Below are 123027 nucleotides of genomic sequence, written 5' to 3'. Positions count from 1 at the left end.
TTAGGACAGATTGGTGACTTCCAAGCTCCTTGCATGCAGAATCCTACAGTGTAGAATTGAGGTGGTGAATGCAGACATCCTTGCCTCGTCTCCAATCTTTAAAAAGCATTACATCTTTAACCATTAAGTCTGATGTCAGCTACAGACTTTTCCTAGATACCTTTTATGAAGTTGAGGAATTTCCCATCTAGTCCTAATTTGTTGAGTGTATTTATCTTGAACAGGTATTAAATTCAGTCAAATGCCTTTTCTGCAACTATTGCAACAATCCTGTGGTTTTATCCTCTATCCTATTAATATAGTGTATTACATGATTTGCGTTCTGGATGCTAAACCAACTTTGCATTCTTGGGATAAAGCCCACTGGTCTTATAGATAAGCCTTTTACATGTCGCTGAATTCGGTTCTTCGTTCCTGTTGACGTGAGTGGACATCTTATGTCATTTTCTTTCAGCTTGAAGAACTTTCTTTAGTATTTCTGGTAAGGCAAATCTCCTAGCAATACATTTTCTGTTTTGTTTATCTGGCAATGTGTTTATTTCACCTTCATTTTTTCTCCCAGCTTCATTTTTGAAGGATAGTATTGCTGAGTATAGAATTTATTCATTGACAGGTTTGCTTTTTCCTTTAACACTTTGAGTATGCCATTTACTGCCTACAGCCTCCATCATCTCTTGGGAGAAGTCAGCTATTCATTGTATCATTCTTTCCCTTTATGTGATGGGTCACTTTTCTCTTGTGGCTTTCATGGTTTTCTTTGTCTTTGGCATGCAGGAATTTGGTTATGGTGTATATAGGTGTGGACTTCTCTGTGTGTGTGTTTTTTTTAATTTATTTTTGGCTGTGTTGGGTCTTCGCTGCTGTGCACGGGCTCTCTCTAGTTGCGGTGAGCGGGGGCTACTCTTCGTTGTGGTGCGCGGGCTTCTCATTGCGGAGCAGAGGCTCTAGGCGCACGGGCTTCAGTAGTTGCGGCACGCGGGCTCAGTAGTTGTGGCTCACGGGCTCTAGAGCACAGGCTCAGTAGTTGTGGCGCATGGGCTTAGTTGCTCCGCTGCATGTGGGATCTTCCCGGACCAGGGACCAAACCCGTGTCCCCTGCATTGGCAGGCGGATTCTCAACCAGTGCGCCACCAGGGAAGCCCACTTCTCTGTGTTGATCCTACTTGGTTTATGGAGCAGTAGTCTTCTGATGTCCCAGTCTGTGTCCCGCTGCACCGTTGGGGCTCTTGAAGAGAAGAACAGGACAGAACCAGAGTTCCTCCTGTTCTGACTGTGCTCCAGGGGCACACTCATTTTATATCAGAGTTTTACATTTTCTAATTGACTGGTGAATAATTTTGCATTTGGTGTTCGTAGTGATAGAATTTATTTTATTTGGTCGTTCTGTGCCTGAAATACTGAATTCAGCCTGCTTTGTTCTAACTGTTCTGTGCACACTATAGGCAGTTTAGAAGAGAACACTGTTAAAGAGCTGTACCTATCAACTACTTCTTGTGACCAATTACAGAGAAAAGGATTGTAGTAGCTTTGCACATTTTCTCTTTGCATATATAATATAGAAACTAACCATTTTGTCCCTTCTGCTTTCCATTTTTTAAAAATATACAAGTTGGGATTGATATATATACACTACTATATATAAAATAGACAACTGAAAACCTACTGTATAGCACAGGGAACTCTACTCAAGGCTCTGTGGTGACCTAAATGGGAATGAAATCCAAAAAAGAGGGCATATATGTATATGTATGGCTGATTCACTTTGCTGTACAGCAAGAAACTAACACAATATTGTAAAGCAATTATACTCCAATTTTTAAAAAAATTTGAGTGAGATGGAATAATATATATTATACTGAATAATAACAAATTTACTTTAAAAAATATACAATTTGTCAGAAGTTAACTTTACTATTTAGTTTTTTAAAAATTAATTAATTTATTTTTGGCTGCATTGGGTCTTTGTTGCTGCACGTGGGCTTCCTCTAGTTGCGGCGAGCGGGGGCTACTCTTAGTTGCGGTGCGCAGGCTTCTTACTGCGTGGGCTTCTCTTTGCTGTGGAGCATGGGCTCTAGGCATGCGGGCTTCAGTAGTTGTGGCACGTGGGCTCAGTAGTTGTGGCGCACAGGCTTAGTTGTTCCGTGGCATGTGGGACCTTCCCAGACCAGGGCTTGAACCCGTGTCCCCTGCATTGGCAGGCGGATTTTTAACCACTGTGCCAGCAGGGAAGCCCTACTATTTAGTTTTAAGAGCATAATAGAGTATTCAGTGGGACAGTGACAGAATTTGAGGAGTAATGAATGTAGCCAGTGACAGACACAATGACTGCTGGGACTGTACATATGCTCATTTGGGGGAAAGTGAGAATTTCTTCACTTGCAATAAGGATGGATGTACCGTATTGTTAGGTGAAAACATAGCATTGTTTTGTTGTTGTATGGAAGTTCAAATATGCTTGAAAGGCTGCATACAGAAGCTGACTTTCCAGAAGGTCGGACTCTGCCCATTTTCCACTTACTGCCTCAGCCCCAAATCCACTTCTCTTTGCCTGCTCTGCAATAGTGGAGCTGGATCCCAGAAGCATTTCGCAGGGAATGTTTTGTCCTTTCTTGAATACAGAGTTCTTTACTCCTTTATAATTAATCCCGTTATCAGTAATTAAAAAAATTACTTATTTGGTTGCACCAGGTCTTAGTTGCGGCAGGCAGGCTCCTTAGTTGTGGCATGTGAACTCTAGGTTGCGGCATGCATGTGGGATCTAGTTCCTTGACCAGGGATCGAACCTGGGCCCCCTGCTCTGGGAGCATGGAGTCTTACCCACTGCACCACCAGGGAAGTCCCTCAGTAATCTTTATATCAAACTTTCTCTGAAGTCACTGTGTGCTCTCTGTCCCCTCATTGAACCCTGACTACTGACACAAGGAGGAAAAACCAAACAGGGAAAGGGGCTGTGAGTGTGCCCATGTGCATGTCTGTCTGTGCATGCATGTATGTAGGTTTGAGATTTGAAATAGGAAGGCCAGGGAAGTCCTCATGGAGAAGGGGACAATGGAGTAAGATGTAGGAGGTCAGTTTGCATGGGGACAATTAGAGGGTGTGACAGGATGCACATTCAATGGCCTGCGGCAGGAGGGTCTCCTGATTGGAGCTAGAAGAACAAGGGGCAGAGCACAAATGAGACCCACCTGTGTAGGACCTGTGGGTGGCAGTAAGGACTGGCTTTCGTGCTGTGTGACACGCGAGCCCCTGGGGAAGGGATGGGATTGGAGTTCTTTTTTTTTTTTTTTTTGCGGTACGCGGGCCTCTCACTGCTGTGGCCTCTCCCACTGTGGAGCACAGGCTCCGGATGCGCAGGCCCAGCCGCTCCGCGGCATGTGGGATCCTCCCAGACCGGGGCACGAACCCGCGTCCCGTGCATCGGCAGGCGGACTCCCAACCACTGCGCCACCAGGGAAGCCCTGGACTTTTTTTCACTGGGTGCTCTGCTGACTGCGACAAGCTGGCCTCCAGCAAGTGTGGCAGGATAGAAGCAGGGAGCCTGTTGGGAGGCTGCTGCTGTGAGTCAGGTGAGAGAAACCTGGACCAGGGCTGCAGGAGGAGAGCTGGCTGTAGTTAGAAGTTGAGGGACGTGTGGCTGAACCAAGGGTGGGGTGGGAGAGGGGAGGAGCCCTGGCTGACCCCAGAAGAACATCACGATCAGGATGAGGGTTGCAGGCACTCAGAGCAGGACAACGAGTGGGAGCATCTCAAGCACTGGGACTCCTAGCGCTGAGCCCCTGTTCTGCAGCTCTACCCACCGCACCTCCAGCCTTGGGGGTGGGGTCTGCGCTTGCAGGGCTTGTAATCTATTCGCGGTTGAGAGCTTGACGCTTTTTTTATCCCCACTTCCTGAAAGTTCATCCTACAGAACTTGCCAGAAATCTGCCCTGCCGTTTGCCTGGGGAAGACGTCCAGGGGAAGCTGTCTCTGCAGGAGCCGGACGTGGGGAAGCAGGCGCCTCCCGCCCGCCGAGCAGCCCCGGAGCAAACCTTCTCCCGCAACCTCTCCCGCTCCCTCTGCCGCCAAGGCTCAGCATGGCCAGGGGTCAGATCCGTTTCCGCCATGGACCACGTGCATTGGAAGCCGAGAGGCAGTAAGGGGATGACTGGCAAGAGCGTTAGATGTTCCTTACGTGTTCCATTTCTTTTTCCAACGTCTCCCATGGTTCACGCTGCCACCTGAAATAACAATTCTCATTTTAGAGATCAGTTTGATTGAGTCAAACAACTCCGACAAATGCCAAATGGGCACATATTTTAATGTGCAAAATACTACGAGAACCTGGGGGGCACCTGGAAAAACCATGGGTCTGGTGGCTGCTGCTCCGACGCTCCCAGTCCGGGTAGTAGAGAGGACGGAGAGCTGACCACTGCTCACGGTTGCTCTGGCCGTGTCCACGCCACGTGCCCAAGGTGCTCAGGAGACACCCAGCTGCCCCAGTCGCAGAGGCCTTCAGCCTTAGAGGAAGGCTCCCAGGGAGCAGGGATACCCCTGCCCCAGATGTGTGACCCTCAAATCGTTTCAGGCCTATGGAGGGGTTGTTCTGTTGACGATGTTGTGTTAGAAAATGTATCACCGCAAACGCATTAGCCCATCAAGACTTACTTAACGCTCGTGCAGAAATTTTGCGATACCTCAGAAGGACCACCGGAGGACGAAGCCGCGCCCGCCGCACCCCGCGCGGCCCCGCTCAACATGGGCCCCGCCCACCTATAGGCCCCGCCCCACTGCGAGCGCGAGCCCCCGCACGAGGCCCCGCCCCCGGCGTGCGCGTGCCCGGCCGCCGCCACCGCCATTTTGGAGTGACCGGAGCGCCGCCCGCGGCCCGATCCGGTCCCGAGCCGCCGGTCCGCCGGGCTGAGTCTCTGGGCGCCGTATCCGTGGGCGCCTCGCCCGGCCGGGCCCATGTGCGCGCGGCCCGCCCCAGGCCGCCCGGGCTTCGCCTCTGCCCGCGCCCTGGCCTCCACCCGGGCCTCCGAGGAGCCGCCGCGACGCCCAGCCCGCGGGGCAGGTGAGTGCGGCCGCCCCTCAGAGCCGGCGGTACTAGCTGGCCGGGCCCGGAGGGGCCACCCCGTCAGTGTCCTCATGTCGGCGTCCACCCTCTGCCTGTCGCTGACCCCTCAGTGTCCACCCCTTTGTCAGCGTCCACGCCCCGCCCGTCGCTGCCGCCGTGATGCTCGCCTTGTCGGCGCCCACCCTTGTCAGCGTCCCCCAGCTCAGCGTCCCCCAGGTCAGTGCCCGCCCCGTCAGTGTCCTCTACAACGGCGTCCACCCCTGACAGTGACGTCGTGTCCGTGTCCACCACCAGTGTCTCCCGTGACGGTCCACCCGCACCAGTGACCTCCACTCCGTTAGTGCCCCATGTCAGTGCCCTCCCGCCTCCTTTACCCCCTCGGAGTCCCCCAAAGCGGTGTTCACCCCCACCTGTGGTGCCCTTCCAGTCAGTGTCTCCCACATCAGTGACCCCCCCAAGTGCCCTCCTCCCTGTCAGTAACCTCCCCCTAATGTCCTTCCTCCCCCTGTGCTGCCAGTGCCCCCAACATCAGTGCCCCCCCAGGCGAGATCCCCCATCAGTCCTCCCAAGGTTGTCGGTGTCCCCACTCCCCTCCTCACTGCTTCCTCCCTGACGCCTCTCTGTTAGGGACCCTTCCCGGCAGTGCCCTGACCCACCTGCCAGTGCTACGCCTCGCAGTGTCCTCCAGGGCCGGTGTGCTGCCTGTCGATGTGGGACTCTCCACTGCCCGCTGTCATCAGTCCCCTTGTCCACTCACTGGCTCCTCTCCCTGCTACTGTCCCCTTTCCATTACCACGTGAGCTCATGTGTCTCCAGTCACCTACCCCCATTCTGTCACCCCCTTACGGCTCACAGCCCCATTTCTTCCCTCATCTCCATCACCCCTTCCCTTCACACCTGTCACCTTCCCTCATGTACTTTACGGGCCCATTGAATGTCCTGCCACCGTCACTGTGACGTCTTCCACACACCCCCACTTCTGCTTTGTGTCCTTACAGCCTAACTACCTGCATCGTCCACCCACTTGTTACTGACCGCTCCCACTTTGGTACTGACCCCCTGCCCTGTCACCACCAGCTCGTTCAGCCTGTCACTTCCGCTTAGTTCCTGCATTTCACGGTACCCCCTCCCCCATTTTGTCCCTGTACCCACCTGTCTTGTCCTTAGGGCCTTTTCCAGCATGTTACTCTTTCACCACCTGTCACCTCCCCCCATGGCCTCTTCCTGCCATGCCCTTGGCCTCTCAGTGCCCAGGCCCTCACTGGCTCTCTCAGCTGTTCACCTCTTCTTCATGTCCCTTCCTTTCTGGCTTCTCTTCCCTTTTGGCATCTCACACTGTCACGTCAGCTAAGCTCTGGAAGGCAAGAAGCAGCTGGCTATGAGAAGAGTCAGGGACAGAGACGTCTAGACCGAGGGGGCAGCACATGCAAAGGCCCTGAGGTGGACCTCCAGGAACCTAGATAAGACTGATATGTGGCCAGGGTAAGGGGGAGACACACAAGAGCCTTGGTTAGGGCATTGGCCTTCCAATCGTGCTGTTCCTTGCAGGCTGTTGAGTCTGAGTTTGAGGGACCCAGGCTGGAGATTGAGTTGGGGAGGGCCATCAACACCTGAATAGGAGGGGGAGAGACAAGGCGTTGGGAGTGAGTGTGTTTGTGGTTTAGACCTTGGTGACGGCTGAGGGAGTGATTTTGGAGGTAGGGCTATTGGGACGTGCTGATGGATTAGGAGAGGGGTGTGAGGGGAAGAGAGGACTCGGGATGATTTCTGGGCTTATTGATGGCGTACATGGGTGGACTGGGGCACTTTGGATGGGTGGATGGGGAAGCTGGGGGTGGTGGTGGCAGTTGCAGGGGAGTTGTTTTAGGTTGGAGGCGGAAAGTAAGGCTTTCTTGTGGCTGAAAGTAGTGGGAGAAGTCTGACAAGTTAAAGGGTAGTTAGGGAGAAGGAATCTCGCAGAAGAATCTGGAGCCCAGAGGAGAGGTCAGGCTGCAGGTGTACGACCTCAGCACAGGATAATGTTTGAACCCTAGGAAATGGCTGTTTGTTTGCACACACACGCAGCAGAACACTTTGATCATTTATTGTGTGCTGCTGTCTTAAATGCTTAATATGAATTATTTAATCCTCACAGGAACCCTAGGCTATAGGAACTATTATTTTACTGTTTTATAGATGAAGAAACTAAGATACACAACAAACAAGTGATAGAGCCAGGATTTGCATCCCAGGCTGGCTGATTCAAGCCTCTCCTCCCCTTTTTCTTTTGGTTAAGGAAAAGGCTAACTTTTGAAGTACTGTTTTTACATTTTTGAATAATAACGGTAATCGATTATGTTTTAGGCAATTTGGTGTTCGTGCACGTATGTGTTCCAATAAAACTTCATTTACAAAAACAAGTCCAGCCACTTTTTAAAGTAGCTCATTAAAAAAACTAAAGTGCCTCATTTAATCTTTTTTACTTTTTTTTTTTTTTGGCCGCACCGCGCCTTGTGATATCTTAGTTCCCTGACCAGGGATTGAACCTGGGTCCACGGCAGTGAAAGTCCAAGTCTTAACCACCGGACAGCCAGGGAATTCCTGATTTTTTTTTTTAAGAACAAAGTGCTTTACCTTTTGTTAGCTTTGTATTTTCATGAGACATAACATTTTGACGTAAAGTGAGTACGTGTCTTGTGCAGAATTTACTATAGACCAGAGAGTGAAAACCAGTGCTAAATTCTATATTTTGACATCTAACCCAGTAATCATTTAATTTTTTTTTTTTTTTTTTGGCCATGCCATGCGGCACGTGGGCTCTTAGTTCCCCTCCCAGGGATCGAACCTGCGCCTGCTGCATTGGAAGCCCGGAGCCTTAACCACTGGACCGCCAGAGAAGTCCATTTAATTCTTAAAAACAAGTTAATGAGGTCATTACTCTTAATATTCCTGTTAATATTCACGTGAGAACACTGAGGCACAAACAAGTAATGTACCCAAGGGTAGCAGTAAATAAATGGGAGAGCCAGGACTCAACTCATGTGGTCAGACTCCAATGGGTGGTTATGCACATGGTAATCTGAACTCAGCATAAAATTCAAAGGACACCAAAATGTGTATCATTCTCACCCTGTCCATCAGCTATCCTCTTCCTCTTGGAAATCATGTCATGTCCATATACAGCAAGCAGCTCTCTTTTTAACACAGAATGTGCAATCTTTTATTTCTTTAAAAAGATTCCACCATTTAAAAATTATTGAAGAGTATTTTACACCCAATGCAAAGTACAGATCCTAAGTATATAAGTTTGATGAATTTTAACAAATGTATACACCCGTGTGTCCGTCACTCATATCAAGATATAGAACATTTCTGTCATCCCTAAAAGTTTTTCTTTGTGTCCCTTTTCAGGTATTAAAGCCATCCTTCAAAATCGCAAGGCAACAATTGTTCTGATTTCTATTTTTACAGATTAATTTTGCACATCCTTGAACGTCATGTAAATGGAGTCATAAAGTACATGCTCTTTTGTGTCTGTCTTTTACTCAGATGTTTTTGAAATTTATTGATTTTGATGCCTGTGTCTATAGTTTTATAGTTTGAGTAGTATTCCTTTGTGTGAAAATATTTTTCTTATTGATAGACATTTGGGTTGCTTTCACTTTTTAGCTGTTGTGAGTAAAGTCACTGAGTTTATTGTACATTCTTTTGTGGACATATGTTATATCTTTTGAGTAAATATCTAGGAGTGGAATTGCTGGGTCATAGTATAGATATATGTTTAATTTGTTTTTAGAAAATGCCAAACAGGGACTTCCCTGGTGGCACAGTGGTTAAGAATCTGCCTGCCAATGCAGGGGACATGGGTTCGAGCCCTGGTCTGGGAAGATTCCCACATGCCATGGAGCAACTAAGCCCGTGTGCCACTACTAAGCCTGCACTCTAGAGCCCAAGAGCCACAACTGCTGAGCCTGCGTGCCACAACTGCTGAAGCCTGCACACTTAGAGCCCATGCTCCACAACAAGAGAAGCCACCGCAATGAGAAGCCTGCACACCGCAATGAAGAGTAGCCCCCGCTCACCGCAACTAGAGAAAGCCCATGCACAGCAACAGAGACCCAGTGCAGCCAAATAAATTTAAAAAACAAAACAAAACAAAAAATGCTAAACAGTGTTTCCAAACTGGTACCATTTCATATTCCAATCAGTAATGTATGAGAGTTCTAGTTTCTCCACATGCATACCAACTCTTGATATTGTCAGTCTTTTTAATTCAGGTGGTAGTGGTATTTCATTATGGTTTTAATAACAGTGGTGAGCAACTTTTCATACGTTTTTTGACCATTTGTGTATCTCCTGCGAAGCGTCAGGTCTTTTGTCCACTTTTTGTTGGATTGTCTTTATTATTCAGTTTTAGGAATTCAAAAAAATACTCTGGTTGGATTGTCTTTATTTTTTGTTGGATTGTCTTTATTATTCAGTTTTAGGAATTCAAAAAAATATTCTGGTTGTAAGTCCTTTATGATATTTGTGTGTATGTACATACATACATATACAATGAGGGAGTGGGAGGAGGAGAGGAAGTGAGGGGTGAATGTTGTTTCCTATTTTGTGGTTTGCCTATTTGTTTCTTGATGGTATCCTTTTTTTAAAAAATTTTTATTTATTTTTGGCTGTATTGGGTCTTTGTTGCCGTGCACGGGCTTTCTCTAGTTGTGGTGAGTGGGTGCTACTTTTTGTTGCAGTGCATGGGCTTCTCATTGCCTCATTGTGATGGCTTCTTTTGTTGCGAAGCACAGGACCTAGGTGTGCAGGCTTCAGTAGTTGCAGCATGCGGGCTCAGTAGTTGCGGCACATGGGCCCCAGAGTACATGAGCTTCAGTAGTTGTGGCACGTGGGCTCAGTAGTTGTGACGGTCTATAGAGTGCAGACTCAGTAGTTGTGGCACACAGGCTTAGTTGCTCCGCAGTATGTGGGATCTTCCTGGACCAGGGATCGAACCTGTGTCCCCAGCATTGGCAAGCGGATTCTTTTTTTTTTTTTTTTTGCGGTACGCGGGCCTCTCACCGTTGTGGCCTCTCCCGTTGCGGAGCGCAGGCTCCGGACGCGCAGGCTCAGTGGCCGTGGCTCACGGGCCCAGCCGCTCCGTGGCATGTGGGATCTTCCCGGACCAGGGCATGAACCCGTGTCCCCTGCATCGGCAGGCGGACTCACAACCACTGCGCCACCAGGGAAGCCCGGCAGGCGGATTCTTAACCACTGCACCAACAGGGAAGTCCCCCCAATGGTATTTTTTTACGAGCAGAAAATTTTAATTTGGATGAAGTCAAAACTGGTCAATATTTTATTTTTACGGTTTTTATGTGTTGTAAGACAATTGTGCCTATACCAGAATTGTGAAGATACTGTCCGATGTTTTGTCTTTGTAGAAGCTTTATAGTGGTAGCTTTTGTATTCAGGTTTATGATTCCTCTTTTTCTTTTATTTTTTTAAAAAATATTTACTTATTTATTTTTGTATTTATTTATTTGGCTGCGCCGGGTCTTGTATTTATTTATTTATTTGGCTGCGGCACGTGGGCTCTTAGTTGCGGCATGCAGGATCTAGTTCACCGACCAGGGATCAAACCCAGGCCCTCTGCATTGGGAGCATGGGGTCTTAACCACTGGACCACCAGGGAAGTCCCGCTCTTTTTCTTTTAAACAGCTTTATTGAGATACAAATGACGTATAATAAACTACACATGTTTAAAGTGTAAAATTTTATAAGTTTTGACATATGTGTACACCTGTGAAATCATCACCACAGTCAAGGTAGGGAATGTATCCATCGTTTCTCAAATTTCCTAATGCCCCTTTGGATCGCTCCTTCCCACTCTTTTTTGCCCTTCCACGTCCAAGCAAATACTGATCTCCTTTATGAATGATCTATCTTGCATGATTTTTTGTGTGAGGTGGAAAAAGGGTACATTTTTTTCCCCGTATGAGTTACACAATCATTCTAGCATCGTTTGTTGAGAACTCTTTTTCCTCCTTTAAATTGCATGGGAGCGTTCGTTGTAAATTAATTGAACATGTGTATGCAGGCTTATTTCTGGGCTTTTTGTTATGTTACATTGGTCTATATTTCTATCCTGTGCCAACACCATGCTGTCTTAATGTCTGTAATTTTATGGTCAGTCCGTAAATCAGGTAGTGTGAGACCTCCACCTTTATTCCTGTGCAAAATTATCTTGCCAGTTGTAGAATAAGCTCTTCAATTTGGATAGGAATTTTTGCTGGAGTTTGGTTGGGATTACTTTTTTTTTTTTTAACCAATCACTTGTATTTATTTCAGGACATAATATACTATTTTGACCCATGGACGCTACTAAACTATAATCCTGTTAAATATCTATAGGATACTTTATTTTTGTAAAGATAAGTCTTTAAAGAAAAAGAGATTAATAACATATCAAAATTAGATTGAAAACATAGGTCATTGCTTTCATTCTCTGTCCTAGTGTTAAAGGTGTTACAAAGACACACAGAATATCACGTGGCTGGTCTCTTTTGGGGAAGCTATATTCAAATTGACAAAAAGTACCCCTACATTTACAGACACAGCTGTTGTCCAAGGGGTCTTTCTATGATTTTAGCAAAGAAAAACAGTCCAGGGGCTTCCGTGGTGGCGCAGTGGTTGAGAATCTGCCTGCCGATGCCGGGGACATGGGTTCGAGCCCTGGTCTGGGACATGCCGCGGAGCGACTGGGCCTGTGAGCCACAATTACTGAGCCTGCGCATCTGGAGCCCGTGCTCTGCAACAAGAGAGGCCGCGACAGTGAGAGCCCTGAGCACCACGATGAAGAGTGGCCCCCGTTTGCCACAACTAGAGAAAGCCCTCGCACAGAAACGAAGACCCAACACAGCCATAAATAAATAAATAAAAATTAAAAAAAAAACAGTCCAAATTGTATTCTTTATACTAGGTGATTTAAGTAGTATATACCATGTTTGGCACATGGTATTATTTTTCTCCTACTGGAACAAGTTCTTGTTTTCTCAAAGCCTTTCCCCAGCTTTTCTAAAATTAAGCTTAAATGTTTATTTCAACCCTTCAAAGTAAAATGCTATCCTCATATATACATGTACCAGGTTGGTATATTCATATCTATCCTTTTCAATAGCAGGCTAAGCAAAGACATGGATTTAGAGCTGTATTAATGTATTAAAGCAAAAGACAACCCAACTTAATATCAAGAAAAATTGTGACTTTTCATGTAGTGCTTGACAGAGAAAACACTGATTTTGGCACATTGTCTTATTTTATTCAAGTAGAAGTCTGCTTACACATGGTCCAAGAACACCCAAATAACAAAGCAAAGATTGGTCTTCAAACATAGCCAATGATGCCACGCTTGCCTATGATCTCGCCAACATAAAACCACATCCACATCTCAGTGGCCACCAAACCATTCAGTAGAGCTTCCTGAACTGTTAGCTGTTTGAAGCTACCGGTTTGAGCACTATTGATAATTTTTTTCAAGCTTTGAATAGCTGTAGGGATCTCAGCAGGGGTTGGAGGAACCAGCTCAACCTTGACATAGTGCCAAAATGTGGCCAGTCGAGGCTTCGAGTAAGTCACAGCAGCGCTGACCAGCGCCAGGGCCTTCTCTGTGAGGTTACGGACAAACTGGGCCGTGCTTCCATGATGGAAAGCCCGTCGTGCCGACTGCGGTTGGGATTACGTTGAATCTATAGATCACTTAGAATTGAGTTACTAACTTTGAGTCTTCTGTGCAAATGGTATATCTCTCCATTTATTTAAATTTTCCTTAATTTTTCTCAGCAACGTTTTGTAATTTTCAGTGTGAAAAGTACACTTTTTTCGTTAAGTATGTTTGTAGGTACTTGATATTTTTGATGTTATTTAAAATATTTTAATATTGTTTTTCAACTACTTGTTTTTTTAATAAGTATTTTTAAAAATATTTATTTATTTATTTTATTTTGGCTGCACCGGGTCTTAATTGTGGCACGTGGCATCTTAGTCGCGACATGCGGGATCTTTTAGTTGCAGCATGCGGGCTTCTTAGTTGCGGCATGTGGATTCTTAGTTGTGGCATGCATGAGGGATCTAGTTCCCCGACCAGGGATCAAACCCGGGCCCCCTGCATTGGGAGCTCGGAGTCTTGCCCACTGGACCACCAGGGAAGTCCCTGAACTACTTAATGTACAAAAACACAGTTGGTTTATGAATACTTACCATGTACCTTACAACTTTGCTCAATTCACTTATCAGTTCTCATGGTAGGTTTGTATATTTCTTGTGTTTTCTGTCTATATAATCATATCATCTGTGAATAAAGACAGTTTTTCTTTCCAGTTACTATGCCTTTTATTTGTTTTTCTTTGTAGTACCAGCTAGAACCTCTAATACAATGTTGAATGGAAGTGGTGATAGTGGATCTTCATTGGTTGAGGAGGTTGCTTTCTGGTTCTATTTTATGGAAAGTTTTTACCATGAAGGGGTGTTGGAGTTTGTCAAATGCCTTTTCTACATTTGTTGGGATGATTATTTGGTTTCTGTCCTTTATCCTATCAATATGATGCGTTGTATTAATTAATTTTCAGATGTTAAAGCAATTTTTCATTCTTAGGATAAATCCCCTTAGTGTGGGGTGTATAATCCTTTTTAAATGTGGCTGAGGGGGAATTCCCTGGCAGTCCAGTGGTTCGGGCTCCGCGCTTCCTTTGCAGGGGGCACGGGTTCGACCTGGTCAGGGAACTAAGATCCCACATGCCGTGTGGCACAGCCAAAAAACAAAACAAAAAAAAGTGGCTAGGGCTTCCCTGGTGGCGCAGTGGTTGAGAGTCCACCTGCTGATGCAGGGGACACGGGTTCGTGCTCTGGTCCGGGAAGATCCCACGTGCCGCGGAGCGGCTGGGCCTGTGAGTCATGGCCGCTGAGCCTGCGTGTCCAGAGCCTGTGCTCCGCAACGGGAGAGGCCACAACAGTGAGAGACCCGCATACCGCAAAAAAAAAAAAAAAAAAAAAGTGGCTAGATTTGGTTTACTAGTGTTTTGTTAAGGATTTTTGCATATATTATATATATTCATGTGATATTTGTGTATGACCTTTTTTCCCCGTATGATACCTTTTTTAAAAAAAATTTTTTATTTATTTTTGGCTGTGTTGGGTCTTTGTTGCTGTGCGTGGGCTTTCTCTAGTTGCGGCGAGTGGGGGCTACTCCTCGTTGCGGTGCGTGGACTTTTCATTGCGGTCGGTGGCTTCTCTTGTTGTGGAGCACAGGCTCTAGGCACGTAGGCTTCAGTAGTTGTGGCTCACGAGCTCAGTAGTTGTGGCTTGCGGGCTCTAGAGCACAGGCTCAGTAGTTGTGGCGCATGGGCTTAGCTGCTCCGGGGCATGTGGGATCTTCCCAGACTAGGGCTTGAACCTGTGTTGGCAGGTGGATTCTTAACCACTATGCCGCCAGGGAAGTCCCTCCCGTATGATATCTTTTGTTTTGGTATCAGGGTATTACCGGCCCCAGAGAGTGAGTTGGGAAGGTCTTCATTTCTTTTTGTAGATTGGATTTCTGTATGGGATCCTATTCCTTTGGCTTGAAGCACTTCCTTCAGTATTTTGCATGTTGTGGGTATACTGGGGACAGAATCACTCAACTTTTGTTTGTCTGAAAAAGTCTTCATTTGCCCTTCAGTTTTGAAGGATATTTTTGCTGGATAATTCTAGGTTGACAGCTTTTTTCCCCAGCACTTTGAAAAAGTTATTCTGTTGTCTTTTAGTTTCTGTTGTTTCAGATGGGGGATCAGCTATCATTTTTACTTTTGTTTACCTGATACACTTTTTCCTGCTGTGTTTAAGATGTATATTTATTTTTATTAAATAAATTCTTTATTAAAAACTTTTCAATTTGGCTATAATCTTCTAGGCGTGCTGTTTTAGTGTTTATCTTTCTTGGATCTGTGGATTGATGTATTTAATCAACTTTGGAAACTTTTTGGCCATTGCCTCATAAATAATTCTTTTGCCTCATCATCTGTCTTCTCTCGGGACTCCAATAAAATAAAATATATTTTATTTTATTTTAATATTTATTTATTTATTTAGGCTGCTCTGGGTCTTAGTTGCAGCACACAGGATTTTTTTTTTTTTTTTTTTTTAGTTGCAGCCTGTGGACTCTTAGTTGCAGTATTCAAACTCTTAGTTGTGGCGTGCATGTAGGATCTAGTTCCCTAGCCAGGGATTGAACCTGGGCCCCATTGAACCCGGGCCCCCTGCATTAGACATGTGGAGTCTTACCCACTGGACCACCAGGGAAGTCCCTCCAGTGATAACTATTTTAGATTGTTTGATGTTGTCCCACAGGTTTCGAACGTGTTGGTATTTTCAAAGTTCTTCTTTCTCTCTTTGTTTACATTTGTATATTTTCTTTTCATCTGTTTTCAAATTCCCTGCTTTTCTTTGTGCTCATTAGGTTATTAATTCCGTCCAGTGACATTTTAATTTCAGATACTGTATTTATTTATTTATTTATTTTGCGGTACGCGGGCCCCTCACTGTTGTGGCCTCTCCCATTGCGGAGCACAGGCTCCAGACGCGCAGGCTCAGCGGCCATGGCTCACGGGCCCAGCCGCTCCACGGCATGTGGGATCTTCCTGGACCGGGGCACGAACCCGTGTCCCCTGCATCGGCAGGTGGACTCTCAACCACTGTGCCACCAGGGAAGCCCTCAGATACTGTATTTTTCAGTTCCAGAATTTCCTTTTGGTTCTTCTTTCAAGTTTGCATTTCCCTGCTAGTATTCTCCACCTGTTCATTTCTTCTGTTCCCTTTTCCTAAAATTTTAAAAAATATTTATAATTGCTGTTTTGACATTTTCATCAGCCAGTTCCAATGTATGGTCATTTTTGGTTCCTGTAGATTGTTTTTTCTCTTGATCATGGGTAATATTTTTCTTCTTTGCACGTGTAATAATTTTTTATTGCAAAATGGACATTGTAGATAGTATACTCTAGAAACTCTGTTTTAGGCTATCTTTCCTTAAAGAGTGTTGAGTTTTGTTAGGGCAGGCTGTTAAATGACTGGAAGATGATCTCCATCCTGTAGGAGCTTTTCTAGGGTAGATCTGTTTTGGCTTTTTACTAAGTTTTAGGGCATAGCTTTTAATTCTGGAACATTGTTTTTACTCCTAAGGCATGGCCTTTCTGGGGTTTTAATAGGAAACCTTTCTACTTTGGCAGAACTTAAACTCCAGGGTCTGTCTCCACTGTACTGGATGGTTGCTGAATCTTGGCTCAGGTCTTTCACCTCACATAGCTGTTTTCAGATATTTAAAGTATATCGTGATGATTTGTTGCAAGTATACAATTAACTAGTTAATTGTCACAGCTAGAGCTACATATATAAACATACACATGTACATTTGGTGATAACAATTAAGCTTCGTCATAGCCGATTTCAATGCATTGTTATTAACTGTAGTCACCATATTCTTTTTTTTTTTTTTTTTTTTTTTTTTTTGCGGTATGTGGGCCTCTCACTGTTGTGGCCTCTCCCGTTGCGGAGCACAGGCTCCGGACGCGCAGGCTCAGCGGCCATGGCTCACGGGCCCAGCTGCTCCGTGGCATGTGGGATCTTCCTGGACCGGGGCACGAACCCGTGTCCCCTGCATCGGCAGGCGGACTCTCAACCACTGCGCCACCAGGGAAGCCCAATCACCATATTCTTATATCCGATCCTCAGACCTTCTTCATCTTATAGCTGAATGTTTGCTCCCTTTTACCAACCTCTCCCTGCACCCCCCTGCCCCATGGCCTCTTTTCTGCTCTCTATTTCTTTGAGTTTGACCTATTTTTCTGCTTGGTTTCTTGGTGTCTCATCCCACCACATGCTGTTTAGGAGTCAGCCAAGGATTTGGGAGGAATTTAATGTAGGTTTGGAGGGGCTCCCTTTTCTGATTTTCCTGTTTGATTTTCAGCCATGCTGGTAGCCCTGAACTCTGGCCTCTTTCCTCCTTGCTCTCCTTCTGACAGAGATCGTGTTCCCTCCAGTTTCTGCATGTTCTTGATTGGTCTCCAGTACCTCCAAATACTTGTTTTTATTTTTTAAAATTAATTAATTTATTTATTTTGGCTGCATTGGGTCTTCGTTGCCACACGCGGGCTTTCTCTAGTTGTGTTGAGCTGGGGCTACTCTGCGTTGTGGTGCACGGGCTTTTCATTGTGGTGGCTTCTCTTGTTGTGGAGCACGGGCTCTAGGCATGTGGGCTTCAGTAGTTGTGGCATGCGGGCTGTGGAGCGCAGGCTCAGTAGTTGTGGCGCACGGGCTTAGTTGCTCCGTGGTGTTTGGGATCTTCCCGGACCAGGGCTCGAACCTGTGTCCCCTGCGTTGGCAGGTGGATTCTTAACCACTGTGCCACCAGGGAAGTCCTAAATATACTCTTAAAATAATGCATTACTTATAGTTATGTAAGTAGTAAAAGAATGAAGTTATGGATACTGCGAATTAATGATTATCTCTGTGGATGAAGGGAGTTGAATAGGTTGTCAATTCTTCAGTGTATTAGAAACTATTTTTTTTAAAGTAGGTGGCATATGTGAGCAAATGGTAACATTTATTAAATCCCAATACACGGATATTTGTTATATTCTTTGGACCTTTTTATATTTTAAATTTTTTCATAATTCAGAATAAATAAAGATATGTAAAACTAGATAATTATAGTGTGTTGATTCTCTGGAAGTGCTCTTGTGAGAGCACTGAGGAAGGACTCAGTGACCTGACAGAAGTGGTTTTTGGTGAATTTCGGACTTGAGGAGCAGACAGGAATTTGCCAGGTAGGAAGATGTGACGAAGGGTTTTCTAGGCAGAGGGGACCCAGGTGCCAAGGTGTCAGCTGTATTTAAGAAGCAGCATATTTAAGAAGCAGTGGGTGCTGGTGTGGTTGGGGAGGTGGGTGGGGATGAGGAAAGAGAACTGAGACTGTGTTGAGTGGTGGCCCCACTTAACGTGGCCTGGTGTCGAGGCTGGCAGTGTGCTCTCTGTTCCCTTTTCCTCTTTTTCTGCCTTTTTTTGGATTAAGAGTATATTTATGATTCTGTTTGGGTCTTCGTATATCTTTCATGTCTCTAACATGTCTAATATTTCCTCTAGGTTTTTGAACATACGGAGTACGGTTACAACAGCTGCTTAACTGTCCTTGTCTATTAATTTTATGATCTGTGTCGTTTCTAGGTTGATTATGGTTTGTGTTTTCCTGCTTCCTTGCATGTCTGGTCATTTTTGATTGGATGCCAAGACACTGTGACTTTTATCTTGTTGGATGCTGGGTATTTTTGTATTTCTATAAATATTCTTGACCTTTGTTCTGGAATGTTGTTAAATTACTCAGAAACAGTTTGATTCTGTGGGTCTGGCTTTTAGGCTTTGTTAGGTGGGACCAGAGTAACGTTGAGTCCGGTGTTGAGTCACTTTGCCCCACCGCTGAGGCAAGAGTCTACTGAGTACTTTGTCCAGTGCCCCGAAGTTAGGAAATTTTCCACTGTGACTGGGAGGAAGAGTAACTCTCCTTGGCCCCGTGTGAAATTGGAGGGTGGTTCCCACTAATCCCTGGCTTGGATGCCTTTCTTACACACTTCCGTTGATCAGTACCTGGCTGGAGCCCGCAGATCCTCAGCGCTGTCTACGACTCTGTCCCTTCCAGTGCTCTGCCTGTGGACTCTAGCGCCTTGGCCTTCCTGGACTCCCAGTGCTGTTTCTTCGCCTCGGGGGACTGCTGGACCCCACCTGGTGTCTCTGCTGTTACCCAGAACTACTTGTCAGGCAGGAGGCTGGGCAGTTAAAGGGCTCCTCTTGTTTCCCTCCTGTCAGGGATCACTGTTCGACACTGCAGGATAGCCAGTGTCTTGAAAACCATTTAATTTGTAAATCTCGTCCCTGTTATTTCGTCTTGGCCAGAAGCAAAAGTATCAAAAACAGGTATTTGAATGAAGGTATTAGGAAGCATAGAAGATAGTGATGGGACCTATGAGAATGCTGACCCCTTTCTAGTTCGGGATGCCTGGGTGGGAGAGCAGAGGTGGCCTTACCTGGGTGGACATGAAGGGAATTCATGTATTTGGGGAAGGAGGTGGGGATAGGGCTTGGGAGAAGGGTGTCACAGGAGAACCAGGCTACAGAATGAGATCCTGAGGGCCTGCTGAGAAGAAGAACCCGCGGGGTCTGGGCTGGAGGACACTGGTGACAGAACGCTCGTACCTGCAGTGGGAGGACGTGGGAGAGGGTGACGCTGCCAGGGAGTGCAAGCACGGGGAGGATGCTCAGAATTTGTGCCCCCTGAGGAGAAGGTGTCACTCATTCCCTGGCTGCGTGTCTGCCGTGATGTCCCGGCTGCTTCGGGTTTCCTCCAGCTCAGACTAAGTAGAATTGGTCAAGAACATGTATGGTATAGAAGCACTGGTTCAAAGTCAGAATGTAGAGGTCTTAGGGCCCTTACAGAGATACTTCCTTATTTTGAAACTGTATAAAGTGCTGAAAAGCCAATGTTGAATTATTTAGCTTAATAATTTTGAAATGTTAGCTGTGCCAACTTTAAAAGTAAAACAGCCAGTTATTTTACCAGCAAAATGGGTTTCTTTGGGAATAGCAGAGAGTTGCAATTCAGCACAAGCAAGCGATAGCGAAAGCCATAGGCAAGTCTCACGAACAAAGCAGAGGAAGGTTACTTCGTAGAGAAAAAGGAGGAGGTTGGTAGGGGCTATTTTGAACAAAAGTCCATTGGAGGAAAGTGAGAGTTCAGGGTGGTGATGGTTTCTCACTGGCTGAGTTGCTGGGCAAACGGGAAACCTTCCTCCATGGGGGTCTGTGGTTGAGGCTGAGTAGCAGTGGGTGAGGGCTCCCCTTCTGGCCTCCTGACTCTATTGTAAAGGAAGTTTCCTTTGTTCCGTTTCACAGATGTAAAAAGATTTTCCTATTTTAGGAGATAACACTGACTTATTCCTGGCTTAGTAGCACAACTTCGAGTGCCTTTTTTTTTGCTTGACTTTTATATGAAATTTTAAACTACACAAATGTACAGAAAACATAATGAACACCCACGCACTCATCTCCCAGCTTTATCAGTGATTGGTACTTTGCCAGTTATTATTATTATTTTTTAATCTGTCCCTTTTTCTCTCATACTTTTTTTTTAATGTTGTGAACTGTCTATTTTTTTAAAAAACATCATTATTGGAGTATAATTGCTTTACAGTGTTGTGTTAGTTTCTGCTGTATAATAAAGTGAATCAGCTACATGCATACGTATATCCCCACATCCCCTCCCTCTTGCGTCTCCCTCTCACCCTCCTTATCCCACCCCTCTAGATGGTCACAAAGCACTGAGCTTATTATCTCCCCGTGCCATGCAGCTGCTTCCCAGTAGCTATCTATTTTACGTTTGGTAGTGTATATATGTCAGTGCCATTCTCTAACTTCGTCCCAGCTTACCCTTCCCCCTCCCCATATCCTTAAGTCCATTCTCTACGTCTGTGTCTTTATTCCTGCCCTGCCCCTAGGTTCTTCAGAACCATTTTTCTTTTTAGATTCCATATATATGTGTTAGTATGTGGTATTTGTTTTTCTCTTTCTGACTTACTTCACTCTGTATGACAGACTCTAGGTCCATCCACCTCACTACAGATAACTCAATTTCGTTTCTTTTTATGGCTGAGTAATATCTCTCTTACACTTTTTTTTTTTTTTTTTTTTTTTTTTGCGGTATGCGGGCCTCTCACTGTTGTGGCCTCTCCCGTTGCGGAGCACAGGCTCCGGACGCGCAGGCTCAGCGGCCATGGCTCACGGGCCCAGCCGCTCCGCGGCATGTGGGATCCTCCCAGACCAGGGCACGAACCCGTGTCCCCTGCATTGGCAGGCGGACTCTCAACCACTGCGCCACCAGGGAAGCCCTCTCTCTTACACTTTTAAAATTTGTTTGGTTCTTGTGTTTGGTTCTTGTGTTTCGGTGGAGTGTTTTAAAAGTAAATCCAAGAAATAATGTCATTTCACCCATGAATACTTCACTTTTTCTCTCTAACAGATAAGGGAAGTTTTTATTTTTAAAAACATAGTGGTCATGTCACTTTTACAACTAAGAGATTTACAGTAATTCCTTAATACCATCTAATACCAGTCCATATTCAGATTTCCCCAATAGCTTCAAAAATATACTCTTTGAGTTGATTCATTTTAATTGGACCCAAACAAGATCTAAATATTATATTTGATGATTAGGTCTCTTAGGGCTCTTATATTCTAGAACAGTCACCCCTCCTATTGCTAAAGTATAATTTTCAAAAGGTAAAATCATTGGGCTTCCCTGGTGGCACAGTGGTTAAGAATCCACCTGCCAGTGCAGGGGACACGGGTTCGAGCCCTGGTCCGGGAAGATCCCACATGCCACGGAGCAACTACGCCCGTGCGCCACAACTGCTGAGCCTGCGCTCTAGAGCCTGCAAACCACAACTGCTGAAGCCTGCACGCCTAGAGCCCATGCTCCGCAACGAGAAGCCAACTGCAATGAGAAGCCCGCGCACCGCAGCGAAGAGTAGCCCCCACTCGCCGCAACTAGAGAAAGCCCGCGCACAGCAACGAAGACCCAACGCGGCCAAAAAAATAAATTAAAAAAAAATTAAGTTTTTAGAAAAAGGTAAAATCATGACTTCCATGCAAATACAGAACGAACAGTCCTGTGCTCTGCTGGTCTGTGTTGTTGTTTTTTTTAAAATAAATTTGTTTATTTTATTTTTTAATTTTTTTGGCTGCATTGGTTCTTCGTTGCTGCACGCAGGTTTTCTCTAGTTGTGGTGAGCTGGGGCTACTCTTTGTTGTGGCGCGTAGGCTTCTCATTGCGGTGGCTTCTCTTGTTGCAGAGCACGGGCTCTAGGCGCATGGGCTTCAGTAGTTGTAGCGCACGGGCTTAGTTGCTCCGCGGCATGTGGGATCTTCCCAGGCCAGGGCTCGAACCCGTGTCCCCTGCATTGGCAGGCGGATTCTTAACCACTGCGCCACCAGGGAAGCCCCCTGGTCTGTGTTTTTTGTTGCATGCCTTGAAGTCAGTCCTTTCGCCAAGGAGCGCTAGTCACGTTATTTGGCAATGGTGTTAGGGATCACATCTGGAGCACTTTGGAGCACTTTTCTTCTAGAAGTTGTGATGGATCATCAGTGAGCCGTCCAGTCATCTTGTGACCAGGATATGTGTCTCTTGATAGTTATAGTGTATCGGCATGAAACTAGACAACTTCACAGAGATCCTTCTCATGTCCTTAAATTCCAACCATTGAGTTAGTTAACCAGATTTAAAGTGGGTGTGTATCATTGGTACCAATGTCTGTAGAACAGGCATGGACAAGGGAGTTTTTAGATCCTTAATCATGAAATGTTCTGATAATTTAAATACTGAGTAAAGCTAATGATTTTTGTTTTCCTTTTCCCTATCATTTTGGTGAGTTAACTTTACAGAAGTAGAACTTAAAATAAGTTTTTTTCCTCTTATTTTTCAGGTGAAGAGATTATAAGTCTACTGAATGAAACAATTTTTCTTCAAGTTGCATATACTCCAAGAGAAAATCCCAGATGTTTTTATATTTTGCCTAAATACAAAATTTAAACAAGGAGTTTCCCCAGAAGGTGAGATAATTGTTTTTGATTCTGTTTTATTGTGTAATTTATGCAAATATACTGTATAAGGGGACATTCGAAGATGGATGACAACACGAATTTTAGTTTTGAAGATGTGCATATAGTGTCCTGACTTCTAGGGATTCTTGACCCTCCTGTGTCTGGTTTTGAGATGCTGTGTTGTGGAAAAGTTACTTGGTCTCTCCAAGCCAAAGGGTAATCCAAATAAAACAGGGACAGTCATGCATGTGTAGTGAGGAACATGCCGTGTCTCACCCGTGGGGAATAGGTGAGATAGGCTTATATGTGTTATGGCCGCCATCAGAACACATTCCAAGTAGAAGCTGAAAAGGGGGGGAGGGGCTTGTGCCTCCAGCTGTAGTAGATGCCCCTAAAAGGTTTGCCCATTGCAATCTGATTAGATGCTGGATAAATTACAGTAGGTACAACTTCCCGGGAGCACTTCGGTGCTTAAAAATTAAGCTAACTCTTCAAAAGCCAAAAGAGAAAAAGAAAAGAAAAGAAACAGTGAGTATTATGATAGCACTCTTTTGTTCCTTGCTGAAGAGAAGATAAATCCTTTTCAGAGCAAAGCATACTCAGTGTAGGCCCTCGGGATTTCTGTAGATTACGTTTAAGCAAGCTTCATTCTATATTCAGGGCACACACCATTGTGAGGAGTTGGCAGAATTAGATACCCCAAGGTCTGCAGGTATTGGATAATCAGATGCAGTATATATAATAATGTATGAAATTTTTGAAGAAATACAAAATAGAATAAAAATTAGTAATGAAGACCAAGGTATCAAAATGATTCCAAGTAGAACTTTCAGAAATGAAAAATAAGTTGAAATTAAAAACAATATATGTGAATTAAATAAATTAAACATGGCTGAAGGCAGAATTAGTGAACTGGAATATATACGTGAAGAAATTATCCAGTGTGCAGCATTGAGAGATGGGAGATGGAAAGTGAGACTAGCTAAGTGGAGGGTAGGATAAAAGTGTGCTGTGACTGTGTAGTTGGAATCCCAGGATGGAAAAGTAGGGAGAAGGAAGAGAGGCGTTATTCAAAGTGTTAATAGTGTTGACTTTTCAGAAACTAATGAGAGAGAAATCTGTAGATTTAGGAAGCACACTATGTCCTAAACAGTATAAGTAAAAGGAAACCCACAGCCATGCACTGAAATTGTATAACAACAAAGACAAAAAGACCTTAAGCCAGAGGTAAAAGAGAGATTACCTACAAAGGAGTGTCTGTTAGGTTGACAACGGATGTGTCATTAGCATGAATAGAGGCCACTAGAGAGTGGAGTAAGTCCTCAAAGTGATGAGAGAATATAAACTTCAGTATAGAATTGTGTATCAGGTATATTTTACAGAAAAACATCGGTGTTTTTATGTATTTGGTAATTGTTAGGCTAGATTATTTGGACTACCTGCTATCCTCCCATCCCCCATGCTGTGGAAAACAATTAAAATTGTTGGATTAAAGAAAAAAATCAAGGGCTTCCCTGGTGGCGCAGTGGTTGGGAATCCACCTGCCAATGCAGGGGACACGGGTTCGAGCCCTGGTCCGGGAAGATCCCACATGCCATGGAGCAGCTGAGCCTGGGTGCCGCAACTACTGAGCCTGTGCTCTAGAGCCCGTGAGCTACAAGTACTGAAGCCCGAGCGCCTAGAGCCCGTGCTCCACAACAGGAGAAGCTGCTGCAATAAAAAGCCCGTGCACTGCAACAAAGAGTAGCCCCCGCTCTCCGCAATTAGAGAAAAGCCTGCATGCAGTAACGAAGACCCAATGCAGCCAAAGAGAAAAAAAAAAAAGAAAAGAAAACAATCAGAAAGACTGACAATATTGCAAGGAAGTTTTAAACCAAAATATAACAAAGGAAGAACCCAGAAAGGTAATTTAAACACCATAGGATGGAATCTGCCTTTGCCTTAAGGACATTTGCTGATTTGGACAAAGTGGGGCTTTGATTTCTGAGTCCTTGCCGGCCTCTGAAGTGAAGTCCTCTCAAGGTAGAGAACCTAAAAGGGGCCCTCCTCATATTAAATGGGCTCTGAAAGTCTGTACCCTCAGAGGCAGGGTGAGCTAGAAGCGTACCTGCCTAACTCCATCTTTGCCCCCAGCTTTTTACTAAATGTAGCAGGAGAAAAGGGGGAGAGTTATGGCTGTGGATCGGCCTTTGGGAGGATTTGTAGCCCAGGTTCATATTACTTCGTAGCTCAGGGAAATGAAGCATGAAGTTAAGGTTTTCTGGTTTGGTAATGCCTTCAGGCAGCAATGGGACCGAACATAAAACCTCTCTGGAGGAAGTTACCATCATCCTAAAATGCAGAAAACACCTATGACTATTTTTTAAGGATGTTGATTAGCACACAGACAAAACTGGACAAGCACACAAGGGAATAAGGCACCATGCATGAAAACCAGTAGAAACAACCCTCCCAAGATTTTAGATTTGGGGATTATCAGAAACAGACTATTGGGACCTCCCCAGTGGTCCAGTGGTAGGACTCCATGCTCCCAGTGCAGGGGGGCCCAGGTTCTGATCCCTTGTCGGGGAACTAGATCCCACATGCATGCTGCAACTAAGAGTTTGCATGCCGCAACTAAGAAGTCTGCATGCTGCAACTAAATATCCCTCGTGCAGCAACTAAGACCCGGCGCAGCCAAAAAGTAAATAAATAAGTATTTTAAAAAAAGAAACAGACTATTAAATAAGCATACTCTTTATTTGTATTTACTTATTTTAAATATATTTATTTATTTATTTTTGGCTGCACAGGTCTTCGTTGCTGTGCACGGGTTTTCTCTAGTTGCGGAGAGCGGGCACTACTCTTCGTTGTGGTGTGTGGGCTTCTCATTGCAGTGGCTTCTCTTGTTGTGGAGCACGGGCTCTAGGTGCACAGGCTTCAGTAGTTGTGGCACATGGGCTCAGTAGTTGTGGCACACGGACTTAGTTGCTCCGCCACGTCCCCTGCATTAGCAGGTGGATTCTTAACCACTGCGCCACGAGGGGCGTCCTGTGGCTGTTCTTTTCACTTCTGATTTTAGATTTTTATTCACCTGTTCCTCCCACCCCACACCCTTCTTTTTGGTCCGCCCCCCCGCCACCCCCAGTGGACTGTGCCCAGTATAGACATGGTCTTGTTTGTTGTTTGACTGATTGTGCAAGTATCCGCTGCTCTCCATGGATTCACATTGTCGCTTTTTTCCAGACCAATAGAATTCCAGTGGTGTGTTGGTAAATGTTTAATATCTGGCTCTCTGGGAGAGTCAAAAACCTCCTGGCCACGGGGCTTCCATGGTGGTGCAGTGGTTAAGAGTCCGCCTGCCAGTGTGGGGGACACAGGTTTTATCCCTGGTCCAGGAAGATCCCACATGCCCCAGAGCAACTAAGCCTGTGAGCCACAACTACTGAGCCTGCGCTCTAGAGCCCGCGTGCCGCAATTACTGAAGCCCACGTGCTCTAGTGCTCGAGTGCTGCAACTACTGAGCTCACGTGCTGCAACCACTGAAGCCCACGCGCCTAGAGCCCGTGCTGCACAACAAGAGAAGCCACCAGGATGAGAAGCCTGCGCATCGCAATGAAGAGTAGCCCCCGCTCGCTGCAACTGGAGAAAGCCTGTGTGCAGGAAGGAAGATCCAATGCAGCCAACAATAAAAATAATAATAAAAAAAAATTTTTAAGTCAAAACCAAAAACCAAACAAAAGCACAAAAACCTCCTGGCTTGTAGCATTTGTCGATTTCTACGGTGCTAATGCTTCTGTCATGTCCAACGTGAGCTACCAGTGTGATGCCACTTGAAGGTGGCACCGGGAGAGGCTCACGGTCAGCTCCCATGAGCAAGTGAGCCCGTGCTCTGTGGCAAGGTGACCTTGTCTCTGTTTCCTTCTCTCCTTTGCAGTCAGGAGACTGAGGAGAAAGTGTGCCAGCCCCTGTTCTGGGCTCTTCATGGGGTAGCTCAGTTCAGCCTCACAGCAGCTCTACGTGGACGGCGCTCCTGGTCCCCCGTTTACAGGTGAGGACGCCAGGGCACAAGAGGTCAGGTCACACAGCAGAGCCAGGACCTCGGTTGTGAATCTTTTAAAAAGCAATTGGTCAGACAGGTGTAGGCTGCATTTCAGATTCTCATTTTCTCTTAGCAACAGTCTCTACTGCAGAATGTTTTTTTCTGAAGGGCTCTGTCCAAGGACCTGCATGATCGTATGGACAGCATTTCTCTGGAAGCTGCCTTGTGTCCGATGGTTATACTAACCAGAAGAAGTAAATGAAGAGGTAGTTCAAGAGGAACTTGAAGTTCCTCTCATTTGGCTGTTGGATAAGAGTCTAGAAGGTGCTGGTAATACTTTGCTTGGCATTCTAGACAGACTGTGGAGGCTGTTGTCCGGATGTGATGGGAATCCTTGTGCTGTGTTGCATCTCACATATAACCAGAGACGTCTCAAGTCAACACGCCAGTTCTGTGAGCCAGTAGCTTGTTCTAAAGATGTGCTGTCAGTGGCGGGCCTCTGGGTCATCTAGGGAAGGAAAATTAGCCTGCCTGTAGGTGAGGGCCAATTAAGAGGATGCTAGCATCCTTTTGGAGAGTAGTGCATAGTTGTTGGGATACAAGAAACGTTTGGAAGGGACTTCCCTGGTGGTCCAGTGGTTAAGAATCCGCCTTCCAATGCAGGGGACACGGGTTCGATCCCTGGTTGGGGAACTAAGATTCCACATGCTGCGGGGCAACTAAGCCCACACGCCACAACCAGAGTGTAGCCTGCTCGCCGCAACGAAAAGTCCTGAGTGCCGGAACTAAGATCCAACGCAGCCAAAAATGAATGAATGAATGGATAAATAAGTAAATATTAAAAAAGAAAGTAGAGTCATCTTGAAACGTTTGGAAAAGAACTATGCAGTATTACCTGAGTAACAGTTCTAGAACCAGTTTAAACCAGTTCCTTAGTTAGTGAAATTAGCTGCGCCTAAACCAATACCATTGCTATGAACTCTTTAAGGGATGCCACTGATGAGATTACGTATTTCTTAAAATGCACGGAAGCACAGAAATGTTGCTACACGAGAGATTCTTGGTTTAATGGCCTCGGTGTGAGCTAGTGAGGCACACAGTCAATCTAAGTGAATGACTTTGAGAGTAACCTATTTTTATTTCAGGTGTCAATGGTAATGTAAATAGAGGTTCTCAGATGCTGGTCTGTATGTAATATTGGTGAGATGAGCAAAGGTGAGCTTTTCTTAAAACTGTATTTTTTTTAAAGTAAGACATGATCCTCAATCCTGATATTATGGCTTTCTTCTTTTGATATTGGAAAAGCCATTGTTGTCTGAATTGAAGGTGATTGTAGATGACAGTTTATCCTTTCCTCCTTTTTTAAAAATTTAATTTAATTAATTTATTTTTGGGAAGCCCCTTTGTGTTTGCTTTTCTTTCTCTCTCTTTCCCTCCCTCCCTCCTCCTGGCTTGGGAGAGTGAAAAAGTTGGCAACCCTGTTAGTTTTCTAAATTAAAAGAAAAGAACTTGGGACTTCGCTGGTGGCGCAGTGGTTAAGAATCTGCCTGCCAGTGCAAGCGACACGGGTTCGATCCCTGGTCCGGGAAGATCCCACATGCCATGGAGCAATTAAGCCCGTGTGCCACAACTATTGAAGCCCGCACACCTAGAGCCCGTGCTCCGCAACAAGAAAAGCCACCGCAATGAGAAGCCTGTGCACTGCAACGAAGAGTAGCCCCCGCTCACCTCAACAAGAGAAAGCCTGCGTGCAGCAACAAAGATCCAATGCAGCCAAAGAGAAAATAAATAAATAAATAAATATATTGGGGGGGGGGGGGGGAAAAAAAAGAAAAGAACTTAACCGGCCTGTGAAATCCCCGTGTCTTGGAACGTTGAGCTGGGCCGACTTTAGCACACAGGCCCTGGGGTAGATAAGTTGGGGCACCAGATTCTGCAGATGGGATGGGTTCTCAGAGGCCCTTGAGTGTCTTACTCTTTTTTACAGGGTGGAAATCCCGCCTAGACTTTCTCTTTTCTGACTTAGGGGTAAATAAGGAGATGTTAGCTTGGTTTATTCTCTCAGACTATAGAAGGTATGAGTAAGTGAGTAGCATCATGATGATTATTTGGGTGAAATTTTGGTTTTATTTGTTGGTCAAGATGTGTTCTGTGTGTGCTCCGGTGCTGTCTTGTGGAACACATAAGATGTACGACCATCCCACCATGAAGGAACCTGCGGCCTGTGGGCTGGTGTGTGCAGACCCAGGCCTGGTGTGCAGTGCTGGCGTCCCGCAGAGCAGCGTAGTGTGGGCGCTCGGCGCATCGAGGCCGCCTCGGTGCTGCTGCGGTGAAACCAGCCAGGCTACGTGGGGGCCTATCAGTACTTCATTCTTTCTTATTACTGAATAACATTCCATTGTATGGATAGACCACATTTTTAAAAAATTTAATTTATTTTATTATTTTTGTCTGCGTTGGGCCTTCGTTGCTGTGTGTGGGCTTTCTCTAGTTGCGGTGAGCGGGGCCCACTCTTTCGTTGCAGTGCACGTGCTTCTCATTGCGGTGGCTTCTCTTGTGGAGCACAGGCTCTAGACATGCAGGCTTCAGTAGTTGTGGCTCACGGGCTCAGTAGTTGTGGCTTGCAGGCTCTAGAGCTCAGGCTCAGTAGTTGTGGCGCACGGGCTTAGTTGCTCTGTGGCATGTGGGATCTTCCCAGACCAGGGCTCAAACCCGTGTCCCCTGCATTAGCAGGCAGATTCTTAGCCACTGTGCCCCCAGGGAAGCCCAGATCCTTTACTTGTTCTAAAATTTGTCTTTTTATTATTGAGTTGTAAGAGTTTTTTATATATTCTAGGTACAAGTCCTTTTTTAGATACATGATTTGCAAAAATTTTCTTTTGTGAAAATGTTCTCCCATGGTGTGGGTTGTCTTTACACTTTCTTAAAGGTGTCATTTGAAGTACAAAACTATTTTTGAGGAAGTCCAGTCCAAGTTATATTTTCTATTGTTGCTTTTGGTGTCATATCTAAGAAACCATCGGCAAATACATGATTTTTTCTTCTAAGAGTTTTATAGTTTTAGCACTTAAATTTAGGTCTTTGATCTATGTTGGTAAGTCTTTGTATACAGTGTGTAAGTAAGGGTCTGCATTTATTCTTTCGCATGCAGATATCTAGTTGTTCCAGCATCATATATTGAAAACACTGTTCTAACCCCCATTGAATTATTCTTTCACCCTTGTCAAAAATCAGTTGACTGTAAATCTGAGTGTTTATTTATTTATTTTTCAATTAATTAACTTATTTTTGGTTGCATTGGGTCCTCGTTGCTGCACACGGGCTTTCTCTAGTTGTGGTGAGTGGGGGCTACTCTTCGTTGCGGTGCGCAGGCTTCTCATTGCGGTGGCTTCTCTTGTTGCAGAGCACGGGCTCTAGGGTGCGCGGGTTTCAGTAGTTGTGGCACATGGGCTCAGTAGTTGTGGCTCGCGGGCTCTAGAGCGCAGGTTCAGTATTTGTGACACACGGGCTTCGTGGCCCCGCAGCATGTGGCATCTTCCCGGACCGGGGCTCGAACCCGTGTCTCCTGCACTGGCAGGCGGATTCTTAACCACTGCGCCACCAGGGAAGCCCATGAGTGTTTACTTCTTGTCTCAATTCTATTCCATCGATCTACATGTCGTTCCTTAGGCCTGTACCACATTGTATTGTTTACTGGAACTTCGTAGTAAATTTTGAAATCAGGAAGAATGAGTCCTCCAGCATTGCTCCTTTTCAAGATTGTTTTGTGTGTTCTGGACCACTTGCATTTCCATATGGATTTTAGGATCAGCTTGTCACTGATTTTTAAAAACTATCCTTGATATATTAACTTCTGTGCTTTATTGTTTGGGGAACACAGTCTGCAAGATAGTGGTCTTTTGGAGTCTATTGAGGCTTCCTTTATTGGTTTAATATGTGGTTTATATTTTTAAATGTTACATGGTGTTTTCGAAAAGAATTTGTATTCTCTGTCCTTTGGGTGTAGAATTTTGTGTCTCTTTTATAGCTTGAGCTTATTAATAGTATTCACCTTTTTAACATTGCAGCTGTAAGAAATAATACAGAGATATCCCAGTTTCGTCCAGTTTCCCCCAGTGGTAATATTTGGCAGAGTTATAGTAGAAAAATCACAACCAGGAATTGACATTGATACAGTCCACTGATCTTACTCATACTTCCTGAGTTGTATTTGTATTGTGTGTGCAGGTGTTTAGTTCTATAGTTTGTCATCTGTGTGGCTGTGTATCCACCATCAAAGACAAAATGCTGAACAGTTCCAAAGCCACGAGGATTCTATCGTTGTGCTTTTACGACCATACTAATTTCCCTCTCTCCACCTACCTGCTCCTCATGCCACTAATTTGTCCTCCATTTCTAAAATTTTTCACTTCAAAAATGTTATATATAAATGGAATCATACAGTATGTAATCTTTGGGGATTGGCTTTTTTTAAAAAACAAAAAATTTATTTATCTATTTTGGCTGTGCCGGGTCTTAGTTGTGACACAAGGGATCTTTGTTGCGGCATGTTTAGTTGAGGCAAGTGGGCTTCTTAGTTGCGGCATGCAGACTTCTTAGTTGCAGCATGTGGACTTCTCAGTTCTGGCGTGCATGCAGGATCTGGTTCCCTGACCAGGGATCAAGCCCATGCCCCCTGCATTGGGAGTGTGGAGTCTTACCCACTGGACCACGAGGGAAGTCCCCAGGATTGGCTTTTTTTTGCTCAGCAATAATTCTCTAGAGCAGGGGTCTCCAAACCCCAGGCTGTGGACCGGTACTGGTCCATGGCATGTTAGGAACCGGGCCACACAGCAGGAGGTGAGCGGCAGTGGGCGAGTGAGTGAAGCTTCATCTGCTGCTTCCCGCCGCTCCCCATTGCTCGCATTACTGCCTGAACCAACCCCCCCACAATCCGTGGAAAAACTGTCTTCCACGAAACTGGTTCCTGGTGCCAAAAAGCTTGGGGACTGCTGCCGTATAGACTCATCCAAGTTGTTGCACGTATCAGTGGTTTGTTCCTTTTGGTTGCTGGGTCACATTCCATGGTATGGATGGACCACACTTTAGCGTTCATGTGTCAAGGACCATCTGGACCAATTCCAGTTTTTGACTTTTTATTTCTCTAGAATAAATGCCCAGGGCCAAGGCATTTTTCATCTATGGATTTCTCTCAGTTGCTGCAATAAAGTTTATAGAAGTTGAACAATACTATAAAATGCCTCTGTCTTTGTGATGGTTATATATTCTTGTCCTATTGTCCCTTTTACTTGTTTATAACATCCTTTGCATCTCACTTTATCTTAACTTTTAGTTTGTCAGACATAAAGACTGTGGCTCAAATTTATTTTGGTTCACATTTGCCTCGTGTATGTTTTTCAGTCTTTTCATTTCTACCTTTTTCAGTTTTTTTAAAGTGTGTCTTTTGTTGGATATTGTTTTTTAAAAATTAAATCTGAGAAAACTCTTTTGCATTGATTAGTTTATCCCATATTCAGTTGTTGAAATTATTATTAGTACTAATTTATTTTTTAAAATTTATTTTTATTGAACTATAGTTGATTTACAGTGTTGTGTATTAGTACTAATTTCTCCATTTTATTTCACATTTTCATTTACTAATACTTTTGCTTTTATTTCTCCTTTCCTGTTTTCCGTTGGATAGATTGTTTTGTTTTAGTGCAGATTAAAATTACACATTCTAACTTATTTGTGCGTGTGTGACCTCCCTGAACTTAAGATCTTTTGTCATGGGTATTTCTTCTTCTCTTTTTTTTTTTTTTAAAGTATGTATTTATTTATTTATTTTGGCTGCGCTGTGTCTTAGTTTTGGCACTCGGGCGCTTCATGGTGGCATGCGGGATCTTTAGTTGTGGCATGCTGACTTCTTAGTTGTGGCATGCGAACTCTTTTTTTTTTTATTTTAATAATGGTTATTTATTTATTTATTTATGTCTGCGTTGGGTCTTTGTTGCTGTGCGTGGGCTTTCTCTAGTTGCAGCGAGCAGGGGCCACTCTTCGTTGTGGTGCGTGGGCTTCTCATTGCGGTGACTTCTCTTGTTGCGGAGCACGGGCTCTAGGCACGCAGACTTCAGTGGTTGTGGCTCACGGGCTTAGTTGCTCCGCAGCATGCGGGATCTTCCCGCACCAGGGCTCAAACCCATGTCCCCTGCATTGGCAGGCAGATTCTTAATCACTGTGCCACCAGGGAAGTTCCACATGCAAACTCTTAGTTGCGTCATGCATGTGGGATCTAGTTCCCCAACCAGGGATCGAACCCAGGCTCCCTGCATTGGGAGCGTGGAGTCTTACCTACTGGACCACCAGGAAAGTCCCAGGTATTTCTTCTCTGACTTTTCAAGCTTAACAGTATCTCCGCTTTCCTTCAGTAAGACAACTACATTAGCATGCTCCTCTCCTGATTGACATGCCACAGAATTCTGACCTCCATTCTATTTTATTTAAAAATTTGATTAGTGATTTAAGGATATATTAGGATTCCTCGTCACGTTACTAGATAACACAAAGCTTGTTAATAGCAGTAGAACAGGGATTCTGGATGGGAGTGGTAAGGTGGAGGTTTGCTGCCACTGTGAGGAAAGCTGGTGGGATATGTGTGAAGACTGAGGTCAGGCTCCAGATGGAGAGGCGGAAGGGGGGCACTGGGCCAGGCTGTTTTTTGTTGATGTTACTGAAATCCTGTAGATTTTAAATCACAGATTATTTTATAATAAGCCTCTCCAATTGATGGATTCTTTCTGAATCTTGCACTTAGCTTCATAGCTTTTCATCAGTAATTATTTAGCCTTAATTATTTGTTTTACTGATTTCTTTCTCTCTGTTGATGTATACAGTATGTTTTTTTCTGTTTTTTTTAATAAAGCTTTACTTTTTTAAAAAAATTATTTATTTATTTTATTTTTGGCTGCGTTAGGTTTTCGTTCCTGCACACAGGCTTTCTCTAGTTGCAGTGAGCCGGGGCCACTTTTCCTTGCAGTGCGCGTGCTTCTCATTGCAGTGGCTTCTCTTGTCATGGAACACGGGCTCTAGGCGCGCGGGCTTCAGTAGTTGCAGGACGCGGGCTCGGTAGTTGTGGCTCACAGGCTGTAGAGCACAGGCTCAGTGGTTGTGGCACACGGGCTTAGTTGCTCCATGGCATGTGGGATCTTCCTGGACCAGGGCTCGAACCCGTGTCCCCTGCATTGGCAGGCGGATTCTTTTTTCGTTTGTTTGTTTTTGAACTATTGTTTATTTTCTGGTTTGAATAATGCATAATGTTTTTATTTTAAAAAATGGGCAAATGCTAAGCAGACAGAACCCCATAGCGTGAAATACATTAGTACATCAGAAGATTGTATTAAATATCTCTTTAAAAGGAGAATTAGCCCCGAATGTATGTACTATATATATCCTCAAAGCAAATTTTTTTAAAATTTAATTTTATTTATTTTTTTATACAGTAGGTTCTTATTAGTCATCCATTTTATACACATCAGTGTATACATGTCAATCCCAATCTCCCAATTCATCACACCACCACCACCACCACCACCCTGCCGCTTTCCCCCCTTGGTGTCCATATGTTTGTTCTCTACATCTGTGTCTCTGTTTCTGCCCTGCAGACTGGTTCCTCTGTACCATTTTTCTAGGTTCCACATATATGCGTTAATATACAATATTTCTTCTTCTCTTTCTGACTTACTTCACTCTGTATGACAGTCTCTAGATTCATCCACGTCTCTACAAAGGACCCAGCTTCGTTCCTTTTTATGGCTGAGTAATATTCCATTGAATATACGTACCACATCTTCTTTATCCATTCGTCTGTCTGTGGGCATTTAGGTTGCTTCCGTGACCTGGCAATTGTAAATAGTGCTGCAGTGAACATTGGGGTGCATGTGTCTTTTTGAATTATGGTTTTCTCAGGGTATATGCCCAGTAGTGGGATTGCTGGGTCATATGGTAATTCTACTTTTAGTTTTTTAAGGAACCTCCATACTGTTCTCCATAGCGGCTGTATCAGTTTACATTCCCACCAACAGTGCAAGAGGGTTCCCTTTTCTCCACACCCTCTCCAGCATTGGTTGTTTGTAGATTTTCTGATGATGCCCGTTCTAACTAGTGTGAGGTGATACCTTATTGTAGTTTCGATTTGCATTTCTCTAATAGTGATGTTGAGCAGCTTTTCATGTGCTTCTTAGCCATCTGTATGTCTTCTTTAGAGGAATGTCTATTTAGGTCTTCTGCCCATTTTTGTTTTTGGTTGTTTTTTTTTTTGTTTTTTAAAAAATTTATTTATTTTTGACTGCATTGGGTCTTGGTTGCTGCACGCGGGCTTTCCCTAGTTGCGGCGAGTGGGGGCAACGATGCAGTGTGCAGCCTTCTCACTGTGGTGGCTTCTCTTGTTGCAGAGCATGGGCTCTAGAGCGCAGGCCCAGTAGTTGTGGTGCACTGGCTTAGTTGTTCCGCGGCATGTGGGATCTTCCCAGACCAGGACTTGAACCTGTGTCCCCTGCATTGGAAGGTGGATTCTTAACTACTGTGCCACCAGGGAAGTCCCTTCTGCCCATTTTTGGATTGGGTTGTTCGTTTTTTTAATATTGAGCTGCATGAGCTGTTTATATATTTTGGAGATTAATCCTTTGTCTCTTGATTCATTTGCAAATATTTTTTCCCATTCTGAGGGTTGTCTTTTCATCCTGTTTGTAGTTTCCTTTGGTTTGCAAAAGCTTTTAAGTTTCATCAGGTCCCATTTGTTTATTTTTGTTTTCATTTCCATTGCTCTAGGAGGTGGATCAAAAAAGATCTTGCTGTGATTTATGTCAAAGAGTGTTCTTCCTATGTTTTCCTTTAAGAGTTTTATACCGTCCAGTCTTACAGTTAGGTCTCTAATCTGTTTTTTTTTTTTTTTTTTTTTTTTTTTTTTGCTGTGCGCGGGCCTCTCACTGTTGTGGCCTCCCCCGTTGTGGAGCACAGGCTCCGGACGCACAAGCCCAGCGGGCATGGCTCACGGGCCCAGCCGCTCCGCGGCATGTGGGATCCTCCCGGACCGGGGCACGAACCCGTGTCCCCTGCGTCGGCAGGCGGACTCTCAACCACTGCGCCACCAGGGAAGCCCTCTAATCTGTTTTGAGTTTATTTTTGTGTACGGTGTTAGGGAGTGTTCTAATTTCATTCTTTTACATGTAGCTGTCCAGTTTTCCCAGCACTACTTATTTTTTTTTATTTTTTGTGGTACGCAGGCCTCTCACTGTTGTGGCCTCTCCCATTGCGGAGCACAGGCTCTGGACCTGCAGGCTCAGCGGCCATGGCTCACGGGCCCAGCCGCTCCGCGGCATGTGGGATCTTCCTGGACCAGGGCACGAACCCGTGTCCCCTGCATCGGCAGGCAGCCTCTCAACCACTGCGCCACCAGGGAAGCCCCCAGCACTACTTATCGAAGAGACTGTCTTTTCTCCATTGTATATCCTTTCCTTCTTTGTCGTAGGTTAGTTGACCATAGGTGTGTGGGTTTATCTCTGTTCCATTCATCTATATTTCTGTTTTTGTGCCAGTACCATATTGTCTTGATTACTGTAGCTTTGTAGTATAGTCTGAAGTAAGGGAGTCTGATTCCTCCAGCTCCGTTTTTTTCCCTCAAAACTGCTTTGGCTATTCAGGGTCTTTTGTGTCTCCATACGAATTTTAAGAATTTTTGTTCTAGTTATGTAAAAAATGCCATTGGTAATGTGATAGGGATTGCATTGAATCTGTAGATTGCTTTGGGTAGTGTAGTCATTTTCACAATATTGATTCTTCCAATCCAAGAACATGGAATATCTCTCCATCTGTTGGTATCATCTTTATTTTCTTTCATCAGTGTCATATAGTTTTCTGCATACAGGTCTTTTGTCTCCCTAGGTAGGTTTATTCCTAGGTATTTTATTCTTTTTGTTGCAATGGTAAATGGTAGTGTTTCCTTAATTTCTCTTTCAGATTTTTCATCATTAGTGTATAGGAATGCAAGAGATTTCTGTGCATTAATTTTGTATCCTGCAACTTTACCAAATTCATTGATTAGCTTTAGTAGTTTTCTGGTGGCATCTGTAGGATTCTCTATGTATAGTATCATGTCATCTGAAAACAGTGGCAGTTTTACTTCTTTTCCAATTTGTATTCCTTTTATTTCTTTTTCTTCTCTGACTGCCGTGGCTAGGACTTCCAAAAGTATGTTGAATAATAGTGGTGAGATTGGGCATGCTTCTCTGGTTGCTGATCTTAGAGGAAATGCTTTCAGTTTTTCACCATTGAGAATGATGTTTGCTGTGGGTTTGTCATATATGGCCTTTATGATGTTGAGGTAGGTTCCCTCTATGCCCACTTTCTGGAGAGTTTTTTTTCATAAATGGGCATTAAATTTTGTCAAAAACTTTTTCTGCATCTATTGAGATGATCATATGGTTTTTATTCTTCAATTTGTTATTATGGTGTATCACGTTGATTGATTTGAGTTTTATATGTATATATATATTTTTAATATAAATTTATTTTTTCATTTATTTAATTTTTGGCTGCATTGGGTCTTGGCTGCTGCATGCGGGCTTTCTCTAGTTGCAGTGAGCGGGGGCTACTCTTTGTTGTGGTGCACAGGCTTCTCATTATGGTGGCTTCTCTTGTTGCAGAGCACAGGCTCTAGGCACGCAGGCTCAGTAGTTGTAGCACACGGACTTCAGTAGTTGTGGCTCACAGGCTCTCGAGCGCAGGCTCAGTAGTTGTGGCGCATGGTCTTCGTTGCTCCGCGGCATGTGGGATCTTCCCGGACCAGGGACTGAACCTGCGTCCTCTGCATTGGCAGGCAGATACATAACCACTGCACCACCAGCGAAGTCCCTGTTGGAAGATTTTTAATCACAGTTTCAATTTCATTACTTGTGATTGGTCTGTTCATATTTTCTATTTCTTCCTGGTTCAGTCTTGGAAGGTTGTACCTTTCTAAGAATTTGTTCGTTTCTTCCAGGTTGTCCAGTTTATTGGCGTACAGTTGTTTGTAGTAGTCTCTTATAATCCTTTGTATTTCTGCAGTGTCAGTTGTGATTTCTCCTTTTTCATTTCTAATTTTATTGATTTGAGTCCTCTCCCTCTTTTTCTTGATGAGTCTGGCTAATGGTTTATCAATTTTGTTTATCTTCTCAAAGAACCAGCTTTTAGTTTTATTGATCTTTGCTGTTGTTTTCTTTGTTTTTATTTCATTTATTTCTGCTCTGATCTTTATGATTTCTATCCTTCTGCTAACTTTGGGTTTTGTTTGTTCTTTCTCTAGTTCCTTTAGGTGTAATGTTAGATTGTTTGAGATTGTTCTTGTTTTTTTGAGGTAGGCTTCTATAGCTATAAACGTCCCTCTTAGAACTGCTTTTGCTTCATCCCGTAGGTTTTGGGTCATTGTGTTTTCATTGTAATTTTTCTCTAGGTATTTTGTGATTTCCTTTTTGATTTCTTCAGTGATTTCTTGGTTATTTAGTAACGTATTGTTTAGCCTGCACGTGTTTCTGTTTTTTACGTTTTATTTCCCTGTAATTGATTTCTAATCTATAACGTTGTGGTCAGAAAAGATGCTTGATATGATTTCAATTTTCTTAAATTTACTGAGGCTTGATTTGTGACCCAAGATGTGATCTATCCTGGAGAATGTTCCGTGTGCACTTGAGAAGGAAGTGTAATCTGCTGTGTTTGGATGGAATGTTCTATAAATATCAATTAAATCTATCTGGTCTGTTGTGTCATTTAAAGCTTGTGTTTCCTTATTGATTTTCTGTTTGGATGATCTGTCCATTGGTGTAAGTGAGGTGTTACAAAGTCCCCCACTATTATTGTGTTTCTGTCGATTTCCTCTTTTAGAGCTGTTAGCAGTTGCCTTACGTATTGAGGTGCTCCTATGTTGGGTGCACGTATATTTATAATTGTTATATCTTCTTCTTGGATTGATTCCTTGATCATTATGTAGTGTCCTTCCTTGTAACATTTTTTATTTTAAAGTCTATTTTATCTGATATGAGTTTTGCTACTCCCGCTTTCTTTTGATTTCCATTTGCATGGAATGTCTTTTTCTGTCCCCTCACTTTCAGTCTGAATGTGTCCCTGGGTCAGAAGTGGGTCTCTTGTAGACAGCATATATATGGGTCTTGTTTTTGTATCCATTCAGCGAGCCTGTGTCTTTTGGTTGGAGCATTTAATCCATTCACGTTTAAGGTACTTATCAATATGTATGTTCCTGTTACCATTTTCTTAATTGTTTTGGGTTTGTTTTTGTAAGTCCTTTTCTTCTCTTGTGTTTCTCACTTAGAGAAGTTCCTGTAGCATTTGTTGTAGAGCTGGTTTGGTGGTGCTGAATTCTCTTAATCCTTGCTTGTCTGTAAAGCTTTTGATTTCTCCATGGAATCTGAATGAGATCCTTGCCGGGTAGAGTGATCTTGGTTGTAGGTTCCTTCCTTTCATCACTTTAAGTATATCATGCCACTCCCTTCTGGCTTGTAGAGTTTCTGCTGAGAAATCTGCTGTTAACCTTATGGGAGTTCCCTTGTATGTGATTTGTCATTTTTCCCTTGCTGCTTTCAATAATTTTTCTTTGTCTTTAATTTTTGCCAGTTTGATTACTATGTGTCTTGGCGTGTTTCTCCTTGGGTTTATCCTGTATGGGACTCTCTGTGCTTCCTGGACCTGGGTGGCTATTTCCTTTCCCATGTTAGGGAAGTTTTTGACTAAAATCCTTTCAGATATTTTCTCGGGTCCTTTCTCTCTCTCTTCTCTTTCTGGGACCCCTATAATGCGAATGTTGTTGCATTTAATGTTGGCCCAGAGGTCTCTTAGGCTGTCTTCATGTCTTTTCATTCGTTTTTCTTCATTCTGTTCCACAGCAGTGAATTCCACCATTCTGTCTTCCAGGTCACTTATCCATTCTTCTGCCTCAGTTATTCTGCTATCGAGTCCTTCTGGTGTATTTTTCATTTTAGTTATTCATCTGTTAGTTTGTTCTTTAATTCTTCTGGGTCTTTGTTAAACATTTCTTGCATCTTCTCGATCTTTGCCTCCATTCTTTTTCCAAGGTCCTGGAGCATCTTCACTATCGTTATTCTGAATTCTTTTTCTGGCAGGTTGCCTATCCCCACTTCATTTAGTTGTTTTTCTGGGGTTTTATCTTGTTCCTTCATCTGGTACATAGCCCTCTGCCTTTTCATCTTGTCTGTCTTTCTGTGAATGTGGTTTTTGTTCACAGTCTGCAGGATTGTAGTTCTTCTTGCTTCTGCTGTCTGCCCTCTGGTGGATGAAGCTATCTGAGAGGCTTATGCAAGTTTCCTGATGGGAGGGACTGGTGGTGGGTAGAGCTGGCTGTTGCTTTGGTCGGCAGAACTCATTAAAACTTTAATCTGCTTGTCTGCTGATGGGTGGGGCTGGGTTCCCTCCCTGTTGGTTGTTTGGCCTGAGGCGACCCAACACTGGAGCCTACCTGGCCTCTTTGGTGGGGCTAATGGCGGACTCTGGGAGGGCTCACGGCAAGGAGTACTTCCCAGAACTTCTGCTGCCAGTGTCCTTGTCCCCATGGTGAACCACAGCCACCCCCTGCCTCTGCAGGAGAACCTTTAACACTAGCAGGTAGGTCTGGTTCAGTATCCTGTGGGGTCACTGCTCCTTCCCCTGGGTCCCGAGGTGCACACTAGTTTGTGTGTGCCCTCCACTAGTGGAGTCTCTGTTTCCCCCAGTCCTGTCAAATTCCTGCAATCAAATCCCGCTAGGCTTCAAAGTCTGATTTTCTGGGAATTCCTCCTCCCGTTGCCGGAACCCCAGGTTGGGAAGCCTGACGTGGGGCTCAGAACCTTCACTCCAGTGTGTGGACTTCTGTGGTATAAATGTTCTCCAGTCTGTGAGTCACCCACCAGCAGTTATGGGATTTGATTGTATTGTGATTGCGCCCCTCCTACCGTCTCACTGTGGCTTCGCCTTCGTCTTTGGATGTGGGGCATCTTTTTTGGTGAGTTCCAGTGTCTTCCTGTCGAGGATTGTTCAGCAGGTAGTTGTGATTCTGGTGTTCTTGTAAGAGGGAGCGAGCGCACGTCCTTCTACTCTGCCATTTTGAACCAATCTCCGGCAGGCGGACTCTTAACCACTGCACCACCAGGGAAGCCCTACAGTATGTATTTTTTGTTTTGTTTTTTTGCGGTACGCGGGCCTCTCACTGTTGTGGCCTCTCCCGTTGCGGAGCACAGGCTCAGGACGCGCAGGCTCTGCGGCCATGGCTCACGGGCCCAGCCGCTCCGTGGCATGTGGGATCATCCTGGACCGGGGCACGAACCCATGTCCCTTGCATCAGCAGGCGGACTCTCAACCACTGTACCACCAGGGAAGCCCCCTACAGTATGTTTTTTAAAAAGTAATATTGAGGGACTTCCATGGCAGTCCAGTGGTTAAGACTCTGCGCTTCCATTGCAGAAGGCACGGGTTCAATCCCTGGTGGGGGTACTAAGATCCCGCATGCTGTGCGGCCAGAAAAAAAAAATTAATAATAATATTGAGGTGTAATTTATATACAATAAATGGACCCATTTTATATTTGTGGTTCTGTGTATTTTGACAAATATACCACCACAATCAAGATTTAGAGTATTTGCATCACCCCCAAAACTCCGTCCTGTCACTCCCTCGTGCTGCAGCCCTTGATCCTAAGTAACCACTAGTCTCTTTGTCACCATGCATTCGTTTTGCTTTGTTTAGAATTGCATATAAATGGAATCTTTTAGTTTTACTTTTTTGTGTCCAGCTTCTTTTACTTACCACGTTTATTAGATTCATCTGTGTTTACAGATGTGCTTGTTCCTTTTTGCTGAGTGTATTCCATTGTAGGTACACCATCCTTTGTTTATCCTTTCATCTGTTGATGGATATTTGAGCTGTTTCCAGTGTTTGACTATTATGAATAAGGCAGCTATGAACATTCAATTACAAGGAGTCTTTGTTTAGATTTATGATTTCATTACTCTAGGGTAATACCTCGGATTGGAATTACTGGGTCACACGGTAAGTACGCTTAACTTTATAACAAGCTGGCGAAGTGTTTTCCATCGTGGTCGTGCCATTTTATAGTCCTACGCGCAGTGTATGGGAGTTTCAGTTCAGCATCCTCATCAGCACATGGTATTGATAGCTTTTTAATCTTAGCCCTTCTAGTGGTACCTTATTGTGGTTCTGATTTGCATTTCCTCGGTAACAGTGTTGATCATCTTTTCATGTGCTTATTGGCTATTTGTATATCTTCTTTTATGAAGTGTCTGTCCAAATTTTTTGTCCATTTTGTTTAGTTAAGTATTTTTTTAAATTATTGCTTTGTAAAAGCTCGTTACACGTTCTTGATAAGAATGCTTTGTCAGATATAGACAGCAAATACTTTTTTCCTGGTCTGTGACTTACCTGTTTATTTTCTTAATGGTATCATTCAAAATTGAAGTTTTCAGTTTTGATGAAATCCTGTTTATCAGTTTGTTTGTTTGTTTTTAATTTTTATTGGGCTATAGGGGATGGATTGGGAAATATCTCTGCAAGTTGTGCCCCGCTAGAGAAATGTCCCTTCTGATTTTCCTGGGAGGAGCTTTCGGAGCTTTTTCGTTTTCTTGGAGCTGCTGCTCTTGCTGGCAGCAGCCTCTTCAGGTCCTCTTTTTCTTGGGGACACTCTTGTTTCCTGGCTCTTCAGGGTCACTTACTGGTTGCTCTTTGGGGAAAGATTTCTTCCTTTTGGGAGGACTTCCACTGCCAGCTGTCTCTTCAGGATCACTACTAACCAGCTCCTCTGTGGAAGAAGATTTCTTTTTCTTGGGTTTGGAGAAGGAGACAGATGGGTCTTCTGTTCCATTCTCCTGAGGAGCCTCCTGGGGCTTTTGCTTTTGCCTCCTTTTGGGTCTTTCACTTGTCTCCTCACATTCCTCTGGGGTCTTACTGCTGTTCTCTGGAGATGCCAGGGCAATCGCAGCCAGCCGTTTGTTTTCCTTCTTCAAGCATTTCTTCTCCTGTTTCTCCAGCTTCCTAGTAATCCGGCAGCTGCTTCCTCTGCCTGAACGCCTCCTTCATGATATGCAGATTGTTTTGTGGAATCTCTCTAGTCTCACAGAAGGACAGCCACTCCTCAACTTGTTCTCGAAGCTTCTCCCCAAATACACCTGTGGGTACCTCAGAGAAGCAATCAAATTGTGAGGCAATACTGCATTTGCTTGCCAGGTATTAGGAGATGTGGCCAATGAAGGTAGAGTGGAAAGTGAGTCCATATTTTGGGGTGTTACCCCTTGTCTTCAGGGCTCTGGAAACTTGGTCCCTTTGCTGGGCCCAGAGAATCCCTCAGACACCAGGACTGGCTGTTTATAAGATTTTCTTTTTGATTTGTCTTTTCTTGTATCTTATGTACCACAAGTTCACAAATCTTATTTTTAATTAAATTAATTAATTTATCTTTTTTTTTGGCTACATCGGGTCTTAGTTGTGGCACGTGGGATCTTCGTTGAGGCATGCAAGATCTTTCAATTTTTATTTATTTATTTATGGCTGTGTTGGGTCTTCGTTTCTGTGCAAGGGCTTTCTCTAGTTGCGGCGAGCGGGGGCCACTCTTCATCGCGGTGCGCGGGCCTCTCACTATCACCGCCTCTCTTGTTGCAGAGCACAGGCTGCAGACGCGCAGGCTCAGTAATTGTGGCTCAAGGCCCTAGCTGCTCTGTGGCAAGTGGGATCTTCCCAGACCAGGGCTCGAACTCATGTCCCCTGCATTGGCAGGCAGATTCTCAACCACTGCGCCACCAGGGAAGCCGGGGATCTTTCATTGAGGTGCGCGAACCCAATAGTTGTGACGCGTGGGCTTAGTTGCCCTGTGGCATGTGGGATCTTAGTTCCCCGACCAGGGATCGACCCTGTGTCCCCTGCATTGGAAGGTGGGTTCTTTACCCCTGGACTCCCCAAATATTTTTTTCTTAAGTTTTCTTCTAAAAATTTTAGTGTCAGCTTTTATGGTTAAGCCTATGATCCGTGTATGATGTGAGGTAAGGGTTGAGGTCATTTTACATATAGATATTCAGTTTTTCAGAATCATTTGTTGAAAAGGATTATACTTTCCCCATCAAATTGCTTTAGTACATTTATTGAAAGTCAGTTGACCATATACGTGTTCATCTGTTTCTGGACTTCTCTACTTTGTTCTGTTGAACCACTAGAACCACAGTGTCTTGATTAATCTCACCTTACAGTAAGTCTTGAAATAGGTGGTGTTAGCACTCCAAGTTTGTTCTTCCTTTTCAAAATTGCTTTGGCTATTCTAGGTCTTTTTCCATATATATTTTAGTATCAAGTCAGTTTTTAAAAATCTGCTAGGATTTATTTGGGGTTGCACTGGATCAGTAGACCAGTTTAATGAAAACTGACATCTTAACAATATTGTATATCTCTCCATTTATTTAAGTCTTCTTTAATTTCTCTCAGCAGCGTTTCATAGTTTTCAATGTGCAGATCTTTTTTTAAAAATAAATTTATTTATTTATTTTTGGCTGTGTTGGGTCTTTGTTTCTGTGCTTGGGATTTTTCTAGTTGTGGTGAGTGAGGGCCACTCTGCGTTGTTGCATGGGGGCTTCTCACTGTGGTGGCTTCTCTTGTTGCGGAGCATGGGCTCTAGAGGTGTGCGGGCTTTAGTAGTTGTGGCATGCAGGCTAAGTAGTTGTGACTTGCGGGCTCTAGAGCACAGGCTCAGTAGTTGTGGCACATGGGCTTAGTTGCTCCGCGGCATGTGGGATCTTCCCAGACCAGGTATTGAACTCATGTCCCCTGCATTGGCAGGCGGATTCTTAACCAGTGCGCCACCAGGAAAGTCCCTCAGTGTGCAGATCTTGCATATATTTTATTAAATTATCCTGAAGTATTTCAATGTTTTTGAATGTTGTTAGCAGAAGTTAAATATTTTTTATTTACCAATTTTTATTGCTGGTATATAGAGATACAATTACTTTTTGGATATTGACCTTGTAACTGGTAAGCTAGCTGTTCACTGTCATTAATTCTTGTAGCTCTTTTCCGTATAGATTTCTTAGGCATTTCTGCTTACACAATCATATTATTTGTTAGTAAAGAAAATTTTACTTACTCTTTTTCAATCTGTATGTGTTTTATTTCTTTTTCTTGTCTTATAGTACTACCTGGGACCTTTGCTACAATCTTGAATATGAGTGCTTAGAGTTTGTTGTTCCAATCTTAGGAGGAAAGCATTCAGTCTTTTCACCATTAAGTGTGCTGATAGCTGTAGGTTTTTTAGTAGATGCCCTTTATCAGGTTCAGGAAGTTCCCTTCTATTCCTCATTTATTGAGAGTGTCATGAAAGCGTGTTGTATTTTTTTCAAATTACTCAAACCCAACCATATTACATGTAAATGATCTAAATATTTTAATTAAAAGGCAGAGAATAACAGAATAACAAAGCAAGATCTTATCAATCAGTCTTTGCTGTTTAAAAAGAAACACTTTATTATTTTTTAAGAACTTTATTGAAGTATCATTGACAAATAAAAATTGTACATATTTAAGGTGTACAACGTGATGCTTTGATATATGTATACATCATGAAATAATTACCACCATTAAGCTAATTAGCATACTGTCTTGATTTTCATTCTAATTATCTGGCTATTCTTAGACTGTATTCTTTGCTCAGGACCACTATTAGGCCTTAAAATATTTTAGCTTCACAGATGCTATTTTCTTCTCATCCTATATCTTTTCTCTACAGTCTCATGGCTTCATTTATTCTCTGTGGCTTCATTTATTTCTCCACCTCAAACTGTTTCCCTGAGTTTACCGTGCATACATCCAATTGCCTACATGCCATATTTTCTTAGATCTTTCAAATGAATATCAAGCTTGTGTACAAAGTCAAAGAAGTTAATGATTTTCACTGCAAACATGTGAATGATGCCTTGTGAAATTGTGCAATGCAATGATCTTTTAAGATTCCTATATCTGTGAACGTCTCCAGCTATGTATGCAGTCAAGAACCAGAATTAATCCTTGACCTTTTTTCTCCCACATCCAGTTAGTCATTGAGTTCTGCCCCTGTATCGTATATTTACATAGCTCTCTATACCTGTTGTACCTAACATTTTAAATATTCTATAACTGATTATATATTTGCGTGATTATATAATCATTACGAAACTCCCCTAGTAGGCTGAATTTTCACTGTTATAACCCCTATATATAATGCAGTTCTGGCTTATAATAGGTGCTAAATATGTGCTTTTCAATGAATTAACAAAGCATATGAGTAAAATTAAATATTTTATAAAATATTGTCTCAAGTCTTTTTTAGAATTATGTGACTCTTTTGAGGATCATACTTCTTTTTAAATTGAATTTTATTTATTTTTTTATGCAGCAGGTTCTTACTAGTCATCCACATTATATGCATCAGTGTATACGTGTCAGTCCCAATCTCCCGATTCATCCTACCACTTTAAATATAAAAATACAGGGGGCTTCCCTGGTGGCGCAGTGGTTGAGAGTCTGCCTGCCGATGCAGGGGACACGGGTTCATGCCCCGGTCCGGGAAGATCCCACATGCCGCGGAGCAGCTGGGCCCGTGAGCCATGGCCGTTGAGCCTGCGCGTCCGGAGCCTGCGCTCCACAACAGGAGAGGCCACAACAGTGGGAGGCCCGCGTACCGTAAAAAAATATATATATATAAATGAAAATTATATATATATATATATATATGTATATATAAATACAAATAGTTTGACAGTAAAAGGATGTTAAAGGATATAGCAAATGTAAACCACAAGAATGGTATGCTGTAATAGTGTCAGACAAGGCAGACTTCAAGATACCCTATATTCACTTCAAGACACTCACCCACTCTCGCTGAAAACAGGGCGCATAGGAGCCACCTCTAGCTGCCATGTCTGGCAAGTCCTTGTTTGGAAACAAAGCCTTGGCTAGGTGGGGGTCCTCCTTCTGGTTCCTCTCTTTCCCTGGATTGTATGTTATCCAAGCACATGAGTCATTCTGTAGGGCCTTAGGAGAGAGGGCACCTGATGTGTGTGTGGGGACATCCATCTTTTCCTGAAGGTACATCTAGTAATCATTATTTCTGGTCCCCCAGAGTCTGTAACTAACACTGGCAAATACCCATCTGCACTCCTCAAGGGAGAAATAAGGAAGATATTAGGACCTAGATGGAAACTGAGTACAGGTCAGCTTGTGGAGTCCCTTGTGCTGCAAGTCCAAGCGGCCCCACCTCTGAGTCTGGTGGAGCAGGTGGGATTTTGTCAGTGAAGGGACTGAGCACAGGAGTGTGTGCAGAAGGGCAAGGCAGGGAGTGCGGTGTGTGTGAGAAGAGAGACACGGCATCCCTGGGGTCGGGGAGGCAGCAGGAAGTGCCCGGAGGACCTGGAGGCACGTTGGGAGAGGCGGCCTGGTGAGCAGTGGGCATTTGGGACTAGCACAGGCTTTAAACCACCGTGAGAGGGACGTGAAGACGTGTGTCTGTGTTTTGGGAAAGTGAGTATGACGCAGCAAAGACAAGAGGCTGTGGAGGGTGTGGCTGGACAGCTGAGGGGCCTGTGTCCGGGACTCCTGGGCAGCTGGGCTTCATGCACAGACACACTGGGGCTCACGTCACATGAAAAGTCCTTTTCTCTTCTAAATAAAACTATTAGGTGAGTCCCATCTACTATCACCATGGTTTTGCACGTAGTGATCTGTGTAACATTGAAAAGGTAATCTCAAGATACAGGTGTAACTTTGTTGAAGATGCAGGCTTTATGTTTTTCATTTTGTATCCAACAGCGAAAACTTTGTTGCAAACCAACCTAGGCCCACAGACTGACGTATGAGACTCACTGAGTGCTTCAGGCCTTGTAGAGTCCAGGCAAAGGCAGCAGGAGCCCGCAGAGGGTGATGTGGGGTGCAGGGGAAGGGGTGGGTGGATCGAGAGTCCTTAGGTGGAGTGACAGGACCTAGGACTCAGTGTGTGCATGTGAGGGAGGTGGGGGCCTCAGGGACAGCCCTGGCTTACTCAGCAAGGTGATGCAAGGAGACGAGGGGCCGAGTAGGTGGGGATGGCAGAGGGGCAGAGGGGCGAGCAGAGGGAGCTGTCCTGAGCGTGGCTTGTTGAGGTTTGTGCTGGGAGCTGCTCTGTGTCCTGTAAGGGATGGCCAGGCGGGTGCGGCCACGAGAGGAGGCGCAGGAGGGACGGGGAGGCAGAGCTTGTTACACTCCCGGGTCCTGGAGGCCGGAGGCACCGACCGCACGAAGGCCATGTGCAGGAAGCCCGAGGGGGGCTGGAGGCAGAAGGGGGAGGAGCCAGGGCAGAGCCGAGGCTGCAGCTTTTATTGGGCTTTCCGCTCCAAAGGCAAGTCTGGACAGGGTGAACAGCCTCGGGTCAGCTTGCTTGGATGATCTCAGCGGGCTCTAAGCTATATGGGTGGCTCCTGGTTGCCTGGTCCCTGGCCCTGGGGTAATGAAGGCAGTGGAACATAGTCCCCTGGGTGTGTGTGGGCCCACAGAGGAGGAGGGCTCCGGGGGGTCAGCCTGCAGGTCACAGGAGTACTCCTGAGAGCCCTTTGCCATCTCTAGGAGTTGGCCGCCCAGGAGGGGCAGTGTCTCCTCAATCAGAAAGTTTTTTAAAGATGTCAAAACATAATATACAGAAAATTAAAAATATATATGGTACGGAGACGTCTGGGGAGAGGTGCCCAGTGTTCACTGAGGAGGGGCTGGACGCTGGGGAGGAGGGTTGTGAGTCTCGCTGTTTGGGTGGAGGGGCATCCCCCGTCGGACATGTGGGCGACCGGCATGTGTTGGCCTCAGAGCCCAGGGGCTAGTGGCGGGAGCCCCGGGGGCCCCCACGGGAGGACAGGAAGCTGAGCTGTCCTGCCGTACATGGGGGAGTGCAGCCCGGGCCCCGTTGTGGGTGGACTTCGGGACCTGGGTGCGGGGGTTGCTGAGGCGGGTTCGCACCTGGTGGCAGTGACCCTCTTGTCTGCTCGCAGCTCTGTGGCCGTCACCATGTTCTGGAAGTTTGACTTGAGCACCACGTCCCACGTCGACAAGCTGCTGGATAAGGAGGACGTGACGCTGCGAGAGTTAATGGATGAAGATGACATCTTGCAGGAGTGCAAGGCCCAGAACCGGAAGCTGCTGGACTTCCTGTGCAGGCAGCAGAGCATGGAGGAGCTGGTGAGCCTCGTCACACAGGACCCGGCCCTGGGCGTGGAAGAGAAGGTCCGCTTCAAGTACGTACCGCGGCGCTGGGTGCCTGGCGCTGGGCAGCGTGCAGGGTGGCAGCGGGCAGGGCTTGAGGACGGTCAGAGCCGGGCTTTCTGACAGTGTGGCTGACCGTAAACGTTTGCCCCGCCTGACATGCGAGAAGGCCCCTCCGGTGGGCTTTGCTTCTGTGATGGTGAAGATTTGGGGATCTCCTGCGTGTGATTCCTCGCTCTGGATTATAGCGAGCTGCACCGTGTTGGAGTGTTTTGGGTGAATATGTGCTGAAGAAAGGCTGAGCTCTGACAGGCCGATGGGTGCAGCCTTGGCCTGACTGGTGAAACAGCCAGTCCCCAGAGACAGGCGGCATCTGACTGTTCGACCGTGGGGTCTTGGGCCTGGAGGACATATTTTGTGTCATTAGTGATCCTGACCGTTCTCAGAGTTTTTCCTAAAATGTTCCATTCAACAGTCGGCTGGGTTGTTAGGGGACAACAAAAGGCACAGGGCAAGGACTTAGGACAAGGGTTGGAGTGAGGACAGAGTGTGAATGGGTGGGGCCTCAGGTGACAGGAAGGACAGCAGAGCCGGCCTCTGGCTCTGAGGGTGCCTCTCTGGGCCCGAGCAGGCTCTGGGAAGCGGGGGAGCTGGGGCTAGTGATGCAGAGGGATTCAGGGCAGACAGGGTGCCCTCAGCTGCTCACGTGTCCCACAGGGAGTCGGCGTGTGGTGGTAAAGTCTTAGTTGGGAAACTACGGCCTGAGGTCAGATTCTGTTTTTGTGAGGCCTGCAAGCTGAGAATGGTTTTACATTTTTAAATGGAAAAAATAGAAAAATAATAATATCACATGAAAATGACAAAATTCACATTTCCTTGTCTGTCATTTTCACTGTAAAGTCTTGTTGGACACATCCGTGACCCGTTGGCCGTGACAACATAGACGTTCTAAAATATTGACTCTCTGGCCCTTTACTTTTTACAGAAAGTCTTTGATGACTTAGGAGGCAAGTAAAGAAGGACGGGGTGATGGGGAGTAGTGCTGCAGTTGTGGTGGTCCACCGCGCCCCTCTGACAGGGAGGCAGCCGGCGCTGGAAGAGGAGAGCTCTGCAAAGAGGCGGGGGCTTGCTTGTTGGGGAGCCAGGGGATTGGGGCCATGGTGATAGATCAGAGGCCATCGTCCCTGAGATGTGCCTGGTCAGCGCCTCTTATCTCAGCATCACCATTAGTGGGCCCCATTCCTTTCACTCTCTCACTCCCAAATGTGTCCTGTTGCTGACCCGTCGAGGGTCTCCCTGTCTGGAGGGTGTTGGCGACAGTGTGACGGGGAGAAGGGCTGGGGCAGCATGTTGTGGTTCTGGGTAGAGGGGTCCCAGCGTGGCATCAGTGAGCCAGGAGAGCTTTATAGTCAGAGTTTGGGAGAGGTTAGCAGTCAGTGGGTGAGTACAAACAAAGCAAACAAGGCAGTGAGAAAACCTTTAACTCTGAGGGAAGGATGCATGTAAGTAAGCAAATAGAACAGTGTTTGCATGTTCATACAGAGGGCCACACTGGACATGGATTTAACTAAAAATTGTGGTATAATTTTATAGAGAGAGGGGGAAAGGGCAGTGGGGTGGCAGGGCAGGGTGGCGTGAGGTGTGTGAGCTACATCTTCACCTTCCACCATAGGAGGTCAATTTGTAATACCTAATATTGCTAGATGAAGAAGTGTACTTGTATTTTATTTGGTAACATGGATGTCAGTAATACAGAAAATGCCAGGAGACTGTGGTGACTGTCTCAGGAGTGGGATGTCGGAGTGGGAAAGGAGGGGGCTGCCCTTCCTCACGAGCCCTGTCATACAGAGTCTTAAAAGCATTTGTGCGTATCACCTGTTTTTGGTTTTTGTTTTGTTTTTTTAATATTTATTTATTTACGTGGCTGCTCTGAGCCTTAGTTGTGGCAGACAGGATCTAGTTCCCTGACCAGGGATTGAACCCAGGCCCCCTGCATTGGGAGCGTGGAGTCTTAACCACTGGGCCACCAGGGAAGTCCCCATATCACCTGTTAAAAAAAGTAAAAAGCCTTTAATTTAAAAAGTAATTTTAGGGCTTCCCTGGTGGCACAGTGGTTGGGAGTCCGCCTGCCGATGCAGGGGACACGGGTTCGTGCCCCAGTCCGGGAGGATCCCACATGCCGCGGAGCGGCTGGGCCCGTGAGCCATGGCCGCTGAGCTTGCACGTCTGGAGCCTGTGCTCCGCAACGGGAGGGGCCACAGCAGTGAGAGGCCCGCGTACCGCAAAAAAAAAAAATAAATAAATAAGTAAAATAAAAGGTAATTTTAAAATTAACTTGCTTTTATTAAAAATTTATTTGCTTTTAATTAAAATTAAATCAAAACGTCCTTTTTGAGAAGAGGAATAGGCTGGATAGATGGATGAGGTAGTAGCTGAAGGACGAAGTGGAGTCAAGATCATTTTTTTAAAGATGCGAAAGATACAGATAGGCCCTGTTTCAGGCTTTGAGCCGTAGGTCTCCGTCGAGCTGCTCAGCTCGGCCCTCGGAGCGTGTGGCAGCAGCAGGTGACACAGCGGAGAGCGTGGAGCCAGTGCCTGCGCTGCTCTGCCTCTAGATGGCCGCCCCAGGCCACCTGGGCAGGGCGGCAGCACCTCCTCCAGCCGCCTTTGTGCCTCTGCAGCCCAGCTGCTGTGGCTTCACCCTCGTGGCTGCAGGCTGGTTACGGAGAGACCCTTCCCGAGAGCAGGGAGTGTGCCCGAGCCACACGGGTCCGGAGGAGCTGCCCTGAGTGGTTAGTTGTTCTGCTAAAGCCAGAAGCTGCTCCATGCAGGTGAGACCTCTGTGGAGCAGCCCTGGGCCGGGAGCTGGCCACCTGGTCCAGCCTGAGAGCCCTGAGGATGCTTCTGGCCTCTTTCTTGAGATTTCTGTGCACTTTGCAGAGTTCTGGACTATTTGAGAAATAAGACAGAAAAGCCAGCAGATGGACTCCAAGTTACCACTTCTGCTCCTCATGCTGGTGGTGTGGGGGGGGGATGTTGTTTTAGCTCTGAGTGGAGGGCTTCCTCTTTCCAAATCAGAGTTAGAACTGCTCACCCAGCGGGAAGCAGGGCTGGGTCAGGGCAGGACCCCAGGAAGGACCCCACCCCCACCCCCACCAAATAACCCTGCCTGCCACACTAAGGGGCAGAGCAGAGAGGACGGCTGAGCCCAGTTGCCCAGCTGAGCTGAGCCCCTGGGGAGCAGCAGGGCAGGGCCCAGAGGGAGGCGTGAAGCGGGGGAGAGGGAATGAATCCCCGCCGTTACGGTTCCTGGACTCTCCCATCCTCCCTCTGATAATTCCTGAGTCCACCTTCCGTGCTCCAGGATTTCGTCTTCCTCTTTTTTGTCTCCTTCCCCTGGCAAATTCTATTCTCTGGCAGCTTCCTGAGGAGGTCTGCGTGGGTGGCAAGGTTGGGGCGCAGCCTGAGTGCATCGTTCTCCTTCCTGCTGGCTCTAAGCTCCCTCTGGTTTCCAGTCCAGACTGGACATGCGTCTCCTGAAATTTTGAAGACTCCATAGGTGTCTTCGTCAACTGAAAAAAAAAAACAAAAACGCACAGCCTAAAAGCTGAGAATTATGTTTTATTTGGCGGAATTTCTAAGGCTTCAAGCCTTGGAGACAGGACTCTCAGATCGCTCTGAGGGACAGCTCTGAAGAGTGAGGGAGGGGCCAGGATATATAGGAGTTTTTGCAACAAAGACCAGGTAGTCGGGACTTCAAAAGCTTACTGTTCATTAAAGAAAACCAGACATCTTAAGTTAATTTAGCACTTTCCTGTGTATGGAAAGATGCAAGAGTCTGGGCTCGAGACTTCCCTGGTTGGTGGTGCAGTGGTTAGGAATCCGCCTGCCAATGCAGGGGACACTGGTTTGAGCCCTGGTCCGGGAAGATCCCACATGCCGCGAAGCAACTAAGCCCGTGTGCCACAACTACTGAGCCTGCACGCCTAGAGCCCATGCTCCGCAACAAGAGAAGCCACTACAATGAGAAGCCCGTGCTCCGCAACGAAGAGTAGCCCCTGCTCGCCGCAACTAGAGAAAGCCTGTGCACAGCAACGAAGACCCAACGCAGCCAAAATAAGAAGAAAAAAAAAGGAGTCTGGGCTCACTGAAATCATTCCTTTGATCTGCACCTCAGCTGTCTAGGGCCAGGATCCTGTGCTTTTCCCATCCTTGAGGGTGGCTGCCGTGGTTGAGCCGCTTTTCTCTCTCCCGAGTTCTCTCAGGGCTCACGGGGCAGGGCGGCTGGGGAGGCTCTAGTGGCTTGATGGCTGCAGCACCCTCTGTTTACTGACAGGGCAGCAGCATTTTTCGTTCACACCTTCTAGGTCCTAGTTCCAGCCCTGCTGCTGACAAGTCTGATGCCACAGTCTGCAGCTTTCCTTAGGGGCATTTTAGGGCCTTTTCTAATCCTGTTGCTCTGGAATTTCCCAGTAATGTAACTTTATCCCCTGGGTTAAGATAGGGGAATCTCAGAAGCAGGACCAATAATCCAGGAGAGTTTTATAGTCAAAGAGTTTGGGAGAAATTAGTAGTAAATAAGTATAAAACTAAGCAAACAAAACAAGGAGGAGGGGCTGGGAGTCTCACTGCACTGACCCTCCACCTGCCTGGTGGACGCTGTCTCCATCCAGGCCTCTCTGAGTGCTACAGAACGCAAGTGTGTGTACCCAAAGCACAGTGAGGCCAAACAAACCGAAACGTCAGAGTTTGGAGCACAGAAAGGTTTTTTTATTGCAGGGACCTGCAGGGAGAATGGGTGATTCATGCTCAAAACCCCCAAACTTGGGCTTCCCTGGTGGCGCAGTGGTTGAGAGTCCGCCTGCCGATGCAGGGGACACGGGTTCGTGTCCCGGTCCGGGAAATCCCACATGCCGCGGAGCGGCTGGGCCCGTGAGCCATGGCCGCTGAGCCTGCGCGTCCGGAGCCTGTGCTCCGCAACGGGAGAGGCCACAACAGTGAGAGGCCCGCGTACCGCAAAAAAAACCAAAAAACAAGAAACACCCCAAACTCCCCGATTTCAGGGGAGAAGTTTTATAGGGAAAATTTGGGGTGAGGGCTGCGGAGTATGTGGCTGTCTTCTCGTTGGCTGGCAGCCAGGTAACAGAGCAGATGCTCCAGGGATCTTGGGCTCAACCTGAAGTTACTGTCCTCCTGGATGGAGGCCTTGGTTCTGCTGAGGGGCTCACAGATACTGTTATGTGTATCCCTCGAGGAGGAACCAGGACCTGCACCATTGGTTCTTGGCTGCCCCTCCCTTGTTTCTTCAGCCCCTCCCTTCCCTGATTAGTAACCGTTTGAACCTGCCCTTTGGAATGTGCGGAATGTCAGGGAGGCTGAATGAAGCCTATTTCCTACCAACAAGAAATAGTGGACACAGAAAGGCTTTCGTGCCCTGGAGGGCTCCACAGGATCCTTCTGGGTTTCTTGAGCTGTGTGTCTGGTTGCCCACCCTCCTCCCCCAGGACCCTGAGACACAGACCTGCCTCATGCGCCTGGCCTGCTTCCCTGGCCGCCCACCCTCTAGGTTCATTCCGCGGAGTTTCTACCTCTCTTGTCTTTTCTTCTTTGCATTATGGCCACAAACCTCTATGTTCCGTCTGCCGTGTTTAACTGGAATGGCTATTTCCTGCATAAATTATTAGAGCAGTACCTGTTTTTCTGAAGAATAATTGTAAAATACTGATAGAGATCTCAGTCCCTCCACCCAGATGCAACCTTGTCTAAGTACCGCAGCACCTTGTGGCTCAGCTCGCCACACACGTGCGCACACGCAGAGGCTGGATGGGAGCCTTTCCGTGTGCTCTGGAAAAGCTTCTGTGCCTTTCTCTGGGGCACGCTTCTCCCTTGTTGCTTGGTGAGTCTTGTCTTGTTGTTTGGAGTCTGGTGGGCACCTCTCTGCCCGTGTCCTGTGGGACATCCTGCCGGCCTTGGGTGCTGCGCTCCGAGCAGGCTCTCTGGCCTCTGCCCCTGGCGGCCCTGCACTGTCTGCTGTGCTGGTCACTGTGGGCCACGTCCACGGTACGGAGCTGCCCCATCTCATCCTCGCCTCGACCGCATGAGCTGGGCGCTGGCCACACCTCGTCTGGGCCCCTCTGTGTGGATCGGGCGTTCGCTCATACCCGGCTGCCTGCTTGGCTTCAGAAGGCCCTCTTCTCTGGGTGACGGGGAGCACCCACCCCACAGCCAGGCTGAGATCCTGTCCCCTGCCCTCCACGCTGGGCCGGCCGCCAGGCCCTAGCTGACCGCAGTGACCACCTGGGGTTAGGCCCTTGCTGGGGCCGTGTGGGTGGCTACCAGGAGCCGTAGGGTCACAGTGGCTGACCTTGACCCCGGGCTTACTGTGCGCCAGACGCTGCTGCTCTGCTTTATATGCAGCCTCGTGGGGAAGGCGGACACTCAGACCTCCATGTTCAGAGAAAGCAGCCTAGACACAGAAACGTTAGGTAAGGTGCCTGAGGCTGCACAGCATGTCCCGTGTAGCTTGGTGCCAGGTGTGCTCCAGGGCAGTCAGCCCCACAGGATGCTCCCGCTAGGTTCCTGCCTGCTCTGGCCCTGGGCGCCCTCACCTGTGTTCCCAGATGTGCTGAGTGTGGCACCAGGCATTGTCACTGCACTGCTATGGTGGGCTCTGTCCTGGATGCAACAGGACATTGGGTAGGCCTGTCCCAGGACCACAGCAGTGACCCCATGTCTGTCAGAGGGTCAGGCAGGGAGCATAGTGGTATGGGATTACACGTAATGGGATCAGGATTATTTTGTGTCTGATCTTTTTTTTTTTTAAATAAATAAATTTATTTATTTATTATTTTGGGCTGCATTGGGTCTTAGTTGCTGCGCGTGGGCTTTCTTTCAGTTGTGGCGAGCGGGGACTACTCTTTGTTGCGGTGCGTGGGCTTCTCATTGCGGTGGCTTCTCTTGTTGCCGAGCACGGGCTCTAGGTGCGTGGGCTTCAGTAGTTGTGGCACGTGGGCTCTAGAGCGCAGGCTCAGTAGTTGTGGCGCACGGGCTTAGTTGCTCTGCGGCATGTGGGATCTTCCCGGACCAGGGCTCGAACCAGTGTCCCCTGCATTGGCAGGTGTATTCTTAACCACTGCGCCACCAGGGAAGCCCCTGTCTGATCATTTTTATCAAATGAATAGTACATAGTTTACATATATTGGTATATCTTAATAATAATTGGCCTGCATAGCACTTCAGAACTGGTACTGCACTGTAAACTGCTGACGAGGCATCTCTTCAGTGTGGGAACAAGCTAGATCTGTGCTTGTTGACATGTGGGGTCAGGAAAGGCTTGGAGCGGGGAGGACGAACCTGATGGAGGTGAGAGACATGGCAGGTGAGTAGGAGGGCAGAGGAGAAGGCAAAAGATTAGGAAAGGTTCCGTAGAGAATGGAAATAGAGTCAGAAAATGTGGGATGTCAGAGTTTAGGGTATGAGGAGCGAGAAAAAGGTATGATAAAAACATTGAGGTTCTAGTAGTCAAAAATGCTGGTTGGTCACAGAATAATCACATTTTTATTCTGTCCCAGGGTCTAGCCATGTTTGGTTTCTGCCTGTGGATCTGCTTCCTAAGAGGCAGATCATTCAAGTAGCTTCCTGAGCAGTGGGGAAGTCTCATTCACCTCCAGTTGCTTGCACTGTGCCCCTTCAGGTACCCAAACACAGCCTGTGAGCTGCTGACGTGCGACGTGCCGCAGATCAGTGACAGGCTGGGAGGGGACGAGACTTTGCTCAACCTTCTTTACGACTTCTTGAACCGTGAGCCGCCTCTCAATCCTCTCCTCGCCAGTTTTTTCAGCAAGACCATTGGCAGTCTCATCGCGAGAAGAACTGAACAGGTACTCATCTGCCAAGCCCGCGAGATGTGGGAGGGAGGCGTGGCTGATGTCGTCCCATCTTGCCCTCAGCCACTGCTGTGTGACCTGTGCATCAGGCTGTGGGGGGCAGGCTTCTGACTGTTCTGTGGGACACACGTGGAGCTGTGTGGGCTGCTGCTGTGGGAGCTGGGATTTGATTAAGAAAGTGGCTTCCCAAGAGAGACTTCCTCTGGCCAGCTCTGAAATAAGCAGCACCTCTGCCACCCCTGGGAGCTGCGCAGGGCCCCAAACTAGGCCAGCTTGTCCTGTCACTGACCATTCATGGGTGAGAGATCCAGGACATACCTGCATCGTGGCAGGACATTAGGGTGTCTGCTGCTGCATCTGTGTGGGTGGCGGGTGCCTGTATGTCTAGGGCACTTATTGTTTCAAAGCAAATTAAAGGAAATGCCTAGGACTTCCCTGGCCATCCAGCGGTTAGTATTTCGTGCTTCCACTGCAGGAGGTATGGGTTTGATCCCTGGTTGGGGAACTAAGATCCCACAAGCCGCGTGGTGCAGCCAAAAAAAGAAAAAAAGGGAATCGCCTAGTAATATTTTTCTGTAAAGCAGGGAGTGAACTCGTTTCATTCAGCTGGAGCGTGGGCCTCCTGGAGGCCACATTTGCTCCACGGTTGCTCCGGCCTTGCATCTGCCCTGGCGTGCTTCAGCACTGCACACCGTAGATGGCACAGAAGGGCCATGAGGTTTGCTGGCGCCTGTGCCTGTTACCTGTTTCAGGAGGCGGCCTTGTCAGTCTTCTTTCACCTTTATCCCTGCTCGCCATCCCCCAGGCACTATTTCAAAACAAACCCCAGATGGCATGTCATTTCTTTTGTCAATATTTCAGCGTGTATCTCTAAAATATAAGGACTTCCTTTTCTCCAGACATTGAGCCACGTGGTCATAACTAGGATGTACGTGTGGTCAGCTTGAATGGCTGAAGTGAGAGTGGTTGAGCCAGTTTGTAGTCCCAGCAGCAGAGCATGACAGTTCCTGCTCTTCCACTTCCTCTCCAGCCCTGACTAATATTATCAGTCGGTTTATCTTATCTCTTCTGATGGTGTATATAACAGCATTGTGCTTTTAGTTTGCATCTCCCTGGTGACTAGTGAGGATGAGAACCTTTTCATGTATTAATTGGCCATTTAGATACTTTTTGTGTGAAGTCTCTTGCCCATTTTCTGTCAGGCTGTCTCTTCTTTTTTCATTTGTAGGAATTCTATTTCGTGGATACAAGTCCTTTGTTGATTTTTTTTGGGGGGTGGGGGGCGGCCTGCCACGTAGCTTGCCGGATCTTAGTTCCCTGACCCAGTATTGAACCCACGCCCTCTGTAGTGAAAGCCAAGAGTCCCACCCACTGGACTGCCAGGGAATTCACCCTTTGTTGATCTTGCGTTGCAAACATCTTTTCCCACTCTGCTTGCTGGGTTTGGTTTTGTTTTTTACTCTCTTAATGGTATCTTTTAATGAGCAGAGAGCCTGATTTTCATATAGTCCAAGTCATAACTCTTTTTGTTTGGTTTTTTTTGTTGTTGTTGTTTTGTTAAGAAACTTCTGCTGACTTCGAAATCATAAAGATAATTCTCTTACTACTCTTCTGTGTTATCTTTTAGAAGCTTTATTGTTTTACCTTCATATTCCTACCTACAGTCCACCTGGAATTGATTCTTGTAAATGGTGTCAGACTGAAGTGTTTTTCACATGGTTATTGTCCAGTTGACCCAGCGCTGTATCGATAAGGCCGTGCTTTCTCAGTTGCTTCACAGTGTCCCTCTTGTCATAAATCAAGCAATCACGTGTGTATGCATTTCTTTTCTACTGTCCTGTTTGTAATTATGAACACAGCACTATTTAATTACTGTAGCTTTGTAAGTTTTGATGTTCGATAGAATTAGTCCTCTCACTTTGTTTTTCTTCAAGGTTGTTTTTACTATTCTTTGCCTTTTGCATTATTTTAGGATGAGCAAATTTTAGAGTGAGTTTGTCAGTTTCCACATTCTCCCCTGTTCCCCAGAAAAACCTGCTGAAATTTTGATTAGGCTTGCATTTCCTATAGATTGGGGTTGGCTAATTATGGCCCACAGGCCAAAACCAGCCCGCCCCTATTTTGTAAAAGAAACTTTACTGAAACACAGCTGCTCCCGTTTGTTTACATATTATCTATGGCAGCTTTTGTGCTATAGCAAAAAGCTGAGTAGTTAGGGCTTCTTTAATTTCTCTCAGTAACCAAGTTCTTTGGGTAGAGGTCTTACATAGTTCTCGTTATGTTTATCCTTAGGTACTTGATATTTTCATGTTATTCTAAACAGTGTCTTTTTTATTGAAAAATTTTATTGAGATAATTTTAGATTCGCGTGCAGTTTTATGAAAGAATGTAAAAGCTACCTTTTGTACACTTTGCCTGGTTTCCTTCAGTGGTGCCATTTTGTAAAATGCTAGCAGAAGATCGCAACCAGGACATTGACATTTCACTTGCAGTCATTTGTGTGTGTACGTGTGTTAAGTTCAGTACAATTTATCACTTGTGTAGGTTCGTGTCTCCACCGTCAGTCAACATACTGAACGGTTCTTAAACCATAAGGATCCTTTGTGTTGCCCTTTTATAACTACTCCCACCTTCCTCTGGCCTCTATCCCTTCACCCATCCCTAACCTCTGGCAACCACTAGTCTGTTTCATTTCAGAAATTTTGTTTTTTCAAACTGTTATTTAAATGAAATCATATAACATATAGCCTTATGGCTTTTTTTTCTAGCATACATCCCTGAAGAGTCATCCAAGTTGTTGTATGTATCAGTAGTACATTCGCTTTTATTGCAGTGTGAGTAGTGTTCCGTGATGTGGATGGAACACAGTTTGTTAAACCATTCACATGTTGAAGGACATCTGGGCTGATTCCAGTTTTTGGAAATTATCAATAAAGCTGCTGTTCTAATAATTTATATTCTTTTTACTTTTTTTTTTTACTTTTTATTTTTGACCACGCCGCACGGCATGTGGGATCTTAGTTCCCCACCAAGGATCAAACCCATGCCCCCTGCAATGGAAGCATGGAGTCATAACCACTGGACTGCCAGCGAATTCCTTATATTCTTTTTTTAAATCTATGTATAAGATCATACCATCTGTGATTAATGACAATTTTATTTTGTCCTTTATAAATCTTACACTTTTAGTCTCTTTTTCTTGCCTTGTTGCATTGTCTGGAACCTTTAATACATTGTTGAATTGAAGTGGTGATAGTGGGCCTCTGTTTTATTTATTGCCTCTGAGGAAAAGCTTTCACTGTTTTACAATTAACTGTGTTGTTTGTTGTGGAGTTTATTTTGTTTGTTTGTTTTGTTTTTTTGGGATTTTTTTTTTGCAGTATGCGGGCCTCTCACTGTTGTGGCCTCTCCCGTTGTGGAGCACAGGCTCCGGACACGCAGGCTCAGCGGCCATGGCTCACAGGCCCAGCCGCTGCGCGGCGTGTGGGAACTTCCTGGACCTGGGCACGAACCCGTGTCCCCTGCATCGGCAGGCAGACTCTCAACCACTGCGCCACCAGGGAAGCCCCATATTGCTTTCTTTTTAAGAATTTTTGTATCTGTGGCCATCAGTGAGATTGGCTTATAATTTCCTTTCCTTTTCTTTTTTGTTTTTTAATTTTTAATGGGGTATAATTGATTTACAGTGTTGTGTTAGTTTCAGGTGTACAGCAAAGTGAATCTATTATACATACACACATATCCACTCTTCTTTAGATTCTTTTCCCTTATAGGCCATTACAGAGTATTGAGTAGAGTTCCCTGTGCTATACAGTAGGTCCTTATATAATTTCCTTTTCTTAAAGTGCCCACATCAAGGTTTTGGAATCAAGGTTTTATGTCCTCATACAATGATATGGGGCATCTTCTCTCATTTTATGTTCCCTGGAGGAGTCCTGCATAAGATTGGGGTTATTTTTCTTTAAATTTTTGATAGAATTCACTAGTAAAGCCTTTAGAGCCTGGAGTCTTCTGTATGGGGAGGCCTTTAGTTAGAGATTTTGTTTCTTTTGACACTCTAGAACTCCAGATTTTCTCTTTCTTCTTGTCAGTTTACGTGAGTTTTTCAAAGGGATTTTTCATTTTTCCAAATTTACAGATATTGGCCTAAACTTGTTCCGGATAACCCCTTGTAATGGTGTTTATATCTGTAGGGTGTGTAGGGATGTTTCCTGGAGGCTTCTCTGCTGTTTTCAGTCTTTCTCTCTAATCACGCTTTTCAAAGAACCCCCGCCCCTGCCCCCCCACTCCCCCAACCCCCCCACCCCTGTTGCCTCTCTTCTCTCTCTTTCTCCTCCTTCGCCTCCTTCCCTTCACTTCTGGCATGAGGATTCTGGCATGAGGATGGTTGGGATCCCTTGCCTGTTCTGTGTCCCCATTGCCCCCAGTAGAGTCCTGGGTCTGTGCAGTGGCCTGGACTCGCAGGCACCTCGTCTCTGTGGCCAACTGAGCCAAGCTTGCCAACACGTGTCCAAGAAGGCCTCTGCCTGGGCTTCTCCCGTCCCTCTGCGCTCAGGTACCACACCCTGTGACTGCCCACTCAGCCAGCCAGCTGCGTCGTGTCTTGGCACCTCTGGTCACCAGCCAGCTGCACCCCTCCGCCTCTTGCTTTTCTGAAACCTCAGTCCTTTCCCTTCAGCCACCTGTGGGGCCTGTCAGCTTTCCGGGTTTGTGTCCTCTGTCCGGGAGCTGTCAGTGATGGCCACCCCAGGCTCAGCTCTTTCTGCCCTGGTCATTTCTGCTGGGAAGACCTGAGCTGGTGCATGCGGAGCGGTTGCTGTGCCATCTCACTTGGGTGCTGGGGCTGCACTCGTGCCCAGTCTCGGTGTGTGGCAAACTCCGCGAGCCCAGGGTCCTCTCAGGCCCCCACCGCCTCGTGGACTTGCCTGTGTTCAGGGCTCTGCCTGTCATTGCTGGGGGGGCAGCGGAGGGGGCTTTCTTACAACTCTTTCCACGTCTTTCCATTATTTCTGCTCACTGTTGTTGAAAATGAATCTTTCCCATGGCAGTTCTTGGGGGCAGCATCTCCTGGTGCTCAGGGTCTGCCCCGCTCACCTCTCGGGCTGTCTGGTTGCAGGTGATTGTGTTCTTGAGGAAGAAGGACAAGTTCATCAGCCTGCTGTTGAAGCACATCGGCACCTCGGCCCTCATGGACCTGCTGCTGCGCCTGGCCAGCTGCGTAGAGCCCGCTGGGCTCCGGCAGGAGGTCCTGCATGTGAGTGTGTGGGCCCCTCCTCCCTGGAGCCCCTCCCCGTCTGTGCGGGTTCTGCACATTCTCCGAGTGTGGAGTAAGTGCCTCCTGGTATGAGGAGGCTGGAGCTGGTGAAGCAGCACTGGGGTGCCCAGCACCCCAGTTTTCCACCCCGCAGGACCTTCCCCTCCTGATGAGAACCGCTCAGGGGTTCTTGTCAAGGCTTGTCTTTGAGGCTGGGTCTGGCATCTGCACCTTTTCTCTTGTCCTGCCTCAGTCCCTTCATTAGCAGAGAGCAGAAGTGGGCTTCCTCACTTGTGCCCCACCCCCAGGGCTGCTAGGTCTCCATTGGGCCCTGTGCCCGAGTACGTGCCCGAGAGGAAACAGTCGCCGAAGAGGATTCCATGCAGAGAAGTTTCGAAGACCAGAGTTGGCCTGTTGTTTGTCCTGGAGCATGTACCTGTGTCTGTCCTGACAGTATTCACAGCGAGAGGGGCTCCCCATAGCTCCCTGAGGGCTTTCCCAGAAAAGGGGAGGGTGCTCAACCCCAAGAAGCCCAGGAAATCAGTGCCGGACAGAGTCTGCTGCTGTTGGACAGGTGTTGTTTGTAATGCAGCTTAAGATAGAATAAGTAAACCATTGGTCCTTCTTGACGGTTTTCCAGCTCCTGGAATTAGGTGAAAGTTGTCGCTCTCGGACTCATAACCCGCTTCGTTATGGAGCGGCCTCCCACTGGGAGTTAATCACAGCAGCCAGTGTGGCACAGTGAGAGCCACACGAGCTCAGCCGTTGCTGAACGTTAGCGGGAAGCCTGCCCTGACTACACTGAGCCTGTTTTTGGCTAAGGAAGTGCGTAGAGGAGCCGGACTGACCTGGAAAGGCCCGGGCGCTGCAGGGAGCAGCTGGGCTGTGTGCTGGGAGAGCCCCACCGGCGCGGGTGGCTCCAGGCTCCGCTTCAGAGACGTCCTAAAAACAGAGCTCACGTGTGTTTAAGAGTCTGGACCATTAGGGCATGTGGAAGGGGATCCCCTCCTTTACAGTCTTTGGGTCACTCCAGAATTCGGCCACTGCTTGTGCTTTCAGGGTCTGGGTGGACGCACGTGTTGGGTGAAGTATCTCTGTGCCAGAACCTGGCACGTGGATTTCTGTTGCACTGAAGGACTTTCCTTCCATTTCGTCAGGTGTGAGTGGAGTCACTTACAGGCCTCCTTTTCCCTTTCAGTGGCTTAATGAAGAGAAGCTCATCCAGAGGCTCGTGGAATTGATCCACCCGAGTCAGGATGAAGATGTGAGTATGGGCTCGTGGACCCCACCTTTGAGCAGGCGCCCCTCGCTCAGGGCTGGCGGAGAGCGCTCTCCACTGCTGTCTGAGGGGGCAAGTCACTCCTTTCCTCAGATGCTCTTCCTTTAATCAAGCACTGACTTGCAGACTTTTTTTTTCTAAAATATAATACATACATATTATAAAAAAAACAGTCTGAATAGAATTGTATGTTATCTATGGCTGAGTAACAGATGACCCCAAAACTTAGTTGCTTATAAGTATTTTTTATCTCAGTTTTTATGGGCCAGGGGTCACAGATCCTCTGCCCAGGGTCTCTCACAAGACTGTGGTCACCTCAGGGCTCAACGAGGGGAGGGTCTGCCCCCAGGGTCACCGGTGGCTCTGCAGGACTCAGTTCCTTATTTTATTTATTTATTTGTTTATTTTTATTTCTTGGCTGTGTGGCATGTGGGATTTTAGTTCCTTGACCAGGGATCGAACCCACGCCCCCTACCCATACCCCTTGCGTTGGAAACACAGAGTCTTAACCACTGGACCGCCAGGGAAGTGCCAGGACTCAGCTTCCTGAGGGCTGCTGGCTGAGGCTGCCCTTGGCCCCATGCCCCCGGGCCTCTCCGCAGGGCAGCTCGCGGCCTGCTGCCGCGTCCTCTGGGGCAGGCACCTGACCTACAGGTGACAGTCCTCGCCAGCGTGCCGCTGCCGTGAGTGCTGCTTCTAGCCTGCGCTCGAGGAGATGGGGTCTACAGGGGCGTGAGCTCCGGAGGGAGCGTGTGGGGTGGCAGTGGGTCTCCTGTCAGCCCCTGCCCGCTCCTTGCGGTATTACAGTTGAGAGTGTGGGGAATATCCCAATAGGCCTTTTCCTCCACGTGACAACTGCACACAGCTGCACACGCACGGCCTCCTTAGCACTTTGGAGAGCGGTGGTCCTGACTCATGTCTGAGCCTTTGCTGCTGCCTGGCTGTGCTGTTTGGGGCTCTTTTGGCCCACGGGCCTTGCCAGGCAGCCGGGCAAGGGTGTCTGTGCTCCAGATCTGGGAAGGGAGATGCCCCTCCACCAGTGTGAACGCTGTGAGCTGACTGGCCCTTTCCCAGTCCTCGAGGCAGCTGGGAGGCCGCGGAGGCAACCTGGCTGCTTTCAGTCTTGCCTAAAACAGTCACGAAGCACTTCTTTCAGCTCGGTTTCCCGTGGCACGCACGTGAAGGCTGCTTGTTAGGTGCTCGCTGCGCCGAGCCGGTGGCTGAGTTTCTCTCTGACCCTGTCCATCTGCTCCACAGACTCAGCCCACGTGGCTGGCAAAGGCACCGGATACAAGGTTCTGAATTTTTATGGGCTTAATGTTTCTCTAGAAAAGTTGAGTCCTTTATTTTCTCTGTAGCAACTGTCCTGTTTTCTTGAGCTCACAGGACCCACCCTGTGTGTTAATAGCCACTTGTTGTGTCAGTACCACAGGCACACTCGCGGTGTCTGTCTGAGGGTATAGAACGGTGTCTGCGTGGCGTGCTCGACCGTCGAGGCCCTGTGGGAGCTCTTGGGGGGCGGCCAGATCTGCGCCCCACGGTGAGAGGCAGGCCAGGCTGAGACGAGCCGCCCTCGAGTCCAGCGCCTCAGCAGACCTGCCGCAGCAGCCGCTCTGACCGTGCGGCAGGCCGGCCCTGAAGGCGGCTCTTCGTCCCTGTCATTTCAGCGGCAGTCCAACGCTTCGCAGACGCTCTGCGACATCGTCAGGCTGGGCAGGGAGCAGGGCAGCCCGCTGCAGGAGGCTCCAGAGCCAGACCCCCTCCTCACGGCGCTGGAGTCGTGAGTGTGGGCTGCGGCGCTGGGGGGCCTGGGCTGAGGGCCAGGGACACCGCCACCTCCTCTGATCGTTTCTGAGGAACTCGCCCCGATCCACAGTTAACTTGATGGGCCTCTTTCTCACGGGAGGTGTCTCCTGGCAGGTTCAGAGAATGCGGGCCCCCGGGGCAGCCGTGTCCTAAAAACCCTGGGTGCGTGGCCTGAGCCCCGAGCGGGGCCTCTGCGGGATTCAGGGTGCTGCTTCTTCGGCGGGGGTGGGGGTGGGGTCTGTGCACTCCCCCGCCAGGCAGTGACCTTGCGCGTGTCCGACAGGCAGGACTGCGTGGAACGGCTACTGAGGAACATGTTTGACGGCGCCCAGACCGAGCTCTGCCTCGTCAGCGGGACCCAGGTGTTACTGACCTTGCTTGAGCCCCGGCGGGCGGGGTGAGTGTCTCCCGAGAAGGAGAGCGCTGCCACTTCAGTGGAGCGGCCGGGTGTGCTGTTTGTGCTTTTAATGTTTCTAATGATGCAGGTGATCATGGGGACAGACTCTCCTTGCTGAAAAGATAAACTTGACGGCTGTAAAGTCCCCTTTGACCTTCGCCATCAATCACATTCCCACCTCAGCCCAAAGACACCCCAAAGTGTTTATAGACCTGTGTGCAGAACAGGCACGGCCAGTGGGCTTCCCCAAGGACTGTCCCGATGAGTACCCCCAGCACGTGTGTGTGTGTGTGTGTGTGTGTGTGTCTGTGTGTATATGTGTATATGTGTGTGTATATGTACGCGCGTGTGTGCGCGAACGCACGTGTGTATGTGTGTTTGCATGTGCGCTTCTGTCTGCTCTGTCCTGTCACGTGCCGTGCTGGTGGTCTGATTTCCAAGGAGACTGCAGTTCCCTCATGTCCTCGCTCTGGAAGGAGCTTCGCTGTAGCCCCCAGCACTGATAGCCTGTGCTGTTTTTTTAAAGAAAAGGAACAACCAGAAAATAACAAGAAATTGACTTAATCTCAATGGTGAGATTATTAGCAGTCTCCTTCTCTCCCTCTGGTACCCAATACATGTTTATTAGTTTATTACCTAAAGAGAGAATTATGACGTCATCATCGTTTAGTTAGAAACCAGAATATTGCTTATTCATCTTTATGAGCCCAGGAAGGCTGGGCCCTTCCCGCAGGAAGTGGGAACTCTGGTGAGTGCCTCGCCTGCGATGCAGGGACAGGGTGACAATGCAGAAAACAGATGAGCCGGTTCATTCTCTCTGCTTTTTTATCCTTTTATGTGGCCTCTTTTATCCTTTTATGGCCAGTCCTGTCTGTTTCCCAGCCGAGGAGTGGGGTCGACAGTGAAGGTTTTCAAGGTGGGAGGAGGGAGCAGAGCTGCTTTGAGGGTGTGACGCCCACAGCCCGTCAGGGCCATCGCCTGGGCACGGCCCCCACCCCCATACGGTCAGCAGCCTCCCTGGAGACGACAAGTGGGCACTTCAGGAGGGGGTGTGGTGTAATGGGACTAGTGTCCCCGTGTCCAGCTACCTCTGGTCCACAGGATGGAGGGCTTGCTGGACTCCTGCTCTCAGGGACTGGACAGGCTGTGTGCCGTCAGCTCCGGCGTCCTGCGCGGCATCGAGCCACGGCTGAAGGACTTCCACCAGCTTCTGCTCAGCCCGCCAAAGGTAGGTGCCCCGAGCAAAGGTCGGGGGCTCTGGAGACCTCGTGGGCCGGGTCGCTCACAAGGCAAAGACCCCACTCGCCACCCAGGATGACAAGCGCACTCAGACCCCATCTGCCGAACGTCCATCTTCTCTTTGGAGAGTTGGACGGTTCGCCACCCCCCCCAGGCAACTGCTGCCTTCTGACAGGGGGGTGTCCGAGAGCCCGAGTGCACTGGAGACCCGGCCTCTTGAGTTGGGGGCACCCAGCCAAGGAGTGAGGGGGTCCCAGAGGAGACCCTTTGCTCAGCTGAGCAGCGGTGGTCACGGTGAGGAAGACCCAGTCCCTCTGCGCCTCAGTGCCCCGGGCACAGCCCCTTCGCCTCTCCTGGTGCCTCTCTTGGGCACCCGCCGTGGTCTACTATACTGTTTCTTACATATATCAGCTTGTGGTGTGCCTTCCCCACTAGAAAGGAGGACTCATGAAGTCAGGGATTCTGGAACATTCTGCTAATGAAAAGGTAGATGCACTGTGCTCCGTGTGTGGGATCACCCCATCTCACGAGGCCACCCTTGTCGTCAGTCTCCTCCGTCTTATACGCTGAGGTCACATCCCTTCGGCTGGCAGGCTGAGACCAGAGTGCCCTAGGCACCCAGGAGCAGCGGCCCACCCTCACTCAGTCTTGTGAGCCCTGAGGGGAGCGGTGGGGCTCTTAACCTGACTGACCCCTTGTTCCCTCCTGCAGACCACGTTGCCTTGAGGACCCCTCCCCGGCTGGGCCACGTCACGCAGCAGCGGCCCTGGCCCTTCGACCAGGGTCAGGTCAAAGAGAAGCCCACACATGGATGGTGATCACACCGGTCACAAGGCTCTAACTGGGCAGTCCTTTTGTGTTTGCAGAAAGCAGCGATCCTGACCACCATTGGCGTGCTGGAGGAGCCCCTGGGTAACGCCCGCCTGCACGGAGCTCGCCTTGTGGCCGCCCTGCTGCACACAAACACGCCCAGCATCAACCAGGAGCTCTGCCGGCTCAACACCATGGGCTTGCTGCTGGTGAGCGGACACCTGCCCAGCCTGGGACCTCAGCGCCCAGGTGAAGGCCTGCCCGAAGGGAGGCTCTGCTTCGGTCCTGGGGCAGGCACAGTCTGCGCAGAGACCGCGTCCTGCCCCCCAGGCTTGACGCCAGGTCACTGGTGAGGCGCACCGAGTGATGCTGGGACCCGCCTCCGTGTAGGCTCATGCAGGGCTGCCCTGGAAGCAGAGGGAGCCGGTAATATGGTCCCTCCCCTTTCTGATTTCTGCCTTAATAGAGAACTTTGAAGCTCTTCAGCCTAAAACGCCCTGAAGAGCTGCTCCTCGTCCCCACAGTAAAGGCAGAGCCTGTGGGGAGCTCCTCTGGCGGGCCTGCCCTGGTGGTCTGAGGGAGGGTCTGCAGGCAGTGACCACAGGGCGCTGCTGACAGGGAGGGGACCTCGCTCAAGCTGTACACCGAGCTCATGCATCCCCAGCCTTCTCCTCAGCCTTGCCCCTGGGCCTCTGCTCCTAGGAAGCTGAAATAATATCCTTACATTTAAATCTCAGTCCCAGAAGGAGCTGCCTTGGACCTGGGCCTGAAGGACTGCCTGCCTCAGGAGTCCTTCCAGCGTTTGGAAGTCACTGGGCTCTGCTGTGACTGTAGAGCCTGGATGTGGGTCAGAGGGCGACTAGGAAAGACCTCACTCATTTCTTTTCCTCTCCTCCGAGAAAGTTCTCTCTCTCCCACTCCCGCTTTCTATTTTTCATTTATTGTGGCAAAATATATGTAACATGAAATACACCATTTTAATAACTTTCAAGCGTATGGTTCAACGTTCACATTGTTGTATAACCATTACCACGATCTCCAGGACTTTCTCATCTTCTCCAGCTCTGAGCATTAAGCACTCGGTCCTCATCCCCCCACCAATCCCCAGCCCTGGCACCCACCCTTCTACTTTCTGTCTCTATGGATCCGACTATTCCAGGGATTCCTATGTAAGTGGAATCAAACAGTATTTGGCCTTTTCCGTCTGGCTTATTTCACTTAGTATAATGTTCATCCATGTGGTAGCATGTGTCACAATTTCTTTCCTTTTTAAGGCTGAATGATATTTCATTGTATGGATGTACTGCGTTTTGCTTATCCATTCATATGTTGGTGGGCAATTGGGTTGCTTCCACATTTTGGCTATTTTTAATAATGCTGCTATAAACATGGATGTACAAATATCTGTTTCAGCCCCTGCTTTCACTTCTGACTACATACCTAGAAGTGGAATTGATGGGTCATACAGTAATTCTATGTTCAACTTTTTGAGGCACCCACACACTGTTTTCCCCAGTGGGTACACTGTTTTACATTCACACCAGCGATGTATGAGGGTTCCAATTTCGTCACTAACACGTGTTTTCCCTGTTTTTGATAATAGCCATCCAGATGGGTTTGAGGTGGTATCTCACTGTGTTTTGATTTGCGTTTCCTTAGTGATCAGTGATGCTGAGCATTTTTTCGTGTGCTTTTGCTGGCCATTTGTGTATCTTCTTTGGAGAACTGTCTGTTCAAGTCCTCTGCCCATTTTTGAATTGGGTTGTTCGTTTTTTTGTTGTTGTTGAATTGAAGGAGTTCTTTATATATTCTGGATATTAAGCGCTTAGATACATGATTTGCAAATATTTTCTCCCATTTTTGCCCTCTTGATGGTGTCCTCTGACGCACAAAGGTTTTCATTTTGATGAAGTCCAGTTTATCTGTTTTTTTTTCTTTTTTTTAATTAATTATTTTATTTATTTTTGGCTGCGTTGGGTCTTTGTTGCTGTGCGTGGGCTTTCTCTAGTAGCAGTGAGTGGGGGGCTGCTCTTAGTTGTGGTACATGGGCTTCTCATTGCGGTGGCTTCTCTTGTTGTGGAGCACGGGCTCTAGGCGTGCAGGCTTCACTAGTTGTGGCTCGTGGGCTCTAGAGTGCAGGTTCAGTAGTTGTGGCGCACGGGCTTAGTCGCTCTGCGGCATGTGGGATCTTCCGGACCAGGGCTCGAACCCTTGTCCCCTGCATTGGCAGGCGGATTCTTAACCCCTGTGCCACCAGGGAAGTCGCAAGTTTATCTGTTTTTTCTTTTGTTGCTTGTGCATTTGGTGTCATACCTATACCTAAGAAATCATTGCCAAATCCACTGTCATGCAACTTTCCCCCTGTGTTTTCTTCTAAGTACTTTATAGTTTTAGCTCTTTTGGGTCTTTGGTCCATTTTGAGTTTGTATATGTATGCAGTGTAAGGTAAGGGTCCAGCTTCATTCTTTTGCATGTGGATATCACAGCACCATTTGTTTTGTTTCGTTTTTTGAATGTAAGTTTCATGTGTAGGTTATATTTCTACTTCTTTATACCCTATTGCATGCTCACCACCAAAGATTTAGTTTCCATCTGTCACCATACAGCTGATCCCCTTTACCCATTTCGTCCTCCTCCCTACCCCACCCCTTACCACTGGTAACCACTACTCTGTATCTACATGTTTGTTTTTGTTTGGTTTGTTTATTTTGTTTGTTTTTCATTGATGAAATTATACGGTATTTGTCTTTCTCCATCTGACCTACTTCATTTAGCATAATACCCTCTAGGTCCATCCATGTTGCTGCAAATGGCATTATATCATTCTTTTTTATGGCTGAGTGATACTCCATTGTATATATGTACCACATCTTTATCCATTCATCTGTTTATGGGCATTTAGGTCATTTCCATATCTTGGTTATTGTAAATAATTCTGCAGTGAACATGGAGGGGCATATATCTTTTCAAATTAGTGTTTTTGTATTCTTTGGGTAAATACTCAGGAATGGAATTGTTGGATCGTATGATGGTTCTATTTTTAATTTTTTGAGGAACGTCCACACTGTGTTCCACAGTGGTTGCACTGTTTACATGCCCACCACCAGTGCACAAGGTCCTCTCTTCTCTCCATCCTCGCCAACACTTGTTATTTCTTTCAGCACCTTTTGTTGAAAACGCTATCCTTTCCCCACTGAATGGTCTTGGCACCCTTGTTGAAAATAAATTGACCATACGTGTGAAGATTTAGTTCTTTGGATTGTTTATCGTTAGTGGGAAAAAATGCAACAGAATTTTGTGTGTTGATCTTGTATACTGGAACTTGGCTGAATTTGTTTATTTGCTCTAACAGTTTATGTGGAATTTGTACAATTTTCTGCATATAAGATTGTATCATCTGTGAACAGAGATAATTTTATTTCTTTCCAATTTAGATGCCTTTTATTTTTATTTTATTTTTTTTTTAATTTTATTTTTTATAAGCAGGTTCTTATTAGTTATCCATTTTATACACATCAGTGTACATGTCAATCCCAATCTCCCAATTCATCCCACCCCCACCCCGCTTGGTGTCCATATGCTTGTTCTCTACATCTGTGTCTCTATTTCTGCCCTGCAAACTGGTTCCTCTGTACCATTTCTCTAGGTTCCACTTATATGCATTAATATACAATATTTCTTTTTCTCTTTCTGACTTACTTCACTCTGTATGACAGTCTCTAGATTCATCCACGTCTCTACAAAGGACCCAGCTTTGTTCCTTTTTATGGCTGACTAATATTCCATTGAATATATGTACCACATCTTCTTTATCCATTCGTCTGTCTGTGGGCATTTAGGTTGCTTCCGTGACCTGGCAATTGTAAATAGTACTGCAGTGAACATTGGGGTGCATGTGTCTTTTTGAATTACGGTTTTCTCAGGGTATATGCCCAGTAGTGGGATTGCTGGGTCATATGGTAATTCTACTTTTAGTTTTTTAAGGAACCTCCATACTGTTCTCCATAGTGGCTGTATCAATTTATATTCCCACCAACAGTGCAAGAGGGTTCCCTTTTCTCCACACCCTCTCCAGCATTGGTTGTTTGTAGATTTTCTGATGATGCCCATTCTAACTGGTGTGAGGTGATACCTCATTGTAGTTTTGATTTGCATTTCTCTGATGATTAGTGATGTTGAGCAGCTTTTCATGTGCTTCTTAGCCATCTGTATGTCCTCTTTGGAGAAATGTCTATTTAGGTCTTCTGCCCATTTTTGGATTGGGTTCTTTGTTATTTTAATATCGAGCTGCATGAGCTGTTTATATATTTTGGAGATTAATCCTTTGTCCGTTGATTAATTTGCAAATATTTTCCCCCATTCTGAGGGTTGTTTTTTCGTCTTGTTTGTAGTTTCCTTTGCTTTGCAAAAGCTTTTAAGTTTTGTTAGGTCCTATTTGTTTATTTTTGTTTTTATTTCCATTACTCTGGGAGGTGGATCAAAAAAGATCTTGCTGTGATTTATGTCAGAGTGTTCTTCCTACGTTTCCCTCTAAGAGTTTTATAGTGTCCAGTCTTACATTTAGGTCTCTAATCCATTTTGAGTTTATTTTTGTGTATGGTGTTAGGGAGTGTACTAATTTCAGTCTTTGACATGTAGTTTCCAGTTTTGCCAGCACCACTTATTGGAGAGACTGTCTTTTCTCTGTTGTATATCCTTGCCTCCTTTGTCATAGATTAGTTGACCATAGGTGTGTGGGTTTATCTTTGGGCTTTCTATCCTGTTCCATTGATCTATATTTCTGTTTTTGTGCCAGTACCATACTGACTTGATTACTGTAGCTTTGTAGTATAGTCTGAAATCAGGGAGTCTGATTCCTCCGCTCCTTTTTTTCCCCTCAAGACTGCCTTGGCTATTCGGGGTCTTTTGTGTCTCCATATAAATTTTAAGATTTTTTGTTCTAGTTCTGTAAAAAATGCCATTGGTAATTTGATAGGGATTGCATTGAATCTGTAGATTGTTTATGGTCATTTTCACAGTATTGATTCTTCCAACCCAAGAACATGGTATATCTCTCCGTCAGTTTGTGTCATCTTTGATTTCTTTCACCAGTGTCTTATAGTTTTCTGAGTACAGGTCTTTTACCTTCTCACGTAGGTTTATTCCTAGGTATTTTATTCTTTTTGTTGCAGTGGTGAATGGGATTTACCCTTAATTTCTCTTTCTTTTGTTGTTAGTGTATAGGGATGCAAGAGATTTCTGTGCATTAATTTTGTATCTTGCAACTTTACCCAATTCATTGATTAGCTCTAGTAGTTTTCTGGTGGCATCTTTAGGATTCTGTATGTATAGTATCATGTCATCTGAAACCAGTGACAGTTTTACTTCTTCTTTTCCAATTTGTATTCCTTTTATTTCTTTTTCTTCTCTGATTGCCATGGCTAGGACTTCCAAAACCATGTTGAGTAATAGTGGTGAGAGTGGACATCCGTGTCTTGTTCCTGATCTTAGAGGAAATGCTTTCAGTTTTTCACCATTGAGAATGACGTTTGCTGTGGGTTTGTCGTATGTGGCCTTTATTATGTTGAGGTAGGTTCCCTCTCTGCCCACTTTCTGGGGAGTTTTTATCATAAATGGGTGTTGAATTTTGTCAGAGCCCTTTCTGCATCTGTTGAGACGATCATACGGTTTTTATTCTTCAGGTTGTTAATATGGTGTATCACGTTGACTGAGTGCATATATCGAAGAATCCTTGCATCCCTGGGATAAATCCCACTTGATCATGGTGTATGATCCTTTTAATGTGTGGTTGGATTCTGTTTGCTGGTATTTTGTTGAGGAGTTTTGCATCTATATTCATCAGTGATATTGGTCTGTAATTTTCTTTTTTTGTAGTGTCTTTGTTTGGTTTTGGTATCAGGGTGATGGTGGCCTCATAGAATGAGTTTGGGAGTGTTCCTTCCTTTGCAGTTTTTTGGAAGAGTTTGAGATGGATAAGTGTTAGCTCTTCTCTAAATGTTTGATAGAATTTACCTGTGAAGCCATCTGGTCCTGGACTTTTGTTTGCTGGAAGATTTTAAATCACAGTTTCAATTTCACTACTTGAAACTGAAAGTAATTCTGTTCGTATTTTCTGTTTCTTCCTGGTTTAGTCTTGGAAGGTTATACCTTCCTAAGAATTTGTCAGTTTCTTCCAGGTTGTCCATTTTATTGGCATAGAGTTGCTTGTAGTAGTCTCTTAGGATGCTTTGTATTTCTGCAGTGTCCGTTGTAACTTCTCGTTTTTCATTTCTAATTTTATTGATTTGAGTCCTCTATCTCTTTTTCTTGATGATTCTGGCTAATGTTTTATCAATTTTATTTATCTTCTCAAAGAACCAGCTTTTAGTTTTATTCATCTTTGCTATTGTTTTCTTTGTTTCTATTTCATTTATTTCTGCTCTGATCTTTACGATTTCTTTCCTTCTACTAACTTTGGGTTTTGTTTGTTCTTCTTTCTCTAGTTCTTTTAGGTGTAAGGTTAGATTGTTTATTTGAGATGTTTCTTGTTTCTTGGGGTAGGCTTGTATAACTATAAACTTCCCTCTTAGAACTGCTTTTGCAGCATCCCATAGGTTTTGGATCGTTGTGTTTTCATTGTCATTTGTCTCCAGGTATTTTTTTATTTCCTTTTTGATTTCTTCAGTGATCTCTTGGTTATTTAGTAACGTGTTGTTTAGCCTCAATGTGTTTGTGTTTTTTACGTTTTTTTCCTGTAATTCATTTCTGATCTTCAGTGTTGTGGTCGGAAAAGATGCTTGATATGATTTCAGTTTTCTTAAATTTACTGAGGCTTGATTTGTGACCCAAGACGTGATCTATCCTGGAGAATGTTCTGTGTGCACTTGAGAAGAAAGTGTGATCTGCTGTTTTGGGGTAGAATGTCCTATAAATATCAATTAAATCTGTCTGGTCTATTGTGTCATTTAAAGCTTGTGTTTCCTTATTAATTTTCTGTTTGGATGATCTGTCCATTGGTGTAAGTCAGGTGTTAAAGTCCCCCACTGTTACTGTGTTACTGTCGATTTCCTCTTTTAGAGCTGTTAGCAGTTGCCTTATGCATTGAGGTGCTCCTATGTTGGGTGCACGTGTATTTATAATTGTTACGTCTTCTTCTTGGATTGATCCCTTGATCATTATGTGGTGTCCTTCCTTGTCTCTTGTAACAGTCTTTATTTTAAAGTCTGTTTTATCTGATATGAGTATTACTACTCCAGCTTTCTTTTGATTTCCATTTGCATGGAATATCTTTTTCCATCCCCTCACTTTCAGTCTGTATGTGTCTCTAGGTCTGAAGTGGGTCTCTTGTAGACAGCATATATATGGGTCTTGTTTTTGTATCCATTCAGCGAGCCTGTGTCTTTTGGTTGGAGCATTTAATCCATTCACGTTTAAGGTACTTATCAATATGTATGTTCCTGTTACCATTTTCTTAATTGTTTTGGGTTTGTTTTTGTAGGTTCTTTTCTTGTCTTGTGTCTCCCACTTAGAGAAGTTCCTTTAGCATTTGTTGTAGAGCTGGTTGGTGCTGCTGAATTCTCTTAGCTTTTCCTTGTCTGTAAAGCTTTTGATTTCTGCCTTGAATCTGAATGAGATCCCTGCCGGGTAGGGTAATCTTGGTTGTAGGTTATTCCCTTTCATCACTTTAAATATATCTTGCCACTCCGTTCTGGCTTTTAGAGTTTCTAAAAAAAAATCAGCTGTTAACAGCTGCGAAATCAGCTGTTAGCCTTATAGGAGTTCCCTTGTATGTTATTTGTTGTTTTTCCCTTGTTGCTTTCAATAATTTTTCTTTGTCTTTAATTTTTGCCAGTTTGATTACTATGTGTCTTGGCGTGTTTCTCCTTGGGTTTATCCTGTATGGGACTCTCTGTGCTTCCTGGACCTGAGTGACTATTTCCTTTCCCGTGTTAGGGAAGTTTTCGACTAAAATCTCTTCAAATATTTTCTCGGGTCCTTTCTCTCTCTCTTCTCCTTCTGGGACCCCTATAATACGAATGTCGTTGCATTTAATGTTGGCCCAGAGGTCTCTTAGGCTGTCTTCATCTCTTTTCGTTCGTTTTTCTTCATTCTGTTCCACAGCAGTGAATTCCACCATTCTGTCTTCCAGGTCACTTATCCATTTTTCTGCCTCAGTTATTCTGCTATCGAGTCCTTCTAGTGTATTTTTCATTTTAGTTATTCATCTGTTAGTTTGTTCTTTAATTCTTCTGGGTCTTTGTTAAACATTTCTTGCATCTTCTCGATCTTTGCGTCCATTCTTTTTCCGAGGTCCTGGAGCATCTTCACTATCGTTATTCTGAATTCTTTTTCTGGCAGGTTGCCTATCCCCACTTCATTTAGTTGTTTTTCTGGGGTTTTATCTTGTTCCTTCATCTGGTACATAGCCCTCTGCCTTTTCATCTTGTCTGTCTTTCTGTGAATGTGGTTTTTGTTCACAGTCTGCAGGATTGTAGTTCTTCTTGCTTCTGCTGTCTGCCCTCTGGTGGATGAAGCTATCTGAGAGGCTTATGCAAGTTTCCTGATGGGAGGGACTGGTGGTGGGTAGAGCTGGCTGTTGCTTTGGTCGGCAGAACTCATTAAAACTTTAATCTGCTTGTCTGCTGATGGGTGGGGCTGGGTTCCCTCCCTGTTGGTTGTTTGGCCTGAGGCGACCCAACACTGGAGCCTACCTGGCCTCTTTGGTGGGGCTAATGGCGGACTCTGGGAGGGCTCACGGCAAGGAGTACTTCCCAGAACTTCTGCTGCCAGTGTCCTTGTCCCCATGGTGAACCACAGCCACCCCCTGCCTCTGAGGAGAACCTCTAACACTAGCAGGTAGGTCTGGTTCAGTCTCCTATGGGGTCACTGCTCCTTCCCCTGGGTCCCGAGGTGCACACTAGTTTGTGTGTGCCCTCCACTAGTGGAGTCTCTGTTTCCCCCAGTCCTGTCAAATTCCTGCAATCAAATCCCACTAGGCTTCAAAGTCTGATTTTCTGGGAATTCCTCCTCCCGTTGCCGGAACCCCAGGTTGGGAAGCCTGACGTGGGACTCAGAACCTTCACTCCAGTGTGTGGACTTCTGTGGTATAAATGTTCTCCAGTCTGTGAGTCACCCACCAGCAGTTATGGGATTTGATTGTATTGTGATTGCGCCCCTCCTACCGTCTCACTGTGGCTTCGCCTTCGACTTTGGATGTGGGGCATCTTTTTTGGTGAGTTCCAGTGTCTTCCTGTCGAGGATTGTTCAGCAGTTGTGATGCCGGTGCTCTAGCAAGAGGGAGCGAGCGCACGTCCTTCTACTCTGCCATCTTGAACCAATCTCTGCGTTGGCTTCTCCTGTTGTTTTGATGCCTTTTATTTCTTTTCATTGCCTAATGGCCCTGGCTAGAACTTCAAGTGCAGTGCTGAATACAGGTGGCGAAAGGGGCATCCTTTCTTTGTTTTGGGTCTTAGAAGGAAAGCTTTCAGTCTCTCACCACTGAATGTGATGTTTGCTGTGCTCTTGTCATAGATGCTCTTCACTGTGTTGAGGAAGTTTCCTTTATTCCTAGTTTATTAAGTGTTTTTATCAAGAAAATGTGTTGAATTTTGTCAAATGATTTTTCAGTGTCAGTTGAGATGACTGGTTTTTGTCCTTCATTCTTTTAATGTGGTGTATATTACACTGAAGGATTTTCACATGTTGAACCATTCTTGCATTCTGGGAATAAATCCCACTTGGTCATAGTGTATAATTTTCTTCTCATATGCTGCTGAATTCAGTTTGTTAGTATTTTGTGGAGAATTTTTGCATCAGTGTTCTTAAGGGATGTTGGTCTGTAATTTTCTTTTCTTGTGATGTCTTTGGTGTCAGGGCAGTGCTGGCCTCACAGACTGAATTTGGTAGAAAGTGCTCCCTTTAGTTTTTTGGGGAGACTTTGAGAAGGATTGGTGTTGTTAATTCTTCTTTAAATGTTTGGTAGAATTCCAGTGAAGCCATCTGGTATGGGCTTTTCTTTATTGGGAGGTGGGTCTGACTGTTGAAGACGAGGCAGCATGGATGAAGCCACCTCCAGTGTCACCCAAAGTCACACAGGCAGAGAAGGTGAAGTCGAGACTGGAGACTGTGTTTCTGTGGGGGAGGAGAGCTATGTCAGGCAGACGGGCCTCCTTCCTTATCCAGCTCCCCACTCCCTGGTGGGAAGGAAGGGTCCAGACTTATATCCTGGGCTGGAGCCTACACCCCTTTCCCCAGCCCCATCTCCCCATCGTGTGCAGCCCGCTTCCTTCCGTGTAGGCAGCAGACGGTGTGGGGTGCAGGCAGCTGTGGACCCTGCTGGGTGTGAGGTGGCCATGTGGGCGTGGCAGGTGTGCCTGTCCCGCCTCCCTGCTGGTGCCGCTCTGCTCGCCTCAGGGGCAGGTCTGGAAAAGACCGATGCAGAGGGGCTGCAGCTGCCCATTTAGCCTCCTCGGGGGCGTCTGCCTGGGAGCTTCTGTTTGGGCCCCTTGGGGCTCCCTTGGGGAGTGTCCATGTGTGCACCTCCTGATTTCATGGCCCTCCTGGATAGGATCCCCAGGGGTTGGAGAATTGAACACACTCCCAGTAACTTGTGGGTCAAAGATAAAATCATAAAGGAAAGACGATAAAAATACTACATAGCAAAATGTGTAGAGTGTAGCTGCGGTGGATTTTACAGGGAGGCCTACAGCCTTGTCAAGATGCACTGGAGAAGGAGGGAGGTTGAGGGTCTGCGGGTGAAGCTTCTAACCTAGGACAGAGGATAAGGAAACCACAGGAAGCGGTCACACGAGCAGAGATTACGGAGCTGGATGGAGATGGAAGGCCCGTGGCCGCCCGGACGTCAGGACACAGCACGGGGAAGTGGGCAGGGCAGCAGGGCCCCTCACGTTCGGCCTGCAGGACACGGGGCTTCCCTCACCCTCTGTCTCCCCAGGACCTGTTTGTTAAGTACGCCTGGAATAACTTCCTGCACTTCCAAGTGGAGCTGTGCATAGCCGCCATCCTGTCCCACTCTGCCCGGGAGGACAGGGCCGTGGCCGGCGGACCTGAGGGCGCGGTGGAGCCTCCGCCCTCCAGCGGGGATCCAGAGACCCTCCAGCCTGCCGCCAGCCGCCCTGAGAGCACGATGGTGACCCACGTAGGTCCAGGCCGCGTCACGCGTGTAGCTGTGTCCTGCATGTCCTGTGCGTCCTGTGTGTTGCTGCGTGTGCTGAACCCTACCCAGACCGTGTGGACGTTACGTTGCTCTGGGCCCTCGTGTGCTTTCTCCTCTAATCCTCCCGGGACACGGGGTGAGCTGCTCTTTCACCCGTGAGACGGGAAATCCCAAAGAAGGTGTCCGTGTTTGCCAGGGCCCCAGAGCCGGTGGAGTGGAGGGCCCCGGAGGGGTGTAGAAGAAGCCCCGTTGCTGCCCCCGGGTAGGCTCCTCCAGGCCGTGAGGGCAAGCAGCCCCGTCATGGTGTGAATGCTGCGCCGGGGAGGTGCCAGGGGAGGGGGGGACATACCAGTTCTCACAAGAAGACTTTCTGGGATTTTGAGCCTCTGGAAAGTGTGGGTGCTCTGCACGGCCCGCCTCTTCCCTGACGCTTTCCCGCTCACCCGAGCACACTGTGTGGAGACCCGCTGGGGTCGCCCTTCCCGGGGCCGCAAGCAAGAGCGTCCTGAGCGGCCGCGCGGGGCTGCAGGGAGTCAGCCTTAGTGGGTGTTCGCTGAGGAAGGAAGAAGGAAGCAGCACGTGGGTGGAGCGTGTGGCCCAGGCGGTCCCCAAGCCGAGGAGCCCACCTATGCGCGCGGGGCCCTGGGGGTCGGCTCTGCCCGGGTGGCTGCAAGGCTCAGACAGGAGGGGCTTGGCAACGGGGCCCCTGACCAGAGACCTGGGAGAGGGTCGAGAAGGGCTGCACCTGCAGGCCTGAGCCGGAACACAGCCAAGGGGGTAAATAGCCAGGAGTGGGCGGTTTCAGTGATGAGAGCCACGGGGGGGTAGGTGTGTGCAGCGGCCATGCAGGCCAGCAAGGGACCCTCACCCAGATAGTGAGGCCACACGCGGGGTGGGCATGCGATTTGGGGCCCGGAGCAAACATTCCAGTTACGGGAAGCTGCCTGTGTGAGGGCCTGGAAGCAAGTGAGCCCTGGGGCTGCCGGCCTCTTCCTCCTGGACGGAGAAGGCAGGAGAGTGGCCCGAGGGGGAGGACACGACCTCCGGGAGGCTGAGGGGACGAGAGTGTCCTGATGCGACCCCGTCGCCACGTGGGCGAGCCTGAGCAGAACCTACCTGGGCGTCGCACGGGGGCCGCAGGCTGGGCTGTGCTGCTTCGCCGCCGCAGTGAACTTGGGGCTGACGTGTGCGCCTGATGCCTGCTGAGCCCGCTCAGCCCAGGGCTGGGTGGAGGGGAGTGTGCAGCCCTGCTGGCCCTGACCCGTGCCACCTGTCTGCCAGCTGTTCCAGCAGTGTTGCCTGGTCCAGAGGATCCTGGAGGCCTGGGAAGCCAATGACCACACACAGTAAGGACCACTGGGGCTCCGCGTGGGGCTCCAGGGCTGCCGTGGAGGGTTTGTTTTCAAGGAAGGGTCCCACCGCTGTGGGAGCAGCTGCAGTGCTGCTGGCGGGGCCAGGGCGCGGGGCAGGGTGACGCGGCCTGCACAGCCCGGCCCCTGGCTCCGTGGGCCCCTCACCCTCTTCCTCCCTTGCCCGTCCATCAGCAGAGACCCCAGTCCTGTGCCTGCACTGTGTCCCGAATCCTCCCACGTCCCCATCCCAGCCTCCAGCCACTTCTCTTACTGAAGCCTCAGACCCTTGAAAGAGCATCCGGGCCCCTTTCTGCTTCCCTCTTGCCCCATCTGCCCTCTTGTTGCTGGTAAGCTGGGATCTTGCTGAAACCAGCAGGTGGTGTCACTTCCTGCTTGAAAGTCTTGACTGCCCAGGTCCCTGGTGTGACTGCAGGGTCGGGTCCAGTGGGCAGCCCTGGCCCCCCTGTGCTCCTACTCTGTCCCGCCAGGGGCTGCTCTGGGCAGGTGAGGAGAGCTCTGCGACCGCACCTAGTTCATCCCTTCTGTCCTGCCGTTACTGAACCCACAAATCTGCGTCCGCTCCCAAGTAGCAACGAGCAAGATGGGGCCGCTCCGCCTTCTGCTGGGCCCGGTGTGCGTAGTGCCCAGGGAGGCCTGTGCTGAGTCCGCTCCTGTATATGTCTTGTGTGTTGGTGCACAGGTGTGTACCTGTGTGAGGGGACGGCTCACTGCTGTCACCGAGGGCTCCTTGGGCCATAGTAAGCCGTGGACGGGCGTGTGAGCCTGGATGCCAGCAGGCCGCGGCCTCAGCGCGGTTCTCCCGCGACCTGGACAGCTGCTCACAGGCCTCCACCCTCAGCCCGGCTTCGCGTCTGGGCCAGTTCTGCCCAGTCTCTCCTGACCCCCTTCCTCTGCCGGGTGGGCCCACCGATTGGGAACCACCTTCGCTTCCTCTCTGGTTGTCGTCAGGCTCTGAAGAGAGAGAATACTGTTGAAAGCAAGCGCTGTCCACTCTGGGACCCAAGGGCTGTGTTTCTGTAACGGACGCGCCAGAGTCTCACAACTGACGCCCTTCCTGCTGCATCAGGGATCTGAAGACTTGCTGCTCTGTTGGGTCCTGTGTGGGAGAGATGAGAAGTGGGGGGAGAGCCACGTGTTTGCGGCCGTGCGGGACGTGCAGGTGGACGGGAGCCAGCCCGCTGCCCCTGCTGCTCTGCCTACTCCCGGGTCCTGGGTCCACCCTCGGTCTTCTCTGGGGGCTCGGGACGCGCTTGGTCAACACTCGCAGCCCCAGCCGGGCGCGGGTCTGGTGGTCTGCGCAGAGTGGGAGCGGCAAATGCCCACCTCACTTGTAGGCAGGGAGTGGAGCGACGCGGGTGCGGAGCAGGTGCTCCAAAAGTAAGCAGCCTGCAGGCGAGGCCACGAGACGGCTTCGCAGGGCAGTGGGGCCCGCGGGGAGGAGGCCGCAGAGCCGAGGCCGGGCCGGCTGGAGGCACCGCGGAGGAGGGCCGGCGGCAGGCCTGACGCCACCCTCTCTTTCAGGGCAGCGGGTGGCATGAGGCGCGGGAACATGGGCCATCTCACCCGGATCGCCAACGCAGTGGTGCAGAGCCTGGAGGGGGGCCCCGTGCAGACCCAGGTCAGCGAGGTCCTCCGAGGTGAGCGCCTCCAGGCCCAGGTGTCGCTGCCCGAGGTGCCCCGCCCCTGCCCTTGGCCCGTCGGCGGACGGGACCAGCACTGGTGCCACACACTTGGCCCCCCCTTTGCCACGGGGGCTGTCCTGTCAGCTGCGCCTGGGCCTGGGCGGCAGCCTCCTCTGTGCCCTGGGCCGCCCACGCCGGCCCAAACGCCTGCTCTCCTGCTCCGCCGTCCGGCTCTTCTCTGAGCTCGTGGCTCATCTGGGGAGCGGCCGCAGGGCCTGAGCAGAGGCCACCCTGGCCAGGCTTGCTCTCCCTCATACCCCACGGGCCTCCTCGTCGCGATCCGGGGCCCCGAGTGGGGAGCCGCCGCCCATGCCCCTTCCCAGCCCTCGCACGTTCTGGGCACCCAGTCTGCAGCTCCCAGGCACTGGGCTTTCTGGCCTGAGCTGGGGAGAGCCCGAGGGATCTTGGTTCAGATGCGAGAAGGCGGGCAGCTTAGAAGGGCCTGTGTGGCCTCTTGGGGAGGAGGACGCCGGGCCAGCCCGAGCAGCACATGGTGACAGGGCTGACAGGGTGACAGCAGGGGCGTGCGCTCGGGGCAGCCTGAGGGTGATGGACAGTGACGGCCACAGAGGCTGGGACCCTGAGGGCACTTGGGGGCTCGTGCTGGTTTCACAGCCAAGACAGTTTGTCCCCCACGCTGTGTGGGGGCCTGAGGACAGGGCTGGCCAGGGGGCAGGGGGACGCGTGTGCTCAGTGAACAGCGAGCAGGAGTGAGCACCGTCTGGGGGGCCCCTGAGCGCCGTGTGTGCTGTCGGGGCGGGGTGATCCCCATCCCTTCTGGGGGCTGTGGTGCCGAGTCCGGGGCAGGCAGGGGAGGTGCTGGGTTTGTCCCTGTCCTGGGCTGGGGAAGCTGCCCCGCAGACGTCCAGTTGGTCGTGCAATGGGCGTGGCCTCCATGGCCCCCCGCCCCCGTGCCCTCGCCTAGTTGCCCCCATGGTGACCTTGGCCATGGCCCCCTGTGGTCCCAGGGCAGCTGTGAGCCAGGAGGCTGGGGGGGGGGGGCGGGGGGGTGCCCTCTGACACGAGCGGGCTGCTCTCAGTCCGGCCCCCAGCCCGTCAGCACCTGTGACGAGCGTGCGCACCCAGGATGGCCCGGTGTGGGGTTGGGGGCGAGTGTGAAGTTCTCTCTTTCTGGACTGTGAACGTCTCTGGGCTCCGACCTCCCCAGAAAAACAGACACACCCAGGCCTGCTGGGTTGGGCCTGTAAGGCCAAGAGGGACGTGCCCGTGCCCCGTGGTTCCTGTGTCCCCGGGGCTCCCCGGTCGGCCTGTGAGCCCTCGCGGGACCAGGATGCAGCTGCTGGCTCCATCCCAAGGGCTCACCGGGCAGCCTTCCCCGCAGGGCTCCCCTCGGATTGCCGCGGGCGCTGGGAGAGCTTTGTGGAGGAGACGCTGACGGAGGCCAACCGCAGGAACGCGGTGGACCTGGTGAGCAGGCCCCAGGCCGGCCGAGAGTGGGGGGCCCCCTGGGCAGAGCGCTGTCCCCGCCCTGGTCCCTGCCCGACCTGGGCTTGCGGGACTCCTGGTGCCCGAGGCCCGGCACGCCCTGCAAGGGAGAGTGGGTCGGCACGGCCCCAGACGCTGTCTCATGCCCGCTCACCCTGGCTGTTGCAGGTTAGCACCCACCATCTTCACCCCTCGAGTGAGGATGAGGACATGGAGGGCGTTTTCCCTAATGAGCTGTCCCTTCAGCAGGTGCGTGAGGCCAGGCCCCTCATCCCCACGCTCTCGGCAGCGCTTAGGCCTCGGGAGTGTCCTGCACGTGTCACCAGAGCCTCGGGCGGGGCCGGGGAGGTGCTCATCCCCCCGCTTCTGCAGGGGGTGCAGCCCCACCCTCCTCTACTTAGGGGGCGCCCGCAGGGCCACTTGACATTGATGAGACCCTTGGGGACATGGTGGGCGAATGGAAAGTCAGAGTCACAGGCTGTTTGGACATGGCTGCCTGTGGGTGCCCAGCCGAGAGGGCAGGACCTGGGAGAAGCCACTGAAGCACCAGGGGGGTTCCTGAGAGCGGCCACGGTCCTGTTGCCCAGGCTTTCTCCGAGTACCAGGTCCAGCAGATGACGGCCACCTTCGTGGACCAGTTTGGCTTCAGCGACGAGGAGTTTGCTGAGCAGGACGACAGCGTGAAGTGAGCCCAGTGGGACACGCCCACCTGCCTCACCCTCGTGCCTTTGGGAGGGAGCCGGGCTCTGCTCGGTGTGACCAGGTCCCTGACCTGTGGCTTAGCCCTGCCTGGCCTTCAGAGCCATCACACTTGCTCAGCTGGAAGCCACATGTGGCCCAACGCCTGGAGACGCCCTCTGGGGAGGCAGAGCAGCCGGGTGGGAGTCACCCCTAGCCGCCCATCCAGAGGTGGGAGGGGAGCCCGTGCACCCACCCGGGCTCGGCCTGCAGCCCTGGCCCCCCGCCCCTGCCTTTGCCTCCCTCGGTGGGCTGCCTCCCCCTTCTCTCCCTCCTGGGGGGACTTGACGGCGTCCCTGTTGTCCTCGCAGCGCCCCATTTGACAGGATTGCGGAGATCAACTTCAGCGTCGACGCTGACGAGGAAAGCGTGAGTCCCGTGGATGCCCCTTGGGGGTGGCCGGGCGTGTGGGGGCCATGTGGCCCACGTGTGCTCTCCTGCAGCCCGGTGCCGCTCTGTTTGAGGCCTGCTGCAGTGACCACATCCAGCCTTTCGACGAGGATGACGACCTCTGGGAGGATGAGGAGACACACTGTGTGGCCCGAGTGACCAGAGCCAGGTGGGCCTGGGCACCACACGGGCACCAGCCCTGTCTCAGCCGTGCCGTGGCGCCCTGGGCAGGCGGGAAGGGCTGCTCTGACCGTGGGTCTCCCCCCAGGTTCGGGGGCCCTCACGCTTCGGAGAGCTGCCGGAAGGACGGCCTGGAGCACCGAGGCCAAGGTGGGGAGGAGAGCTCGGAAGCAGACGGGGACGGGGCTCGGGCGGGCGCCCCTCGGGCTGCCGTCCAGAAGGAAGGTCCTCGTGTTGAGGGTGGCTCAGAAGGTAGATGATGGGGCCACAGGGTGCGGGCCGGGCAAGGGGCTTGGGCGGGAACATGGGGGACAGAGGATTTGGTGCCCTGGCCTGTGGGCCTGTGTGTGTGTGTGTGTGTGTGTGTGTGTGTGTGTGTGGCTGGGCTGCTGTGGGCCTGATGCCCACTGACCCCCCGGCACACACTTTCAAACACGCTCACATGCCCTTGGTCTCCCGCCCCGTCACGGTCACTCTTGGCCACACCGTCACGGCTAGAGGTGGGTGTCCCCCAGTACCGTGGGGGAAGGCACACCCACACCATTGCTGTGGGGCCTCCACCACCGGTCATGTGCTGGTCAAGGGGCCTGGACACCGCGTCTCCCCCAGCAGGCGCCCCCTGGACGGTGTCTGATGAGCCAGTGAATTCCACAGCCTCAGGCCTGGCCCCGGCAGTGGCGATGGACGTGGGTTCCAGTGTGTGGGCGGCCAGCGCGCCCAGCGCCTCGGCTGCGGAGGAGAGAGGCTGGGCCAAGTTTGCCGACTTCCAGCCTTTCTGCTGGTGAGGCGGGGCTGGGGCGGGGGGCGGCCCCGGCTGCCTGGGGGCCGGGTCTCCTGGGCGTGGGCTCAGAGTTGGCCTCGTCTGCAGCTCTGAGTCGGGGCCCAGGTGCAGCTCCCCCGTGGACAGAGGTCACGGCGATGCCCAGGGTGGCCTGAACCGGGGCCCAGAGAGAACCCGTGAGTAGGGGCGGCCCCAGGGGCAGGGGGGCGGGAGCGGGAGGCCAAGACCTCGGGGCCGCTGTATTGCCCTGGTGATGTTGGAGTCAGCGCCACGTGCGGGGACTGGAGTGGGTGTGTGAAGGGGTCAGGACCCCGGCTCCAGGCACAGGACGGCCAGCGAGGCCCTCGGGCTGGCCTCAGCGCACAGGTCCGACCAGCCCACACCCGTCTGTGTCGCCAGGACCCCAGGCAGAGCCTGTCTCCCCAGGCCTGGCCGCCTGCTAGGTGTGGATCACACGTGTGCGCCATGCCACCCCAGTGCTTGTCCTGGGAGCTGTTCCGGGCCCTGGCCCTGAGCTCCCTGTCAGATGGGCTTGGAAGCCCCCCAGGGTATCAGGGCCACACGGGGAGGGACTTGGAAGCCAGCCACAAGGCTGAGTGCTGGCCCTCCCTGCAGGGAGGACCGTTCCTCCTGAAGTTCCTGTGAATTCACAGACGCACGTGTGCACGTCACACGCACGCGGCAGTGGGTGTGGGGGACAGGTCTGTCACCAGTTGCGGGCTGAAGTTCCCTCTGTCCTCACCTGGTGTCACCGGCTCCCTGTGTTGCAGCTGGCCCGGCCGCTCTGGGTGCCTGGAACACATGTGTTGCCAGGAAGGCGGCCCTGGTGGCCTCCAGCAGCCGAGAGGACAAGCAGAATGTGGCTTTGGCCTCGGAGGCTGTGAGGATGGGTCCCCGTCGGGAGGCTCCCCCACCGCCAGCGTCGGTCCCCAGGTGAGCAGGACAGGCTGGGTGGCGGGCCCCCGGGTGCACACGGAGGTCTGGCTGTCCGCAGCACTCCGCCGGCCCAGGGGCAGGCCGACCCTCCTGTCCTGACGGCCCCGTGACCCCTTGGAGGTCAGCTTTGGACAGGAGGGACACCGCTTCGTCCAGGTGGAAGCTGGGGTGGCCGTTGAGACAGCACGGGGCCAGCCCGCCTCAAGCTGCGTCGGAGAGAATTGCCAGGCTTTTGGGGTTCCGGGTGCGCTCTGGAGCTGCCGCTCTCCTGGGGTGGGTGCCTAGTCCCAGACTGGCGCCCGCCTCAGCCGGGCGCCTCGGACACACGTGTCCATCACGCTGGACCGGGAGGACGGGGGTGTTTTGGGACTTTGCTTGGGGCCCTGACCTGGGTCGTCCTCCCTGCAGGCTTGGCCCGTGCGCCCCACCCCTGCGCCCAGGGGGAAGGCCCGGGCCTCTGGGGTCGGCTGGTGGACACATGCCTCCTGGTTGGGCGGGTGGGCAGCGTGAGGAACCGCGTGCGGTGAAGACGGAACGGGGCAGGAGGGCTGGTGGGACGTGAGGGAGAAGGTGGTGCTGGGGTCAAGGCCTGAAGGGGCTGGGGGGGATGCCGGGGGGCCAGCCCAGACCCCCACGAGGGGATGAGGAGCAGAGACTGACCGTGCTGCTCCCGTGAGGTCCCCACCCAGTGACCCTGGAGCGTCCCTGCTGACGCTGGGGGTCCAGTCTAGCTCCCAGGACCCCAGGGCGCGCCCGTCCCCGCTGGCGCCCTGCGGTGGGGCTCGGGGCAGTGGGCACAGCCTGGAGGGAGCAGGGTCAAGCTGCGCAGTGCGTGTCGGGGGAGGGGCGGTTCACGCGGCCGTTGCAGGGTGGGGCGAGCTTGACGCCTGGGCCCGGGGAGAACCTCAGCGCTGGGGTAAAGGTGTACACGCGGCTCCCATACGGTTTGATTCCTTCTTGAAGCTTAGAGTCATCGAAATTCTTAAAACCTTTTCCTCTTCCTAACTCCCCGTTCCCCCAAAACCCACCCGGCTCCGAGAAGCAGTTGTTGTTCCGAAAGCAAAGCCTTTTGGTCCTCAGGGCGGTCTTCGTGAGCCTTGGGCCATTGTGGGGGGACACGCGGGGCTTGTCTCCAGGCTCTGCCGTCACTGGCTCGCGAGGGTCAGTGCCGGGCTGGAGGAGACGTCACACAGCAGAAGCAGGCGCTGGGCAGGTGTGGGCTGGTGGGGGGACCGTGGGCTTGCCCTCTGGGCCCCCAGACCAGAGCTGAGTGCCAGGCCTGGGTGTCCCGAAGCCGCCTGCCTCCTGCACTCAGCCTTTCTAGGTGTGGGCGGCGGGAGTGTTGTGGACAGACGTGGCCTGAGAGGTGTTCCAGGGAAGGGCTCTGGGCCTGTGTGGTCCACAGAGTGGTGAGGGTTGCTAGGAGCACCTAAGGGGCATGTTCCAGACCGGGGTGGGGGTGTGGCGAGGGCCGTCTGGAGGGGGCCGAGGGGGACGGGATGCCCGGGATGAGTGTTGCTGGGAAGGAGGCTCAACACTCTGGAGGACTGACAGGCGGTCTCTGGCGTGTTTGGAACTTGGGGTGGCAGAGGGGCCTGGGCCACCTTGCAGGGTGGAGCCCCAGCGGGGGTGGTCCAGTAACTGGAGCCTGTCTGCCACACAGGGCTGAGTGCGCCACCAGCACGCCTCCAGACCTGGCCTCCCTTGCGCCTGTGGAAGTGACCTCTGCCCCAGTCGGGGCCGTCCTCCCCGAGGCTGCCGTGGCGGCCACCACAGTACCGGGCAACACCGGCCCCGCCCCGGCCACCCCGGCAGTCTCTCCTGTGCTGGCCGTGGCCGTCACCCCTGCAGCCCCAGCTGTCTCCACGGCGGCCACCCTGGGGACGGTGACGAAGGACAGGTGAGCAGGTCGGACCAGGGGAGGGGCTGGGTGGGGGGACCCTTGCCCTGAGCGACTCCTACCCACCCCCGCAGGCAGACTGACGGGCCTCCGCCCGCGGGAGCCGCCTTAAATGGCCTCGTGTGATGCTGCCGCCGCCCAGCCTTGGCGCCCCAACCAAGAAAACTACCTGGTGACGCAGTTTGTCTTCTTTAATTTAACTTAATTTAATTTTAAAATAAATGCTGCATTGGTAAAGCTGGCAGTTGGAACCAGTCAGACGGCCCAGCCTGCATTTCTCCTGCCTGACTCCGGGTGGGCCTTGAGGGTCCAGCCCCACACACAGCAATAAGGCCTCAGACAGGGGCTCTGCCTGCGCCACAGGCTCTGAGCCTGTTTTTATCCGTTTTTTAACAAACGCGGAGAGAGCCACGTGTCTGCACTTTTTAATCTAGCGCAGGAGAGGGTCTCCGAGGCTCTGGGGACAAACGTGGGTCTGGAACTGGACTGGCCAGACGGGGTTTTAGCTGCCCGGTGGCCCTGGGAGCTGGCCTTGAGCCAGGCTGCAAACGTGACTGCCTTAAAAAAAAACAAGCCCCCCCCGCGGCCTGGCAGGAGCTGGCCACGGGCGTGCAGGACAGGGTGCAGAGGGCCCAGCAGTGCCCGGGCATGGGAGGGCTACCCTGCACCTGCCGGGGAGGGCGGGGTATCTCACGTTACTGTTCTGAAGGGCACCCAGACCCCACGACTCCCAATAAAAGTTGTTATTCTCACCGACAGACCCGCGTATTGTTACGCTGCGGGCCCTGGAGCCCCAACCCGGCTGGCAGCGGGGGTCGTCTGCTGCTCCCGGGCCCGTCTTTGAGTGAACTCCTGAGTAAAGACTGAGCTCTTTTTTTCTTTGTGAAACAAGCTCTGCCTGGAGGTTGCGTCTCGGGCAGGGACCCCAGACCCACAGGTTCCTGGGCAACAGGAATGTCAGCCTGACGGCTGTCCGTGAGCCCAGGGAGGACCTGGGTGAGCCCCGCCTTAGCTCCCACTGACGGGTGCCGTTGCCGGCCGGGCCCCCCGCACCACCAGCCCCCCTGACCAGGAGCTGTGGCCGCCACCCTGATCACTCTGGGATGTTCTCCCAGCCTCCGCGGTGCCACATTCCGCCCCACACACCCCACCTGCTGCCCACCCGGCCCTGCCCCGCCCCTGGTTGGCACCCGTTGCTAGTAAGGCCCTAGCCTGGGTGGGACTCACGTCTGAATGGGCGAGTGACCTGCGTTACAGCCAAGACTGGGGGGGGGGGGGGGGGGGGGGCGGCGGTGAGGACGGTCAGGACCCCAGGAGAGAGACAGAGACAGGCGTTTGGAGCCAAGTGCCCATAACGGAGGCCGTCGGGTCCCTGTGCCCCACCTCCCCATACATAAGCCCCCCAAGTCAAGTCCTGAAGCACCCTTGCTCTCCAGAGAGCCCACCCTCTTTGGTGTCTCCCCCTCCTCAGGCCCCGTCCCACTCCTCCATCCATCCTATCCCATCCCATTGACTGACTCTCATCTGACCAGGGTAGGGGCCAGCAGGTCTGGACTCCGGACAGCTCCCCTGTACCCCCTTCTTCACAACACACACACCTCTAGGTGGCGCCTTCCGCACCAGCCCCAGGATCGCCTCTGAGGCCTGGAGGGATGGGTGGCCGGGCGCCAAGCAAAAGCCTGGTGATGCTGGCCCCCGCCGCCCACCCCGGCCCCAGGACACGGAGGAGACGCAGGCGTGCGGCGTGTCATTAGCGCTCTTTATAGACTCTGGTTCTAGGAACAGGCTGTCTGCGGCTGGCCGGCCGGGGCCAGCATGCTGACAGGGCGGGAGAGGGGATATTTACAGGCCCACCGCGAGGGCTGTACCGTGGCTGCTCCCGGCGGGTGCTCAGCCAGGGCTCCAAAATGAGTTAGAGCTGGCCGGGCGGGGGGAGGGGGGGGCTGTACACACATTTGGGGGCGGGGCCTCAATACTGTCAAGGGCGGGGGCTGTAAACATGGCCGGGGGGCCCTGCCCACCCCTAGTGGTCTGTAACGACTGGACACAGAGCCGCCGAGCAGGGCCGGGCTCAGGCGTCTGACAGGCAGCTCTGGATCTGGTCCACCCACTGCTGGGCTGACGGCACGTCCTGGGCACAGAAGTTGTAAACACGACGCGTCGTCTTCACCTGGGGACGCGGGACACTGACTCCACGGCCCCACGTGGGCCGCCGCCCCCCCGCGCCGCGCCCCCCATCCCCCGGCGCCCCAGCCGCAGCTCACGTCAAAGAAGGCCTTCTCGTCCACAGTCTTGGGGGCACCCAGAGTGGGAGTGCCAGGCGCCACAGCCTCCACCTCCGCCAGGTCGATGAAGCCCTTGCACTCCGTGTCCACTCGGTGGTCGTAGTAGCGCAGCTGAGCAGGGGCAGGAGGTCAGGGCAGGGCTCCCTCGACTCCCCACCCCAGCCAGCCCGCTGACCACTCACCTGGTGCTTGGTCTTGTCCAGCACAAACCAGCGGGCCTTCCAGGGCTTCATGAAGGCCCCCTTCTTGTACAGGGTGCCCTCATAGGACCTGCGTTTGCAGGAGAACCGGCCAGAACAGCCATCAGGGCCCGGCAACGGCCCCGCCTCCCCGCCCCCGCCAGCCCCAGCAGCAAGACCGAGGCCCCTGTCCCCAAACTGACCCAAGCCCGGAGCACTGGGCAAGGGGACACGAAGAAGCCTGGCGTTGTCCCCAGAAAGGACCCCCTCACGCCCGTCACAGCACAGACACTTGGGAGGGTCCCACACCAGAGCCTCAGGGTCTCAGGGAAACAGCCCTACATGCAGAGCAGCGGCCCCTGACACGGAGCAGGCCGGTCCGGGGAGGCGACTGCGGCACCGTGGCCCCTCCAGGCCCAGAGGGTGGGATGCAGCCTGCTGGGCCCCAGCCTCACAGGTATCCCATGGTCCCTGTCCCTCTTCTCCTCCGCAGCCACCATGGCCTGGCTGTGGTCGCCAGTTCTATATCCCAAACCCCTTCCAAGCCCACCTGCTTCTCCCCAGCAACGGTCACAGCTTAGGCCACCATCATGGCCTCCCCGGCAAATCAGTCCACCTAAGAAATAACGACGCTCCCCAAAGGCACCTGCCCGCACCCATCTGAGAACTGCCTGGGACCCCAGTCGGGTCCCCCTAGCTCAGAGGTGTCCGCGGTGCAGAGAGCTGCTTCTCACACCTGTTCTCACTCTCAGCTGTCTGAAACTGGCTGTACAGGGTGCTGGTGCTGCGGCGGGCTGCCTGGCGGGAACCGGACGCACTTGAGCCGCTGCTCTGGTCGCTGTCCAGGCTGAGGCTCAGGGTGGAGCCCACGGGTCCCTCCTGCAGGTACACACCCAGCGAGCGGCGGTGGTGGGGCACGCTGGACACCAACAGGGAGCTGGGGGTGCCCTGGGGGCAGGAGGGTGGGCCCGTGTCAGGGGGGTGGCCTCCACCTCCTCCTGGCAGCAAGCCCACCCCAGCCCCCCACACCCACCCCCGCTCACACGTTCGTCTTGCCGGCCTTCAAGGCGCTGGGCAGCTTTCACCCGATCCCAGGCATCCTTCCAACGCTCAGGGGGTCGGCCCAGCTCTGTCTCCAGCCGCTGCAGCTCCTGGAGGAGAATCAGTGACAGATTACGCAGAAAAAAAGTACCCAGACTAGAACACGAAAGGACAAAAGTATGGAAGACGTAGGACAGGAGACAGGGAAAAGATCTAACGACTGTGTAACTGTCGTCCAGAGGAGGAGGCAAGGGGGAGGGATTGGGCAGAATCAGTATTTGGAGACAACAGATGAAGAGACATCAAAAATATACTCAAGGGACTTCCCTGCTGGCACAGTGGTTAAGAACCCGCCTGCCAGTGCAGGGGACACGGGTTCGAGCCCTGGTCCGGGAAGATCCCACATGCCGCGGAGCAACTAAGCCCGTGCGCCGCAACTACTGAGCCTGCGCTCCAGAGCCCGCAAGCCTAGAGCCCGTGCTCCGCAACAAGAGAAGCCACCGCAATGAGAAGCCCGCGCACTGCGACGACGAGTAGCCCCCGCTCACCACAACCAGAGAAAGCCCGTGCACAGCAACAAAGACCCAACGCAGCCAAAAATAAATAAATTTAATTAAAAAAAAATTATTAGACAAGCAGAACAGCAGGAAAATAAGAAGCATCCTCAGGGGAAAAGTTAAAAGAAACAGACCCAGAAATGAACTAGACACTCAATTAGCATACAAGAAGTTCCAAACAGTTTTTATAAATACATTTAAGACTTAAAGATGGACATAATGGTTGAGCAGATGGGGAATCTCTGCAGAAAAGAAAAACTATAAAGAAAAATGGAAACGCTAGAGCTGAAAAATACAATATCTGAAGTGGAAAATTCATTAAACAGGCTTAAGAGCACGTGAAACATAAGAAAGAAAAGAGCAGTAGAGTTGAAAACAATGTAACAGGAATCATAAAAATGAACTGCAGAGAGGAAAGATTGGAGGAAAAAACCAAATACAGCCTCAGTGACCTAGCGGGCAAAGAAGTCCCAGAGGAAATGAGGGACAAGATCATGCAGAAAAACTTTTCAAAGACATAACGGCCTAGGGACTTCCTTGGTGGTCCAGTGGTTGGGACTCTGCGCTTCAACACAGGGGGCGTGGGTTCGATCCCTGGTCGGGGAACTACGATCCCGCATGCCGCGGGGCACAGACAAAAAAAAGAAAGAAAGAATGGCCTAAAATGTTCTAGGTTTGATTAAAACTATCATCCCATACATCTAAGAAGCTTAAAGAACTCCAAGCAGAACAAACACACACAAAAAACACCATGTGATGGCCAAACTGCCGACACTAAAGATGAAGACAAAACCTTAAAGGTAGGGAAAAAAAGGGTGATGCTACACACGGTTTACAAGGATAAGAACGAGCACCAACACTCAGTCAGAAACGATGCAACAAGCAGAAAACACTGCAACGACATCTTTAAACTGCCAAGTATAAAAAGCTGTCAACCTAGCATTCTACGTCCAAAGAAAACACCCTTTAAAAAATAAAGGCATAGATGCGGAGCAACTAAGCTTGTGTGCCACAACTACTAAGCCTGTGCTCCTAGAGCCCGCGAGACACAACTACTGAAACCCGTGCACCTAGAGCCCGTGCTCCACAGCGAGAGAAGCCACCGCAATGAGAAGCCTGTGCACGGCATCAAAGAGTAGCCCCCGCTCGCCGCAACTAAAGAAAGCCTGAGCGCAGCAGTGAAGACCCAACGTGGCAATAAATAAATAAACATTCCTTTAAAAAATAAATAAAGGCATAGAAAGAGAAATTAAAGAAACAATCCCATTTACCATTGCATCAGAAAGAATAAAATGCCTAGGAATAAACCTAAGGCGGCAAAAGACCTGTACTCCAAAAACTATAAGATGCTGATGAACAAAACTGAAGATGACACAAACAGATGGAAAGATATACTGTGTTCTTGGATTGGAAGAATCAATACTGTTTAAATGACCACACTACGCAAGACAATCAACAGATTCAATGCAATTCCTATTAAATTACAAACGGCCTTTTTCACAGAACTAGAACAAAGAATTTTTAAATTTGTATGGAAACACAAAAGACCCCGAATAGCCAAAACAATCTTGAGAAAGAACAGAGCTGGAGGAACCATGTGCCCTGATTTCAGAATATACTACAAAGCTACAGTAATCAAAACAGTGTGGTACTGGCACAAAAACAGACACAGGTCAATAGAACAGGATAGAGAGCCCAGAAATAAACCCATGAACCTATGGTCAATTAAACTACAACAAAGGAGGCAAGAATATACAATGGAGAAAAAACAGCTTCTTCAATAAGTGGTGCTACGTGCTAAAGAATGAAATCAGAACATTCTCTAACACCATATACAAAAATAAACTCAAAATGGATTAAAGGGAATCCCCTGGCAGTTCAGTGCTTAGGACTCCGCACTTCCACTGCAGGGGGCATAGGTCTGATCCCCGGTCAGGGAACTAAGATCCCACAAGCTGCATGGCACCACCAAAAAAAACCAAAAGGATTAAAGATCTAAATGTAAGACCAGATACTATAAAACTCCCAGAGGGAAACATAGGCAGAACACTCTTTGACATAAAGCACAGCAATATTTTTTTGGATCCATCTCCTAGAATAACAGAAATAATAACAAAAATAAACAAATGGGACCTAATTAAACTTAAAAGCTTTTGCACAGCAGAGGAAACCATAAACAAAATGAAAAGACAGCCTATGGACTGGGAGAAAATATTTGCAAACAATGCTATGGACAAGAGATTAATTTCCAAAATATACAAACAGCTCACACAGCTTAATATCAAAGAAACAAACAACCCAATCAAAAATGAGAAGACCTAAATAGACATTTCTCCAAAGAAGACATACAGATGTCCAATAGGCACATGAAAAGATGCTCAATATACCTCACACCAGTGAGAAAGTCCATCATTAAAAAGTCTACAGGGGAGGGACTTCCCTGGTGGCAGTGGTTAAGAATCCGCCTGCCAAAACAGAGGACAAGGGTTCGATCCCTGGCCCGGGAAGATCCCACATGCCACGGAGCAACTAAGCCCGTGCACCACAACTACTGAGCCTGAGCTCTAGAGCCCGCGAGCCACAACTACTGAAGCCCATGCGCGTAGAGCCCGTGCTCCGCAACAAGAGAAGCCACCGCAAATGAGAAGCCCGCGCACACTAACAGAGAGCAGCCCCCGCTCACCGCAACTAGAGAAAGCCCGTGCACAGCAACGAAGACCCAATGCTGACAAAAATAATAAATAAATAAACGTATATTAAAAGAATGTCTACAAATAACAAATGCTGAGAGGGAGTGGAGAAAAGGGAACCCTCCTACACTGCTGGTGGGAAGGTGAATTGGTGCAGCCACTATGGAAAACAGTATGGAGGTTCCTCAGAAAACTAAAATTAGAACTACCATATGACCCAGCAATTCCACTCCTGGGCATATATCCAGAAAAAACAAAATCTCTAATTCAAAAAGATACATGCACTCCCCTCCAATGTTCATAGCAGCAATATTCACAAAAGCCAAGACACAGAAGCAACAGATGAATGGATAAAGAAGATGTGGCGTACTTATACAATGGAATACTACTCAGCCATAAAAAGAATGAAATAATGCCATGTGCAGCAACATGGACGGACCTAGAGATTATCATACTAAGACAGAAAAACACAAATATCATATGATATCACGCATGTGGAATCTAAAAATATGATATAAAGGAACTTATTTACAAAATGGAAATAAACTCACAGACATAGAAAACAAACTTATGGGGGCTTCCCTGGTGGTCCAGTGGTTCAGAATCCACCTTCCAATGCAGGGAGCGCAGGTTCCATCCCTGGTCAGGCAACTAAGCCCATGGGCCACAACTAAAGAGCCCACATGCTCTGGATCCCATGTGCTCTGGAGCCCGCGCACCACAACTAGAGAGAAGCCGGCGGGCCACAACTAAGACCCGACGCAGCAAATAAATCAATAAATAAAAACTTACGGTTACCAAAGGGGATGGCAGGAGGGATAAGTTAGGAGTTCGGGATTAACATATGCACACTACTATATATAAAACAGATAATCAGCAAGGATCCACTGAATAGCACAGGGTACCATAGTTAACATCCTGTAATAATCTATAATGGAAAAGACTATAAAAGGAAGTGTATATATATATGTATACATATATATATATATATCTGAGTCACTCTGCTGTACACCTGAAACTAACACAACATTGTAAACTATACAATAAGAACAGAAATGGTGAAAAGAAAAAAAAAGAAAATGAAGACATTTTCAGGTTAAAAAAAAAAATAAGCTGAGGGAATTTGTCACTAGCAGATTTGGATTACAAGAAACATTAAAGCTCTTCAGGCTACAGAGAAATGATACAATACCAGATCTACACTGAGAATGAAAAATACTGGGCACAGCAAATAGAAGACGTTTTCCTTGTTTCCTAATTTTTTTAAAACAAAGTGGACCATTTAAAACAACCATAACCCATGCTCTGTGCTGACGTCACAGGTAATAGTAAAAGGGCTGATGACAAAGGCAGAAGGGCAGGAGCGGGCAGTTCCCGTGGGGGTATGCAATTCAACCCCAGATGCGCTGGGACTGCAGTCACTGACAACCACTAAAAATAACACAAAGATACAGCTCAAAAGCCACACAAAGTACATAACATGGAAAAGTAATACTCAACTGTCAGGAAAAATAACAAAAGGAAGAAAGCAGCAAAAAAAAAAAAAGTCCCACGAAAGATAGAAATGGGTAAGAAGAAGACCTAACCACATGCTGAGTACCAACCAGAAACTCACCGTTAACTGTAAAGACACAGACCAGTCAGAAATGAAAGCACTACAGACAACATCACGCCACACAGACGCTGGCCTAGGGACACCAGCTCCAAGACCACGGGCAGTACCAGAGAGAAGAGGACGGTCCTCTGCCCTCTGTGCTTGTGGATCCCCTTCACCCACAAAGCCATGACCCAGGCTCCCCCAAACCCTGCGTGGCCAGTGCCTTCAGCCTGGGCCACTGCTGGGCTGTGAAAACCTTTCCACCTGCTCGTTTACACCTCACCACCTCCCTGAGAGGCAGGAATCAGCCTCCCCACTTTCCCCACAAGGAAGCAGCCACTCGGATGCCTAGATATCCCTCCAAAGACACCCAGCCAAGGGGGGGGGGGGGGGGGGGGGGGGGGCGGGCAATGCAAACCTTCCTGTGGTCCGGACCTGAGGCCCCGAGGGAGAACTCCGGCCACTGGACAGCCACCCTCTATGCCATCCCAGCCTCCCCCCAAACTCCAACCCCAAGGGGCTCTCTTCTCTCTTCTGGGGGCCCGTGTCCTATTGAATCCTGATTGCTGAGGCTAAGCAGACACGCCCACTAAGTCTGGCAGAGGGAGTGAGAGAAGCCTGAACGTCAACCCCAAGCTTCCAGGCCCATCTCTCTCTGAAGGGGGCACCACCAGGCAGGAGGAAACCCAGCAGAGCACCGTCCACATCGGGGGCCGGGGGGCCGGGGCAGGGCCACCGGACTGACGTGCGCTAGGACCCCCTCTCCCCTTCTCAGGGGCCACACGCACCTCCAGCAGCTGGGAGATGGCATCGGGCTGGGCTCGGGGGCAGCTGTCGTAGCAGGGCCACACCACCCGGCGCCTGCTCTGGGGGGCACCCCCATCGGGCCGCTCCTCCTCCGGGGGCTCAGGGGGCCCCTGCGCCAGCTCCCAGTCATAGGGGGGGCCCTCGGCCAGCGTCTCCTCGGTGTAGAAGTCCCACACCTTCAGGTTGGACACGTTGCTGTACGGCCGGAGGACCTGGGGGCGGGCCTGGCGTGAGCACCGGGGCGCGGAGGGGCCCGCCCGCCCCGACCAGGCTCTGCTCACCTCCGCGTCCTCGGGCGCGTACAGGTAGTTGTAGAACACCGGCGTCCTCTTGCTCAGCCGCTCCACGTACTCCCACACCGAGCGGCAGGCCGCCTGGCCCCGGCGCTCCCCCTTCTCCTCATACAGCAGCCCTGCAGGGGGCAGCGCTGAGCCCGGCCCCACCCCGGCTGTGGCAGCGCCCCTGTGCCCACCTTCACCGCCCCCGCCCCCACCGTACCCAGCTCGATGCGTTCGTAGTCCGAGTCCAGCAGGAAGGTCCGGAAGCGATGGGACGCGTGATGGTAGCCGAGGAACTTGAGGTAGAATGGGCTGAACTCGAACTCCATGGGGAACTGCAGGTGGACCTGTGGGGCATCAGGAGTCAGCGGCCAGCGGTCAGCACGCACAGCCCCCCACCACGGCCGCCCGCTCACCTGGTGCACGCAGTCCAGGAACTGCAGAAAGACTGGCGTGAAGCCACTGCTTTGCCCGGCCAGGGTGTGGGCCCCGCGGTGGCTGAAGCGATGGCCAAAGGACAGCCACTCCTTCTCCACCAGTAGACGGAAGCCCTCCAGGGTGCGGTAGAAGGGGTCCGAGAGCAGCTGCACCAGGGACACCACCTGCCAGCAGCGCCGTGGGTCAGCAGGGCGTGGGGACTGGGCCCAACACCCGCCCCCCCCCCCCCACCCCGGCCACTGCGTACCTGAGTGGTGATGTCCCAGCCGTCCTCCAGGCTCACCAGGACAGAGGAGCCCGAGTCCAGGAGCTCCACCACCAGCACTGACACCTGCAGCAGCTTGTGGATCTGCAGGACCCGCAGCCCCTCAGCGCCTCTCAGAGCCCGTGGCCTGAGACCCCAGCACCCACACATCCACAGGGGCGGTGGCTGCGCACAGCCTGGACGGACCGAAATGCTCCAGCGTGCTTCCTCCCACCCGGCCGCCCACCCACCCGCCTATCAGCGTCTTCTGGGCCTGAAGAGGCATCCCCTCTCCTTGACGCGCCCAGCCCCACCCTGACAGAGAGTAGAGGGCTCCGATACAGCTGGGCCCTGGCCTCCCTCCCCTGTCCATGTACCACCACTGGAAGTGGCCATCATCCCCTCCCGAAGCCCAATACTATCAAAAGAGCAAAAGCCCAGACCCCGCCCACCACGGCTCTAGGTAAGTGGTGGGGCCCAGCACCCAGGCGGGCACCGGACGGCCCTGCCCATCGCATCCCCTCCCCCCGGGTAGCCGTCCACCACGGTGGGGCAGGGGCAGTGGAGAGACCTGGATCAGCCACTCTGAGTCTTCCAGCGAGCACAGGAAGGAGGCTGAACCGGGCTCGGTGGCAGGATAGCCGGGGACACACGCCTTCAGCAGCTTCTTGAAGCTGCCTTTCACCTGCCGTGTCTCGAATACCTCGATGGGCACCAGCTCCCACTGCTGCAGGGGATCTGGCCGTACACCCTGGAGGAAGCCGGCCATGGTGAGATGCGCCCAGGCCCCGTGCCCCCACCTGGCCCCAGGACCCTGTCCCAGTCACCTTGAGCTGGGCTTTGTCTCCAATGATGTAGAGGGCTGCACGCTGGGGCCGGAGAAAGCCTGGGTCGGGGGGGGCCCCGTTGGCCTGGGGGGGACCCACGCCTGCTAGCCGGGTGCCTACATCAGTGCTGAGCCCACCGCTGCGCCCACCGGCCCGGACACTGCCCCATTTACCTGCACAGAGAAACCAGGTGAGCACCGGAGCAGGGCCAGGGCACCACTCACCTGGGGCAGAGCTCCCAGGGAGAGCAAGGGTGGGACTTGGGGTGTCAGGCTGTTAGTGGCCGGGGCTGTGGCGAGGGCTGGGTTACACTGGTCTGTCCCACGGGGCCGTTAGTGCCAGGTGTGGGGGACGTTAGTGCCCTGAGCAGTCACACGGGGCCATCAGTGCCAGGAGTGGGGAGGCAGCCTGCGCGGTCAGTACAGTACCTCGGGGCGCAGTCCGTCTGGAGGCCAAGGCCGCCATGGGGTTGGACAGCGTAGTGACCCTGGCTCTGGGGCTGGGCACTGGGGGCACAGCAGAGAGAAGGCTCAGGCCTGGCCCCAGGCCCGGGGGTGCGCCCAGCAAGGGCGGAGCTGTGGCCCAAAGAAACTGGGTGCAGGGCTGGGTCACCACCGAACCCCCGGGGATCCCAGAGACAGTGAGCATCTGTCAAGGTCCTCTGGGCCCCCAGGGCAAACGAGGGAGCACAGGACCCGGTGGTGGGTAGGAAGGGTCAGGGGACAGGCAGGACCCTGCCTAAGCTGCTCATGACACGCAGCCACCAAGCGGCCCCTGCCCAGCACACAGCAGCAGCAGGAGGTGCCCATGAAGCGCAGCCCAGAGAAGAGGAGGCCCAGCCCGGGAGCGCCCAGCCTGGAACCTCAGAGGGTGGCTCAGTCCAGGACACAGGCAGGCCCAAGCCCCAGCACAGAGCCACCTGTGAGGACCAGGCCCGAGGCTTACGGGCTGGGACGGCCCAGCCTGGAGGCACAGGGAGCCCGCAGGAGGAGGCCTCTGGATTTCAAAGCCTGCACCTGGCTCTGACCCAGGCTCACTTGCCTCTACAGAGAGGGGCGCAAGGCACCAGAGGCCAGCATGGCGCCAGCCCACTACGCTGCAGGCAGAAGCATGGTCACCCACAGTGAGGACAGTGTGTCCTCGTGACACAGAGTCTGGACCGGAACCGGTGTACGGCTGAGGCGAGCCGAGACCTTGTATGCCCCAGGCAACGAGTGGGAAGGCCCGTGCCCAGAACTCGGGGGACACCCAGAAGCAGCACCAGCGGGCTGTGGGGACATTCAGAGATGCCCAAGCAACACTAGGGGAGACACAGGCACTAGGAGACGAAAGATCCTGCGGGAAGGTGCTGCCTGCAGGGGCCACTCAGAACCACTGGAGCGGGGCGGAAGGCAGGAAGACAGCGCGACCATGAAACACACTTAATGATGGACTCTGATGTTTGGAAAACTAAAAGCCACTCAAACTACAGAGCGGTATTCCAGTAGAGGACCAAGAGGAGTAAGGCCTGCGCCGCTTCAGGAGGTGGCACCGAGCCCAGCGCTTCCTAGGCAGCATCCCCATTAACCACCGTGAGGACAGCCTGGCCACCCTGTTCCCAGCCCCCTTGGCCCCGATGCCCAGCAAGTGGTAACAACAGCTACAGACGGAGCACTGAACTACAGGCTGCACGGGGACTGGGGGGCTGGTGTGCGCCAGCAGCAGAGGAGGTGCCTGCGGTTGGGGTGCTCCTCAGGCCTCACTCGGGAGGGGTGAAGGCCCTCCAGCTACGGGAACGAGTGGCGGCTGCACCAGGAGGCCCTGTGCCACGGGCAGGAGCAGCCTGGGCCAGCGTGGGGGCAGTTGGCCATGGGGATGGCTGCAGACTCGGGTGGTGAGCTCACAGACTCAGGGTGGGCAGAGAGGGAAGAATCAAGGACGGTGCCCGGGCTTCTGGAAGGCTCAGCCCCACAGGTGGCCTGCCAGCCCCCAAGCCCACCTGAGAGCTAGAGCAATGCATCTGGGAGCCAGTGCATCTTGAACCTAGAGCAGCAGCAGAGAAAAACGCAGACAAGTGTGAGGGGAGGGAGGGAATCAGGAAGGCCTGAGCGACAAGTGACCCTTGGTGTGATGTCTGCACAAGCCAGGGTGGGGGAAGGGTCTCACAGAGAGAAGTGACCCTCGTGTGACATCGGCCAACTCTACACACACAACCGCCAGGACGGCTCCAGGTGTGTACAGATCCCTGGTAGACGCTGTCACCACATCTGCTGAGGTACAGGCAGGGGTTGGCTCAGGCCAGCATCTGGGCAATGGTCAGGCCCAGTGCGGGCAGCCTCCCAGCCCTCATGCCTCCAGCGGGGTGATGAGACCTCCAAGCACAGACTGAGAGGCAGCTCGCTGATCACCAACGTGAGGACCAACGTGGCTAGGTGGCAGCTCCGAGGAGGCCCAGCAGCTTTCAGGAGGGCCAAGAGGATGAACGGGAAAGGACCAGAGATCAGTGAGGGAGGGTCCAGGAGGGAGATGGAGGGAGATGGGCAGGTAGGGGAGAGGCTGTCACGGGGGGAGATGAGGGAGATGCGGGGGCAGGATGGGGGCAGGTGGAGGGTAAGCGGGGTGCAGAAGCGATTGCCTTGGGGGCAAGGCCCTGGGTGAGGCTGCCCATCCTGACACAACCCCCACCCCCCGCCTGCACGCCCTGGGGCCCTCCTGGGTGTCTCCTGTCTAAAACCCTCTCCCAGCGCCAGGCATCCACATGGCTCACCCTGCCACAACGGGTCCCCGCCTGTCACCCCAGGAGACCAGACCACTGCTTGTGGACAGCACGCTCTTCTAAGGGTCACCCTGCACCAGCACCCCGATGGCAAGGGGTAGGGCCCAGGATGGCCCCTGGGCGCATGCCCAAATTCCTGGGCCTGCTGCCTCCTCTGTGAACCCCAGAGGAGTAGTCAGAGCTGGGCCCTCAGGACACTCACCTGCTCCCACAGCCCAAACACTCTGCCCCCTTGTCGGTCCTGCTCTCCATAAATGCCATCACTACCCCCCCAGGTCCTCCGGCCCCGAGCACCCTCACCGTGACTGCCCATGTGGGCCGAGGAGAAGCCGCTGAGGGTGTTGCGACCGGACGCATCAGCATAGCGCGGCATGGAGCTGACCACGGCCTGCAGGTACTTCTCCTGCTCCAGGCTGCTGGAGTCGGCCTGGGACTTGGCCTGCGGGAGGAAGTGGAGCTGGGGCGGGGCGCCGGTGGGCCGGGGGCGCGGTGGCGGGGGCGCCGGGGGCGGGGCGCCGGGGGCGGGGCGCCGGGGGGCGGGGCGCCGGGGGCGGGGCGGGCTGCAGCGTGAACAGGGAGCCTACCCGGAGAAGGCGCGTTCTGGGCCTTGAAGAGGCCGACGACCCCCTTGCCGTGCAGGCCCCCTGAGCGCAGCAGCACGGCCTTGGAGCGTCCGCTGCGCCAACAGACCACCGGGAAGCGGTTCTGGCGGTAGCAGCGGGAGACGCGCTGCAGGGCGTTGGTCCTGGACGCTCTGGGGGACGATGAGCAGCCCCGGATAGCTGCGAGGAGGCGGACGCGTGAGGGGAAAAGCAGGCCAAAGGCACTCTGGACCCACAGCCCGGGCGCCCCTGGGGCCTTCGGCCTCCTGGAGGCCACCAAACCTGCCGCGCTCACTGCTCACCTGCGGCAGATGGCCGTACATGCGGTTTGACCGGGGAGATCCGGAAGGTGCTCGGATTTTCGCGGCGGCTCAGGCTGCTGCTCAGCGTGCCCAGCCCCAGGCGCTGGTAGTCCCGGCAGCACGCCCGCTCCACCAGGCTACTCATGGTCATGCGGTCCGAGGGCTTCAGGGCCAAGGAAGGGGTCAGCGTGCTGGGCTCCAGCTCCTCTGACACTGGGGCGGGCCAGGCACACGGGGGTCATTACCCACGGGCTGCCCGGGTCCCTTACCCCTCCACGTGAGGGTCTTCACCCAGACCGCCCACGGCTCCCCACACCCCCGACCTGATATCTCGTCCTCCTGGTCCCCAGGGGGTGGGCTGGCCCCGGTGCTCCCAGCTTGGGGGGCTGTACTTCTTCCGGGTGACATACTGCCGCCCAATGGTCCTCTTAGCGTTCTTCAATCAAGTTCCGGGACAGGGTCCTGGGGGGGCCCCGAGGAGTACAGTTGCAGGGTCAGCAGAGGTGAGGAGATGGACAAGGGGACACACACACAGTGGTTGTGCGAAGGGAAGGTGTTCTGGCCTTGGGGCCCAGCTCCCTACCTGAAGGAAGGACCCTTGTCCTTGGTGGCACGGGGCGGCCGGCCAGGTGTGTGGGCAGAACCCAGGGTGAGCGCGAAGGTGCCCCTGATATCTGGCGGGTACCGCAGCTTGTGCAGCTGCTTGCGGAAGAGCTCAGCGCTGTCAGGCCCCACCTCCTCGTCAAAGACCATCTTCAGCAGCTGTGTCAGACATGAGGCCCTCAGAGGCTGGGAGGCCCGTGGGCCTGAGCCCCGGCCACAAAGGCGGACAGGCCTACGGGACGCCCCGTGCTGCATCACTGGAGCTCGGGTGTTTCTAACAGGATGGACGGGTGAGGGCCCTGCGACCAGACGGCCCTGAGAAAGGCGGCTAGGTCTACCGTGGGACTGTGAAGGGCCAGTCTCGCCTCTCCATCCGGTGACGGACACGTCCTGAAGGAGCGCCCCAAGGACAGAGGGTGAGCGGAGGGCCTGCTCCCCAGGCTGCATGTAGCCGGAGACTCAGGAACCCAGCCTGTGTGTTTCATCTAATCTGTGTAGGTCTCAGCTGGGCTGGGCTTGTGCAGCGCGCTCCAGACACGGCCTCTAGGGTTCGGGCCTTGCAAGGTAAACGGGAGAGCCCCAAACTGGCACATGGCGCAGGCAGAGGACACCAAGCTAAGACACAGCGACTTCCCTGTAAACTCAGGAATCACAAAGGGCTCAGTGCTGGCTCAACGCCCGCTCACGAGAGCGAGACTAGGGCTCAGATGCCGCCTCCTGGAGAGGGCCGCGACTCAGGGGCCCACAGACCCCACCCAACACAGCCCACGCCCCAGCCGACCTGGAAGGTGCAGGAGCGCAGCTGCAGCCCGTCCGGCAGGTACTGGTCACTGGGGGTCTGGATATTAATGCGCTCCTCCTTGGTCAGCGCAGCCACCGGGAAGGAGCGGACCACCACCTGTTCCCCCACTTATGACAAGCCGGGTGCAGAGTCAGGGGGACGGGAGGGGTCGAGGGTCACAGAGTCTCAGGGTCCCAGAGCTATGGGGTAGACCGGGAGGGTGGGGAGGAAAGACAACAGCCTATCTCCCACAGAGACCCTAAACCCCTGAGAAGGGGAGAGGGAGAGGCAGAAGAAGTCCCACTAGCCCGAAGACCTTGGGGCGGGCAGGGGGTGGGGCAGGGGGAGCGGGGGCAGAGGGGTCCAAAGGCTCACCCAGGGGGTCAGTGGGCATCCCCGTGAAGATGACCCGGTACGTGGTGAGGAAGACAGCGCCCTCAGCCGGGAGCAGTGCGGGGCCGCCCCTGCTGCCCCCGGCACCCTCCTCACGCCCATCCGGCAGCAGGTAGACACGCAGGCCGTCCAGCACACACTCCTCACCGGGCAGCAGGCGTGGCCGAAGCAGTTTGGGCTGTTTGGGGACAGGAGCAGTGCCTCAGAACATAGCCCAGTCCTGGTGCCCGCCACTCCCCGGCCCCTACTCACCTTCTGGATGGGGGGCAGCCTCTTGCTCTCTCTCTGCACGGCCTCCAGGGTCTCGATGTGCATCTGGACGATGTCTGGGGGAGAGCAGTTCTCATGCCCTGGCCTGCGCCCACCCATCCAAGGGGAGTGTTTCCAGGCCCAGACCCCATACCTGGCACCATGACATGCAGCCCCTTGAGGTGGTCGCTGGTGACCCCACTCTCTGTGCAGACCTTGTCCACGAAGCGGTTGATGAAGCGGACCACGGCCCCGGGCACGTCACAGGTCTCTGCATCCTCGAAGCCGCTCTCTGTGTCGTAGCTCTCCGCCACGCTGCCTGCCATGCTGGGCCGGGGAGGGGCACAGTGGGCACAGGCCACCCAACCCAAGGCCTGTACTGCTCAGGTCCTGCCCCCAGGCCACACCCCACCTGCTGGTGAGCAGGCTGTTGCTGGCGCTCTCCAGGTCGCCCAGCCCTGCGCGCTCCCGGAGCAGCCGGCTCTTGGTGCTGTCCAGGGGCAGGAGCAGGTAGCTCATGCGGCTGGCGTAGTGGATGGCCTGGCTGAACACCGTGCTCTCCTCCTTCTGCACCAGCTCCTGCTGCTTCTCGCGGCTCAGGGTGGGCCACAGGCGCCTCTGCTCAGATGCCACGTCCAGGGCAGAGCGCTCGTCCTCCTGCGTGAGTGCCTCCCCAACCTGACCCAGGGGCCGCACGTGAGCCAGAGCCAGGCCAGCCCCATCCCGCGGGCCCAGGGAGTCCCCACACACCTGGGAGGGGTCTCGGTCCTCGGCAGGCTCCAGGTAGAGGGCCCGGATGTGGGTCTGCACATCCCCGTAGAACATGGCCTCCCAGAACTGCGGCGTGCTCCACACTACGTGCTCCTGCACGCAGCTGTAAGCAAACTGCGTCACCCCTGGGCTCAGCTTCTGCGGAAGCCAAGAGGGAGTCAGCGGGTGCAGCCGGCAAGAGGTTGGGGAGACTCTGTCCGCCCCAGCACTCACCCGGCAGAAGGCAGTGACCAGGGGCAGCAGAGCAGCTGCGATGCCGTGCTCATCCAGGGAGGTGCAGTCCTGCAGTAGGGCCGGGGGCGTCGGATCCTGGCCCCGTGCCATTCACACCCCCACCAGCACCGCCGACAGAGCAGCACCTCCCATCAGTCCCCGAACCGTCTGCACCAGCTCCCCAGGGCTGCTCGGAGGTTGAGGGCAGGAGGCCCCTGCACCAGCCTCCCACAAGGATTCTCCCCACGCCACCCTCACCGGCAGACCGGGGCCTCCCAGTTGTCGGCACCGCCAGCAGATGCACCCTCATGGGTGGGCCGGGGAAGCCCTGCCCGGCCCCACCCTGTGGCCACAGCGCCAGCAGGGTGTGAGGCCCGGCCTCACCTGCAGACAGCAGTTCATCATGCGGACCACGAAGTCGAACTGCTGGTGGTCAAGGACTGCCCGGTTCTGTTGCACGTGCAGGTGCAGCTCCTGGGCAAGGCAGCGGCGGGCCGCACGCCCCTTTAGGGCCCTCAGCACGGCCGGAAGCAGCTGCGGACGGGGAAGCAAGGGGATGAGGGCACGAGCTTATGTGGACCCAACCGTGCCCTGAGGCACAGGGAAGGCCTGGCCCGGACATGGGGGCCAGAGCCCAGGCTCTCAGCACAGAGGAGACCGGAAGCCATCCGGTCAGGTGTGCCCAGACTGGGGCTTCAATGCCCCAGAGAGACCAACGCTCTAGTGGAGCCAGCCCCCCGCACACGAACCTCACAACACTGCCAGTGCTCTGAGCGAGACCCCACGGCCGGCCAGGGCCCCAGCGCCTAGAACGCACAAGCCTAACGCAGAGCCAGCAGCCGGCTCAGCACTGGGCGGGCCACAGAAAGGGCTGCACTTGTCCCGTTGATACTCCCGCACACTGTGAAACGACCAGGAACCCGATAAAGGGCTGGTTTAAGAACTAGGTGCTTCACAGAGAACCGCGCAGCTGTGAAACACAAGACAGACTCAAACTGGCTGTCCTGAGAGACCCAAAGTGTCAGTGGACATCACAGAGGGCAGAACGCTAAATGAACTCCACTTTCTGCAAGTAAAAACAAAAAGACACGTGTGAGTCGACACTAGTTTCCGTGAGCGATAAAGAAGACACTTAACAGTAGAGACTTTCAGAGCATTCTGACGACTAGAAGTTGAAGAAAATTCCTCCCGCAGAGCCTCCCCAGCAGGCTGCACCCAGCTGTTCTGAGGTGGACCTGGTGTCCACCTGCCCTTCTTGCCAGCCCAGCTCCCTCCAGCCGCCTGCAGGAGAACGAGGGCCAGGGCTCCTCTGAGAGCCGCTGCGCTGGCCCAGGCCGCCCCCTCCCAGAGCCCCCAGCGCTCCCTGTGCCCGGGTTACCCTCACCTTCTTGGCCTCAAGCATCTTCCCCTCGAACACGTAGGAGATGCAGTTCCGGACCACCTCCAGCCGGCGCGCACTGTTGCCGTGGAGCCCACTGCTCCGTTCCAGTATGGCGGCTGGGGAGCAGAGAACGTGCTCACCTCTGACCTCACGTCCACCCTCGGCCACACTCAGGCTCCCCCTCCCGGTTACGCACTCATGGGGGGCCCTGAGGGCACGGTGGTCTTCTTCTCGGCCTTCACGGCCGGGGGTGCGCCCTGCATCTTGGCTGTGGCCTGATCCACGATCCACTGCACCATGCCCTCGTCTAGCCGGGGGAAGGGCCGGGGCGCCCGCCGCAGGTGGCTGGCCTCCCCTGGCCTCTGCACCTTGTGCATGGCCACAGCAGGGTACGGGTTCTCCTGGGGGGGGACACAGGCAGGATGGGCGAGCAGCCCCGGGCCAGGGCAGCACAGTGACCCGCCCCCTCGTGCCGCCTGCCTTACGTTCTTGTAGAGCTGCTCTGCCAGTTCCTTGACATGACGCAGGACACGCTGGGGGTGGCTGTCATCCGCCCGCATCCGTGCCACCTCGTGGGCCACCAGCTGGGGGAGGATGCAGGGTCAGGCGGGCTGGCTGGGGCAGGGAGGGGGGTGATGGCGGCTCCTCCCAGCTGGGGTCGGGGTGCACCTCATCAAATAGGTCCGTAGGACGGTAGGGGACCCCGCGCTCCGACACAAAGCCTGCAAAGGCCATGCCCTCCAACACCTTCATCAGGAAGTCATCCTCCACCAGCCCACGCTGGCCCAGGAAGGCTGCCTGCGGTGCACAAAGAGGTCAGCCCCTCGGGCACTCACCTTCTGCCCAGCCCCGCCCCCACCTGGCGCCCACCTTATGGAAGCGGATGACAGGCTCCGGGTGGATGCGGACCATGTGCAGACACCAGCGGTAGCCTTGCAGGAGCTGAGCAAAGAGCCGCAGGAAGACGGCGCGCAGCTCCTTATCCTGGGGCATACGTGAGGGCAGGTGAGTGCCAGGCCCTGAGCCTTCCAGGCACCTCACCCTCCTGACCCTCCAAGCTTCCTCCACACAAGCCACAGGGCCTCCTCTAAGACTCGGTGCCGACGGCCACTCCTGTGCAGGACCCTCCGAGGCTCACACCCACCCCACGCGGCCCTGGCGACCCCCTGGAGGAGCGCTCAGCACCGGGTGGGCCTGGGCCCCCGGAGGGGCAGCGACCCCCACCTGCATCTTCAGGGAGGAAGTGGACGTCGTAGGTGGAGGGAAGGCAAGATCTGCCAGCTCCAGCTCTGGATCCAGGACCTGTGGAAGCAGCAGGGAGCAGGGTCAGCTGCACACCAGCCCCACGCTCTGGCTTCCTCTGGCCACCAAGTGACCCCACCCCAGCCTGCCCGAGGCACCAGCCTCCCCGAGGCCCCCGGTCCTGCCTCACCATGCTCAGAATACTGTGTGTCTGGCTCTGCAGTGGCTCTGGCAGGGGTGGAATGTGCACACACTCGGGCACAGTCACTGTCCCTCCATCAAGATCAGCTACAATCACATCCAGCTGTGGACCAAAGGGAGCGAGAGGTCAGAGAGCCACGGGCCAGTCAGCAGGGCCTGGGGTCAGCCCAGCCTGGAGCAGCCCAGCCTGGAGCAGCGAGGCAGACGCCGAGCAGGGCCCTCACCAGCTCCTGGGCCTCTGCCTGGAAGGCAGCGTTGACTCCGATGATGAAGGGTGTGGGCGTGCTGAGTACCTCCAGGAGCTGCGCCGGCAGGATGGGCACGTACGTGAAACTGCAACGGGCCAAGGCTCAGCGCGACAGCCCGAGGGCCAGGGCGGGGCGGAGGGACTGCGGGGCAGTGGGCAACGGTAAGGTCAGCACCTGTATCTGAGAGGGAAGAGCAGCGCCAGGAGTCCCCGGCAGGCATCCGAGAGGCGCTGGTAGCTCCGGGACAGGAAGAGCACCTTGTGCTCCGTGAGCGCCGCACAGAACAGAGACAGCACGTTGGTGATGCCTGAGGAGGAGGACAGGCTTAGAGGGCGCAGGCGCCCGCCCTGCGGTGAAACCTCGATGTCTGTCCGCCAGCCCCGGGAGGGGAGACGAAGGACTGTGTAGGGGCTGTGGGGCTGCGGGCACCAGGCTCACCCAGCTGGCGGAAAAGCAGGGCCACGCTGCAGCGGCTGATGGGCAGCGAGTCGGTGAGTGGGGTCTGGATGACCTGCCGGTCCCCAGCCCCCAAAGAGATGGTTCTCTGTGGAGAGAGAGGGACCAGTGCTCAGCTGCTCCACCCAGACCTGGGTCACCCCCAGCTTCACAGCCTCAGGCGGGCCTGGGGGAATAACAGACCCCGAGGTGGGACTGGCCAGGACGGGCAGCACAGCACAAGGGAAAGGCCACGCCTGGCCTCTGTCGGCCCAAGCAGTGCTGCAGAGAAAACTCTGGGCCTCTGACCTGGGGTGGGGACGGGGCCTGGGTGGGCAGAAGAAACAAAGAATCCGTACCACTCCGTCCTCAACAGAGTCCAGCTGCACGGGACAGACAGGCAGAGAGACACAGTTAGACACACCCACACGCGGGGACACAGATGGGGGGGGTGGACAGATAAGCCAACACTGACACCCAGAGACAGGCACACCCAAGGAGGGAGAGGACAGAGGAACCAAAGGGTGCCAGGTGGAGAGCCAGATGCGACATGGGACACAAGACAGGCAGGGCCAAGAAAAGAGGACAGGCGGCGGCACCAAGACGCAGGACAGCGTCCGAGGCTGGGGCCGCACTCCGCCCAGGCTGGACTCCGAATGCCTACCAGGCCCCACCCCGTGGCCTCAGGCACCAGCGGGTCCTGTGGCTGCAGGTGGACAGCAGCTGCCTCCTGACCCACCTGTGAGCCCCCGGCCAGAGGGATGATGCACGTCAGCAGGTTCCCAACCACGTTCTCCAGGCCCACGTTCAGGCCCTCCACGTGGATGGTGTAGATGAGACCCAGGCTGTTCTGCAAGGACCACAGATCGGAGAATGACGGCCCAGCCAGCGGGAGCACCCCGCATCCTGCCCTGTGCCCGGCTGCCCGCCTCACCCTGAACACCTCCGCATGGTCCAATCGAGACACCAGCACCAGCGTCTTTGGAGCAAACAGCTGGCCGGGCGGGCCAGGAGCTGCAGTTGACAGTCCCACCGGGCCTCCCTCACCTGCCTCCTCTTCCCTCTCGGCAGTGTCCTCGGTGCACAGCCCTTCCTGTGGACAGAAGCCCCATATGCCAGGCTCTCAGGCAGGTCTCCTGAGGCCTGGGGGCTGGGGGTGGTGGTGAAGGGGGACACGGGACACAGGTGACTCAGACAGGACTGGCCCTCTGGAAACTTCAGCCTTTGTGGGGTTGGGTCACCAGGACCAGACACACACAGGGAGGACAGAGGGGGTCGGCCACAGCCAGAGGCTCGGCCCAGGCAGGGTTACCTGTGTGGGCTCCACGGGCTCCCAGAAAGTCAAGCACGCGCAGTAGTGCCGCTCCGAATTGATATCGGTGAGGACAGCAACAAAGAAGGTCGGCGGGTTCCTCTCGGGACACAGCTGCCACCCACTGGGCTGGCAAAACTGTCGGGAGGAAGGGGACGGGGTCAGCAGTCAGTTCCCTCTAGCCCCCTGCCTGCGAGGGACTGCACAGCCAGGGCCTGGAGGCCGGGTTCCAGTGCAGCCAGCAGCAGCCTGCTCTGTGACCCACGTGCCTTGCCTCCTGGACCTCAGCCTTCTCCCACACAAAAGGGAGTAAGAGCCTCCGGCCTCACTGTGCGGGGCGAGAACCCTGTGATGCAGGGCATGGTCCCCACCACCAAGAGGGAGCGACAACAAGACGTGATGTGGGCACCAAGCGCCCGGCCAGCCAAGCCTGCACCCCCGCCCTACGTTCTCCAATGCAGCTGATGTCTCCTTGTACCCAGCGGGGTCCTCACGGTGCCTGCCCCCCACCGTCTCAGCACCCCAGCCCTTGGCTCCAGGCCCTGGGGGAGCACCCACACTCACCAGCTCGATGCCCTGGGGGAACGGGTTGTCCTCCCAGTCCTTCTCTGGGAAGCGCTGCAGGATCTGGCCCTGGCCTTCCGCACTCCCTGAGGACAGGAGCAGGGGTCAGAGCACCTCCCACCTCCCACCTCCCACACCCGCACCCGGTCAGGAGCCTCAAGGGTCCAAGTGGAAACATCTCACCCATCCTGGCCCTCAGGTGGCACCAGACCAGCCCCAGCTCCCAAACCTATGGTTTCCCTAAAGACAGTCCTGTGAGGAGGGGTCCCTAGGCAGCCACAGACCCCAGGACCACCAGAGAGCATGGAGAGAAGCCCCTGCTGTGGGGTCGGGGTCCCTGCAAGCCTCTGGCTGGGCCAGGCACCAAGAGCACAGGAGGCCCATCACAGATGCAGAAAACAAACTTATGGTTACGGCGGGGGGGGGGGGGGGGGGGGGGTGGGGGGGGGATAAATTGGGAGATTGGGACTGACATATACACACCACTGTATATAAAACAGGTAACTAATAAGGACCTACCGTATAACACAGGGATCTCTACTCAGTACTCTATAATGAACTTAACGGGAAAAGAATCTAAAAAAGAGTGGATATATGTATAACTGGTTCACTTTGCTGTACAGCAGAAACTAACACAACATTGTAAATCAACTCTACTCCAATAAGAAAAAGTTTTTTAAATAACCTGGAAACTTTAAAAAAATAAAGTAAAACAAAATAAACTGTGAGAGCCTCAAAAAAAAAAAAGGGGGGGCACAGGAGCCCCAGCCCAGGGGAGCAGGGGGAGATACTCCCTACTCCCACCCCCACTACCCCCCTCCTGGGTCCCGCCCACTGTGTCAACACCCCCAGCCAGAACCCACACCCAGCCTGCCACATGCCAGCATGCCCGCCCAACTGCATAGCACCTGCCCCTCCAGCAAGGGGAGAGCTGTTCCCGACTGTTCCACAGCCAGCGCCCAGCTTAGGCACTCGGCCCACAGCCCTGCTCCCCGCCTCCGCCTCACCTGCCAGCCCTGGGCCCACTTGAGAGGTGCAAGGGTCTCGCACCTGCCACCTGTGCCGGCGGAAGGACCACCCGTGCCTACAGCCCCAAACTGCGGCTTGTCCCCGCTGCCTCAAGAGGCAGACTCGACAAGCAAAGGTCCCAGAAGACAGCCAGAGAGGGGTGGGGCTGGCAGGAAGGACAGGAGCGCTCTCCCGAGCCCTGAAGGTGGTGGCACACAGGCCTGCTCCCTGCCTGCAAAGGCCGCCTTGCACACAGCCACAGACCAGGTTGCCCTGTGCAGCCCTGAGGGTCCTCTAGACCAGGGAGAAGGGCATGGCCCTGCACCCGCAGCCTGCTAGCTCCCCATGTGTTCCCCAGAGAACCCCCTCCACTCCCAAAGCCACTTGGCCCGCTAAGCCCCCTCCGGTCTGCTTCCCCCACTCCATGCCCAGGGCAGTGCTGCCAGGTCCAGTCCACACTGGCAGGACCAGCTGGAGGCCCCTGCCTCTTGCCCACCCTTTGTGGAAACAAACCTGGAGGCATGACGAGGGTCAAGTCGGGGAAGCACTCACCTGGGCGTCGTGGAGGAAGGACGGGGGTCCCTGTTCTGCCCCCAGCTCCCACCCAGCATGGCAGCAGCTTGAAGCAGGAAAGACAAAAAGCTCTCCACCTTCACCTCCCACACTCGACAAGCAGGTCCAGCCCTCCGCTCAGACCAGCCTCAACACTACTGCCCACACCAGCAGAAGAGCAGGGGCGGATAGGGAAGGCCCAGAAAGCCCCCGTGTGCAGCCTCTGAGGACCTGTGAGATGCAGTCCCACGTCCAGCCTGCCTGGTCCACCTGTGACCTGAGTGGGCACAGGAGCCTCAGACCGAGCTGGGGGCCTGGGCACCCAAGGGCACTGGCAAACGGACCCCAGCAGCCCAAGAGCACACACTCCCCAGGCCCCCAGAGGCAGAGGAGCTGGGCTGCAATCTTAGGAACCCGCCACTCTCCAGGATCACGGAGGCAATACCAAAAAGGTCAGCAGCAGGCAGGTTGCTGCTGGCTGGGGGAGCAGGGGTAGTGAGGGGCTGTGACTCTGACTCACCAAACCTCAGCTTCCTGCTCCCCTCCCCCTCCCACCACTGACACTGAGAGGAGGTGGCAGACAAGACAGGGTGGGGGAGGACAGGTGTCTGCTGGTGCCTCACCTACCTACACACACACACACACACACACACACACACACACACACACACACACACACACCCCGAAGCCCCCAGGGTCCATCCAGGCCCACTCCCAAGGGCCACCCTCAACAGGCCCAGGCTGGCTCACCCTAAACTGTGGCTCCTCCCCCAGGGCCAACTTGGGTGCAGCCCCAAACCACCATCTCGGCTCAGCCCTGGCTGGCACCCAGGGCTCACCCAGTTCTTGCCACGAGGCAGCAGGAGGAGGAAGGAAGGGAGGTGTGTGTGGATGGGGACAGTAGCCTCTGCCCCATCTCCCTCCCGAAGCCAGTGGGCAGGTGGCCTTCAGGGGGCTGCTTTCCACAGCCTCTCCCCCAGGGAAGTGGGCAGAGTGGCTGGCCACCGGCCACTGCCCACCCTCCCTACCCCATTCATCGTGGGGAACGTCTACTCCCACGTGCAGGGCTCCACCCTCCAAAGAACTGAGCGCAGGCTTTCCTGGAGGTGTCCAGGCCACCTACAGAGGTTGTGGGGCGGGGGCGCGGGGAGGATGGCACTAGGCTGGGCAGGTGAGCATTCCCCCGCCAGCTCCTCCTCTGGGCCATGATGGTCCCAAACTTGGCCCTCAGGTCTCAGCCCAAAGAGCATCACCTCCTCTAGCCAGCTCTCTGCACCCTGCCCAAGTCTGGGCCCTGCAGTGGGACCGCAAGAACCTCCCACCCTCTAACACAGCCTTCTGGGATTCCTGGTGCACCTGTTGGCCAGCTGAGCCAGACAGGAGCTCCACGAGCAAGAAGCTACATCTCCGCGTCCAGCGCTGCACAGCCCTCAGCCTAATTAGGGCTTGCTGATCACAGACAGCCGCCGCACCACCCTCCCGCCACGATCGGCCCCGCTCACACGCCACAGGCAAACAGGTTCCTCAGTAGGAAGTCCAGGGCAGCTTCCGGAGCCCCAAGGCACACCAGCGCTCGCCGGCCCTCCCTGGAAGGGCGCACCGTGGATGCGTCCTGACTCCCTCACCCTTCTCTGAGACCCCAGCCCATGCCTCAGCTCTGTGCCAACAGGGGCCGGGCTGCAATCTGGCTGCTGGCCTGAATCCTGGGGGTGGGGGTAGGGCTCTGCCACATCTCCCAGTGTCCCCCACCCAGTCGAGCTCTTGAGGCCGTGAAGGGGACCTACAGCAGCTGAGTCCCCTGCTCTCTTGGGGTAGACAAGAGAGAGGACACCTCCACCCCATGGTGACAGGACTAATCCAACCAGCACAGCTGTGCGTCACAGGGCGGGACTTGGGGGGGCCCTAGGAGGAAGGGCACAGAGATCCCCTGAGACACAGATGGGGACAAGAGCTGTGTCCCCACAGCCAGCCCCAGGGCGGGGAACACAGAGCTCACGTTCGTCATCTGCTGGCAACGCCATCACCAGTGCCAGGCTCCGATGCCTGGGCCGGCCCAGGCCAGCATGTGCTGTGGGCAGAGGCGAGGGAGGATGGCGCCCTCCGCTGCCCGCCCCTCCCTACACCCAGCGCACACACCCTGAGATGAGCCGGGCCGTAGGAAGGACGGCAGCGTCCTGCTGCAAACCCAACCTCCCACCTCAACACAAACCTCCACACACAGGCCGCTCCCAGCTGGCCACAGCTACAGGACAAGTGCAGAGGGGCTGCAACCTCTCCAACCTCCCCGGTCAGACCCGACTGGCTCTGACCCAAGGACTTGGACCCTCGGGCTCCCAGGGTGGGGCTGGGAGCCAGCCAAGGCCATCCCAAACAGCCCCAACCTGCTCCAAAGAGAGGGCAGGAACATGGGTGGGGAGAGTAGATGGGGCCGAGGAATGTGGCCAGCTCAACATGGTCAGGACCAAAAGAGGCCAGGCCAGGGGTGGAAAGTCTTCTTCTCAGATGTTTGGGGGTGGAACCCCCAGCAGCAGGAGGGGTCCAGCCCCTCCTCCCTGGCAGATATGCACTCGGCCATCTGGTCAGATCAAAGACACACCCCGGCACTGGTCACACTGTGTAAAATCAGCTGACCACCATCAGGGCACTCCCTGGCCAGCAACTGGGCAAGGTAGTCTCTCTGGCCCCCACGAAGTCCCCAGGGCTGGGCCAGGGTGCAATACAGGCTAAACCCATGTCCTTAGTGAAGGAGCTCCCCCAACTCACCAAGGGAGGAGCCTACACCTTCTGAGATGAATGGAAGGGAACCACCCAGTCCCCTCCCTGCCCTCCTGCCTGGAGCGGTCTGCCAGGTAGTAACCACGAAAGCAGGGTGCTTCCTCAGGTAGGACTTCGGGACTCAGAGCCCAGAAGGTCCGCACAGGGTGTCCGGATCCAGGCCAAGGACAAGCCTTCCACCACTCGGCACTCTCCACTGAACCCAAAAGACTCTATGTCTTGCCCTAGCGTCCTAGGCCTGCCAGCACGTACGGGTGCCTGCGTGCCACCTCCCGCAGAGGTGCCCACTGTCTGTGCCAAGTGCTGTCCACACACTGGCTGCTCAGCATTAACAAGACACCCATCACTTCCTGGAGCCTTCTGTGTGAACAGCTCCATGTGTGTCTGTCCACCTTGTGCTCAGAGCAGCCTGGGAGGTCTGTGTCACTCACCCTACCCCCACATGAGGAAGGTGAGGTGCGGAGGGCCGAAAGACTGGTCCAAGGTCACAGAGGTATCAAGTGGCAAAGCAGGGACCACCGAGCCTCACGCGGCGCTCCTCTGCTTCAGACTCCCCCACCACCTCGCTCTGCCCTCAGCCCCACAGCCGGGATTCCAGCTCGTGGGCTTGTTCCTCACAGGGATGGACCAGTCATGCCAAGGGAGGCCCTGAGGCTGGGTAGCCAGCCAGCAGCTGACCAGCTCCAACCCCGGGAGACAGTGGTTAGGGGGCTCCATGGCCCCCCAGCACTACTGAAGGGGACATCTTGAGAATCACTCCTTCCGGCCACTTGGGGTGAGCAGGCACTGTGGGCGCCAGCCTTCTCCCCGGCTCTGCTCAGCGGCCACACACACCTGGGGTGCCCAGCGCCCGTGTGGCTCCAGCCAGCTTGTCACGGAGCCCACCCATGCCTCCTCTCACCTTCCTCACATTCACTCCAGCCGCCACCACCATCAGCACGCTTCCCACACTGCCCTCGGCGTCCTCGGCCCCCAAGCCCACTCTGCTCACGCAGCCCCTGCCCTGGCACGCAGCCTGGGGGCCCTCACGCTGGGGCAGCACCTTGGCCAGCCTTGTCTCCCTGGATCCAGTGCACCCCGCTGCTGCAGCTGGCATGTCCTCCTCACTGCCCCCTCCCCACATGCCTTGGAGCAGACAGCTCTCCCTCTGGGCCTGTTCAACACTGACAGTGAGCCTGACACGTGCAGACTGCAGGACGAGGACAACTGGTCCTTGCCTACAAGAACGCCCTCCCTGAAGGGAGAGACATGCTCATGACTGAGGGTGTCGGGATGGATACGACAGGAGGCGTGGAGAGGAGGAGCGAGTGTTGAGTGAAAGGGCGCGAGGAGGGTCTGGAGAGTGTGGAGTCCAGAAGGTACAGGCTCAGCCAGAAGAAAAGCAAAGAGGAGTGCAAGTCCGGGTCCTGGATGGTGACAGAGGCAGCTGGGGTGACAAGAAGCAGGGTAGACTGGGGGTCTCGACCCCACTCTCAGGCTCAAGGTTCAGCCCCAGCCTGACCACACAGCCACCCCACCCCCCAGTGACACGCGTGCCCTCCTGCAGTTTGGGATCTGAGACCCCAGCTTAGCTCTGGGGTAGGCTGGGTGTGAGTCCTAGCCCCTCTGGGGGCTCAGACCAGGCACTCAACCTCTCTGCCCTGACTGCACTCTACACATGGGGGCAACGACAGGGAAACCTCGGTGGGCTGCTGGCAGGAAGAAGTGAGATCACGCACACAAAGGGCTGTGCAGGGCCTGGCACGCTGAGTGCACACCCCAACACTGCTGTCTCCACGGCTGTTGCTGATGTCACTGTCAGGCTGTTTTCTCCTACCCCCTGGGCTGAAGGGCTCTCAGACACGGGCGCTGACCCTAGACACGGACCTCCTGCCATCGGCACCAGTCACCACACCACTCTCCCACCCAGGGCTTGGCTGCAGGCATGAAGTCGGCAGGCCCTCTGCCAGGAACACTCTTCTCTCTCCTCTCCACAGTTCCCTCTGAAGTCCTCCGAGTTCCAACTCAAACACCACCTCTTCAAGCAGTAGTCCCTGAACCCCACCCCTTTTCTGCATGCTCCCCAGCCTCCTGTACCTGAGACACGGCACACGGGCCGGAGGCTCCAGACCAGAGGCACTGGGGGTCAGAGGAGGGGCTTGCGAGTGAACGTTCCGTGCCCCTGGAAGCAGAGCCGCCCGGCAGTCCGCCAAAGCAGAGAGAGCCCATCCCACCCAACTGGGAGTCGGGAGGCCGAGCCGCCCCAGGGCCCTCCCACCTCCGGGGCGACGCCGAGACGCTATCGGCCCGGTTCTGCCCTGACTGGGGTGGGCAATCTCGGCCCGCCCCGTCTCGCCGCGCTGCCCACCTCGGGGAGGTCGGCCCTCCGTGACCCCCGACCCCGGACTCCTAACCAGGGCGGCAGGTGCCCGGCTGACCCTGGGGCTGCCCCGCCGCCCCGGCTGATCCTCCCCGGCTCCCGGTCCCCGGCCCTCAGCCCTCGGCCGCGCGCCGGCACTCACCGCGCGGGTGCGGCCCGAACGCCACCAGCACGAAGTAGTCCGCGAGCCGCGCCATGGCGAGGGGCGCGGGCGGGCTCCGCGGCTCGGGGACGCGAGGACGGCGCTCTCATGGCCCGGCCCCGGCCCTGGCCCGCGCAGCCCGGACGCCTCGGGCCCGCTCCACGGCGGCGGCCAGGGCTCCAGCCGCCATCTTCCCAGCCAGCCGGCCCGCCCGGCCGCGCCGTGCGCCTGCGCGGCCTCGCTCCGCCCCCCCGCGGGCGGGGTCCGGAGCGAAGCTCCCTCATTGGACCAACGGCGCGGGCTCGGTTCCCGGGGGCGGGATTCAGCCGCTCGCCACCCTCAAGCGGTGACAGCGACGGCGGCTCGGGCGGGTCAGCGGCAGGCGCGGGCCGGGTCAGAGCGCGCCTCGCCGTCGCGGCTCCCACGCAGGGCGGAGAGGGGTCGGGCCCCGCCTCTGGGAGCTCTGTCTGGGGTCCGCGTGGCTCCCGGGGCTCTCTACCCCGGCGCTGTCAGTCTGCTGGAAGGCCCGGCCCTACCCACAGGTCTCCCAAACTGGGGCCCTAAGCCATCCCCTGGGGCTGCCAGCCTGGTGATAGGGGGGAGTACCCACCCAGGCCCTACCCTTGGGGTTCCCAGCCTGAGGAGGGCTCTGGCCCCACTTGGAAGCCCAGTCTAAGTGAGGGGAAACGCTTAACACATGTACTTTTGTTTTTTTAATTTCTATTTATTTATTCGTTCACTCATTCATTCATTTATTTTTAACACATGTACTTTTTAAAAGGCGCGCTGCACGTCCTGCCGTGAAGAGCCGCGTACTAGGCCGTGAGGCGCCGGGGCCCGGGTGCGCTGCTTGGGAGAAGGCTGCACCACTCAGGGTCCCTGACAGTGCCCACCACCCTCAGCGCGGGGGCCGGCCAGGGCCTCCCCCGCAGTGACACAGGGATGGGCAAGGGGGACACAGAGTCTAGGGCAGAACACGCTAGGAGAGGAGATGGGGTGGGGGTAGGGGCAGCCCCAGGGCTGCTCGCTGACAGGCTGGGAGGGTTCGGGGTGACTTTGGCTGCTTCAAGAACCTACGAAGGAACAAACTGCTGGCGTTCCTCCTCCATCCCCTCGCAGGGGCCCGCCTGGAGAATGAGTGGAACACAACCCAGAGACAAGCGCTGAGGGGGAAGACCACCAGGCTCCCCTCCCTGCCTCTGGGCACATGCCCAGCCACAGCCTCCTCTGCTTCTGGACGGTACTGGGTAGATAGGCTGAGAACCCCTCCTTTTTGCCCCAGCTGTCTTGAGTTAGCTTTTGTCACTTACACCCAAAAAGGTCCTCACCGCCACATTACCACACCACTGAGCTTGTGCACGGGCAGGCAGTGTCCCAGGGAAGCCCTCTGGCCTAGCACATGAGCCCAGGACTGGCTCTTCCACAGAGATGGTGGGGACCCTGCACTCCATTTTCTTCCACTCTCATGCCCTCCTTGCAAGGAGCCCATTCCTTGAGCACCTTAGGGTCAAGGGTAGGTTTGGGGTTACGTCTAGACCATGACAGCCCCACTCAAGTTCCTTGCTACCACACTGCCCATGCTACCCTCAGAGGCACTCGCTGCTGCCCGCTTCCTGTCTGTGGCTCCAGTCACCTGTCATCCTGCCAGCATTGTTGCCCCCCGCCGGACAGTTTTCTCTGTCCTCACCTGGCAAACCCCAGCCACGCACAGTCCTGCCCGTCCGTCTCCTCGAGGCCTGCAGCGCCAGCTGGTGCAGAGTAGGCACAGTGACCCCGCGGCCCCGGCTGTGGATGCACTCTCGCCACTGCCCAGCCTGCTGACATCTGGTCAGCTCTGTTCTCTCTGCAGTCTCCTCTGACCCCCTTCCCGTGTCTCAGAAATGACCCCACTGCCCTCCTTCACAGAGAAAACAGACTTGCATCACCCCAAGTCTGCCCCTCTCACTCCCGCCTCCCCCTCCACAGCGACCACAGAGGCTCTGCCCCTCCTGCCCCCTCCCCACCTCTGGCTGTTTGCTAGGTACCCCCATCCTCAATCTTTCCCTCTCTGTGGATCCTCGCCATCGGGATTAAACTCGGTCTCTCCCACCTTAAAACACTCAAGCAAAACCTCCCTAGATGCTGTCTGCCCAGCCAATTGCCACCCTCGCTTTTCCTGCTCCACGATGATTTCTCTCTAAAGCATTCCTCCAGGGGAACCTCTGGTCTGCTTCTTGTGTGTTTCCATGGGTGAGCGGTGCTCTGAGTGGCTCCGCAGAAGCGGCTCCTCCACTGAGGATCAGTGGGGGAAGCCCGTGGATTTCCCCTTGGGGGGCACATGGACAGTTACAGACCACAAGTGCCACAAGCTGCTGTGCAGGGGCTGTGGGATCACAGGGGGTCTCTGATCCAGTCAAGAGGGATAGGGGTGAAATAAGCTCCCAGGCTGAAGCCTGAGGCCAGAGGACACCCTGCCCGTGGGCTGTCGGGGAAATGAGACCCTAGGCCTGTGGTGGCAGCCAGTGTTCTGAGAGAAAGAGTGCAGTGGCCAAGGGCCTAAGAGACTGCGAATTTTTATCTATTTCTGGTGGGGTGAGTGATACGGTCACATGTGTTTTGGAAAGACGGTACTGGCAGCACTGTGGAAGGCAGATTGAGGGAGGACGGGGGTGCTGGTGGGAGAAGCAGCAGCTGCAGAACCGGGTCCACCCCTGGGGTCCCTCGCCTGCCCCTCTTCCCACGCCGGGTTCTGTCCTCTCTCTTCACTCTCTGTGGGTGATGGTCACCACACTCCTCACCTCTCAGAGCCTTGCCAGCTCCAAAACTCCCCAGACTCTGTTCCAGGGCTGCCTTCTCTTCAGCCCCAGGCCCAGGACGCTGGAGGCCAGCAAGACATCCCTACCGGGATGTCCCCCAGGTAGCTAACCCCTCCCCCCACTCTCCCTGCATCAGCAAACAGATGGGTGGGCTGACCCTCCTCATCTGCCCCCCTGCTCTGCTCTGTTTCTCTGACCCATTCTCTCTGTCCCCACTGCACCCTTCCTGCCAGCCCTTCAGCACCCACCTCCCTGCTGAATTCCACTTTTCTAGCATAAATGTGATCACATCACCCACCCTCCTTCCGGTAAAAATAAATAAATAGAAACGGGAATACCTGCTGATGCTTCCCTACCGCTCTTTCACATGGCAGGTGGTCACCACTTGTTGATTTATTCTTCCAGCTAATGTTTGCTGAGCTCCCACGGCATGTGCAGAAGGAGGGACGGAGAGTGACCAGGTCACTCATGATGACCCGCTAAGAGGGGGCAGGACCGGAGCAGGGAAGACAGAAGAGGAAACACAAGTGGATGCAGAGTTGCTCAGATGACCAGAATGTGTGAGCGTGTGATGGGGTAATTGTCCCCTCCCAGAGGGACACAGGGATGAAGAACCCTGGCACCAAGTCCGTTATCGATGGACAGGGCATCAGCTTTGCGGAGAGCAGTTTGGCTCCATCTGTCAACACAAACACGGGCTCACCTTCAGCCAGAATTCCCATGTCTGCAGAAGGATCCTATAGAGACACATCCATGGGCTCAGGAAGAAGGGTTCCTGCTCTTGGAAAGCTTGGAAATCACCTAACCGCTTCCCAATAAAGGATCAATTAAGTCACAGAACACCTACATTTTGGTGTAGGATCAACCATAAGAAAGAATGGCAGTCTCTATATTTACATGTATTTTTTACCTATGTATGCATAGGTGTCTGTATATAGTGCACACACACAGGATGCAACCCCCCCTCAACAAAACGCACACAAGAGAAAGTCAAGAAGGGGCGCCCATCCGGACCTGGGAGAGGAACCCACGGGACGGCAGTGAGAGGTTCTCACCTTCTACTTATTTAAATTTCTTACAAAAACCAGTTAATACTTCAGTAATGGTGCGGGGTGGGGGGAGGGTAGAGTGTTTAGGAATAGAGCTGCTAGGACCTCTTAAGGAGGGGTCTCAAAATCGCCTCTGTCCAGGCCCCTGCCACTCATTGGCGCGGACATTTGGGAGGTGAGGCCCAGGGACCTAGAGGTGGTGGGCGGGACCCAGCCCCGCCGATTGCACGCCGCAGCACCCAGTTCTTTACCCCTCCAGCCTCAGGGACAGTGTCCCCCACCAGAAGCTGGCGGAGGTGAGGCTGGCCTCCCGGGGTCTCTGGCCAGCCGCCCGCGCTCCCTACGGCCGCCGCCCTCTCTCGGGAGCGCCCCGCCCCGCCCCGCCCCGTCCCGCCGGCGCGTCCGGCTCCGCCCCCCTGGAAGACTATTTAGCCCCGAGGCGCTGAGGCTCAGGCCCCAGCAGGGCCCCGACCGCCAGCTGACCGAGGAGGTTCACGCACCACTTCGTGTCGCTTTGTGTTGGAGACCCTCGCCGACCTACCGGCGCCAGCCCGCGCACCCCGAGGTGCGGGCGGAAGCGGTGGCTCAGCCGAGGGCCGCCCCCAACACCTGCCCGGCTCACTGCCCCCTCCGGCCCCGCCCTCATGGTCCGGCTCTTGACGGTCACCCTCGGTTGCATCAGCTTCCTCTACCTGCAGCTCCCAGGCGCGCTGTCCCTCGGCCTGGCCCGGAGCCGGCCGCCCGCGCGACCCAGGTGAGCAGGTCTCAGACCACCCTGGCTGCCGGGGCAGGAAGCCAGAGTGCTCGGGGGAGGCCTCCCTCCGACCCCGACCCCTCCCCAGTTCCTCTAGCCCCTGGTTGGGGAAACCCCCCACCTGCTGCTGGGGCCAACCCCCTAGATCAAGGGCCAGCCCCAGGCCCTAAGCAACCCCCCAGCAGGGCAAGAGGTTCCTCTTTCTCTGCCTGTCCTCCGAAGGCATGCCCACTCCTCGACACTGGCAGAGCAGACCCCTCAAAAGGAAAGGTCAGCTGTGGGAGGGGAGGCTGGAGGGGCCTCAGGCCCGCCCACCTCCCCCCACCCCAAGGGAAGGGCTGAGAGGGAGTCACCTGAGTCCTGAGCTTA

General features: G+C 52.2%; 4 protein-coding genes across 10 annotated transcripts in view; 2 read left to right on the top strand and 2 right to left on the bottom strand.

The window, feature by feature from the left end:
* Window positions 1-4821: 4821 nt before the first annotated feature.
* PPP6R2 (protein phosphatase 6 regulatory subunit 2) lies at window positions 4822-88987 on the top strand. 7 transcript variants are annotated; one of them, XM_032647082.1, is made up of 26 exons: window positions 4822-5050; window positions 22573-22699; window positions 26607-26720; window positions 48767-49009; window positions 56671-56857; window positions 61980-62117; window positions 63316-63381; window positions 65064-65176; window positions 65317-65364; window positions 65486-65599; window positions 66701-66827; window positions 67705-67857; window positions 78582-78785; window positions 80085-80149; window positions 81698-81813; window positions 83201-83286; window positions 83473-83553; window positions 83892-83989; window positions 84354-84411; window positions 84486-84601; window positions 84701-84762; window positions 85225-85393; window positions 85481-85569; window positions 86164-86326; window positions 87993-88229; window positions 88304-88987. In XM_032647082.1, the coding sequence occupies exons 4-26, from the start codon at window positions 48783-48785 to the stop codon at window positions 88353-88355; spliced, it is 2769 nt and encodes a 922-aa protein (XP_032502973.1). In that variant the 5' UTR covers window positions 4822-5050; window positions 22573-22699; window positions 26607-26720; window positions 48767-48782; the 3' UTR covers window positions 88356-88987. The 7 variants fall into 7 exon arrangements, with proteins under 7 accessions (XP_032502973.1, XP_032502972.1, XP_032502969.1 ...); XM_032647081.1 differs by having other exon boundaries at window positions 85222-85393; XM_032647078.1 differs by having other exon boundaries at window positions 84701-84864.
* LOC116760450 (ATP synthase subunit g, mitochondrial-like) lies at window positions 11938-12751 on the bottom strand (the record flags this gene model as incomplete). Its single annotated transcript, XM_032645299.1, has 1 exon — window positions 11938-12751. A coding segment is annotated over one exon (348 nt), but the record flags the coding sequence as incomplete, so codon positions are not given.
* A 987-nt stretch (window positions 88988-89974) lies between the features above and the next one.
* On the bottom strand, window positions 89975-118274 carry SBF1 (SET binding factor 1). The gene is given in 45 exon segments (XM_032647083.1): window positions 89975-90399; window positions 90494-90625; window positions 90697-90784; window positions 91430-91641; window positions 91737-91844; window positions 97367-97597; window positions 97667-97797; window positions 97884-98010; window positions 98080-98265; window positions 98349-98450; window positions 98917-99096; window positions 99173-99345; window positions 99601-99678; window positions 102228-102360; window positions 102501-102668; window positions 102670-102709; window positions 102832-102857; window positions 102860-103044; window positions 103155-103188; window positions 103190-103270; window positions 103272-103293; window positions 103415-103593; window positions 104216-104343; window positions 104591-104786; window positions 104861-104934; window positions 105012-105184; window positions 105270-105535; window positions 105608-105766; window positions 105842-105910; window positions 106226-106375; window positions 107226-107338; window positions 107419-107623; window positions 107708-107806; window positions 107892-108020; window positions 108093-108206; window positions 108447-108524; window positions 108655-108768; window positions 108890-108998; window positions 109088-109220; window positions 109352-109457; window positions 110088-110198; window positions 110283-110441; window positions 110661-110798; window positions 111225-111310; window positions 118061-118274. Coding segments are annotated over 45 exon segments (5679 nt in total). The 5' UTR covers window positions 118116-118274; the 3' UTR covers window positions 89975-90300.
* A 4098-nt stretch (window positions 118275-122372) lies between these two features.
* ADM2 (adrenomedullin 2) overlaps window positions 122373-123027 on the top strand; it is a 3968-nt gene continuing 3313 nt past the window's right edge. Inside the window, exon 1 of the mRNA XM_032647027.1 lies at window positions 122373-122658. Coding sequence (XP_032502918.1) covers window positions 122549-122658 — 110 coding nt within the window. The 5' untranslated portion in view covers window positions 122373-122548. The remainder of the gene's footprint in view (window positions 122659-123027) is intronic.

Source organism: Phocoena sinus, chromosome 10 (assembly GCF_008692025.1).
Source record: "Phocoena sinus isolate mPhoSin1 chromosome 10, mPhoSin1.pri, whole genome shotgun sequence".
NCBI classification, from domain to species: domain Eukaryota; kingdom Metazoa; phylum Chordata; class Mammalia; order Artiodactyla; family Phocoenidae; genus Phocoena; species Phocoena sinus.
Note: the sequence above shows the minus strand (reverse complement) of the source record. Positions and strands in the feature narration are given on the sequence as shown.

Coding starts and splice junctions, on each gene's coding strand:
- PPP6R2 (XM_032647076.1), top strand. CDS start 48,783: ATGTTCTGGAAGTTTGACTTGAGCACCACGTCCCACGTCGACAAGCTG. Junction 63,382..65,063: donor ACCCGAGTCAGGATGAAGAT/GTGAGTATGGGC, acceptor CTGTCATTTCAG/CGGCAGTCCAACGCTTCGCA. Junction 67,858..78,581: donor ACACCATGGGCTTGCTGCTG/GTGAGCGGACAC, acceptor CTGTCTCCCCAG/GACCTGTTTGTTAAGTACGC.